This window comes from Rousettus aegyptiacus, unplaced genomic scaffold, assembly GCF_014176215.1.
Source record: "Rousettus aegyptiacus isolate mRouAeg1 unplaced genomic scaffold, mRouAeg1.p scaffold_m13_p_2, whole genome shotgun sequence".
Classification (NCBI taxonomy): domain Eukaryota; kingdom Metazoa; phylum Chordata; class Mammalia; order Chiroptera; family Pteropodidae; genus Rousettus; species Rousettus aegyptiacus.
In genome coordinates, this window is record NW_023416295.1 from 107,488,066 (window position 1) to 107,632,244 (window position 144,179).

Sequence of the window (144,179 nt, forward strand, 5' to 3'; positions counted from 1 at the left end):
TATGAGGAAATAAAATAAACAATCTAAAGAGACATATGAACCAAATGCAAATATGTGAACCCTATTTTTGTTCTGAATTGAACTGATATAAAAGACTTTTTGCGCTAATTGTGGAAATATGAATGAGGACAAGTAACAGATGTTAATATGGAAAAAGTCCTTAACTTATAAATATATACTATATAAAATAATAAACTACCTGAGATTTGCTTTAAAATTCTCTGGTGGGGGAGGTGGCAAATGTGTTCGTGTACATACTTGTGTGTACAGATGAAATAATATTGGTAAAATGTTGATAATTGTTAAAGCCTGTGATGAGTACATGGGATTTATTATACTCTGTTCTCCATTTCTAGATGTGTTGGAAAATTTCTAGAATGAAAAGCTTAAAAAATGGCTAATTTGACCAAAATATCCTTCTCATCTGTGGATAGACTCCAAAATTTAAGAAAGCAGTTACTTATTCTTATTATTAGGAGAATTTTTCTGTTTAGGAGAGTCTCTGGCTGAGCATCAAAGATGCTTTTCCCAGCTGTCCATCTATTCTGAGTGTATCAGAAACCTCCCGTTATCTGCCGGTGAAAGGCACCTGTACTGCACGGGCACAGGGATGGCCGCCTTTCATCTATTCTTGCTTTACTTGGTGGTTTTTTACAAAGCACAAGGTAATTTTGTTAAGTGCCAACCCATTTCTTATTTTAGCATAAACAACCTCAGGAATCCTTAAAATGAATTTCTCACTTATAAGATGCATATTCCTTTAAGGGCACAGAATATCTCCTTATGTAACTTAGATTAAAACGCAGTGTAAAATATGCTTTATATTAGGCACTTATGTCGGTCTGGTTCCTGGGTATTTCTTTCCTTTAAATATGGATTCTTAACCTTCTGATAATATGGAAAATCCTTCCAAAATGTATAGGAAAATGCAATGATCTTCAGTACTAATTTTACTATACATACACCTATACCTTTCATCTGTTTTAAAGTCAATAAAATAAAAATGTGAAATGTAGCAAATATTAAAGGCCTCAAATACTGAATGGGAAAACAAGGCTCAGAATACAATGTCCTACTGAGGCACTAAATCAGGAATGCAGGTCAATCTTTTTTATAATATTTTCATGAGTTCTTATTTTATTAATATATGCTTTGACAGTGAAAGAAAACCACATTCTGTTGTTAGATATTATTTGTATTCTTTATTTAAAATATAAAGCAACATTTAAAAAATATTACATGACATAAGTGTTGCAAAAAAAAAAAAAATTAGCAATAGTTTCCACAGACACATCTAATGCCTTGCTTCAACTGAAATCATTGCTGCTTCTTCAGAGCAATAACAGCATAACATCTGGGAGATTTCACAGGATCAAACAACTTCACAAGAGCAGACCATGCAATATCTTCCTGTAAATTGATAAGTGATTTAGAAATAAAACCATTTGTTGATGATAAAAACTATGTAAAAAACAAACTATATAAAACTATTCTTTGTTGAATAAAATTAATATTTACAATTTCACCTTTAGGAATTTATGCTGAGAAAATAATTAAAAATGTACATAGAGAGTGAACAACAAGGTTCCTCTTTGCTGTCATTGTGAAAAACCAATTTGCCAATAACAACTGGGTATTATTTAAATTATTATGTAATGAAACATTATTTAGCCTCTGAGGTTTAATGATAAAAAAAAAATCCATATAAAATAAATGAAAAAAATTAGATACTAACTGCATTTACAATTTGATTCCAATTTAAATAAAGTATAAAATATGTGCACATACATATATATGCAATACATATACATGTATATATACATGAGAGACATACTAGAAAACATACTAAAACTTTAATAGTGCTGAAAGATGAGATTATTGTTACTTTTAATTTTTTTTATATTCTTTGTTTAAAATTTTCTAAACTAAATATGTATTAGTTTTATAGTAAGATATTTAAAATATTAACAAACCAACATTTATATGATTTCTATTACCTCATTACCACTCTATTAATCTTTGCGCACACTGTTTTGACTACTTATTTTACTTAGGACAATAAAAATTGTTTTGAAAAGGGAAATGATAAGTACCTAGTAAAATATAACTGATTCTGTCACCTACCAACTTTGGAACTAAAGCTTTGCAGTGCTTTTTGAGTTAGCAGCTTAGGAAAATACGTCATTTTCTAAATATTTAAGAATTGACTTTCTCCATAAAAATACAAATTAGAACAAAAGCAAACATTTATTAAAATCCATTTGTTCCAAGTAGCCTGTTTAAAAGGAGAATGTGAAGACTTCCTATATGATACAACAAAATTGTTAAAATATAGTGGAAACATAAGCCTGAATCTATAAATGAGTTTAATTTAAACAATTCACAAAACTTTATTTTGATCACAGCAAAGTAAAATCTACAAAAAAAAAAATACCATTTTCCCTGAAGATAACCAAAAGGACAATATTTTTTAGTCATTCAACACAGATAGAACAGAAGCAGTCTTCATAGATCAGAAAGAAGTCTCTAACCTCAGACTGCATATGTCAAAAATTTAAAAGTGAAATAAGGCAAATTCCTACAAAATGTAACATATATATGATATCTTTTAAGTTTTGCCTTTAATTTTAGCTATATAATACATCATTTATGATGGTTTGTGTTCACTCCTACTATATAGTAATTACCATACAATTGAAGAAATATAAGCTTTATTATGGCAGCATTGCTTAATACATGTTATACACATGTTTATGTTTGAATAAAGATGAAACAAATATTTAAATTTTAAAAATATGAGAAAAATTATGTCTTAATCTTAAGTTATCTTAAGTTTTACATGAAAGAAACTTATCCTAGATATAAGTAGATCCATACTACTGGATTTAATAAAGCTATTTGTTATGCATTTAAAAATAACATAATTTACCTGCTCTTTCAGGTAGCAAAGTCGATCCAGAAGTATCAATGTCTCTATACAAGGAGCCAGAACAACTTTCAACTAAAAGGAAGAATAAGTTAGGAATGGTGGTGCTTAAAAGAAAAAAATAAAAGACTAGCTTAAGGACTATGTTTAAGAAAATATATCTATAGAAGTTCGTGTAAGGCCAAATCTTCAATACCCATTGTACATCTTCAGAAAATGAATACTGCAGAGATCAAAAGTTTTTCTTTAGTAATAATAGGAAAAGAATGTCCTTTAAGTGACTTTGAGGTAGAATCCAAAAGCCATTATATGTATGTGATAGAAACCTTTTAAAGGGGTACTAAGAATGAAATTCATTAAAAGGAATGCTTGTGAAATAACAGAATTGAGACCAATATGTGTTCAAAGAACTCTGTAACTTCTTTCTGTGCATTTATAATACACTTTAAGAGAAATCTACCATGTGTTCTCTTTATTACATTACTGACACCTAATATAGTTCTGAAATAGGAAATGATCCCAAACGGTTTTCCTCTAGTAAGAGAAAAACAACATAGATCGGTTGGCCCCATAATAAAATTTAATAGGATCCTATTCAAGTCTAAGCAATATACCCAATTTAATATGTTTGATTCTAAGATTTACCATATTAAAAGCTTCCAGCTCATTCATTCTAGGCTTATACTTCTCGTAGTAGTCCATTATAATTTTTTCTGGTAGCTTCAAGATAAAACAACAAATAACAATAAGTTTAACAATAGTTAAAATTTTTTATAAAAAATTCCCTAAAGTAAAATAAACATAACAAAAATTTAAAACAAGCTAGGCATCTGAAGTGCTCTAAGGATGTTCATGAAGCAAGTCAATATACCTCTAAATTCTTTTAACTTCAATCTTCTGCACCAATATAGGTTATTCAGCATATCACAAATAAAACCAGCAATAACATCCTGTTAATCCTGTTAATTTCAACAAGTCATGATAAAATATTTACTTTTACTTGTTTCTATGCTAGGAGTACATAGTAGGAGCTCAATAAACATTTTGAATAAAATTAAGATTTAAAACAATAGATCCCAAATGATATATCTTAGAATAATTCAAAGACAACAGGAAAACAATTATGACATGTATTCATATTTAAGGTAATTTAACATTAATAAATCCATCAACAAACATTAATGCTTTTTCTCTGAAACATACTGTATCCATAGTACAGTGAACCCTGTGGTTAGCCACTTTTTAGACTACCTACGTGTTTCTGTTCCCACCAGTGGAGGTTTATGCTTACTGAATCAATTGTATTTGTTTCTCAACTTTTTATAGTATGCCAGTTATTGTAATGATATAAATATTATATAATCAATGAAATATGAATGCAAAAAGAAGTTATTTCTGTAAGTTGGATGCCTTTGTGAAAGGCTTGATAAAGGAAAGTCAACAGAAGAAACTGATGTCAAATTGCATGTGGTGAAAACAAACGAAAGACTGGATAAAAAGAGTAAAAAAATCTGAAAGGATTTTTATCTAGATTTCTTTGCAAATCTCTAAATAAATTTATTATTTTTTCCAAAGCCCTTATTCTTTCTATTACTGCATTTTTTTTTTAATTTAAAAATTAGTACAAAAGTGCAAGTAAAAAAGTAAGGCTATGACTAATTCAATTTCTAATGTAGCCATCAGAGAAGACTTATCCTTGGTACAAAACCCAGATTGTGCCCCTTCTCCATCCTCTTTAAACCTTTGCCCATCTTTGGATCAAGTGAGTACCCACCCCCTGGATCAAATTTCCGCAGTAGAGTATATTGGACTGGATCCAGGCCTACACTTCGAGCCAGCAAAATGTCTCATCTCACAAAATTGTGTGTGTTTAAATTACAGCCTTTAGTCTTTACTTCTCTTCTGCCATCTGAGATCAGTAGTTATGGGAAAACTCAGGACAATCTTTTTTTCAATCCTGCCTCACCAACATACTGATTCCTACAAACATGGTTTTTCAATATGATACTTTGGGTTTTCCAATATTCTCTGTTTCCCATTTATGCCAAACTGGGAGGCACCATATGAACTAGGAACTGATGATTTTGCCCCCCAGGATATGCCACTTCAAAGAACTGTATTCTGTTGGTTTTGTTGGTAATCTATAACCCTAGGCGTGTTTCTTGGCATCTTTCTGCTTTCTTGTTTACCTTCGTTGTACTTCACAATACACATGGTTTGAGATTTAAGATGCTTTCTGATTTTGTCAAAGGAGTTTGTGTTTCTGTTTCTCATTCTATTTGTTGCTTTTGTGTGATTCTGAAAAGAAAAGGTGAGAACATCACCTTAACTCTCCTATTAAAAAAAAAAAAAAGGGAAGTCTGTTGCTTCACTTTAAGTGAAACAAAGCTGGATGTTGTAGACTCTGCATTATAGATATGTTTGATGCAAAAAAATGAAGGTAGAACTTCAAGTAGTTAAACTATATGCAAACCTGTGTTCAAAAAGCAAATCAGCCTTGTTCTTACACCAAAGGCTTGGTGAATGAAAGAATATTAATGTTTTTAAGTAAAAAAAAAAAATCTGTGTTTAAGATATGATTTCATGCTTTAATCAACTATTTCAATGAAATGCTCAACTGTCTGATTAGATTACAGAGATTATATGAAAACTTTAAAATAAAGACATTATCTCATTTAATCCTAACATCAGGAGCGCTGGTCAGGCATTTTGCAAAACGTTCCTTCACTGTGACTTATTGGACGTTTTCCTCATAATTAGACTGGGGCTATGGGTTTTTGAGAGGAAGTCCGTAGAAGTGCCATGTTCCTAACATCAAAGGTACATATTATCAATACGACTTATCACTGTTGATGTTGACCTTGATTACCTCATTGAGATAATGTTTGTCAGGTTTCTTCACTGAAAAGTTCCTCTTTTTTCCCCTTTCCATACTGTATGCTTTAGAAGAAAGGCACTTTGTGCAGCCTATACTTAAAGAGTAGGGAGTTATGCTCCATCTCCTTGAGGGTAAAGTATCTAAATAAATTATTTGGAATTATTTTCCATGTAACATTTGTCTTTTCTCCTCCATGTAGTTATTAAAATTGTCTTTTTATAGATCCATATAACGGGGTCCAGATAAGCAAAGGTGACCAAACTTCAACTTAACAGGGAATGGGTTAGATGACTAGATGAGAGATACACAGTTGTTCAGATATCCTCCCCAGCCTACATGATCAGAAGATGAGTCAGTAATTAACCTAATTCTCACCACTACATGGGGGGACTGAAGATGCTGATATACCCTTGGGTAGGTTATGATTGGCTTGAGAACTAAGGTAGGAGTTAAGTTCCATTAGCTGGCCTTGCCTAGGGAGCTAGGAAAGGCAAAGCCAGTGACAATGAGGCTGAAATGGGCCTGATAGTCTTAGGTTGACAAAGGAAGTTATCCACGTGATTACTCAAAAGAAAGTCACTGAGAATCTTCTGGAGCACACAATGCAAAGGTAACTCAGTATGTTTCATAGTTTTATAAAGGATATGTATGTAACTAATCATCCTAAGCTTGAAATTTATGGGAAATAAGAGGTTTTCTTAAAAAGAAAGGAAATGTAATACATAAAGTTCTTCCCATGTTTTCTAATGTATACCTGTTCAATTACTAGCTAATGGAAATAAAACTTACTACTATTTGAACAGTATAATCTACAAATATAAATTTCAGCTCATACTCATTCTAAAATTGATTACTGATAATCAATGAACAAATAATTACATATTTGTTCATTTGAATTAAATAAGTCATTTGAAGATTCTATACAATAATTCTAATAATCTAAAATAATGTGACTTTAAAATTTTTTCCTATATTAACAGTATTAATAAAATAATTAAGCAGCTCTTACTTTTCTTCCTTAAATAAAAAATAAGTAAAAAGTGTAATGGGTTTTCCTATCCTTTCAATGGTTATATCTTCTATTATTCCCTAGAGCTACTGGTTGCCAGGGAGACATTTCTATACTTAATGCTTTTCTTTGGTTAGCTGGGAGAATAAATATAATTTTTATAGGCAATGTGGCTATTCTTATATAGAATTAAACTTGTATTACATAAGAATGTTCTATTGTTTAATAAAAATATCCTTTTATCTTCTGTGAATTTGGCATTAAAATGTTATTAGGCTTGGTCTTTGCATATAACTTTGACATATTGTTTTTGATCATGATTTCAAAGAAGTCTGTTAATTCTTGTTTTTTCCCCAAACTTAATTGCTCCAGATCTATACAGTCATAAGTTAAAGGGAACTTTATTTTTAATAATATGCTTATTTTCAAGAAGAATTTGAGGTGGTTTATAACATGAAGCATAAAATATCAATAGTAGGGCTATTAAAGAAAAGATAAATTCTCAAGGGTATATAACTCAAGGGAGAAGAACATGATACCCAAATAACCTAGCTAAGTACAGTTGCTGAAATCAAGCATAAATTGAGCTTTAAGCCTCTTGACAGCTAAGGTAAAAAAGAAATAAGCTGAATGTTCTCTAGAATCATCCTATCATGAAAAATTAAACAGAAATTTGTTGACTATGATAACGGAACCCAGATAACATAAAAAAGCTTCTTAATATTGTCTTTACTGAATATTCAGAAATATCCTCATACTGACTAAATTAGGACTCAGAATGTCTCAAACCCTCAGCTCCATTTTAATTTGTTTCTGCCCAATCACTGCTTGGGGAAAGGGTCTGCATCAGGCTGCAACTTATGCACAAGTCTTCCTGCAGGTACATGCTTTCTCTCTTCTACCTTTCTCACCTTACTGGATTTAGAGTATTTGTGACTTATGGCAGGGTTTGCTGGTACAAGCTGATATGGTGTCTTTGTGAGAATTATAAAAAAGACTCCCCCACCTTCGAGTGGATGCAGCCCTAGGTCAAAGCAACTATCGCAAATGGAACGTGGGATGGAATTTTAGCTCTATTTGTGCCCTCAGCTAGATGCCTTTGTGCAGAGCAAAAGTGAATAACACTATGTGGTGGCCCTGCTGATGAAATGGTGTGGAACAAAGTCAATCCAAACAGTTATGAAAGAGATCAAATTACTCAACTAGATCTTTTTCTGTGGGTGAGGGTAAGGGGACTATTAGTGATATACAAAGTTTGTTGAAGGTGAAAAGCATAGTTCTGAATAAACAACTATCAATAAGTGAAAGTCTAGAGAGAAAAATGATCCAGGACAAAGACTGAAATAGTTGGTAGTTTAGGAGCTGAATCACCATAATGGTGAAGGTTTAGGCAATATGTATTATTGCTCAGAAAGTAACAATAACTCAATCACTATATCTGTTTTTGATCCTGTTCCCATTAACAAACTACATCCTAATTAGACCAGGCTGTATACACCTTTCTGAATTCTTGTGAAAGTGAAAGATTCCAGCCTTTCTTATAAGTATATCTATTCCTGGAATAACCTCCCCTCAATTATTGAAAAAAAAAAAATCTGAGTAAATGCTCATTCCTTGCAATCAAATAAGTCACATTTCTTCCTTCTTAAAATCTTGATAAAGGCACACTATTTATCATAATTCTTATAATGCAACCCTACATGGATGAACTACTGTAGATACAGGAGTGTAAACAGGGGAATATACTTCTTCAATTATGTGATTTGATATAGAGATGGGGCTTGAACAACTAGATGCACTGGGAAAGGCACAAATATCCCTTATGTAATGTTCTTCCCCAAAGCACATAACTTTAATCTACCCATGAGGAAACTATTAGACAACCGGCCTTTTCAAAATATGTCAATGTCATGAAAGATGAAAGAGTTGAGGAACACTGTTCTACATTAAATGTGACTAGAAACATGATGACTGAATACAATGCCACATCCTGGATTGAATTCTTTTAAAAATATGCTGTGCAAGACAGAGGCATATATTTTTATGGATAAATGTTTTCAAATTTTTGGAGTAGATAGATCCCAATAGATGGACTGCTGGGTCACGTGGTGCTTCTTGATTTTTGAAGACCCTCCATACTGTTTTCCATAGTGGCTGTACGAATTTGCATTCCCATCAGTAGTGTATGAGGGTTCCTTTTCCCCCACAATCTTTCCAATACTTGTTATTACTTGTCTTGTTGATAATAGACTTATCTGTAAAGATATATGCACTGTGATGTTCATTGCAGTGGTGGCCAAGATATGTAAAACAACTGAAATAACCTTAGATAGATGGCTGGATAATGAAGATATGGTATATATGTACAATGGAATATTACTCAGCCATAAAAAAGATGAAATATTGCCACTTGCAACAATATGAATAGACCTTTAGATTATCATGCCAAGCAAAATAAGTCAGACAGAAAAAGCTGAGAACCATATGATTTCGCTCATATGTGGGATATAAAACTGAAAGCAACAAATGAACAAGACAAATGAACAAAAACTCATAGAAACAGACAATAGTTTAGTGGTTACTAGAGGGAAAGGGAGGAGGAAGGGAGGTAGATAAAGATAAAGGGGGTCAAATATTTGGCAATAAAAGGAAATTTAACTTCGGGTGGTGAACACACAGTGCAATATACATATGATGTATTATTGAACTATACACTTGAAACCTACATAATTTTATTAATCAATGTCATCCCAATAAATTAATTTAAAAAATAAGACAAAAGCAGATGTCATTTTGTTCCATTAATGGTGATGCTAACTTTGATCACTTGGTATAGGGTGTCTACCAGGCTTATCTACTTTTGAAATTAATAATGTGTGGGAGGTAGTTTGTGTAAACATCCTGTCCTCCAAAAATCTCTTACCTAAAGGTTTTTAACATCCATTAGTAATTCTCCTATGAATCAATTACTTGGTGGTTGCAAAAAGCAGTAGGAACTTATTTATAGGAATAAGGCATTGTTTTTCTCATATCATCAAAGATGAGAGGTTTTCTATATATTTAATTTGTATTAGGAATTCGCTGTTTCTTTAGAGTCAGAGGAACTCATTCAGTCTAGATCATTTATGGATATATTGCCACACAGAAAAGTTTATGAGCTCCTTACATTTGTCATTGGCCATATTGTGGAATGATTCGTGCCTTCCCACCTAGATTTAACCCACCTGGTGATTATGATTAGTCCCAATCAAACTCTGATTTAACGTCCAAAGATCATTGACTTGGTCCTCCATGTGTCCTCTCCTTTACCCTCATCTCTCACCACTGCCTCCTCTACTTCCACTTGCTTTATGCTCCAGCAATGCTGAGTCCAGAAACACGTTTCTTACATCTTTGTGGTTTTCCACAAGCTACTTCCTCTCCACACACCTGAAATGTATTCCTTGCTCCCTACCTTCCCACCTGTTTGCTTAACAAACCCCTGGGCATCCTTCAAGGCCGTGCTAAGGCACCAATGTTATTTGTGAAATCTTCACAGGCAGATTCAGTCACTCCTTCTCCCTATGTTTCCACCATACTTTTTATATAAACTGTTTGTTATTTTAAATTCACACTATAATTACTCGTTTTCTTTTTCCATGGGTTATATATATTAATCATCTTTGAAGCTCCAGAGTTTCCACTGTTCTTAGCAGATGAGGGTCTTCAAAGTAAATGCTTGTTGATGAATAGCTAAATAATTAAAGTTTTGCTTTTGCTGGCCGGTTTTGAAAAAATAACTAAAGTTATTTTTATGAATTATTCTCTATCTACTTCCATTAGGGTTCTAGTTTAGTGGTTTTCAATTTTGTCCATTCGACAGTATAAAACCCTGCCCCCAATCAATTCACCAGTTTTACTGTCTTTATTTCACTTCTCAATATCTGAAATTTCTTCTTCATTTGAGCATTCATCATATGCGTTTAACATATACACACAAGCTCTAAATCATAAGCTCCTATTATTTCTCTCTTCTTATGGACAAATACTCCAGCTCATTCTTTGTCTAGCAAACAATACTAGTTCTGACACTTTCAAAATCCTGTGTGTGTGCGCGTGTGTGTGTGCGCGCAAGCGCGTGCATGCGCTCATGCATTTGTGTGTGTGCAGAATATGTATGGGGAAAGAGACAGAAAGACAGAAAGGTAATACTAAAGGAGATACAATGCTGTGGACCATGAAGAAAATATAAAATTTTAAAGATGATTTTAGATGTTTTATGAAATTTGGTGAGATATCAAAATTTTGGGACAGGAGACAAAGTTTGAGAAAACCTAATTTTTTAGGTATAGGTAAAGCTAATCAGTAGGATTTTGTTGTTTTAGACATCTTTAAAGCTCTATTAAAATGTTTTACAAAGAAGTAATTAAACTTTACAAGAATTTTACTGTAACATTTCATTCTAAGAAATCCCTCTAATATGAACTGTATAGTTGCTGATATAAGGTAGTTATCTTCCACCATAATAATTTTTTTTCAGTGGTATAGAGTTGAACTTAACTTTGCTGTAAAATCTAAACACTCTTCTTAAATAGACCTATATTTTATACAGGACTAACACAATATAATCCTTAAGTGGTTAGAGCTATACAAAATTAAAGATCAAGGAGGGGATCATTTTGAATAAAAAGTCTTCAAAAATGTGAAAACAGAATCACTGTTTCTTCCCCTCTCCATGCTTTTTGGTGTAACACAGCAAAAAAAAAATTTAAATATGGAGTTTATAATGGAAATGTCAGATGACTGTATATGGAATTACCCAGATGACAAGTACTCAAACAGCAGATCTCAACTGGGGTGATTCTATCACTCAGGGCATTTTCAGCAATGTCTGGAGTTTTTTTTTTCTTTAAAATTTTTGGATTGTAATCGCTAGGGTGCTACTGCTGACATCTAGTGGGTAGAGGCCAGGAATGTTGCTAAACATCCTACAATGAATGCACAGGACAGTTCCCCCAACAACAAAGAATTATCCAAATGTAAGCACCTCTCAGTTTCAGAAATCCTGCTCTAAGAGAAAATATCCAATGCTGTCTTTCACAACTGACTACAGGACTTATGGATTCGCCTTTTAAATTGTGCATGTGCTACTTATATACCTAGCACATGCAGCTCTGGTCTCCCTTGGAGTGATAATTTGTCTGTGAATGTTCTGTTTACTTCCATATGTTTAATATGATTTCTTGTGACTAAAAATGTATACAAAAAATGTTAGTAGATTTTCTAGGCACTCTGTTTACTTACATAGTTTTATATATAAAGAGATTTACCTTAAAATATCAGAAACACATCAACAAATCGCCACACTTTCAATTATATATAGTTTGCTAATAACTTAGAGATCTTCTAAATACTTTTGTATATTTAATATTTTAAATATAAATGGTTTTGATACTTTTTAGTAGCCAGAATCTCGGGTGAAAATTAGTTTTATCTTAAAAATAAAACTATACACAAATCCCTTTTTACTGCCTTCAGGGTTAAAACTTTCATTTTAGCCCTGATACTTCATGATGTGGGAGAAAAATAATAGGATTTTGTATCGAATTGGAAATATGTTTGGTTTTTAATAACATCCTATTTCCAACCCCTGACCTGAAGAACACAACTCTTAATTCCTTTGGGTTAACGATAAAACAAACAAGCATGACAATCCCTAAAACAAAGAAATGAAAAACAACTCCCAAATTACATAGAGTCATCTATTTGCTTCCTCTCACCAGTATATCTTTTTAAATGCCTTACACTGTTCTGTACCTTCCTTCCCCAGTGTCTTCCGGCTTAAGTGTCTTGTTCTTTTTCTAACTAATTTTATTCGACACATTTGTTTTTCACGAGCTTAAATAGTATTATGAAAAAATCAGTAGGGCACTATTATTACTTTTATTAATTAATAAAGATAATCGTTTAAGACAATTTACATAATGATACTTATCTACATTAGTCTTCTTAATTTTTTTTCTTTTGTTTCTAATTTCACTTCTCAGGATAGTGGTGGTGAACAGTTGAGGTGTTTTTTTTATTATTATTATTTTGAATTAAATTTATTGGGCAACATTGGTTAATAAAATTATATAGGTTTCAAGTGTACAATTCAATAATACATCATTTGTATACTGCATTGTGTGTTGATGTTAGCTGAATATATGTCCAAGTTCCAAGATCTACCACTTGCTAGCTCTTTACTTTGGGAAAATGACTTGCCTTTTCCCAAGTCTCTCTTTCTAGATCATTACATCAGGCAATATAATAATATCTACTTAAGTGTTTTGTAAAGGATAAATGAGATAATGTCATGATGTCCTTAGCAAAACTATTCACATAGTAAGTGCTTAGGGAACATTAGTTATTATAAATATTCTTAGTGGTAATAAAATAAGCATATTAAGGAATATTTACTATGATTATTATTAAAGACAAACCTGGGACGAGAAAGGTATCAGAAAGGATAAGTTAAATTCCTTCTGGATTTCTATTGTTTGTTTTTTGGCAAAGGATAATATATTTCTAGTTTAAGTAAAAACTTAGATCGTTATTAGTAAAAATAATGCAAAATTTTGTGTTCTTGATATTAAATTCAAGACATAAAATTGAGACATGAAATAAAAATAGGCACTAATTAAGACTAACTAGAAGGAAGACTATTTTTGATTAAAAAAATATTTTAAAAAACCTAGAAATAAAATAACTATGATAACAGTGTCTATTCTTGTTAATTTATTCAAAATTAGAAGGATCTTTATTTTGGTAACTAAATAAAAAATATTTATAAGAGTCATATCAATGGTGCTATTACAAGTAGTACATATACAAAAAGGTCAGAATAATACAAACTAGTACTCTTTAGTTAGTATTTAGTTAGTATTTACTATGTACAAACATTGTGTTCAGCCTTTTATGTATGTTACCTTAATTTTTCTTAAATCCTATCAGTTAGAAATGCTTTTTTTAATAGTGATTTTACAGGGGGAGGGAAATGATTAGTACCAGTTTATTTGCTTTAACTAATAAAGCAACTGGGGAGTAAATGGATAATTGGTACAATAAATATTGCCTTTTAGCTTTGAAATAAATTACCATATCTGTGTAACTTTTCTCTTTCAAGAAATACATTTCATTTCTTTAACCATATTTTATTCTTTATTTCAATTTATAATCAATCAATATACTATAGTGATCCAAGCTCAAATTAATATTTTACTTAATAACTCATTTTAGTCAAGTTAAGATTTATTTTTCTCAGTGTTACAAATTTCTATGATTCTCTCATTCAAAGGCTCTTTGAATTTAAAGTTTTAAATTTTAATTAGTTATATAATCTTTATCCAAAAGCAGCTCAAAATTAAAACTCTTTCTCTTGCTTTACTTTGAATTGGCATAGGTTTATTCAGGTTTTACCCTGAATTAGTTAAAGAGGGAATCTCTCTGGAGGTGTACAACAGCAACCTATCCACACTGACAGGAAAGGTCAACTGAAATAAAAATAATGGAGGTTTGATTTCAATATAATTTAGAGTGTTTTTCACAAACAAAAGTAGAAAGCAAATAATTTTGTATTATTTCAATTCATTACCCCACAGAAATTCTCCTGGTTTTATGAAAACAATGGGTAATCACATACTGACCTTGGACTCATCTAATCCAAGCTTCTTTAAAGATTTTCTGACATAATCCAGAAAGGAAGAGGATTTAGAATAAATTTTACCAACATGCCGATCACTGCAAAACAAAATTGAATCACAAAATATTTTTAAATTCCTTCTGTGTATATGGCACAAGATCTGGATGTGATAAAAATGTAGTAATATTTTTGTGAACACTTCAAATTTATACATTATAAAGTATTTGAGATTTGCTGTTGAGAAATCCTTCAACACACAGCAGTAGAAGACTATTATGAATACAATACTATGAGAAAGAAGTTTTAAATTTATAGTATTAAAAATCCTCATTTTAAAAGTGTACCATGCGTCTTTCGAGTTTCCATTGCGCTACAAAATGCATTTTAATTTTACTGGCTCATCATTACGGTGCACATTTTATTGCAACACCTGCTAATAATGGTGAGAATTCAACACCTATGCAAAGAAAACTTAATGCTGAGTTGGGTTTGACTTGATCTCATTTATGCCCTGCAGATTTGCATTATAGTTTAAACAAAATATTACGAGACAGTTTTACATTTAAATAATGCACAGCTAGACTATCACATCTCACAATTCTGGTTGCAATTTAGGTATAATGTAAAAATCAAGAGAATTAAAAACTCACCACCTTCAAATATCAAAAACAATGAATAAAAGCTCATTTACTCTTGGTAGCATAAATATTAACCCCTGTGATGAATTAAATATAAAGTTCTATCACTTTTTCCATTGAAGTATACCTTGAATACATAACTTCAGCTCCATTTCTAGATAACCATCTCAATTCCACTTATTATTATCTCATGTCCTAATTATTACAGCTACTTCCTAATTAAGACTGAGGTCTTTCCCCTTCATTCTTGTCTATATTATCATGCTATTTTCTTAGAAGATCATTTTTATTTATCAATTCCCTGCTTAAAAACTGCTTTGAAATAATATTCAATTGAATAGGTATAGGTTTCAAGAAGCAGAAATTATATTTTTTATGTTTTTGTGTAATCTCAGATCCTGCACATACTTATGTACCTTATGTATAATAGATATCGTATAACAGACATCTCTTATAAGTCACAGATTAACTGTGTGGCCAGAAAAAGATGTCATTTGATACTAACTTCCTACTCATCTTACAAATGTTTTTAAGGTGTTTTGCAGAAACAAAAACATCTAGTTAGACTGTAGGAGAAAAATGCATTAACACCAGGAGTAGATCGACTTATTAATCGAGCAGACAAAAGTACAGGCAAACTTAAGTATACAAATAAACAAATATAATTTAAAATATAGAGGGAATCACTGAGAGAGAACAGCTAATATTTTTTTCATGTTTACTATGTGCCAGAGACTCAAGTCTTTGCTGCATTTACTCATTTAATCCTTACAACAACCTCATGTGATAGGTCAATTATCTCCATTTTAAAGACAGTGAAACCAAAGCACAGAAGAGGTTAAATAAACTGTCCCAAGTTTGAATCCAGGAAGTCTGGCTTCAGAATCTGGGCTATTAGCTACTAGTGAATATTATCTCCAGCATAGTACTTCAATAGAATTCATACTTTATATTGTTAAACTACAGATGAAGAATGCCCATCTCTGTTACAGGCAAACAGAAGTAGGCAGATTTCGGAACATCCTATAAGAGTGTGTGTATATAATTCTTACAGAAAAACTATGCAGGCCCTCCACTGTACTCAAGGACAAGGAGTTCAGTGCTTTAGTGCAACTATGTGATACTAAATTCTAATAATTAAAAAAATTATATGAGGTGTAGACATGTGATAGGATGATATTTTTTTCTTTTCAAATCATTTATTGCTAGACTTACTACTTAAACTTATCAGTTAGGACCAGTCAGAAGTATTTGGCTTCTTTCCAAATGGCTCTCAATAAATGATGGTTGTTTTCCGTCATTGTGCTAGGGAGAGAATCATCCACAGTTTATAAGAAATTTTTCACAGTTTATAAAGGAGGATGGATGAACAAATGTTATAAGACTTGTGGCGAGTACATGATGGTGAGCAGAGAATAGCACAGAAGAGGGAGTGCTTCATAGAGGAGAAACTGCATTTCAAAACGTCCGTTTCCAACAATACTGTGGAGAGCAATATTACTAAATACTAAAATACTAAAATTAGGCTAACACATAACATTTAGAAATAGGTTACAACAATTTGTTTTTATTTTTATTTAACAACTTGTTTTTAAACTCTGCTCCTTAAGGACTCCAAAAAGGTACTTCAAAAGTTTACAATTTTCCATAAAATATGAAAGCATAATTGTGTAAAAAATAAGTCCTTTCCAAAAATTTGTTGAATTTATTTGACTCTTTTGTACAATCGTACTTGAAAACAGAGTGCTACAGCTAAGAGTCTGAAAAAAAAATAGAAACAGTTTTATTACCTTCTTAGGTATGAGAGAAGAGGGAAGTTACCAATGATTTCATTTTGGTTTTAAAAAATATATATTTTATTAAAAAAAGAATGCCAGTTTAAGTATTACCAAAGCAACACATGATTAAGTATAATAAATCAGACTTTTAGAACTTTTGGAGGTCAAAGGTTACTTTTGCAGGACATGGCACCAATCTCTAAAGTCTGGGTGTCTTCAAATCATCTTTCTTAATAATATCTGCAAATAGAGGTTATGATGCAGAATGTAATCTGCTCTTGTGCAGATGCAAGAAAAGGAGAATATTTCATTCATCGGCCTTTAGAAGGACCTACAGTTTTAAGAATAAATACTAAAATTCTGTTAATGAAGAAACCAAAGAAAAAAGAGGCAGGCCCAAGGAGAATCTTAAAACTTACTATATGGAAAGTGAAAGGGCAGAATATGGGGCAATTCCATTTTTAATTTTTAATAAGTGCCAATTCCATTTCTCTCATTATATAACACCACAGATTTAGAGTCTGCCTTTGATAATTATGTATCACGACATTACAGATTCACTGTAATCTTAATTTACGATGAAGTATATGAAGATAAATAGCCTTCTGTCTGTTAATTAGTTAATATAATCAACATAATTAATATAATTGTTTTCTGACAGAAAATACCTAAGGTCAGGGTCTGGATGCCATCTCCTTCTGCCTCCTCTTATGTATTTTCAACTTTTCTTTATTCGATGAGTCTTTACTCTTATATAAAAATGCTCAAATTTGTCTGAAAAAAGCAAGTAAATACTCCAAAACTAAACCTCCCTCAAATCTCATACCCTAAAACTAACTAGTATATTGTGGATGTCACATGCTCAAAGGATAGAGAATTGAATCTTACATGAATTCAATAATATGCATTTGGTATATCATTAAAAATATTGTAAAATCTTTTATATATGCATTTATATTGTATACAGGCAACATTTTACACGTTTCAATTACTGCAATGGCTTATAATATCGAAAACCATGCACACAGTAGTTTGTAGGAAAGGTAAGCAATTTTAAAGGGTAAATTTTACTCATTAGATGATGAGTCCCTTAGTTATATGGCAAAGAAAGCACAAACATTGTGATAAACAATGCGTGACCATTGCTGTGATAAGACTAATGCACTACTTCCAAACACTGTTTATTTTTCTCCTGAGAAAGAGTAACAGTACTGTTTCTATAGTACCATTAGGAGTCAAAAGATCTAAATTCCACCTTCTGCGAACAAATCACCTCTCGGAGCCCCAGTTTCATCAATGAGAAAATGGAGGTGAAATGGAGAGATGTAAATGTTATAATTCATGTGGAAGATAATAGTAAAATTAAAATGCTACAGAAATGTTAAGTAAGGTAGTATTTTGGTAATATCACTGTGTTGGTATTTTTTTAATTTAAGTATCTTGAGTTGTTAAAAGTTGCAGTGACCACTCACCATGGAACGTAATAGGCTAACTGTAATGATTTAAAAGTCTGATCTTCATATGGCTATGAAAGATCTGCAAAGACTTTCAAAAGAGTAAACAGTTGAAATTATTTTAAAGAAATCAGTTTCCAGATTCTCTACTTTCTTATATATCCTTTCCTAAAGCTTATCTGTCCATGTAGATGCCTGTAGTTTAGATAGTTTTACACAGCCTGTTTTCTGCTTTAGCTTGACAAAGGAAAGGCACACCTCTCACCCATATTACTATCCTGCGTTGCTATGTGTTAGGGCTCAGAAGATCCTCTGAAGCATCAGAGACAAAAAATCCTTTACTAAAGGCACTTATAAAGGGTACCCCATCCACCTCTTAGGAAATGCATTCCATTACGGTTTTATACTTTATGCTTAATAACGTAAAATAAAACCTTGTAATTTATGTTGTCTACATGTATAAGTTCTGTGTAACAATAAATCTGAAATAATTAAAAAATATAATTAGAGTCTTACTGGTATAGGAAATTTTGTTGTCAAGTGGATGTGATATAAAAAAGTAAAAGGAGAGCAAAGACCAGTCACCAAAGGGAAAGGATGCTGCACTGTGTTCCCAGTATGGAATAAAGCATGACTGAACTTACTGTATCTGACAGAAAATATTAAATTTTAGAAAATATTCATATTTCAGAAAAATCTTCCATAGTATTTTATAGTTGACTGTCAATATATGTGATGTTAAAGAAAATATCCACAAGAACTTTATTTTGTTGTCATTGCATTTGGAGTTGATAGAAAATTAATCATATAAATCACAAATGAGGTCTTAGGAGAAGTTAGAATAATTATTTTCAAGATTTTTCTGTGTTTTTTTAAGAGTGTGCCCCATAAAAGACTGAATGTTACAAATATTAACTAAATGTGTATATAGCTTTGAGAGAAGGTTGTATGAACAAATGAACACTGGTTTCAGTAAAGTTAAATAGATTTCTTTTAATAATAATAGCAATTACTCACTATATTCCAGGGATTGTTTTAAGCGCTTTATAGATATTAAATTATTTTTCAAAACATCTCTTTTTAGTATTTATTCACTTCAATTTACAAAAGGGAAAACCAAGGCCAAAAGATGTTAAGTAATGTGTGCAAGATGACAGTGTTACTACTACGCAGCAAGAACTGTAATTTAAAAACAGTCAGTACAGCTCTTGTGCTCTTAATTGTTACAGTCAGCTGTCTAGCACCAAACTATTAGTTGTCTTTAAAATATAAATGGGCAGTAGGAATCTTAAAGAGGGTGATTTTACATAAAGAATTTACTTAAGAAATTCTTCTCTCTCAAAGTATTCTTACAGAATCACTATTCCTCAGGACAACAATCTGGAGAACACTGTTATAGAATAATCAAAATCTGATTTATCCTCTTTCAAAACCACTTCTAAGATACTGTGGAGCCAGGTTATTGGTTCTATCAGTTTCAGTGAATAAAACAAGACAAACAAAACATCATTTTAGCTAGGGGATGAATAATTAAACAAATAATTAAAATATGTTGTATATTAGTAAAAAGAGTTGATGAAAAGCTAACGATAGAGGAGAGAAAGCAGATAAATGTTAGAGAAGAGTGATGGTGGTTGATGAATATCACAGACATAATAATTCTGAGTAAAGAACTAAAGAGAATGAGCTAGCCATGTGGATATCTGGTGGGGTGCATTCCAGGCAGAGGATATGTCACATGCAAAGGCCCTGAGGTAGAAGTGTTTCTGGCATTTTTAAGGAATAGGAAAAAATCACTATAGACATAAATGGAAAAATAGTAGAAATGAAATCAGAGCGATAACAAGGAGCCACATTATGTAAGCTTTTGTGGGTCATAGTAAAAGTAATTAGCTTGATTTCAAAGTGAATGAGAAACCATGGGAAGATTGTAAGCAAAATCTTACTCAAGAATATTAAAAGGATGATCATGGCTATGGTGTAGAGAATAGAATATAAGGGCAAAGTAGAGGAAGACTAATTAGGAGGCTATTACAATAATCTCCATGAGAGATGATGGTGACTTGAATGAGGTTGGTGGCCTTAAGGTTGGTAGAAAGTGTAGAATTTTAGATATTTGATGGTAGAGACTATGAAATTGCTGAAAAACTGGATCTAGGCAATCTGAGAAAGAGAGGGGTCAAGGATACCTCCAGGACTTCTAGCCTGAGCAACTGGAAGAACAGTACTGTAATTTACTGAACTATAGATTTAGAATTCATCAACCTATAGGTGGTATTTAAAGCCATGAGACACCATGAGATTACTTAGGTAGTAGGTATAGATAGAAAAGAGCATTCCGACAATTTACAAGTTTGAAAGAGGAAGAGGAATGAGCAAAATAAACTGAAAAAAGAGAAAGAGAAGTAGGTGATTATCTTGTGAGGGGCTTTCCCTAGAATGAGAGTGAAAAGGGTTTTAGTGAAGAATGGTCAAGTTCTGTGAAATAGTGACGGCAGGCCGAGTAAGATAAGGATTGAGAACTGACCATGGGATTCAACAACATGGGGTCATTAGTGCCACTGAAGAGGGTGATTTGATGGAATGATGGAAGTAAAATCTGATTGGAATTCAAGAGAAAATGGGAGAGAAATTGGCAGCACTTTCAAGGAGTTTTCTGGTAAAGGAAAGAACAGATATAGATTAGAAGTTAGAGGAAAACTGGGGTCAAAAGAGTATTTTTAGAATCTTTGCTCTTAACCACTATATCATTTTATTTAATAAGAATGAATCCTGGCCATTGGAGCTCACTAAGTGGTAAAAGAATAGAACCAAACGACTAATTGTACTATTAAGTTAAACAAGAATAGTGAATCACAGATTAAATACTACGGGAGAAGAGGGTGAGAAAGGGAAAAGAATGCTTAGGATTTCAACTGCCAGAGGTCATGGGAGGAAAGGGTAGCAGAAATGAAGAGAATATTCCAGGTAGATAAAGGTGCTCCAAGGAAGCATATAAGGTACAAAATGAATTTTATGGGAAATGATGATTAATCCAGTGTACCAGGACAGTGTGCACGGAGAATCACTTGGGGTGCAGAAGAGGAAGCATGGGATGATGAATTAGCCTAGAAAGGACATTAGTGACAGATTAGAGATCACCTTGAATGGCATAATAAGAATATTTTAGTTTTTGAGTAAGAAGACGAGAAATTGTCAAACATTTTGATGTTAGAAAAGTGACAGACTGTTACTGAAAGATAAATGATGGGATCTGAAGAACAGATGAAAAGGGGCCCTCTGTCAGAATCGAGCATGGCCAGCATGCTAAAAAGGAATTACTATTCTTTCTTTTAATAAAAGTGAATACACTAGATCTGATTAAAATTCTACTCAAGTGAATCCTACACCACCCACATTCTTTTCTAAAAATACAATTGCAAGAACAGTTTACTTGTAGAACTTTCCAAAGACGCAACATTAGTACGGAAATTTTAGAAAAAGGTGAAATAGATGTAAACTAAATCAATGAATATGAGTACATGCAGGATAGAAAGAACCAAAATTCAGTTTCTCTGTCATTACAAAATATTTATAAAACTATTTATTTCATGTCTTTTATATGCTAGTAGATACTGAAAGACTTAAAAAACCTAAACATAAAATTTTGCTAAAAATAGTGATCACTTAAGGGAGCTCCAAACATTTTCAAACTACTGTATTTAAAAGATACAGACTTGCTCATTTGAATTTGACTACACAATATAGATTAAATAATTAGCTTTAATCTTGTGAGATAGTTTTCATGATCTGGTTTTTCACTTTCCTATTTGATTATAGCAGAATGAAAATAAAAATTAAACTAAGTAGCCATCAGAAAATTATATATTAATATTTTTGTATGTGTTAGGCACAATAATGCTCTATCAAAAATGTCCACATTCTAAGTTTTAGAACCTATGAATATATTATGTTACATGGAAATGAGGAATTAAGGTTTCAGATGAAGTTAAATTTTCTAGTCTGATCTTGAAATAAAGAGAGCATCTGGATTATATAGATCAACCCATCATAACCTCAAGCACCCTTTAAAGTGAAAAGGGAGGCAGAAGAAGTCAGAGTCAGAGAAAGATTTGAAGAAACTACACTGTTGCCTATGAAGATAGAGGAAGGAGCCAAGAGCCAAAATATGTAGGCTACTTCTAGATGATGTCAAAGGCAAGAAAATTGATTACCCATTTTCCTCCAGAAAATATGCAGCCCCACTGACACCTGATTTTAGCCCAGAGAAATCTAGTTTGGACTCATGATCTCCAGAATGCTGGATAATAAATTTGCATTTTAAGCCACTAAGTTTGTAGGAATGTTATAACAGCAAAGGAAACTAACACATTGTATAATTATATAAATAGCTACTGTCCTAGCACTATTGAATGACTGCAGCTGCTCTGCAGGCAGCTAGAGGAAGCAGTAACTAAAATACTTTAATCACAGCTTGAGATGATTCCAAGTGGGGCTTTAGTCCATTGTAGGACTGTTTTATTTCTAGTTCACCCTCACTCATGCAGCATAAATCTCCAGGGACCTATCTTAAAGTATGAGTGGTTTACCTGGTCTACAGAATCCTCATCCTAGGCAGACCATGAACTCTTTTGTCTCACTGTACTGTTATTCTGCTGAAAGCTGTGCATACCCTCTCTGCACACTCTGTCAACTGGAAGTTAGCTGCTAATTCAAGATGCCTCTGGGGGAAAAATACAGTCCTAAAAGTTGGGCTTATTTCTTTTGGCTTCCATCTTCTTCTAGATATTGCCCTATAATTTTTAACTTCCTTGATAGGTCTCTGATGTTCTCAAACCAATTAAAAACAAATTTAATGCACACCCACACGTACATGCACACATCTCTAGTGTTTTTAGCTTTTCTCAGAAGGAGGGTTGGTCCTAATTATCTAGTCTGCTGCTATTTAATGTGGGTTTCTACCATTCTCTTTGGTTTTTGCACATGTCATTCTAACTAGAATATGAAATAGTCCTATGTGGACACTATATCCTTATGCATCCAGAAACTAATAGTTTGCGTGTCACACAAAAAAACAACTGCTAGGTAAAAAAAAAAATAACATGTGCAAGTCTTGGAAACTAATGAGAATGTGTGGTTTGACAATGGGAAAAGAAAAGACTCAAATATGATTTTAAGATTTCTAAAGCTTGACAATGGTCATACCATTCCCAGAAATGATAAAAGTCAAGAGGGGGGAAAAAAAGAGGAACGGATTTGGTTGGAAGTTGACTTTGATTTTTGTATGTGGCCGAATCTGATCTATTTGTGAGGTAGTTAAGTGAAACTGTTCAGATGAAAATGAGAAATGTGGATGTGAACTTCTAAGAAGAGGCGGGAGCCGGATACATGATTCCAGTTATTTGCTAAGTGAAAGAAGAAATATAAAGAAACATGAGCTAACTATAAAACATTAGAGAATGCCTAGACATACTTAAAGGATGAATAAGAAGAAAAACCCTTAAAGAAAATAGGTAAGTGTTCAGAGTAGAAAAAAGAAACTTAGAGGAATGCAGCTTAATGGAAGATAATGAGGAAGAGAATTTGGAGAAAAAACAAAGGTGGGTGAAAGGTCATTGAAGCTCTAGAATGAAAGAAGTCTTATAACAAATATCATCTATCTTCTGAGTAGTAAAGAAAGTCAGGAATGTGGAGGACGGTAGAGATCTGAATTTTTAACTAAGAAAAAAAGGTTTAGGAAAGAATGTAAATGATTTTAAGTAGTCATTAAGAGAACAATAAACAAATTTATGAACAGATTTGAGGTCTTAAAAGAAGGCAGGTAGTCAATAGTTGAGTGAACATGATTTGCATAATTCTGTAACTTTTTTTCAACAAGGTTAGTAACTTGAGGTAGGCTCAAGATAAAGAGCTAGTTTTTAGGAAAATGAGAATTTCACTCACAGACAATTTGAAGATTGGTAAATATATGGAAAAGAGAATGAATACTGGGATACAGATTTAGGAGTCATCTACATTGAAATGGCCATTGAAACCAATATATTGTATGTTATAAATCAGATATTTGCATGTTATAAATCCTTTCAGTAAAAAATTGACCTTCTCTTACAAAGAAATAACAGATAATATAAAATAGCTTCTATCTCTGTTAATATGTGTGCATTATTTTTTGAAAACCTGAAAATTATCCCATTTTAACTTGAAGAATAATCCTATTATAACCAGATGGCTACCAAATCCTAAAATTGTAATTAGAAAGAAGACATTCACAAAACTTGCCAGGATTGCAAATGTATGCGAATACAGGAGTTACTGAACCAACATTATGGAAAAATCTCCTAACCCTTGCCTCTCTGTATAAGCAAGGCATTATCTGGGGAAAACAGAAACAAAACAAAACATATGCAGAGCTACTAATAAGCTAGTAGAGACCCAAATGGCCAAAATGATTGTTGATGATCAATATCTGTTCTAGTTGGTTAAGTGGTCAGGTTGTACTCGTTGTGAAACATTTTAAATATGACTCCTGCTCATATGATAATACTATATTCATCCAATTACTTATATATATAACATTTCAATACTTTTAAAATTCTAAAGTACATTTTACATGTATTACTTTATCAGTACGACCTTTCAGGACAAAAAGGAATCATTAGAGCCCCCATTTTAATAATGATTAAGCTAAGACACAATTGCTGCATACTTCTTTGTTACTTACTAACATACTCAAATTCAAAGCTGCTCCTTCTACCAATGAAGTAACCCTGAATAAATTTACCTGAAGACTAAAAACCATTTTACTTACAAAACAGCATAGTTCTTATTAAAATAAAATCCTCATACCATTTGGTGATGCCATAACAATCTTTAATAATATCCTGAAGGACGGCACGATAGAAGAGTGATTCAGTTGGCAGCTGAAAAAAATGTAGACATATATAAGCACAAGAAACAAATAAATTAACAGAAATCAAATCAGTACCAGAGAGTTGGGATCATAAATGAATGTTAGAAACCTGACTTTGTCGTGAAACATAAAAGACAAGTTTATAATTTTTTCATTCTCAGTTAAAATGTTACCCAGAAGCTAATTCCCACTGAGAAAGTAATTCTGCAAGAAAATAGAAGAAACTAGAAAAGAAATAGTGAATGCAGAAGAAAAGGCATGATCAAAGAAAAATGAGCTAACATCCCAAATGGAGTACTTATCAGTTAAAAAGGTAGACTTCTGTGACCAGCCAACTCAGCTCTGTATAAGAGAGCAGTAAGGTAGGATATGTGCAAAAGAGAAGAGAAGGTGGTTTTTTCCTAATGGTGGTGGAAAAGAGATAATATTATCTATGATTCACATCCAGAAAGAGAAGGTACTACCTTAAGTAAGGCCACACTAAAGCTATGTCTGAGGCTTAAAAGAACATAGCATTGGCTACTCTACAGTTGAAAAGAAGAGCCTTGAGATGGACATGGGATTAGAGACTGAAGTCTTGACAAGGCTTCATGTCTATGAAGGTGTATAGGTTTCCCAAAGGAAAGAAGGAATGAATGACTGAAGACAAGGGCTCCAATGAAGCATCATAGTTTCACAGAAGCAGAAGGTAAAAAATTACTGCACAGTTGACCTTTGAGCAACACTAGGGTTCAGGACACTGACATCACACAATTGAAAACCTGTGTATAATTTTTGAGTCCCCCAAAACTCAAGTTATCCCTTGGTAATCCAAGAAGGATTGGTTCCAGAATACCCCATGGATACCAAAATCTGAGGATGCTCAATTCTCCTATATAAAGTGGTATAGATTAATGTATATAGTCGACCCTCCATATCCACAGATAGAATAGTACAAGTATTAATGAAAAAAATCCGTGTATTAGTGGACCTATGCAGTTCAAATCTGTGTTATTCAAGAGTCAACTGTATATAAGAGCACTTTACGGTAATAATAGAAGAGGTACCCTTAAATCAAGGAACTACAAAAGTCACCAAACTCCATACACATCCTCAAATGCCTAATATTGGGAGTACAGAAAAATTAAACACAAAATAACATTAACAACAACCAGCCTCCACAGAAAGTTATTACTGGGGAAAAAAAAAAAAGAAAGAAAGAAAAAAAGAAAAATGAGCAAGAATGGAGGGAGAGCAATAATATTGAATGCTTTAGAGAATCAAAAGGTAAAAACTAAAAACTGTCCAATAATTGGTGAAGTTTTAAAGATAGAGTCCAGTGAGATGTATGTATCTACTGAGATCCGTTTGTAACTTTTATTCTCCTTCAGAGCCTCAAATTGTTATTTTCAGCTAGAATATGTTTAGATTCAGATAGAGTTTAGGGCAAAATAAATTTTGCTTATGTGCTCAGGTCCAAAATCTATTCTATTGTCTCTCTTCCCTAGCTAACGGCAAGTTTTTACACAGTGGGCCCCAGATGCTGAAACTACAAAGCACCACAAGTTGAGATTTGAGGGTCGATCTTTATCTTTTGGGTCTTTGCCTGATGGCAATACCTTCTTAAGTCAGTGAAGAATGTCTGTCTTGTAGAATCTTGATAGAGCACTTCGAAAGAATGTAAGTTATATCTTTTCTGGATGGTGGAAATAGTGAGGAGGGTGATTCTAACAGGAAATGGTGTTAGGAATACCATAGTCCCCAACTTGACTCCTAAAATAACTCACTGGAAGCAGACATATGCACCCACACTAAAATTCATAACCTTCAAAAGACACACTTTTTATATAAAGTCTCTTTCCAAATGTAACTCCTTGTTGAGACAAAAATCTCTGATTTCTAAACTTTCTTGAAACATTCTATATTCCACACAGTCATACTCCGAAGTATTTCATTCACAACTCCCCATTTCTGAATATATTTTCCATTTGACATTTTTTTCATATTAGGTAATTCATTTCTGTAGCACCAAAAATCTCTACTTTGCCATCTGTCCCTCACTTCCCCCGAAATCCCTTCAGTTCTCTCATAAAAATGTTGAAATTCCTTTTTATATATTAACACCTACTGTTATATTGTTCTGTTGAAGTTCAAGGCATTTTGGGAAATATACTACTGAATGAAGTGAAAAATTAGCATTATTATTATAAATGGTATACAAAGTTCTTAACTTTTTATTTGATAAGCTATAATAGATGGGAACTTTAATTTTATGTGACTTTTACATAAAACTCCTAAAATAGTTAAAGTTCTTTCCCGTGATTAAAAAAAAAAAAATTATACAGGATTGTGTCAAGAGAATGTAGAAACAAATGTATATTTATATTGTTATTAAAAACTGATTGTAGACAAACCACAAAAAAGACCAAGAAATGCATTTTAACAAGGGAACATAAAGGAATGCATAAATACAAACATGATAGACTAAATCATCGTTCCCAAGTTACCCTGCGAAAATAAGAGCTTTACAGCTATTTCCTACGAGAAAGAGTAGAGAGTAATGAAGTGCCTTCATATATGCATTCCTGGAATAACTAGGACTATCCATCCTGGTAAATATAAATGGGGGTTAGTGGGAAGAGAGTCAATGTCTCCAGTGGCCTGACTGTTCCAGGAATAAACTGGATGTGGCTCAGAGCTTACTTCCCTTCACAACTGATAAATCAACTTAACACTTTAATGCCTGTTAAATGAGAGGGAGCGGAAAGAACCCACCCTTAAAGTATATATAGTGAGCATGCACTTTACCGGTCTTGTGGAAGGGGCAGTAAACTGGAAGTCAGAACTCTGCAATTAATTAAGAGAAATGGAACGCACTATAAATTTTTGCTGTGAATCACGTTCTCATTAAGTTTGGTATAATACCCACTTAATAAGGTGGGCTGTAAACACGAGAAAGTACTTTGGAAATTGAAAAACACCATACGAAAGCACTGGGGCATTATGATGATAAAGGCTTCTTTTTTTCTCAGGCTTCTAGGAAACCACAAGGTTGATATGCAGTATAGAAGTTAAGGGTTTGGGCTCCAGAGTCAGAGATTCGAATCTCAGTGTATCCAAGTATCATTACTTAACTGTTTCCTCATGTATATCACAGGATAATAACAGTGCCTATCTCATTGTACAATGTATGTAGTATGTTTTAATTGATAAAGAAAACTTTGAACAGTACTTTGGTACCCTTTGTGTTAGATTTGGTTATTATTTTCATGATCATAATTATTAATTACCTATAATAGTAACAATAGTTGGCATCATGATGAGTACTTACCATGTATTAGACACTGTTTTAGGGATTTTACATTTTTTATTCATTTAATTCTCATAACTCTATGAGAATATATTTTAGATATTATTATTTTATTCCTATTATTATTATTATTATTCCCATTATACAGATAAAACAATTAAGCTGCAGAGAAATTATGACATGTGTCCAAGCTCACTAAACCAGTAACTGATGAAGACAATAAACAAACCAGTAGTTTGAGAGTAAAGCCCATGTACTTAAACAATATGCTCTAATGACTTTAAAAAATCAATTATTATCAATTTTTAGACAGCGACATTTAAAAACAAAGCTCTTAGAGACAGACAGAGACTCATGGTCATGGACAGTAAACTAGTGGTTACCATAGAGAAGGAGGTAGGGGGAAGAGTAAGTAAAAGGGGTCACATATGTGGTGACAGAAAGAAATCTAACTATGGGTGATGAACACACAATGCTATATATATATATATAAATTATATATAAATATGTGTATGTGTGTGTGTGTGTGTGTATGTATATGCCTTACTGTTGAACTGTACACCTGAAACTTACTGGATTTCGTTAACCAATGTCACCATAATAAAAAAGAAATAGAGCAAGAAAGCAAGAAAGAAAGCAAATAAAAAAGAAAAACAAAACAAAGCTCTTAGTACTGTATCTGGCCCAGAGTAAACACTCAGTAAATGATACTTGTTGCTATTATTATTTTAAAATTATGATTTTAAAAATTTATATAGACTCGAAGAGAAGCAAAAGAGGATTCTAAAATCTAAGTCCAACAAGAAAAATCTTGTGAAAAGTTTAAAAAGAATTCTTAAAAAATTTCTAAAAATTCCTAAGATGTTTCATACATCTTAAGGTAGAGGATAAAGTAATTATATGGATATTTGGGGGATACATTTAACTTCTGTTTCTATGTACAAACCTATTTGGCTCTTGTAACTAATGACCAATCAAGTCAATAAAGAAAAAAGTCAAAAACAACGAACTGAAATATGTTTTAGATTATTGTTAAACAATAAATTGAATACTGTATCTTGGTTATCTGGGCTTAAACTAGGCCCATAAAAAGCCTGAGAATTGGCAACAGCATTCTTTAGAAATATTTATAGACTGTTCAGTATAATACAAAGAAATAAGACATTAGTTCAAGAGTATAATGTGGAAGTTTTCTTGAAAGTTCAATTTACTTTTTCGGAAAGTTCACTTCTGTTTTAAAGTAAACTTATAGAAAAGTATAAATCTGAATATGAAGAGGTGACAAGAAGAGGTGATATTTATTAAAATCCATCAGGTTTTAAGTTCATCAACAGGTCAGGTATGAAGAGTACTTATAAGAAAACATCATGTCACTATCTGAGTGAGAGTAAACACTTTTACTTACCCCTTGGCCAACTGTAACCCGCTCCAATGCCTTTAAAAAAAAAAAAAAGACAAAGACTGCTGATATATTTAGTCTTATCATCTAAGACTTATAAACACACCATATAAGGGCTTGTAAATGTGACATTTAAAAAGATTGATTAAGTGATAACATCTGAGTTTATACACGAAGAAGTGTTAATATCATTAAGGAATGTTAACTGGTATACTTGTATAATTTAGGGCTGATTTATAATGTATGTGTGTCACATACACAAACACACACCCTAACTGTATACACTCATTGAATTTTAGAAAGTATTAGAAAACAGGAAAGAAATAAAATGACACATTCTTGGCTCACTCTTAGTGTAGCTAAAACAATCAAATAAATCCAAAGCTATAGTTATGCATATACTACTTTTAAGCTTTTTTCTTCCACTTTTTATAAGTATATAATATCATCTTTTATTACACAAAAATGAACAAATTACAGATGAAAGCTTAGTTTAGAAAAGTATGTATATTTTTGGTCTGCATGGTCTGTAAATTCAAATCAAATCACATATGATCAAGTGCCAGGTAGAAGAGAAAATAATACACATTTTTGCAATTTTATATGTAGCTGATTTTACATTTACATTTACTTAAGAGCCAAAACATTTTTACAAAAATATTTCCTAATATTTCTAATGAATACTCTTAATCTAATATATAAAAGATATATATGACAGATTTGTCATAATTTAAATATGGAATATAGCCTTCTGAAACTATTTTTTTAGACACCATTTCAAGGCTCACTCAGTTTTATATCTAAATTAGATTAGACATAATCTAATACTTTAACTGACATTTTATTTTAAAATTTTTAAATTAAAAAATATTCAAACGTAAAGTAGTGAAACCTAATGGATCTGCATATACTTCCTACTCAAATTTAAAATACCCATATTTGCTTCAGACTTCTGTTTTCATAAATGCAACTTTTTAGACATAGCTGAATCATGTACTTTTAAAATTGAAGGATAACTTAGAAAAAATCTTGTGTAAATGCAGTTTTTGCAGATGCACAAGGTCACTGACAAGGTGAAGTAACTTGCCTCAAGTTACATACATAGCTAGCCAGCAGTTAGGCAGGAATGTAAACCTGTTCTTTCAACTCTGATTTACTTCTCATGCTTCACATCATGTAAATTCAATGGAAGAAGAGTTCACTGTATGAAAATTTGTTTCATATAAATTATTTTAGAAAATACATAATTTTCCCATTGACTTGAAGGATACCTTCACTGAACATCCAGAGCTGGAGTGTTACGAATACAGGAGACAGTTATTATATAATTTTTATATTAAAGATCAATAGGCCCAGAATGAGTTTATTACTGAAAAAAACAATGAGTTTTCATTAATAGTCTTGTACTAATTTCAGATTAGATTTTTGTTATGGTTTTTGCTAAGAGGTTGAACTACATAAAGAATCAAACGAGTTCTTAATAATAAATTATTATTTATTAGTTTTAAAAAATAAATTATTTAGTGTCAATAAAAATATATAACACACAGGGCTACTTTTGGTATGTGTTGCTGATGCGTTTATTTTAGAAATACAAATGATAACTTTAATTACATAATAAAATATAGATAGGTGATAAGAATTTTCTTAAAATATTAATATTCCTCTTGGCCAGTAAATAAGGATAATGAAGAAAATATACCAAGTGTTCATTTCATTGTAACCTAAAATATTTTGCAGTTTTGTCTGGCTTAAAGTATGCTGACTTACCAGAGGGTAGAAGGTTGGGGAGGAGGTAGTGGGTAAAGGGGATCAAATATATTGTAGCTGAAGGAAACTGGACTTTGGGTGGTAAACACACAATAGAATATACAGATGTCAAATTATAATGTACACCTGAAAATTATATAATTGTATTAACCCATGTTACCCCAATAAATTAATCAAAAAATAAATAAATAAATAAAAATAAACTAAAAAAAAAGTATGGTGAAAAGATTGCATTAATCTAACTAAAATTTTATTTCTGGATAGTAATATCTGAAAACATCATCCGAAAGGTACCTTTAAAAACAAAACAAAATAGAAAACCCCATAAGCTTTTAATATTTGTGGAATAGATTGATTATGAAGCAAAAGGCAATAAAACAAGCTGGATGTAAAAAATGTTCTTTATACTTTCCAAGATTATTCTAGCAAAAAATTTTAAAAAATTAAAAAATTAAAAAATAAAGGAAGTCAAGGTGGACAGGAACTAGGACGATGGGATGGAACTAAGCAGAAGGGCATTCCATGGAAAGCGGACATTGGTCAGAGAAAGTTCTTAAGTGTAGCATGGTCTACAAATTCTATAGTTTGGAATTCATTTTTCAAAAACTCTTTCAGGTTATTTAGTATTTATTTTTATAGCACACATTCTTGTTCAATGGATATAGTATATTTTTTAATCTCTCTTTGGGATATTTAGTTATTTTATTTTATTATTTTATTTTATATTTATTTTTTATCTTATTTTAATTTTGATAGTCTCCATTTCCTCCAATTTGATTTTTTTCTATCTGTTTATCTGGTCTGTATTCTTTCATGTTAGACTCTCTTACACATCTAGTGATTCTTGACTGTCTGTTGATAATTAAAATTGGGATATCACAAACTTAATTAGAAACATTGTGGTCATAAGTGCAGACTATTAATTGTGGGCCTCTCAATAAAGGTGAAGATCTGTCCTATTTCACTGTTAAATCTCTGATGCAAGTATTTTTAGGTCTTTCTTCTTAGGCTAATCAGACTCCCTATAAAGGACTATTTCAATTTCTTGCCTCTAGTTAGTATATGGCTGGCTTGCTAGCATTCCAGGAACCGAGTTATTCCAAGAATGAGCTGTCATTCTAACATGACCTTGGACAAGTATCATTTACAGATATAATGAAAGAACAAGATAAATTAGCAGAAAAGTATTTTAGAAGCATTTATTAAAGAAATTACTATTTGAACACAAACAGATTTCTAAGACAATTCTAGGATATATGACCTAGAACACTAATACACTGTTTTTTATATTGTTATATTACTGGCATAGAAATAATGGCCCTATAACATTAATTTATCTTGGGGTTGGCCATTAAACATGTAATTTAATCAATTATATTTTAAATTTCTAATGACAAAAAAATACACTATTTAACTTGCATCTGTTCTTGTGTAAACCGGTACAGCACCAAGAACAGAGATGACCATGTTCTAGGTCTAAGAACACTAGAAAAATCAGGCACAATAAAGATTTTATTTAACTAGATAATTATTTCATATTCCAGGTAGCTTAATAATGTATTTCCCATTTTATAAGAAATTAGGAGATCAAATGACCTGCTATAAACAAACACAAACACACCACTGAGATAAACTAATTCTGTGTTTAAGACTTGGTAGCTGAAACATTTTATATGATAGCAGAAGTAATTATATGTAAAAAATTAAGTATTATAATGCAGAATTATAGTATAACTATAAATCATAGTATAACTATAAATTGTTACCACATTACATGTGGAGTGGATAATACTGGAAGGGCAAAGTCATTTTTTTCTCATAATTTGCAGTGCGCAAAAACATTAATGATGATGCTCTACAAAATTTGGCATTTAATGCATAGTACTGGCCAAAAATAACAAATTCTAAGACATCTGGATGAAGCTTTTCGTTGAGAAAAATATAATCATACCAAACATGCTGACATTCTGGCATTACGACCACAACACCATCTCTCTTCCTTTAAATAGTGGCACATTGGAAATCCCCACTTTTTTTGAATACATTCTGCAGACGGGAGAAAATATGGATTATTTAAATAAAAATTTTCCTCTTTCAGTTAAAGTAAATAATCTATAAGAAAGCATATCAGTCATTGAGAGAGTCAGACAGTAGTTCAACGTGGAAGTGGTAATGTTTTACAGTTCATTCCAGCCTGTTAATTGAAAGCACATTAATGTTATGAAAATAGTATTTTCTCTACAACAGCTGTTTTATGTTTAAGCTTCAACAATTTGAAACCAACCAATTTCCAAAAATTATTTCTCTAAGATTTAGCAAAAGCAATTTAAAATCGAAATGGTTTTCATGTTCAATGTAACTACAGCAGTTAAGTAAAGATACTGAACATTTATTGCTGACTTGACTTTCTAAAAAAATTATTTATCAAATATGACATATAGCAGTTTATTATAGAACAATATTAATTCATTCCTAACAATGTTGAAGCATTTTTTGTTCTAGCCATTATATTCACTTTTCAAAAAAAGAACAGTTATATAGGCTCTTCTTTTTTTATTGTATTAAGAGGCTATAATATACTCAACTGTGGTTCCATTTGGCTCAATTGCATTTTTGATTCAAGAAAACAATAAAACCAATTGCTTAATCAAACATATGTGCTGCCCAGTTAACACAGAGTTACATATGCAACTTGCTGATGTTTAAATCCGTATGTAAAAAGATAAATTACAGAGTTTTTAAAAAGGAAAAAAAAAACAATTTCTATTTTAAACGAAAGCCAGGAAAATAAGAGCTTAAATTTTATCAAATGGTAACAATTAAAAGAGAGCTGCAATAAATAAAAAATTTCTATTAGGTTAAAAAGTGAAATAAAACTAAAAGCTTGAAAACAAGAAATCTCAATACTGAGCTAAATTTCACAAAATAAACTTTTGTGCTATGAAGAATCAGATGAATTTTGATTAAAATAGAGAAAGTTTAAATCTCATGCAGACCATAAGCCTATGGAAATGGTTTCTTTCAGGTATTAAGACTTATAATAGACCCTACTGATGATAATCAGATGGAAGATATGAACTTTCTCCCAAGAATAAATAATAATACTATCACTATTTATACTGCATTTAATATTGTTAGCACTATTATAAGTGCTTTAACTGGTCCTCATAGCAATTCTATGAAGTGGGTGCACCATTATTCTCACGTTTCAGATAGGGAAACTGAGCACAGGGAGGTTAGTTAAGTAGATTGCCTAAGCTGCAAAGCTAGCAAATGGCACAGCCGGAATTTAAACCCAGAGGCTGTGCTCTTAACCACCAAGTTATATAAACAATTTCACTTACAGTTGCATAGGACTCATGGTGCCCTTGAAGCCTACCCAGGTCCTAGGGACCCTGGACTACCTCCTCTGTCTATTTCCAAGATGACTTGAAACAGCTTGAGTTTTATTGAAGGATTCACAATTTAAATAAGAAATAATTAAAGCTAAATGAATGGGTTACTGTAAGTAGTTTATTTTTCTTATAACTAAAAAGAGAAATACCTAGATCTTACTGTAAAAGGTAAAGGGCTACAGAGATGAGTTGTGCTACTTTATTCATAGTATTTAAGAAAACTGCTAACCAATATCCTCCTCTCCATTCATTCTGTCCTTGTTCCATTTAGTAACATAGCATTCAATTATTAGCTGGTTATTCACCTGTTCATATTACAGGCTACAATTCTCCAACTCCCACGCAGCCACTAGGATAGCTACGAGACTAAGTTTTGGCAAAAAGGATATGTACAGAACTGACATGTGCAAATTATAAGTCATATGCTCAAAGGAAGGGTGTATTCTCTTTCCCCTACAATTTCCATGCTCCTTCACCTCTCCTCTGTCTGGAATGTGGCCATGCAAGCCACCTAAGACCATGTAAACAACAGCAGCAGAGGGTGGAGCAACAATAGAAGGATTCTGCATTAGCTACCTCTGGATTGAAAGAGAAATCTCCTTCTGTCACTCTTACTTTGAGTCTGAATCTATTTTGCATCTAAATCTTTAACTTAATTTAATGTTTCTCGAACTTTTTAAATTAAACATTCTCAAAATATGGCAAAACTTGCCCATCAAACTAGAATATACAAATGATGATTCTGTTGAGGCAAAACCCAGGGGATGCAGGAAGCAGTATCTCAGGAACACCCATAAAGCATCCAAGGTACACTAATTGAACAGTTCTGTCCTAATTAACAAAAAAGTCTTTGAGGATGTGATATTTGAGCAGAGATTTAAATTAGATAATGAAGCAAGCCATGAGAATATTAGGGGAAAATTTAATAATAATAATAATAATAATAATAATAATAATAATAACCCAAGAAACAGAGCTTCCAACAGGATATAATCTCCAAAAAACATAATATCAAAATATCTTACAATTTAAAATAATGAGCTAGTAATTTCCCAGCCAAATACCTATGAAACAAACTTATAACACTGGAAAAGAAAAGATGAAAGTCATTTTATTGCGGAAATATAAAAAGAATTCCACATAACGAACAAATAATGAATTTGTAAAGAAGGGTATAATTAGTGCACCATCACTGCTCTGTAATTTACCTTACGCTGCCAAGAAAAAAAGCATCTCTATTTGCCTGAGAAAAAGGTATGGAGATCCTCCCCCAGCAAAATCTAAACAAAACTTTGACTGAAAAAAAAACTTACTACTTAACATCAGATTGAAAGTGCAACAGTAATTCTGGAAAATGCATTATGTTGAAAGAGGCATATCATTCCCAGGGGAAAAGAAATCTAATATAAGAAACCTATATCCAAGTTACTCCCAAATTTGTGACCCACAGAAACCGAGAAAAAAAAAATTTGTGGCTATAAGCCATTTAGTTTTGGGGTGAATGCTCAAATAGCAATGTGGAGGCTAATTACCCCATACAAGGAATATGAGACAGAAAAATCCACTGTTTGAGGTGTATGGGAAGTGTGCTTTCCAAGGAAAGAACTACACTTTGATTAGACAAGAAAATAAAGGAACTTTCAGAGAAGTGGCTGCAGATATAAGTAATTTTGATAAAGACTGAATTCCAGAGGATTTTGGAACTGAAGACAGTTGGAAAACCAGTCAGAACCAAGGACACATAGAAATACATTTGATTAGTCCAAAAATCAGGAATGAGCTGTAAGGTCTGGGGTTCTGGTGTGGGCTGACATGAAGGGGATCAAAGGCATGATGAAATTAGTCCTATCAGTCCTTAGAGAGATGATAGTGAAACTGTGAGTGCTGTGGTATGGGGAAGAGAGGAGTGGAAGATTTCCAGGGGAACAAAGAATTCTGGGCTTCCCAAAATTGATTTCTAGCAATAAAGGGAAGATGCAGGTAGAGATACATAAGACTTTTGGGATTCCTCTTGATTTCAGATGATATAGGAAAGAAGCCAGCCAAGGAACAGTCACAAAGTGACCACATAGGGCTGTCATTGGAGATGTGGAGGCCAGTCAAAGATAGTCTTCCTTCAACTATGTTCCCTAACTTGTACTGATGCAAGTGATGAGGTGGGAGAAGGTTCTGGTCTTCCTGAGAGCTCATAAAGCTACTCCTTACCAGCAGAAGGCTGATAGGAGGGTACTCTTAATCTGTGTATAAGAGAAGTCCTTCTTCAAACCTACATAACAGTGTGAAAGACAGCAGAAGGGTGGTCTTGGATGCCAACGGCTCTAAATTCTTAGCAAAAACACCTAGGAACTTAAAGATCCTAAGGCAGTTTTAGGAACTGCCAGACTTGATTCAGAGCTACATGAAACCACATTCAAGACTCACTCCCCTAAACATCCTAAGGCTGTACAATTTCACCTTGAAGTTTTCTGAATCTGCACCATAGTTTCCTCTGTGGTTGAGGTTATGGTGGCCTCACAGCTCTGCTCATTTTCTATAGAATAAGTGCAAACAACTGATAAAGAGGTAAGATATCCTCTAAGTCAAATGAAGCCTTTCAAGTACATGGTCAATATTTTCTTTGGAATCTGTTTCTTCTGCTTCATCCTGACTTCAGAGAAGAATGAGGCTCCCTTCTACGTCCTTAATCAAAGTCAGAGCTCACTGTTTCTATTGTTATGTACCAGTCTCCTATTAAACTGTATGCCTACACTCGTATTTAAACCTAATCAAACTGGGCATTAACTGCCCTTATCAGTGAATCAAGTTGCTTTCTCCTAGGATCACTTTTATGCTATCTTTAAATGATAATTTTAGAAGAGATCAATCTCTTGTTTTTATCTTTCTATCTCATTTTTTAGTCTTCTTTGCTGGCTTTAGAAACACATTAATCCCCTAAGAACAGGAATTCCACTAGTTCTTCCTTCTTGTGTTAATAATACTATTACCCATTTAGCTAAACAAGTTTGAACTTCAGAACCCTCTTCTATTATTCTCTCCGTTAATCCCCAAGTTCTTATATACAAATCCTCTTAATTATACCTCTTATTTAATTTTCAATCTTCATTAGCTCTTGATTAAGTAAATGCAATGTCTACTAATTCTTTTTCCCTTTCTTTCGGTCTTCTTGTCCATCTTTGTATTAAGAGTAACATTATCATTCTAAAATACAAATATCTAAAAACATCACTCCAACAGATCTGGTTTCCCTCACCACTAGCATCTACCAGACCAAATCCAACAGGTATTTTTCTGACTCATTGACGATTTTCAGGAGCTTCTGACACTTCCTCCTGAAAACATTATTTTTGTCTGGTTTCCATAATACCATTTTCTCTTAATTGTGAGCTAATGCTCTTCATATCCCTTTGATGGTTTGCTATTTTCAATCTGTCTAATAAATGTTCCTAAAGCTAAATCCTCCCACTCCCCAATTTTCCTTTTATACCTTTTTTGAACAAAGGCTCATAAAACTCAAATGTCTTTTGTTGGTAAACAAATGTATGAAGTGACTAGGTAGAATATGATAAGTATTAAACAATTTTGTGGTAAACAAATATCACATTTGCATGGTCTTAATGCTTTTTAAAGTATAATTTGGGCATAATAAGACTGGCTAAATTGTCCAGTATTAGTCCATGAAAACTCACTGTAAGTGAGAGCCAATTTGCAACCCTTGTTCTAACCGTATTCTTTCCCTAGGCAGTCTTATCTATACTTCAACATATACTGATAATTCTTGTATTAGTTTCCTACGGCTGCTGTAACAAATTACCATACTGTGTGGCTTAAAACAACAAAAATGTATCCTCTCACCAGTTCTGGAGGCTAGAAGTTTGAAATCAAGTTAGCGGCTGGGCCACACTCCCTCTGGAGGCTCTAGGGAAGAACCCTTCCTTTCCTCTCTAGCTTTTGGCGGTTTGCTGGCAATCCTTGGATTGTAGTTGCATCACTCATTTCTGCCTCTGGCTTCACATTGCTGTCTTCCCTCTGTGTCTCTTTCTGTCCTTTCTTTATAAAGACACTAGTCATTAGATTTAGCATCCACCCAAATCCAATGTGACCTTATCTTAACTAGTTATATCTTCGAATAACTTATTTCCATATAAGGTCCCATTCTGAGGTCTGAGTGGACCTGACTTTTTGGGAGTATTCAACCTACTACAATTCCTAAGTTATATCTACAACCTTTTCTTTAAGATCTAGTTCTGTATCAATAACAGCTTAACTACCATCTTCAAATGAATATTTCATGGACACCTTCAAATAAATGTCCAAAGTCTAAAGAACTGAATGACAAAAAATTAGAGATCTCAAACTCCTATTTCAACGCTGGTACCAACATTTATTTATTTTACCCAAGTCAAAAAATTCAAATCTTGGACACTTCCTCATCCATAGCTTGTTTTAGAAATTCCTGTTTATCTCTTAAACATTCCTCAAATCCATACATATTTTCTACTTTCACCATCCCAAACTACCTGGATACTGTGAAGGCCTCTCAAGGATGCAGAGTGATCTCTTAAACCTCATCGGTTCATTTTACTGCTTCTCAGATCTTTCCCCTTTTAAGACTAAGGCCCTGTTCCTTAACATGATTGACAAACTCCTACGTGATCTGCTTGTGCCTGCCTCTCCAGCTTCATTACACATTTCTCTGTTTGAGATTTTTGTGCCACTTTCTGTTCTTTAAACTGGCAAAATACTTTTCTATTTTAGAGCTGTGGGATTTTGTGCCCCTGACTATCACCCCTCCAATTAGTTTAATTAACTTCTACTCATCAGTCACTTGACTAATCTCTTTCCTTACATCCTACATCCAATCTTCTAAGAAATTCTTAAAAATATCTACAATGCAATCACTTACTTCCTTCACTGCTATCATTCTAGTTAGAGACACCTTCATTTAGATTCCTGCAACAGCCTCCTAAATGGTCTGCCTTCTGCTCTTGCTCCTCTGGATGCTGATTTATACGGGCTATATCAATTGGTTCCTATACCATGCGGCTGCTGACTGGAGACAAAGAAAAGACTGTTGTTAGAATATCTATATTCCTGGCTACCCACCTGAGAGGTAGCCTCCTAATGAGCAAAGGTCACCACTCAAGCCAGCCGACCCTTTAGTCATTCTCCTTTAAGGTTCCAATTACTTCTTCCTTCCCTTATCCCTTTGAACAAAGGAGTGGTAAGCCTGCAATTTCTACACTATCCTCCACGATTCCCCTTCATCCAAATCTTTGTAAATAGTCCCTTTGTAAAAACAAAACAAAACAAAAACAAAAAACCTCACTTCAAATTATCCTAATTAATGTGTATCACCTGATTACTGTTAACTCCTTGACTGATTCCCATTTCACATAGAGTAAACGACTTATAATGTCCTACACAGCTCTACATGATTGGTACCCTCCACCCAAAGCTATTACCTCTCTGATCTCCTCTCCTGCTATTTTCCCTCGCCTTCATTCTGGCTTCTTGCTATTCCTCAAATATACCAGATGGTTCCTCTTGTGTAGAATGACTTTCCCCAGCTGTCCATGTGGTAACTCAATTACCTTTTTCAAGTTTTTGCTGAAATTTCACCTTTTAATGAGGCTTCCCCTGACTCCCTGTTTAATTTACTTAAGTCATTTATTGTTTATTGTCTGTCCACTTCTCCACACACACACTTACCCTGATCTCCACTAGAACAGAATGTAAGCTCCTGTACATAAGGATTTCTGTTTCTTTTTTTCACTGATGTATCTCAAGCTCAATATATATTTGTTGAATGAATGAATGAATTTCTACTATTACAGAAAAAAATGATAGGAAATGATGATATAGATGAAATAGATGATAACGGGTATAGATGTTTATAAAACAAGTAGCTTAATATCATGAACTACCTGCAAAGTGAACTAGCCAAACTTATATCCAGTACAATCAAGGTAATTTCATATTTAATTTTTAACTTTCTCCCCCCCTCCCTGCCCCTTTTTCTTCACTAGCATTGCTACGTTGTTAGCCCATTCATTAGCATTGCTTTGTGGAAGCATTGATTAATGTGTGTTTTTATTATTTTAACTGGCTACCTTAATTAACAGCTTTGTGTCATCTTGGGAAAGTTACTTTGTCTGTACCTCAGTTTCCTTATCTGCAGAAGAAAACCACAGCAACTGTTTTGAATATTAAAATAGTGTAGTACATAATAAGCTCTTGAAAAATGGTATAATGTCTATGATTCTAAAAACTTAATTAACATTGACTTCTACTTTTGCACTACCCAGTTATTTCTCTATGTGTTTTACATTACCTAGCACTCAGGAGGATACAAGCAAATATTTATTCAGTGCATAAAGTATGACTGAACTAATTCAATTTGATTCTGGCCTCTCTTTAAAAAAATTTGAAGACAACGAAAAGAATCAATCTTGGTCATGATTTTATTTGACCAGATCATAAACTTCACACTATTAAAATTTTCTGTTAGGACTTCCTTCTCTTTTGGTTTGGTAATAGGTTCTTCAAAGTCCTTTTTCACCAACCACTCTTCAAATGTTAGTATACTCATTGTTACATTATGGCAAGTTTTCTGCTTCAACTCAAGTTCTTTTTTGGGCAATTACATCTACTTCTTCAAATTTAATTTCCACACATCTCGTTTCAACTTCTTTCTTGATTTCTAGGTAAGAATTATAAACTGTTTGCTGAACATTTCTAAAATTAAAAATATGCAAAACCAAACTCACTTCCTAAAAAGTCCACAAATCTGATCTCACCCCAATAATGATATGTCATTAATAATCAACCAAGCTAAAACCTTGCCACTATTTTTAGCCCTATTTGCCAACCCCTATCCATTTCTTCACCACTGGTCACCATGTGAGTTGGTTTTATCCCTGAAAAGTTTCAGTAAATTATTTCTTCCTACAGTTCATATCAAATGTATCCCTGCTTTGGACTTTGATAGGTACTTCCTAACTAGTCTCCCTGTCTCTGATCTAGCTCCATGCTAAATTTATCTTCTATAATGTCAAAACAATACAACTTTTCAGAGATGTAGATGAAAGTATGCAACTCTTTTGCATTAAACACACAAAATATTTTTATGGAATGAAGCACATTTTGCCTCCCACTGAATAATATTCTGAAACTTCAGCACACCTCATTCATGATTCTCACAATCTGGTGCTCACTGTTTTGTTTCTGGTTTTGGTTTTTTCTCCCAGCTATATTTTATTTTTAAAACAAATTCACTTATTTTTTTTTATTCTTATTATTTTTCATGTTTTCATATCATCCTCACTCCCACCTTGCTCTCTGCCATATATCCATGTGGACTTGCCTGACTCAGAACATACCACACAGTTCCTGCCTCTATGCCTCTTTTCCAGAAAATTCTTAAATGTCATTCCCGATTTCATTCATCTTTCTAAATGAAGGCCAAAGGTAACTTTTTAAAGAAAACTTTCTTTCATCCCTTAGTTATGAAAAATTACTCCCTCTTCTAGTATTAATAGCATTTTATTTATACATCCATCATTCATTACTTCTTTCATTCTTTTTTTACAATAATGCATTTTCATAGTTGATTAAGATCTATGGGCTATGAATATATCACTCCCAGATATGCATGAAAGTTCTATGTAATTCCTTCTTAGTTCCTCACTATATCACAAGCTCCATTAGGGAATAGAGTGTCTCTCTTATACCTTCAGGTGCCTAATACAGAACTTTCTTACACTGAATCAACAGAATTATAAAGATAAACCAAGATTATCTACATGTCCTCATTCTACTCTGGAAAACATATGCTTTTTGAATTTCTTTAGACCTAAATGAAATCTGACATAATTTTGTTTAGGAGAAATGAGCATTTTGCCTTCAGAGACATGAGACATAAAGTTTTGTCACCTAAATCAATAATCTCAACTTACATTATATCTTCATATATAGAGGATTTTATAATATCTTATTTAAAACCACAAAAACCATTATTGAAAGATAGGAAAAAAAAGAAGGAAAATATATAAAGTAAGTGATTTTGGAGATTTTGCTTTGATTCCCACATACCTTATCCTCGTCTCCTGTTCAGTTTTTCTCCTGTTTATAACCTAAAATTATGTATCTATTTATTTTTCTATTGCTCGATTCCTTATTGTAATATAACCTTGATGAGGACAGGGGTTTTGTTTTGTTCATTCTTGTATCCCTAGTACTTAGGATAGTGAGTAATAAGTGGCAGGTACCAAATAAATATTTCCTATATGAATGGGAAAAAAAAATCCTTGGGAAAAAAAAATCCTTAGGAATAAACCAAACCCAAACTGGTAAGACTAACGTAAATATCTGAAACCACCACCAAATAAATTTATGTTACAAAGAGGAAAAGTTTTTATCATAAAGGCATCATTTATCTCCATAATGATCTATAAGTTCAATGCATGTCAATTAAAATCCTAACAGTTTTTTTCCCAATGGATCTTAACAATCTGATTCTAAAACCTATTGAACACATAAATCACCTAAAACAACTTTTACTTTGAATCTTCAGCAATGTTTATTATGATCCAAACATTATAAAGAAAATAAGATAATTTAAAAATCATTCCTTTTAAGCACATTTTACAACTTTTCATATGAACTTGCATTATAAACTACTGGTAAGCCAGACAATGCTGCCTTTAGCAAGCCCTTCCTGGCTAAATTCTCTTTTGTGAAACTCATTCAGTAACCCTGCAGCTAGACTCTGAAAAAAATTATATTTTTATGTCTTACAGTTGGTAGACCAATGAAGTAAAATTGTCTCTCTTTAAATATAAATAATTACCTAAAACTCATTTAAAGAAAAAAATGCATGAGACTAGCTAAGAAAATTTTGAAAAATAAGAATGTTGGGGTACCTGCTCTACCAGATTTCAAAGTTTCCAATAAACTATAGTAATTAAAACAGTATAGTATTATTATAGGATTCAACAGATTAAGAGAACAGAAGAGAACCCATAAATACGCTATGTGATACATGTGTCATATCATAAAAGTGCGAAAGAGCATGGATTAATTAATAAATAGCATTTAGGAAATTATATAATTAGAGTCATTTCTCAAATCATAAAGAAATATAAATCCAGATAGATTATGAACTGGATAAAACAAAAATTATAAAAAAGGAGAAAATTATAAATGTTAATCAATATAGGAGAAGCTAAATAGAATATTTTAATATAAGTTTAAGTGTATATGGTATTCAAAATATTACCTAAAGATAAAAGACTTATTAAAATTATATTGAACTGTCCAGATTTCTGAAGCATTTATACCTTACTGGTTTCTTGAATTATTACAACTAAAAGAATAATTAAACAACTACATAAAGTAGACCTATAATCTTCAGCATTAATAAATATAATAAACTTAAACACAGTATAATCAGAAGATAAATGACTATATAATTTAAAAGTAGATAAATTTGAAAAAGTTGCTCTGCTCTTTAAAATTATTAAATATCGGTATGAAATTTTGGTAACTTAAAAAATAAAATATATGTGTAGCTATCAACAATAATTCAAGTTGTAAAGGAAGCACCAGAGAAAGATCCTAGAATTCAAAATATTTTTAAAAATCACAGCATGATCATACACTAATGTTAATTAATTCCATAAATATGGATTGAGCTCCTTACTGGTCCACTCCTGCCTTCACCAGAATATAGCTTCGATTTAATTAGTACAATATGAATACATATATATTTATATTTTTTGATTCATAGAATATTCTAAAGGAGCATAGCTGTCAAGTTAATGGTAAAAGAATAATTTATTATTTTTCATTTGTTTCTCTCTAGACCATGGCAGGTACGGCCCTATCTACAACATTCTTTTTCTTCTTCTCATGTTCACTTCTAGTTCCACTATATAATTAATGTGTTAGTATTTCACCTATCCTTTGGTTAAAAGTTCAGCTGGATGTGCAATCTCAAGGGAATATATAAAGTATACTATATATAAAAAGGAAACTAAATACTCAGTTAAAAATGTATATATCAGTTTAATAGAGTCATGTCTACACTAAAACATTGTTTCTTAATGTGATCAGTCTAGATACTACTGTCTTGGTATTTTTATGCATAGCTATGAGATTGGCAAAGTCAGGGTGCTATGAGAAAACACTATGTGGGTCTGACTAACACTGTGTCAGTAGCTTTCCAAAGGCACTTCTCACTTTGTGTGACAAGTTTACTTTGCTTGCTCTTATAGACTCTTTATTATCTTTTATTAAGACTACTCTAGGACACACATGGAACATCTAAAACATTAAGTCAATAAAATAGTCTTTAATATTACAAATTATGTTATTTCCTATAAAAATTTTGCTCAGTGTACCAGATTGATGATGAAAAAAAATTTAGACAACTTACTTATAATTTATTTACCATGGGGGGGGGATGTAAGAACATTATATTTATAGCAAAAATATTTTTCAAGATCATTTGCTCCAAAGACTACAAATACAAATTTGTATATAAAACTAGTAGGATGTAAATTAGTTTTTTAAGCCTGTTTTCAAAAAATGGGCAAAGGACATGAAGGGGCTTTTCTCCAAAGAAGACATACAGATGGCCAACAGACGTATAAAAAGATGCTCAACATCATTAAGCACCAGGGAATGTAAATAAATACCACAATGAGATACCTCACACCAGTCAATGGCTATTATCGAAAAGTCAATAAATAACATGTGTTACTGAGAATGTGGAGAAAAGGGAACCATCTTGTACTTTTGGTGGGACTGCAAACTGGGGCAGCCACTATAAAAAACAGAATGGAGATATCTCAAAAACTAAAAATAGATCTACTATATAACCTGGCAATTGCACTTCTGGGTATTTACCCTAAGAAAACTAAAACAATAATTCGAAAAGATTTATGCACCCTTATGTTCACTGTGGCATTATTTACAATAGCCAAGATATGGAAACAACCTAGGTATCCATTGATAGGTGAATGAATAAAGGAGATGCGGTACATATATACAGTGGAATGTTCCTTAGCAATAAAAGAGAATGAAATGTTGCAGCTCTGACAACATGGAAGAACCTAGAGGGTATTATACTGAGTCTAATAAGTCAGACAGAGGAAAGACAAACACTGTATGGCTTCACTTATATGTGGAATCTAAACAAAAACAAAAAACAAAACAAATGAACAAACAAAACCAAACCAGTCTTTCAGAAACAGATATCAAACTGATGATTGCCAGAAGGAAGGGTGTAGGGGGATGGGTGAAAAAGGTAAAGAGGAGTATAGTCAATAATATAGTGATAAGTTTGCAAGGTGACAGATGATTACTAGACTTAGTGTGGTGATCATAATGTAAGGTATATAAATGTCAAGTCACTATATTGTACACATGAAACTAATATAATATTGCATACCAACTAAAATTAAAATTCAAATAAATAAATAAATATTTTTAAAAAGTCTGTTTTATATTAGTTTGATAGTCAATTTTCTGGTAAGAATTTCTATTAGCTTTGATCTTATATTACTTTATATTTGAAGCATAAACTATTTCTCTTTACTATTTCTTTTAAGTGACTATATTAATTTTCTATTTTAGATTTAATTACATTCTTGACTTCTTCTATTTACCATAAGCACGGGGAGAACTTTTTAAATCCCGAATAAATGCAATCTGTATGAGCTTCAAAAACCACTTTATATTAGTCATGAAAAATAATGAGCTGCAAATAAAGAAATGAAGGAGAAAATGTATTAATACGTTATTTCTATATACTTCTGGGCAGCAAGAAGATGCCCTCTGGTATGAGTAAATCGGTGCCAATACTCTGGAAGACACAACTGACTGAAGACCAGATATAGCTGTTTCTGTGAGGTAATTGAGAAAAGACTGCCAAGTACATTTAGAAATCTCTGTATTCTCATCCTATATTAATTGGAAATTTTTTTTTTCTGAGACATAAGCCCAATTGCACAGTGAGAAGTAACATGATATTGTAACAAAAGCTTATAAATAGCTGAATCTACAAGGCTGACAGTAACGTCTTCTTATCTGCTCGAAGATTACAGGACCAATACCTTGGTTAAGCTAAGATGAGCTCCTGATAGTTTCTGATTGAACTACCGAACAAGCTAATAACTGTTAATTTTGATAGTTAAATAAATTAAAACTTAAATACGCATTTACTGTAAATTATTATTTTACTTCTTAAAAGCCAAACATATAAAACTTTAGGAAAAACAACATTTATGGCTATTATTGCACTGGCAAAGATTTATAAGTATAATTTTCAAAAACCCCATATCATTCAAGTATAAAAACATCATAGGAAGGCAGAGTATTTGTTTGTGCAAACCCAATGTAATTAAGAAAAACAGATACTACTAACATGAAACCTAAATGTTGTGATAAATATAGGCGAGGTTAAGTTGAAATAAAAGGCAATTTTCAAAAAGCTACATTTAAGTCACAGAATCATATTATGAGGCCTCATAATACTAGGTCTATCACAAGAGATCTGCAAGATCATCTAATTTAGCCTATTTCTTTTCACTAATTTATAGGTGATCCACAAAGGCTAATTCACTTAACCAAGGCTACAGCACTGCAGAAAACTAACAGAACTCTAGTCAGTCAAAGCCTCTCATCTATGTGGTATTTTTGGCCTCCCTTGGGCAATTAGATATCACTATCTCTAGCTTCCAATGTAACATGCATAACTCTAATATAATATCTATCACACTGTATATCTATTACGACTGTCTTTTGTTATGTGTCTTTCCATTGGGTTGTAAATTTCTTTAAATTGTTTTATCTAGAAATCACTGGTATCAAGCAAAATGGACAGCTGAGGACAGGGCGGGTGACAGTTTCTTGAGTGTCTCCCAAATTTCAGCACCGTGTATTTTAAATAAACGTTTGTTTCTCAATGCCCAACGTTGTTACTAAATCAGCTCTTATGTTCTCACAATTTCAGAGTCTTCATTTTAATTTCAGGTTGATTTTAAATTTGCAGGAGCTGCTAAAAAGTTTCCAGGCCTCAATATCCAGATTCTGGATCGAATATGAACGATTTATAGAAAGGCTGAAAGAAAGTTCACTGAAAACAATGAACTTCAAATATAATCAGTCATTTATAATTTAAAGTTTTTTCTTCAAAGAATTATTTGAGATATAATTACTTATTTGTTAATTTTATTTCATGCTAAAATTCTTGAAAAATTCAAATAATGAATACATAGGTATCATGATATATAAATGAAATAAAATATTTCCTTTTCCAGTCTAAAGTTTATGAATCTGAAAAATCCCTGTGATGTTCAGTTGAGAAATTAAAGCTCTTATGGGCAAAACTAGATGACCAAAAAGGAAATAAACTTAAGGAGACATATTCTTTTATATTTGTCCAAATAAAGCAACTTATTCTTTTAACAAATATATATTCAGCATCCGCTACATACCAGACAGTGTTTGCGACACTTAACAGATAAGGTAATTTGCAACTTAAATGAGCACATTCACTTACTTACAACAAATATAAACTTACTTTAAACTGCGGGTTACAGCCAGTGGTGTGATGAAACTGGCTTGTATTGGCTCCAGATAAGGCTGACTGTGTCATGTCTTCCCAGCTCAGCATTCAGTGACATCCAGTTGGTACCTTGAAATTGGTCACACTGGGTGTATTTATACCATGAGAATCAGGAAATGCTAATTTTAGGGAGCTAATTCAGGGACAGAGCCAACCATTAAACATTTACTATCACACCACTGACTACGACTCATTAACGGGCCATGAAATCAACTCAGTAAATTGTGACCAATATTTTGGTAGAAATTTAATAGAAAGAAATAGAATAAAAATATCTGCAAGCATTGTATATTGTAAGAAAGCGCCAGTACCTTTCCAAGAAAAAATATCAACCAAAGAGAAAAAAAGAGTAACTGCTTTTTTGTACAATTTCAGTTCTAGTTTTATCTATCTGTATATACACATACCAGACAGTGACATAAAATATATTTCTTAACGTGGATCTGAGTAAAAGAACATGAAGCCACTACTATAATGAAGAGAACAAATATAATTTTCTTTCACAAACATGTCTTACAACCTTTGTGGTCATTATATGCTTTGTGGTTAAAGATTACATGCTTTGAAGAGAAATAAAAACTTCATAATTGATAGGTGAATATTTGGAAACTTTTGTTTTTTCTTAAGTAATACTGAAGAGAGGAATTATAACTTATAATCACAAAGGAATCTGAGTTTGTGTAGATTTAAAATTAAAGAAGACCTGTGTCTCACGAATTGTGTGCTTTCATCATTTTGCTCCAGTGAGTGGTCTGTGGAATGTAAACCTTCTCTAACCTTCTGTTTCTTATCTTCGCTAAGAAAGACAAAGCCAGCTCAGCACCTTGCAAATTCCCAAACTACTTATGTCAACATAATTATTTCTTCTCAAGATGTCTCAATGAATACCTTTGTTTCTTCTCAGTTTTAACCAATGCTGAATCAGTTTTGTTCTTAATTTACAATTTTATTGTGTTATTCCTTTATTGAGCACTTGCTATATATCATGCATTATGGTGAATATTAGCATTCAGAGAAACATTTTAAAGATAAGCTTTTTGTCTTAAGTTCCTAAGAGTCTACTGTGCAGGATAAATACTAAACTAGCCACAATCAAATAATGTAGTGGGTGCCAAAGCAAGAGAATATCCAAAGAAATCACTGCCCCTCTCCTTTCTGATAGCATTCTCATGCTACTACCAGAATCAGGACATAAATGAAAGGAAACAGAAAAAAGAAGGAATAAGGGAGGAGGAGAGGCAGGGGAGAAGAAAAAGAATATTTTACAGATGCTGTTAGTAAGCTATTCAACTGCCATTCTTAATGCCTGTCTACTTTGCCTACCTCGCCACAAAGACTGAAAAGTCAAATATTCACTTTCCCAGACTGCTTTGCATCTAGAATGTACATCATGAATCATGTCTAGACAATGAGACATGAAGCAATTCTGCTAAGAAAGTCCTGGACAGATTTTTCTTTTCCCTCCTTGACAAAAGAAGATAACAGTTAAGGAAGAAGTCTCTAACTCATGTCCACTTCTCAGGAAAACACAGTGCTTACAACTGTAACAGTCACCTTGCAGCCCTGAGAGGGAATCTAGATGTAAACCCAGTGTCGATGTCACCAAGTCAGTGAAATGACCCTAATACTGCTACCTCTTGACTTTTGGTTATGTGAGGAAATTAATGGCTTTATCGCTTATGCCACTGATAGGTGAACTCGTTTTTATATATAGCCAAAACTATTTAAAACTCAGGTTCTGGTTTAGATTTTAGGTATGGTTAACCACTACTTTCTTTCTTTTCAAGATGTGGCTCTTCAGAAGTTATATGCCTCCTACATTACAGGCAGGATTTATCCTGAAACTTTCTCTATTTCTTCGCTCGAGGCCCATGTAACTCACACAAATACAAAATGAACAGAAAAAAAAAAAAAGAAGTTAATTATATGGTACAGGTTGTAAAAGCAAAAGCGGAGAGTAAAGCAGGATATAGCTATTAAAATCATGCTGGTTTAATAAAATCTTAATCCTAGTAAACAAAAGAGATGGCATCTACATAAAGACAGTTTATAGAATGTGAGAGATGCCATGTTTATCTTTGAGTATCTATATTTATTGACCTTTAACACAAAATTAAGAATAGTGATACTCCTAAAGACAAAAGATGAGTACTTCTATATGCACCGAGACACTCAGCGACACCTCACTCTTACCATATTCCAGAGAAGGAAAATAACACTCGGCCATTTTATGTGATTATGAACAAGTCATACAGGGTACAAAACTGAAGAGAAGGAGGCAGAGATCAGGAAACTGTCATAACCCAATGTTAGTGCAGGATGATTTACCAATTCCAAAACCATTTCAGTCTCTGCCAAAGCCAACGTTCCTACTCAGCTCTGAAATTCAAACTAACCAAGCTTTTTTAAAAGGAGCACACTATTCTTTAAAATGGGTAAGGACTAAAGTTAAGTCTTCAGTTCCCTGCTTGGCCTCTACTCTTTATTTAGGAAGAACTAGCATTTGTGTATCTCCTGAGGCGTAGCTTCCCCTACTCACTCCACTGATTTCACAGAGTTTGCCTATGCTTTTGTTTTAGGTTCTGGTTTATATTCTGGTCTTCTGTTAAGGCTGGAACCCATTCCAGAATAATAACACATTGGGCTGTAGCACTGATATTTTAATATTTAACAAAATCTTTTTTTAAGATTAAATTTACTGGGGTGACACTGCTTAATAAAATTACATAGGTTTCAAGTGTACCATGTTATAATACATCATCTTTATATTGCATTGTGTGGTACTACCTGAAGTCAAATTTCCTTCTGTCATCATGTATTTGACCCCATTTACCTTCATCCACCTCCCTCTCTCCCTGCTTTCTCTCTGGTAGCCACCATACTGTTGTCTGTGTCTACGAGTTTTTCCATAGGAGGCTGAATCCTAACCCTCTATCCCAGTTTCTGTCTGATGTTTAAGAGTGTGACTCTAGAGCCAGACTAACTGGGGAAAAATACTAACTCCTTCACTTATTAACTGTGATCTTATGCAGGTTACTTAACCTCTCTGTGATTCAGTTTCCTTATCTGAGAATGGAAATGATAATAATAGTACTACTTCATAGGAGATTTGTGAGGATTATAGGAGTTAATAAAAGTAAAACATTTGGAATAGCATTTCACTCATAGTAAATGCTCATTAAAAAATTAGTATTTAGTAACTGACCCGGGCAGTTTTGCACCTGATCAGAAACTCTTTCTGCATGTGCTCGAATTTTCCAATAATAGATGCCAATTCATGTCTGACTGGAGTTTTCCTTTTGAATACCAAAGTAAGCAGCTGGCTACCTTCTTTGGAGTAAATACTTCTGTTGGATCAGTTCTCCTAGCCTTGATCTCTGGTGTATTTTCCTTTTCCCATTGTTCCACTGTTAGGGTCCCAGTGAATCTCATGGTTGAGAATCTTGAGAAGTTGTCCTGACAATTTGTTTTTTTGGTCATGTTATTGTTCTGCTCATATTTCTCATTTCCGTGGACTTTTCATATAAGGACTTTTTGGACTGACTCCCTTCCTTTCCACCTTATATTGCTTTCTTTACTTAATATGAATCAGTTACTACCTAAATAGACTATTGATCCATGTTCAATGAGTGACCTGCCACTCCTTAACTAAATTCATCTTGTTCCTTATACTTGGAACGCTCCTCTCTACATTTTTGCCTATCTAAATCCTACCCTAAAAAAGCTCAATTTGAAAGGTACTACATTCATAAAACTTTTCTTGATCTCCTAACAGGAAATAACCTTTACCATCCAGCTTGAATGGCTCTTTTAACACTTACCATGTTCTCTTTCGTCCTTATCTCTAAGAAATCATTTATAAATCATATATCTTTGTATGTAACTTATAAACCATATATAAAATTATTGTTTGTTGTTGTTATTGTTGTCATCTTGTTGTAAAGTTATAGTCTCAAGGTAAAAGTTTCACACAAAGGAGAAGCATTTAGAACAAGGCCTTGGATTCACCTGTACTAGATAGGAAATCGCAAAGAATCTCAGAACACAGGTCCACAAATTAGACAGAAGTCTATTTCTCTCTTGTCCAGAGGAAGGCGGGCAATATAGTGTGTTATCCAGACCCTATGGCTGCTCTGCCAACCTTAAGAATTGTCTCATTAACTTTAGTATCGAGGTTATTGCTATTCCTTGGTCAGAAGGAAAGGTGAAAAAAATTGGGGACAAGCAGCTTCCTTTTAAGTAAGTTGAATACATTATTTTGAATAGGTATTCTAACTGTGTGGCTAAGTGGTATTTGTGCTACTAAAACTAAGAAAGATTTTATTATTATAAGGAAGAAGAGGACAATGGATACGATTACATTCCGTTACATACACATGCCGTTACATTCCTCGCTCTCTTCCTTCCAGTGCCTTATTCATGCATTAATATCACACACACACACACACGGTGGCAGAAAATGCTAATTGCCTACCAATATCCAGTTTCTCCTTCTTTGTCACTCACAGAATCTTGATTTCATTTGGAGATGCAATGTGTTCTTTAAAGCATACTGTCTCAGATGGGAGAAGCTCTTCCATCTTCATATTTCTTTCCATTTGGACTGTTATGGCTGGAGCAGCTATTATGTAATCATAAGTGAAAGGCCAAAAAAACTGCAGAGACCTTGGCTCTCACACCCTTGAACCATATAAACCAATGTCAGCTACTACCTTATAGATTTTCTGGAAAATAAGAAAAAATAAATCCTATGTGAGTATGCTACATCAGTTCCATTTCCATGTCTGCATTTATAAAAGTTTCCCAAAATATGAGTGCTCATACAAAAGGCATTCTAAAAATATTAAACATGCTCAAAACTTTGCCCTAAAACTTGGTCTTTCCATAATGTTTCCTATCATGTAAGTTGCACCACCACCTACCCGGTGGCTCAAAACAGAAAACGAACAATAATCCTTGACGATTCCTTCCCTTTTATCTCCCAGTCTTCTAAATGATCATAAATCTTTTTAAAATTCTTTTAATTTACTCTATTTCTACTACCTCACCTTTGTGGTCTCAACTTATGAGAATATGTTCTATGAGACACCTTCTGGATGTTCCTAAATACAGGTTTTTTCATTTGTACCCTACCCCTTGTGGGCCTATGAAAACAAAGTTCAAGTTTGCCATGGTAGATGAACACCCTTGGTAACTTCACTATTCCATCATCTTTGTGGGCTCCTGCATTCTCCTACATATTATCCTGATAAATACTATGTGTCTTTCAGTATTTTAATGATTTTAAGAAAGAAAATTTAACTGTATCTAGTATTTTTAGTTGAATGGGGGAGAGCAAGTAAGATACCTAGCCAGACCTTTCTTTTTTTCTCCCTTTAGTTCTGAGCTTATATTTAGTAGATTTTAATTGGTAGAAATTCCAAGGGCCTCAATTTGAGCATATTCCCCAATGAGGATTTGAATTTGCCTCTTCATGGAGCTGACTGAAGACTGCTTTGTCTCACTCAAGGTCATGGCTTAGTATAAACTTTACAGGTTCAGCTCTGCCACCATGCAGGAGGCCCAATATTAGTCTCTAGATTCTAGTGCGACAATCATTTGCCCCAGTACGCTGTCTGCTTCCTAATGACTCACAGTCCCCTGCTCTGTTTTCAGCTCTTCAGTCTTCCCCTTCTCTCCTTTTAACTTTTTGATTTTGATTTTTCTTGAACCACAGAGAATTCCTTTATTTTTTTTGTGGACTCAGCAATGCTTAAAAAAATATATGCTCTAATTTAGCCAGGATTCAGCTGAACTGTAGTAGGAGAGTTTCTCAGAAATATCACACCTCCCACAGTGCTGGAAATGAAGTCAAATACAAGCTGTTTTGAAAAGAAATCATGCCTTATTCCTCCACATCCTCCAAACTCCCAGAATTAAAACCTCATATCAGACAAAAGATTTGTTTAATAAAGTATGTATTATATGACATAGAAAATACTGTCAAGTCTTTATTGAAAACATAGCAATTGTACTCATTATTGCAATGATGGGATTAATACACTCCTATTAACTTGACTAAGAAATTAGTCATACCTTTCTGTATGATACAATATCTGATTTAATGATATTAACTGGCCAATATTATCTTAGGAGCTTTTAATGCCAAATACTAGCTATGTGGAAGATCTCAAAAGCTTATTTTTAAAAACAAGAGAAGCTTATTTTTAAAAGTGTTACTTTTTCAAATAATGTGCTCAGCATATTTTTCTTCAACCTCCAGATACCTTTTCAGGTGAAGTGACTCTAAATTTAAAGCAATGACATCAATTGTTAATCCTTGAAGGCAGTGAAGATGACTATATAAGTATCTAGACTCCTCACTTAAAGTTCCCACTGGTGACATAAATTGAGATACAATCTATTAGATATCATATGGCCTTGACAAATTTGTTTGATACATAAATGGCAAGACCAGATTGAAAGATGCCACTAAGATGATCTGCAGTCCTTCCCTGGCTAAAAATGGCTAAAAGTAAATGGAAGGATCTATGGGAGAATTACCTTAATGTCCTGTAACACATCAAAGCTGGGGATAAACATAAAGGTAGGCTAAATGATTTCAAGGGTTATACCGTTCATAGTGACTCTGAAGATCTTTCAGTACTTGGAGGGCACTAATAATATGAAAAGGCTCCCTGGCATTGGTCTAGTAAGAGGTAAGACCAAGCACAAATCTATGCCCCTTAATAGAGGCTCCTATTAAGGCCAAGGGAAACTCTATGAAATCACCTCATGTGACTCACTAGAGTCCTAGCTCTTCCTCTCCTCCACCTACATTCCTAAGCCTCTGAAATGATCAGGTAAATTTATAGGAAAAGTAAAATTATCTTTCATCCCTCAGACTGGGCCTGCAGGACTCAGAGTACTAACACCAATTTCTGACAGAATACACAAGGCAGATATAGAGATACCGCTATTAGGCTGAATAAACACATACAGATGACCAAGTCTAGAGGCAGAAAAAGTGATGTTCCTATCTTCTGTTCAGGTTTAAGAACAAAACAAAACAAAACAAAACAAAACAAAAATTCTAGGAACCTCCCCCCCAGGAGACATGCTCTTCATGTCTCATTGTTAAGAACTATATCTCATATCATTAAATAAATGGAATTACCACAACTAATTTAGATTGAAATTCACCTATTTGAGGCCACAGAAGGGCTAAATCCACCCAATAACTGATGTCTGAACAAAATCACAGTTCAGTTAGCAAGGAAGAAGAGATGTATAGATCCGGATAGATAACCAGGAATGTTTCCTACAGCATGCTTGTACTTTTACAGGAAAAAACAACCAAAAGATGTTCTCTCTCTAACTTCTAGGGGAAGAAATAATATAAGTACTGAAAATTAATTATGATGATAATAATCAATGTTAAGACAAAACATTGAAACAAGTCAAATTTGGGAAAATATATATATATATATTCTATAAAGCACTACAATAAAACTGTCTCTGTTATTTCTTGTTCTCCTAGGAACTACCGGCTCATAATGTATAAATATTTAAAAGCAGTTTTTGAAGTATAAGGTATAACTTTGGAATTCATAACGGCTCAGAGAGATTTGAGGTACTTTTGAAAATTGACATTCATGGCAGACCACCTCTACGGTCTACTACAGAGTAGGTAAACATATTCATGTAAAACACATATTGTTTACATTGTACATATCATCACAAAAAGTTGCAGTGTATATACCAGACTTTTCTAGAATACTATGTTAGACTATTAATAACTCAAACTTACATCCCAAAGGGCCACACTGCCCCAATTCAAACTCAAAAACAACTGTGTAAACAAAGCAAGGGTGAGGGGTGGGTGTGTAAGATATGAAGGGAGAGACACATGACACACTTGACCATTCAGAGATATAACTCCATGGAACCTAGTGCTAGATATATGACAGGAAATATGCTAACCTTGTGCATGCAAACCTCTGACCCTGTAAACTCATTAAATGTAATGATTAAATTGTATAGTGGTCAATTTCTATTTTAGTAAGAAATACTAAGATTATATTCTCTACGATGTATATACAAAATAAAACTACACCCATGTTCTGTCTACCCAAAGAGTCACTGCTCAATAGTTAACAACAAACTCTGCCACTGTCTGCCTTCACACACACACACACGCACACACTTGCTCATCAATAAAGTTAATCTACCAAAATTCTGGCAGTACTCATAATAATAACCTTGGACATTTCTTGCGTGTTCAAGATTTTCCCCCTTGATTTTATTTCTGCAAATCATCTTTTAGAATTCTGTATGTCTTCTTATGGAACCTTAATAAATACTTTGTTTTCAACTATACTGTTCATCAGAATTACCTACAGAGCTTCTTAAAAATACTCAAATTCAAGTCTCATTCCTAGAAATTATAATTTAAAAGGTAGGAAGCAGATCCTATGTACTAAGAGTGTCATATTTGATTCAGATAGGCAACCAGAGTTTAGAAACACTATTATAAAAATTGTAGAATATGGTTCATATCTTTGTTCTTTTGCTATAGCTAGGATAAGGCAAGAAAATGGAGATAAGAGTGTGGGAAACTGAGGTTGTTTTTGTTATTCTTATGGCTTATTTTTCTACATTTTTCTATCTTTTGGCTCTCCAACTTTTTTTGACCTCCAAAACACTGAAGGTACTCATGTTGTGTATTACATTTATATCACTATTTCATCATATCAGTCCTGTTTCTTCTTGCTTATTCTTTGCTTTCCTGACAACCAAAATTTCCAACTCTGTTCATTTCAGGTATGTATGAGGAAAGCAAGTAACACTAAGATATTATTATAAACTTTTGACACGTAAGTCTAGAATTGTTTCCTGATAATCTAAATGATTTTCACTAGTTAAGATACATTTGACAAGAAGGCTTTTCCATGAATCGACTGGGAAAAATGAGAGTTTGTAGTGGCCAGTCACTGTTGTAACGAACCTTTCCAACACTTTTCTAATCCAAATCTTGGGGCCAAAAATGTCCTACCAATTCAGTGAATAACAGTAACTTCTACTTTAGAGAAGAGACGGTGAAAGTGCCTTTATCCAGGCAGGATCCAATACTGATACTTGAGAATCAGTTAACTTGAAAGGTGTCCATTTCCAGGGTATGCAAATCCAGAGTTATTTTGTTCAACTATTTTTCCCAGAAGAATCAAAGAGAAATAGTGACTATGGAAGATGAACAGAAGGAAACTTGATTTTGAACACTTATCACCCCATGCCTTTTATTGTCTGCAATACCCGTCCCACTTCTACTGACTTTTTAAGACACAGTATAATGGGTATGTATGTGTATATACAAGAAACCAAAAATATGGGTTTAGGAACTTACTTTTTAATTTCATTTGAAAAATCTTTCCATATTATTTGGATTTTCTGTTCTAAATTTTTTTACAAATATAAAATACTAAGTTACTAACAGGGATTATCTGGTTTCTGGGATTAAGAGCTATTTTTACGTCTCTGGAGGGTGATAATGAGATAGCACACATTTTTTATATCACTCTGATTAATGAGCACAGTGGCATTCAATACATGTTTGAACTGAACTCTAGTTTTCATCAATTTGAGTTTCTTCTTTCCCAAGGTACTGACTTTTTATAAGTCCCTCCATCCCCCTTTATTATAGATAAAGTGTCAAGTACAGTGCCTTGAAAATAGCAGTTGGAAAATAAATGTTAGTTCAATTAAATCATATTATCTTCTACCAGCATGAAATGCAGCTGCCAATGAAGCAACAGTTTTATACATATGTATATTATGTATATGCGTGATGTGTGTTTGTGTATGTGTGTGTGTGTGTATAGTGTACATATATATATATATACACACAAAATTCAAAATATGTATATATGTAGGTATATATATTCCTCATATATATGACGATATGTGTGTGTGTGTGTGTGTGTGTGTGTACACTTGTTCAAAAGAGAGGACCCCATCTGTGGTGGGAAGTATCAGAATTAGGTCTGAGACCTGATGATACACAGCAGTGGCGGCAAGGGTCCAGCAGGACCAGGGATGGGGATCTTAAGAAGGTACTGCCTAAAGAGGAAAGGAAAGCCTTTTGGAATAGGAAGGCATCATTGGGAGCATGACAACATAGTGAAAGAAGGAAGCAAGCAGTTGAAATTAAAGATCTTACACTGTCATACAGTACCTCTGGATTGAAATACCCATTAAGAATCTAAACCTACCTGCAATGAAGTCAATTATTAAAGAAACTCCACTTCATTGTGCCTACAGAATAGGAAGCTCCTGAACTAAGAACCAAACCTCCCCTACATATAATCTTATGCTATTGTTGGTCTAGGAAAACTCTACACACACAATATTTTAAAAGCTGCAAAACTGTGATTGCGCTAGGGTTTTTTTTTTTTTCCTTTGTCATTTATTTTAGAAAAGATACACAAGAAGATTATAATATAATGTAAATATTTGGGTAGATAATTTAGTTTAACTATTTTTTCTATTTTTAGATTCACTATTTCTCCCAAATTTTTATCTTAAAAATTTTTGTACTCAGAGAAAAGCTGGAAATAATAGCAAAAAAAGCCCTATATTCTCCATCTAAATTAAACTATCATTAACTTTTTGCCAGTTTGCTTTCTTTCTCTCACTCTATAGTCGCTATATATTCACAGTTTTACTTATGTGCATCTTTCCTAAAAGATACTTTTAGGAAAAAAGATGCTGACATAAAATAAATCAAACCTTTTTCATAAAACCTTTAAATAAACCTTTCATAAAACCAATTAAATCTTTTTCATAAAACCTTTACCAGTTCTAAGGATGACTTCCATTTTGCCCAGTCGAATTTAAGTAAAATTACACAATCGTGATTTTGACTCTTATACATGACTAAATAATAACCACAATTTCAAAATTTAATATATTTCAAAACTGAGAAAAAAAATATCATCCATATACACACAACATCTTGACCTCAAAATTGTTAGCAAGGGATATTAAATGTTGACAAAGACTTTATTAAACTAACAGAAAAGAGAACTGCTGATATCAAGAGACCAAATAACCACCAAATCTGAGCCAATGATTTTTGAAATCATATATTATAGAGCAATATAACATATAAAATTGATCAAACAGAGAAATTCCAGGAGCTACTCTAGGTGAAGAGTTATAGGGCGCTTCAAGTCCTGCCAACGTACCTTATACTTTGCTTCTCAGGCACCTTCTCAGTCTAGGGGGTACAGTTTAAATACCATTATTTTCATGCAACTGCACAGCTTTGCAGCTTTTAAAAATCATAGTATGCTGACTCTTCAAAATACAATAAGGAACTTTTTTTTTTGAGAAATATCAGTATTCCTTACAAAATGGAGTCTTTGAAATAAATGCAAACCTTGGAACTCTATATTCATGACAAAATAACTTAGCTTTACTATGTTAGTAAATGTGTATCTCACAGGTATTTTTAAACAGAAGTTCTCTAAAACATATGCCACATAAAATTTTCAAATATTTGCAGTTTTCACTATTCATTAAGACCAAGGAAAGTATAACAAAATATATAAGGAAAGTGTAACAAAATATGTAAGAAGATAGCACATCAAATTTTATTTGCTATAACATTAAAATTACAAGAATATCAAAAACTTCAAATGTTAACTCAAAATGACAATAATGTGAACAACAAAAAGAGAGAGCCATAATGCTGAAATAAATAAAATTATGAGATATAGAGAAGTTCGTACCTTTATGCGGGTTTTCAAACTCTTCAGATAAGAGGTGGTAGCAACAACCTACACTGCAAACTCCCTTGATTTCAGACTTGGAAGTAAATATTCGTAGAGTATTTGAAGCAAGATCACCGCAAGTATGTAGACCTACCATCAAACAATCCTTTCAAAATGAGAAAAATAAATTTTGGTGATTAAAAAGAGGGCTAAAAAGAAATTTCAGGTGATGATTTTAAATGTTCATTAGGATATGTGGAGCTTTTAAAAATGATCAAGTTCCACCAAGAAAGTATTGTATTTTTTTTTTTTATTTTCATGACAAGTAATTATTTTCTTCATAGGCAAAATGACTGTGATCATTTGTCACAACTGACATTCTTTTGAGTTTACTGTCTACCTTTTTTAGTTTCTTATCCATTTGAATTTTCTCTTTTCTCTTTCACCAGTAATATTTGCTTAACTACTAGCCAAAGTAAAGGTTAGACCAATTAAATGAAGCATGCATTACTAGGACAAACTTGTGATTTGAGACACATTTACAACTTACTAGTTATTTCTTTTTATTCACTTCTTCACAGATTGCCAATCAAAACTTACAAAACACCGTCTTATAAAACAAATACATGGTGCTAAGTTAATATTTCTACTCTGACACCAAAAAAAGTTTATTTAGTTCATTCTCTGCATCAAATATTGCAATATAAATTCAATATAAAATTTTTTGTTCTAAATTTTAAAACAAATTAAAAAAAAACAACAACCTCCTACGAAATGTTTCTTCTAGTTCCCAAAGCCTGATTTTAAAGTACACACATACAGAATGGGTACAGCTGCATATAGTCACGGAGTCTTGATCAATATACCAAGTTTGTTCTAACTCTTCAGTGCATTAATTTCCTACTCTGTAAAATGAGAATAATAATAGTACCTCACCTAAGTTATTGAAAGACTTAAAGAAGTTAATACTGGTAAATGACAATATAATCTCTGGCACACATAAAATTCAGTAAAATTTTTCTATTCTTATCACCATCACATTATTATAAATACAAAATAGAGGTTTTAAGTTGTGAATCATGCATGTTTTTATAACTATTCTCAGAAAAATACAATTATTACATTTCATTTATTTTACTAAAAAATGTTATTTTAGTCCATATGATCTAGACATAAAGCAGAGCTAAAGTCTAACCTTTCTAAAGAAAAAATTGTACCTGTAAGTAGCTTTGACCTGATAGAACATTCATTTGCTTCAACCACCATTCTCTGCAAAGCAGTTTTTAGAGTGTTGTGCAACACTTTTGCTTGTCTTAATAGATAGTTTAGGTAGGTTTTATTTAGATGCTATATGTGGTAAATAAAAAGGAATTTAAAGAGGAAGGGCTTATTTCTAATTAAGGGTAAAACAAAAGAGCTATGAATCTCTCTTTAAGTTTAGCTTAGTTCTCTCTAAAGATAACACAAGAATACTTAATCTCATTCTTTACTGTATTCATCATACAAGATTAGTTAATATTAGTAGATTACAGACAAAAATGTGCAATCACTGTATTATCCCAATAGTAACATATTTAAATTGTGTGTATGTGTGCTGTGGGGTGGGGAAGAGATGGGAGATATTAGTTAATTCTGGTTATTAAATTGTTAATTCACTACAGAACCCATGGAACATTCTTCTAGCATACCGTATATTAGACAGATTCATGTGAGTTTGCATATACTTTTGAACATATTCTTTCAACAAGATTTTGAAAAACATAAATATATAATAAGAATTAAAAATTTATAGTTTTTGAAGTTAGCTTAAAGTAATTGGGGTTGTTTAATCTTAATAGAAAGTTAAAGTATAACCTAATTACTGATTTCATATGGAGGAAAAACAATTTGTGAGGATTAATAAGTTTTCCTTAATCAGTGATATCTGGGAAAAAAAATTTCCCAATTATAAAATGACGAGATGACAAAACAGTGGTCGGTGATGACACAAGAATTTAAATTTATAACAAACACCTCTGGCATGTTTTATTTCTTTACAGAAGAATTTCTGAAAAATTTAACAACTTCAAAGACAACCTTTTTAAGACACTAAGTTAGGTCAAATGGTTTCTAGAAGGTCCTCTACAATATTGTTTTAACCTACAATGTTGCCTTTAAGATATACTGTCTTTCAATTATATAATTTGACATACCTGTAGTTTAGAAAAAGTTAAAATTCTTCAAGAATACTCAGAAGATACTCTTGTTTGAAAAAATTGCACATTTGGTTACCAAGGCTAACATTAAATATAATATCGCTCTAGGTACTTCTTTACTTCAAATGTAAATTAAAATGTAAGAGTTTTCTTGGATTGGAATTTTAATAAACCCTAAATTGCATCATGAGAAGTTTGCTTACTAGTTTTTGTGCTAATACCTGTTTGATTTAGGAGGCTTGAAATGAGTAGAGGGCAAACTGTAATTGTCAGATTTTGTACTCTTGTTAGATTTCGATAACTGTGAGAATCATGAAAGCCAGTATAATATTAAATTTTCTTGGTCTTTTAAATTAATGTAATCAAATAAGATCTATGGATTAAGTAAACTACTATTAAAATGTAATTCTATGCCTTAGAGTATTTTTATAAACCAAATTAAAGGATTCAAAAGTGAAATACCTCTAGATCTTTAATAATATCATGTAGTTCTGAATCAGCAGTGATAAAAGATGTTAAAGGTGAATATATATTTGATTCACTTGATGTTGATGTAGTTTTTCTTCTCTCTTTATTTGCTTCAGATATTTTTCTCTTGGGTATTTGGGAAGAAGTAGATTCTATGGCATTAATAGGCAAAAGGTCTATAAGAGAAAAGGCATTTTCAAAACACAAATTTTCTTCTCGATGTGAACAGACATGTAGGTTTTCCATTTGTTTTCTGATGTTGGAAATTACAGAGCCTGAAAAATCTGACAAAAAATCTGATGTAGACATCATTTCTTGATTTGTAGGACTGTTGTTACATACTCTTTCAGTATCTGCTTTATATTTAATTTCATCTTTCATTTTCTTTTCTTTTGTCACTTTTAATGTCAGTCCATTGACATCTAATTTTGACTGAGTATGATAAACTTTCCAATGTTTCTTCAATTTCCTGTTTCTCTCCTGAGCTCCATGAGTATTGGTATTTGAAGAATCAATTCCATAAACTTTTAAGCCATACTTCAAGGACAAAAAGGAACTAAGGTAGCCTTTTCCAGAACCTAGGTCAATTACCTAAAGTAAGAAGAAAAGAATGAAGTAAAGGATTTTAGTTAGCTGGTAATAAAAAGAATTCTTGATATATTTTTTTTTAAAAAAAGCAAGTAAACAAATGGTTGTGTAATTTATACAACTTGTTAATTTTTAATTTTTTATTTCTTTTAAAAACCAACCACTTTCATCATTTTTATTCATCATTTTAAAAGAGGTTCTCAACAGTGGAATAAGTCTAGAAAAAGATGTGAAAGACATAAATATTGGAAATAAAACTCTGTTTCCTCATAAATGACATGACTGTGTCCACAGAAAATTCTGAGCAATATACAAGAAAAGCTAAGAACTGGTAAGTAAATTTAGCAATGTGTCAAGATACAGGGTCATTAGAAATTCATAATGAACCATCAGAACACATACAATAATAGTGTTGCAAAGAACAATTAGAAAATAAAATTTAAAACCAAGTGAGTTAAAATAGCATAAGAATAGAATATCTAGGAATAAATGTAACAAAGGTTGCTATTTAAAATACACAGTTAAAAAGGCAAGTACTGTATTTGTAAATCATTTATCTGACAAATGGTTTGTATCCAGAACATATAAAGAACTGTTACAACTCAATAATAAGACAAGCAATTAATTAAAAAGTGGGCAAGATATTTGAAGACACACTTTACAAATAAGATACAAGTGGCCAATGAGAAAAGATTCCCAATATCACTGGTCATTAGGGAAGTGCAAACTAAAATCATAATGATATATACACAAAAGTAAAACAGTACAGACACTTTGGAACACACTGGCAATTTACCATAAAGTTAAAACATACACTTATTATATAACCTACAAATTCCACTTCAGGCTATTTATCCAAGAAAAATGAAAACATGTCCACATGAAGTCTTGTATGTGAGCATTCATAGCAGCCAATAAAAAAAAAAAAAAAAAAAGGGTAACAACTAAAATGTCCATCAGCTGGTATGTGAAAAAAAACCAAATTGTGGTATAACCATATTATGCCATACTAACCAACAGGAAAGAGGAACAAAGAGTAAATATGACAATTTTGCTGATCCTCAGAAGCTACGTGCTAAAGGAAAGAAGACAACCAAAAAAAGTCTATATACTATTTGATTCTATTTTTAGGATATTCTAGGATAGTTAAAACTATAAGCAAATCAATTCCCTTAGAACGGAGGAAAAACTATCTTACAAAACTGGATGAGGAGACTCTTCATGGTGACAGACATATTTTTTTATTGTGGTGGTGGTTACACATATGCATACAATTACTAAATTAATCAAACGGTACACTTAGAATTGCTGAATGTGTAAATTATACTTTAATAAAACTAAAAGATACCAGAAAATTATCAAGATTATTACTGTATTGCCATGTTTTTTTGTAAGAAATAGACAATTATAAAAATATTTCGTGAGAAATCATTATCTAATCTTATTATATCTATCGTTAATTTCTAAAAAAATCATTTAAAACCTGAAATAAGTATGAACCGCTTAAGGAAACATTCTAATATTTCAAGTAATGCATATCATTAATAAAATCCTCAAAAATTTCAGGGTCTTGTAATTTGAGTAGTTCATAAGTAAGACTCTAATAAATAACATCCCCCAAATAAGTAATTAGCTTGTAAATAATTCCCTACACCCTTTTTTTTTACATTAATCTCTGGGCTAGATATGTGACAAACACAGAAGCATTAGATATCTTGATTTTAAGGAACTACAATCTAACTAAACATACCATACATATTCATGAATACAAGGGCTATACAGTAGAAAATTTATTAATCAATTCCCTCATATCTGAAACTCCAGAGAAAGCTAAGCTTTTCTCTCCTACAAAACATATTCGCTGATGCCGATGACAAACTTTAACACTAGCAACCACTGGGTTGCTTGTAAACACCAACATAGTTTTTCCTACCAATTCAGATGTTTTCTTACCAAGAGGTAACTGAGTTTGTTCCCAGATCTGTTTATGAAAATTCCACTTGTGAATCAGGAAAATTCTGGCTGCAAGTAACAGAACATCAAGTTTTGAACGATGAAGAAAATTCACCTCACTTAAGAAATTAGTCAGTAGAGTGGCTGAACCATTCACAGTCTTGACAGCATACAACCTTTGGGCCATCTTATTTCTAACGCCTTCTGTTACAAGATGGCTGTAGTAACTCTAAGAATCATGTCTTCACAATATAGTATGTAAAAATCTTTTTAGTAATGAGCAACTTTTCCTAGGAAATTTGTCAGCTGACTTACATTACATATTATTGACCCAAGCTGACTTTTATCCACCTGAAAATTGACCTTTTTAGTAATATATGTAGTGTTAGCAATAGAATAAAAAAAAACTGTGCAATTAAAAGTTACATAAGCCATACAACTTTTTGCCTTCTAACTATCTGCTCTGAATTGCAATATTTCCACCATCCTGATCTCCTACCCTTTATTCACAATAGTTTTTTCATTCTGGGTCATTTTATAGGTTTGAAGATGTAGGAACCTTTAGTCCAATGCCTGTGGGAGGTATCTTCCTAGTTTTCTGCTTTTCACAGAAAGATTGTTACACATAGTGGTTACATTTCTTAATAGTGTTAGTATGATACCATACTTCAGACAGAAGAGTTACATTTTGTTGACTGATCTAGAGATCTAATTCCCGTTCTAGGCTGAGTTTCAAATTTATAACCCCGCTAGGGAATTCTTCCATGAACTTCATACTCATATATCCACAGTCTACCTAACGTTTCCACTTGAATATTTAATAAGCATCTCAAATTTAACATATTCAAAATGAAGTTTTTGATATTCTTTGTAAAATCTGTCCCTTCCATAATCTTCTCCATTACAGTTAATATCTCCATACTTCCAGGTGAAGAACAGGACTCCTTTCTTTCTCACATACTCCGTCTGAATTGTGTGTAAATCCATAATCTTACAAAGGGTACATCATACCAACTGCATCCTAAGCCTTACTTACTGCAGCAGTCTCCTCAGTGGTCTCCTTGCTCCCATCTTTCCCTCCTTGAGCCTATTCTCAAAAGAGCAAAACAAAGTCTGATCATAACACTCCTCTCAGCAAAATCTCTCATCACCTCTCTAAAAGGGTTTTTGGCCAGATATTCTAATGGATAACTCTCTTCCCAATCGAAAAATTTAATCTCCTGTCTCTGAATTAGGAATCTCCCATTCTTTTCCTCTCCATTTATTTATTTTTTGTCTTTAAAGAGTATCAATATATATAATAAAACATAATCATTTTATTATCTATTTCTCTTCATTAGAATATAAATGTCATAAGGGCAAAGATATTTTTTGTTTTATTCATTACTCTATCTTTAGTATCTGTAACAGTGCCTGACACATGGTAGAGGCTAAAGAAATACTTGTTAAATGAATGCATGCATGCATGCAAGTATGAATGAGTGAAAATATTTTAGATGGTGATATGAATGAGAGGCAAAGGTTTTTGGTACGTAGGGAGCAATATGGTTGAGGCAAAAACGAATTGTTTTTTTCTTCTCTAGCTTCCTATGGTTTCAGAATCTGGGTTTCCCTCACATGAAATCTGTATTTGTTAAATTCATTTTAAAGTAGTACATACATAATACATTTTAAACTTTACTATTGTGAGAATCAAATATTGATATTAAGAGATTTAAGAGAAAGACCATTTAAGTCTTTATTTTAGGTTATTTCATTCCCTGGGAACAATTTCTATTGCTTTAAAAAAGCTCTCTTAAAGCAAGTCTTACATGATACTTAAGCTATTTCAATTTTTGTCCTTCACTTTAGAAGTAAAATAAATCTGCTTTATTAATTTAAGGTTATTTATTATTATATAATATTTCATATAAATAAAATAATAAATATAGTCAAAATGTATAGTTATGAAGCACAATAACAAAGTCCCCTTATCTTAGTTTGGGTTGTTACCACAGAGTGGCTTCTACAACAAAGTACAATGAGTGGAGAAGAAAAAAAGACAAAGACAAAGGAAGGCAGCCCAATAAAAAGTGCATTATTAATCAAGATACCATTTTAGGGCGACTTGCATTTAACTGCACCAGGAAACTCTGAGAGCTAGTGTAGAACATGCACCTCAGAATCACCGACCTGACACGTCAGGGGGTTGATATATTTGTATATCGACTTGTATCATCATTGATTCAAGGCTGCTCACAGAGAGGAATTCATTCCCAGAACCTGTATGCAGACAGCGACTTGTTTCAGCAACCAAAGAAAATCCACAGGGAAAGAAATGAAGATATAGCCAGGTGGAAAGCCCGCTGGCACACCATGAAACGGTACAGCCCAAGAGTTTTTGGGTTAGGCATCCAACAGCATCTGCTATACCTGTCAACCCACTGGCCATCCCAGGATCTGCAATATTAGCATTTCCACTGCATATAATTATGTTTTCCTTCCATAATCCATCTCTCTGCTTTCCCTACCAGAGGTAATAACTATTCTCAAATTATTGTTTATGATTCCCTTGTTTCTTCAATAGTTTTTTTTTCACATATTTTTTGCATTAAGAATATATCATATTTTGCTTAAGGGCTTTTTAAAAATGGTATCATAAAGTATGTAGTCTTCTACAAATTGCTTATTTTCTCCATTCAAGTTTATGTTTCTAATAGTCATCCATGTGGTGAGTATGGCAATAGTTTGTTAATTTTTACTGTATATTTGCCCCTTCTGATACAACTGAGCAGCAGCGACATGGTGAGCCTGTTGCTGATCCTGAGAGGTACTGCTTAGGTATGACACACTGGAGAAAAGGCTGAAAACCATTGCCTTAACTCTTGCCTCTCAAGTCCCTACCCTAGAGACCTATGTCGTCACAAGTGGCTCTACTCTCCTAGCCCAAGCTGTGATAGTTTTCTAATCATCCTCAAATTCTCCACGAGTCTGGAAGGATATATGGAAAAGATCCTAACAGCTAATAAAAACTGAAGGCGGGACAATCCTCTATTACCCCCATAGATGTTCTCGCAGGGATAAGAAAAATAACTTACTATTTTTATAAGCCAGGGAAAAGAAAAATAACTTATTATTTTTATAGGTCCAGGCAATCTTTGATTTTATTTTAACATCTGTTTTCAGACATCACTAACTTACACAAAAGCTATTTTTCACAACAGGAATGCATTTGTAATTCTGACAGTATGAAAGAATCCAACCTCTAAAGCAGTTTCTTTATTTTACTACAACGAGGCAGGTGCCCCAGACCACAGCTTGCTGACCCACATCCTGAAAACACCTGGTGCCAAATAATTCTGCAGGATGTTATCACCTTAATGAAGCCTCACTTGGAGTTAGAATATGTAAAAGAGAATTACACTCAACTTCTAGCCACTCTGAAAGAGTGAAATTTGTGATAAAACATTAACAGTTGTATCTTATTTTTAGTATAAACTTGTTATAATTACAGCATATTGGGAAATGAGAGCACATTTTTAAAGGGGCTATCTCTCATCAGCTATTATTTAATAACATTTTAAAGGCTACATGGCAATAGAAGAAAAGGAAATCTGAATATAAAAAATGGGACTAATCTTAACAGCTGAAAATATAGGAGAATACTCTTACCTGCTTTATTCCATAGAAATCAGCAATACTGCTGATCAGCTCCGACATTGCCTGAACTTCATGAGATTTTTTCAAATTCATAAACTCATCTGGCTTCACATTTTTACCTGAACAAAAATTTTAAAAATTAAAATATCACTATTAAAAAAAAAAAGTTATTAAGCACTATCAGTCGACATTCATGTTTTCTGTAACTAAATATAAAAATAACACAGAGATTCTATTGTAGTGGCTCCATAACAGATCTCAGTTTAGCTGCTATGAATCAAATTAGAATTAATAAAATAAGTAAGAAGACCCACAGAATATTATTATAATGTTCCCTAACACATAAAACAATGAACTATAAAGGAAAAATTTATAACTAAACTATAATGTAGAAAAAAAAAAGTGGAGATCTATAATAATAAAGTTGTTCTGTTTAATATATGCATGAGAAAACGCATTTGGCACAAGCCAATCTATCTAGGCTCATTATATAAGATCTAATACTAGATTAAGAACATGTTGGAAGCATACACATACACAAACAATACATTGCTTCTAAGTTTCTAAAAACATATACACACACACATGAACACACCTACCAGTTTTCTGTTTTTGATTTCCTTGAAGGGATATGAGCAACTGTTCGAATGGCGTACATATTCCCAAGTTTTGTATAGAATAATATTTCGCAGCCAGAGCAAAGGCTTCCACACTCACCAGCTTCCGGGAAGTTTCACAAAATATTTGAGGAAAATCTGTAATACCTTAAAAAAAATCAGGAAATGTTAGCAATAATTAAACAATAGCTAATCGTGTGAGATTTAAATGAAAAACATTGGCTCTTTACAAGTTATAATATTTTCATTTTGGTGTTTATTTTGGCAAAATCTCTACTGCTTCCATTGTGTTTGTTATTTAAACTATTAGCTATCTGGAACACTTAGTTTTCTCTTAATTCAGTACACAGTTATATATTAAAACTCCAAATTAAAATTTGGCCTTTTATTGTTGTTGTTGTTCCAGGAAACAAAAAAGAAAAGAAAAAAATTTTAAATCCTGTTAAACCGTCATGTGGTCATTAAGTTTATGAACAGTCCTGGCTGACCTATGAATGTAAATTTAAAGGAGGTCAGCCTCCACAACACCATTATTCCTTGTCCACATGCATGTGGAACAATGCCAATATCCCCAGGGTTATAAGTGTTACCGTAAAGCAGTTCCTGAATCATCTGAAACATGTTGATTTGTGTGTTGGGTGTGTGTATGTGTTCAATGCACTGAACTCAGTATGAGTTCTAAAACTAATAAGGTTACGATCAGGTGAAAAGTCATTTCTTCCCATGGTTAGTTTTAAGCCAGACATTTGATAAAGTTAGTATAGAATCAATAGTTTCCAAATGCTCACTCATTAGAAAATTCTGGTAAACTGTCACACTGTTTGCAACATCCCGTGCCCCACTCTGTGTAAGAATCATACACCTTGCTAAACTTAGGTGTGGCAACATCTCACGAAGGTGGACCATCTCATTTTCAGACAAGTTTTAAGAGTATCAGAAGGCTCACTACGCTTCCTTTTTCCAAAACTAATTACTACTTGAAGCATATATCAAGATGGAAACTGCTTTCCTTAGCCTGAGTCTCTGAGTGACTACAACAGAGATATCACTACTGTCAAACCACAAAGGACATGCAGCATATATGAAAATAAACTTCATTGTTTCTAGACGCTGAGTTTTTAGGTTTATTACTAAAGCATAATCTTGCCTCTTCTAGTGTCTACACAGAGGCACACTGATAGATCTGCTTTTAATTTACTTAATATCATTTTTCTTTGGCCATTTTTAATGTATATTAATTTATTAACAAAGATTTTTAAAAGGCATTCCTATTTGTCTACGGTGGTACAAGAAATTAGCTGAATGGAGTAGCCCAATGAAGTCTATTCACTGAAAATTATTTTTAATAATTCAAAAAAGCCATATATCCAGTGGTTAAATAAAGTATTTAAAATGTTCACTTTACAAAAGCATGTGCCATCCAGGGAACAATTTTGGTTTCACCAAAAAAACACCATACTTTATGTTATAAAGTCTATTCTATGACAGCTAATCCTCCATAGTTACTTATAAAATTATAAAACTCCACTTAAACACAAAGAATAATAATGCTCCTTAGCAAAAATGAAAAGCAAGGAAATTGATGAAGGCTTATAGAATTCTAAATAAAAAACAGCATCTTTAACATAGTATCTTTTTAAAGCTAATAAATATCTACTATGTTGCTGGTGGCAACGTTTACTAAATTAATTAATAAGAAAAAAATTGGCAGAGGTGTGCAACTTCCATTTCTGAATCTACTAAATGGAAATTTAAATTACAAAATTACAATAGTGATTTATTTAAGACATATTCTGTATATAATATACAGTTCTTTGGACATTTTACAAACTGAATTTACTGACACAGCCAAAAGTAATAAAATCCACATCAAAATATTTAGGCATGATACAGAGGGGAAAACTCAGTCAACTATTAAGTGAGACGCTCGGGTTTAAGGGCAGTCTCAACATCCCCAAGTTCCAGGGCAGCAATTTCTAAGAGTGTGATAGAATAAGAGTATTAAATCTTGAAGTGCAGAGGGACCATTATAGTAGTCAGTTATTGGACAATGTTGCCAACAGAAAGAAATGTGATGTTTCTGTTGGAAAAGTAAAGGTTCAAATCAACTTAACTATCCTACTGAAAATACTTGAAAAAATTCCAATTTAAACTGAATTAAGTGTTGTTAATTTGCTTTTAATTATAGGCCTCCCAGTAATTTCAGAAATTTGGAGATCTAAATTACAGGTGTTATCTTTTTAATAATGTTTACCTTTAGAAAAGGACAGTGTTCTTATTCAGTCCATTAGTTTATGTCATTTAGAGCTACAACACTTTATTCAGGTAGTCTAGAATTCCGTGAAAAAAATCTATTTTAATTATGGACATATAGCTTCCGTACTATCTTTGTTTTCAAGTAATCCAGCTTGTAACTTCTATTACTAGAGAGAGACAGGAAGGGGGAGACGAAGAGAGAGAGAGGGAGGGAGGGCGGGCGGGAGTGTCAATGATCCTGTGTTTGTGTGTGTGTGTGTGTGTGTGTGTGTGTGAGAGAGAGAGAGAGAGAGAGAGAGAGAGAGAGAGAGAGAGAGAGAGAGAGAGAGAGAGAGAGAGAGAGAGAGAGAGAATGATCTTGTCTTACTTCCATCTCTGAAACAGTACTGCGAAAAGCTATGTGGTGATAGTAACAGTGTATATAGTCCTCCCAGCGCTTCTCTAGGTACTTTCATGAGTCTCTAGGTACTTTCATGAGTTTGAATTTGGCAACCAGCAAAACAGAAACCAGAGTGCTACTCGTTATAATTAGTTTATATTTAATTAGTTAGATTTATTTTTATTTATTTATTTTTTAACACAGAGAAAACTTTGTTTTTAAGTTTGGTGCCCACTGCACCTGCATATTACGTGACTTGATTATTTTGCCAATATCCCCCTCTACTGGAAGTACCTGTTCTGCTCTATTACATGCTTTTGAATTTATTCTTAGTTTTTGTACACCCTACATCACTATTCCACAGAGGTTTCTTATAAGATAGGTTAATTGGATATGAGGAAGCGAGGGGAGCAAAGAGACAGGAAAAGTTATTTTCTATAAATATATGATCAGGAAAAATCTCTTTTTAAACAACAAAGATCAATGTATAGGGAAATAAAGAAAAGCTATGTTGGATTAGGAAAATTTCAAGGTAGAGAAATATTTCAAAACTAAAAAAATAAATAATGAATGTATATTTACATTTAATAAAAAACATTTTCAAAACTAAACATATTATTTAACTTGAATGTTATCTAGCACTCCAAGGAAGTCAGTACTGTTATGATTAACAATAACTCGTCGCTACTATTGTTAACATTTATTGCACATTTATTGCACATTATTGCCGGGCACTGTGTTAAACAGTTTGCATTTAATGGAATAGTCTTATAAGCTATTACATAGTGCTCTTATTCCCATTTATAGAGAAAGAAACTGAGATTTACAGAGGCTGCAACTGAGCCAGATTTGAACCAAGGGAGTGTTCAACCTTGCTCTTAATTCCTACATTCGATTAGCATGCCATAGCAATAAGTTCAGTGGACAAAAAATGAAATCAGGCAAGACAGCAGTTAAGAAAGGCGTGAAGCAGATCTGCCCTTCAGAATCACTTCTAGTAAGAATTGCCTCTGGCAGAGATCAATACGTGTAGTATCTTAAACCTCATACTCAATTTATCTTCTTAATTCTTTTAATTTTCTTCCCTCAACACCTCCCTCACTACCAGAAGTGTTCTTAAGGCTTCAAGAAATTAAGAACGTATTTTCTACATTTAAAACAACTGGCAAGTCTCTGAAAAGGAAGTTAAGTTTTCATCATAAGATTTTGTTGTGGTATCTATAGCTAGAAACAAACAACTGCTTCATTTCATGCCCATTGTAAAGCAATACCTTGCATACAGCAGGCACTTGGTTAGTAGGGAATGAATGGATGAATGAATAAATTAATGGATAAAAGAAATTCCTCAATATGCTTGCTACTGTAGCATCATCACGAGCTATACTGGGAGAAACAAATTATAAGATTCTGTGGTGGCAGTTACCACTGACGCCACAAGGACTATACTAGCACTGCTGAACCTACTGGAGCAGCATAAAACCTCTCATCTCAGCCATGATGTTTATAATCACAAGGTAAGAAAAGAGTGATTTAGAACATTTAGAATGCAATGTAAGACAAAATGCTATTATATGCTAAATTCTGAGGTTTAATTTTGTTACAGGGGTTAGGGCAAAGGTCACTATTGCTATTATCACATAGCCTTGGACGGCCCCACACCCAGAATTTCAAGAAGAAATCAACACTGCCCTCTTAATAACAATCTTCGCAAGGACGGAGATGGTCTGTATTCATTTCTACACATGTCCTACAGATGTCTCCAATTCAAAAGGTTCAAAATTGAACTGAACACTCTCATGCTCACCGAACCTTTCCTTTTTCCTATTTGTTTACAAGTGTCATCCCTCACCCAGTGCTGAAATTAAAAGTCTGTACAGTATCTTAAATGCTCCTTGTGCCCTCCAACCACATCCCCAGCCACCCATCAATCCTAATGTAAAAATGTCTTTCATGTGGGATAACCACTAATCACTGTTGTGGTTCAACCTCTATCAATTCTCACCAGTGCCATGCAATAGCTTCATAGGTGATTACTTATCAATAAAACTCCTATAGCACAATGTTCAGGAGGTGTTGGATGAGTGGAACTGAACATGTTTTCTAAAATGGAAATTTACTTTTATATCCAGTGCAAATTAATCACACATGTGAAGGCTTTGGCTTCCGTAACAGCTGACTTGAGGCTTCAATCCTTTTATACCTGCTTAGTAGACTTTAGCGCAAAGTTATGTCTTGGTAAAGTATGCAAATTATAGTTCAGATGTGTTATATTTTATGAACGATTGAATATATCTATAATTCTATCATCTATGTAAGGAAGAAAATAGAATATATACTGTGCTTTTAAAAATAAATCAATTTATATCACCCAATTATATGCTAAGAAACAATTAGAAAAAATTAGGATAATTTATGGTTACATATGAAATGAAAAAATGTTATTTCAACATGTAATCATGCTCTTAGAAATAATAAGATATAATTAACAAAGAATTGACATGCATGTCCTTATTGTGTCAATAGTAACATCAAGCTGAATGTATAAAGCACATGTAACAATTTCAAAAGCATTTTCACATTTAACTAAGCTATTTATAAAATAAAAAGAAATATAAAAACAAGGAAATCTAACTATAGTATTTTAACTATTACAAATCCTTTTCATAGTTTATTGGAAGGAAAATGAAAACATTATACAAAGAAACAGCAATTTAGAAACTGATTTGGTAAATTAAACATAAACTTGATTAAAAAGAAACAATTCTGAGATGCCTACTACATGCAAGGTTGGTTATAACTGATGCCGATAAAGCTAATTTGTCACAATTTGTGATTCATCTATGAGACATGATATCTTGTCATTCACAAAGCATGTGGACAGCAAATGTTCAGTGGGGCTCAGCAATTCCCAGTTAGAATTCTACTGAGATGCCACATGGGATATGCTTACTCAGACCTTTGCTCTTGTTTTTACAGACCATCTTCTAGCAAATATTTTCATGGTTCACTCTCTTACTTCTTTCGGGTTTTGGCTCAAAGGCCACCATTTCAGAGAAAACTTCTCTGAAATATTATCTAAAACTGCAACCTCACTCAACACTCATCCCTCTCTGACCCTTTATTAATATTTTATAACATTTATCACCATTTGACATAGAGAACACATTTTTATTTGCTGTATCCCCAGAACCTAGAATGTCTGATACATAGTAAGTACTCGATGAATGAATGAGTAAATAACTGAGCAAGAATTAGGTTTGAATTCTGGTTCTCAGACTGTCTATTGCTGTGTGGCCATGATCAATTTATTGATCTGTTCTGAGATTTATCAATAAAATGGAGAAAAATACATAATTTATAATGTTGTTTTAAAGAATACATGCATATACATACATATATATATTCATATACATATACACATGTATTTACATACAAGGATGTGAGTATATGTGTATACACACACATGAGTGCACACACATACACTATCCTAACACAGAGCTTAGAATATAGTGGGTAACCCGCAAACCAAATTAAGTAACTGAGTATCCTAACACTTAGGGCTCTGTTGGATTTGTGAGGTGGAAAATACTCAAATATTTAGGCCCAGAACACCATACAGGCTACTAAGAGAAGACCTTGAAACAAGGATCGATATAGATACTCAGTTACTAATTGTGGGGTAGATACTCAGTTTCTAACTGTGGGGCGGGCCGGGGGAAAAAGGAGGTTTGGAACACCTCTGTTATTAGAATGAAGGCATGACAGGGATAGGTGAGCTGCAACTTGAAGTACAATGGAGAAGTTCAATAGTCAAAACTGAGTACTACATTTTGGGTAGGATAAAAGCAAGAATTACTCAGTGTTTGGGTATTTTCATCCTAGAATCAGCTGTAAAGTACAGAAGAGAATTTTAGTACTAATGTTAAATTTGATGTGAAATTTGGTAGATAGGTTATAACTTTCACTACGCCTTAAAGACCTGATGAAGAGTTTCAAGTCTGCTTAACTAGAATGTTTTCATTTCCTATTATCAAGTCTCTATTTTCGGAAAATAACCAAAACCAAAAGATAGTAGATTGCTAGAAATTCAACAACTTCAAGCTCAATTTAAAATTAAGAGTATTTAAGAATAAATTAAGTAAATATTTGTAAATGTTTTCTGAAAAATAAATTTAAATAATAAATCAATGTGATTGTTAGCAAAATATAAATTCCGGATTGTAAAACTTTAAAAATTGATGTTATAATTATAAAAGATACTTTAAAAATAAACCTATTTCAGTGCAGTAAGTGCTCTGAAATCAATCTCTTGTTCTCTTGTTCTCACCACGGACATCTCACTTCCTAATTTAACTGTCATTTCTGAACACCACCATAGGCTTCACTGCCCCACAGTGCCTCAACAATGCCAGCAGCTTAGTAACTAACTCTGCCATTGATCTCTTACTGAAAAGACCAATATTTCTTTTCTACCCATTGACTTGGGCCTAGACTTCCAAGTTTTTAAGAATAAAAAAGGCTTTTTGCTTTCTTTATTATTAAGGCAGGACACATAAAGGACTTTTTGTTCCAGTTATCCTGTAATTGTAAATATAATTAAATTACTAATAAGGGCCACTGAGAGAGTAAAATTAAGTCACACCTCTCCTTTAAAATTGTACTTTTTTCCCATTGTGCATTTCAGTAAGTTGAGTTTAATTTTTTGTTATTCTTATTCTAAACTGTTAGTTATATTTCAACATTAACATAAAATAGATATGTGTCTAGTCTATCTCATAACTAAATTTGGTTATAATCATTTGCTAAGTAAAAGGAATGTGCAAAAGGCATTTGCATTAAACTTACACTTTTCTCTATCTAGTTCCTATTGTATATCCAGTAAATCTTATTCTTTAATTGCTTAATTTTTGTAATAATGTACATAATCATAAAAATCAGATCAATTTTATTATTTAAGGGACATTATTCAAGATGGTTGCTATACAGAGAATAAACATATAAAAGGCCAACTTAAACTTTAAGTTTAAATTTGCCATTTCGATTTAAATGATCAAGTAAGAGGGCTAAACCAGGATAAAGTCAAAGAATTTTGTAATACTAATTATGCTTTCAACCTCTTATCCTGACGTTTAAGAGACAGAGAAGTCTATGAATCACCTAAAGCTGTATGTAAAGTTGTGTGTCTATTTGTGCACAAGCTTATATGCTCTACTTTGGTGACCTCAAACACAGTATATCTAAAACAGAATGCATTATTCCCCAAACAGCTCCCTCTGTTGATTTTCTTAATTTGGGAATGGTATTATTCATTATTATTCTTCAAGACACTCCCACAGTCAAAATCTTGGAATTATCTTCGATTCCTCCATTTCTTTGAACCCTATATAAATATCAGTCACCAAGAACTGACAAATTCTCCCTCACAATATCTTTTAAAGCTATCATTTCCTTTCCATTGCCATTACCACTATGCTCTGGGCACATCCTTCACCTCCAGACTACCACAGAGTTTCTACCCAGGGTCCACATGGAAGGATGATCCCAAACACTTTAACAGACTAGTCTCCAGAAACTGGATACAATATTTTTTTTCTAATCTTGTTTTAAGCTATTTACAAATTTATGAATATTTTGCTCTGTGTTCCTCGCTGTCCCAAATATCTTCACTCTATTGTTTACACTGTTCTATCTACCTGAAATGTCTATATACTCTCTACTTAAGTCATTAAATGTAACCAACATTTAATGAGAGCCTACTATGTGGCACTCACTATATACCAGATATCAGCATTCAGACTAGGAGAGTAAAAGGCAACAAATCATTCTAATACAACATGCTAACTGTCCTAATAAAGGTAGGCATAAAATAAATAATATACAGATGATCAGTTTTGTTATCAATTTAATATAATTTGAAAGATGAGAAAAAAGTGGCTGTTTATTAAATCAGTGGGATGGGAGAGTTCCAAGCAAAGAGGATTGCATGCATAAAATTAGAGAGGGGAAAAATGCATGGCATATCAGGGAACAAGGTAGCTGAAGTATAAAGTATATGTGTAAAGAGAATGTCAAGAGAAGCACTGATAATGCTATATACCACTCTCTCATATTCCTTCCTTTCAACTTTGGTTGAAGATATATCTTAAAAACTGAAAACTAACATCATGTTATTTCAGCCATCCTCATGATTAAAGCTGATGTGGAGACAGATCACGTAGGAAGTTCGATCATTTATTAACTTGACTGATCTAATAATGACTGCTCACAGCCTTTTTCATCCCAAGATTCAGGTTGTTCCATGCCCTCAACATGCTTGTGGCTTTAATAGCAGAGGATATTAAGGTATAGAGATAAAACCATTAAATTATTATTTTTCCATAGAATTTGAGCACTGGAAACAACCTAGATGTCTTGTAGCCAAATGATCCATAACTATTTTTGGTTTTCATTCTCTGTTGAGAACGTGAAATAAACTCCTGAATTCATTTTCGAGGGGCACAAGGAAACTCACTAAAGCCCACAAACCAACACACACAATCTCTAGTACTTCTGGGGGTCAGGCAGATTATTTCATTTTGTGAAGCTAGGTAGGAGAAGAGGATAGACCCCCATCAGAGCAGCTATTTGAGTTGCCACACAGGAGATAAACAACAAAATGACCATATTTTCTAATTTTTTTTTTCAAAAGAAGCTGCAATTCTAGACTTGTTTGTATATCAAGTTTGAAATGTTTGCTAAAAAATGTAAACATTATTAATCATGTAAGACATGTTTATAAGCCACTGAAGACTAGGTAGGGATGGCTATTTTTCCACCTTGGTTGTTGATCGATACCCTAGGTAGTTACTTATTACTGAGGCTTACAGCTAAGTTCTGTGCAAAATACGCAGCTAATCAGAGTTAGAGTTGGAAGAAAGCAGACATTCTGACTCTGGGCTTTCTCCACCTCTACCTGAAGGGAGCAGAATATAGAGAAGATGACTAATATCTATCATGCCTATAGATCACTTATATGAGTAGTTTCTAAAATCTACCTCACTTACTTGTTACACAATACTTTCAAGCCAGAATTATGACTCCCATTTTTCAAATGAAAAAAACAGAGGTTCAAAAGCCTAACTAACTTACACGAGATTACATAGCACTAAACCATCAGAGCTAGGATTCAAAACTATACGGATGACCACAAAACTCATATTCTTTTCTATGTTGCCTTTTATTTGCTTACATTAATAGTGAAGGTTCCAGCTGGAGAGGAAATAGTAGATGAGGTTAGAAGGTGAAGAAATAGAGACCTAAGATGGCTTGTGAGCAGAAGAATAAGACCAGAACTATGATTCTGGAAGATAACTGGACATCAGTTTACATAAAGAAGCAATTGAAATACAGAGTCTGAAAGCAAGAGTAACAGTTCAAAGTTACTGCTAAATAAGAAAGGGGCCAAACTATTTGCTATGGGAATGGGAAAAGAGCAGATTCAAGAGAAATTGAGGAAGAAGAGTTGGCAGATTGTAAAACCTTAGTAAAAAGAAAAGTTAATGTCACTTATAGAGGAGCTCAGTGGTTACACTGAGGTGATGAGATGAAAATAAATAAAAGAAATGTAAACTCCTATAGGCATGAAGCCATGTAAGCAAGTTGTTTTTTTTTTCTCTTTTTTTTTTCTTTTGTAAATCAGAGAAAGAATCAAAATCACGATAAACCATGAAGATAGGTTACTATAACTGCTAGCTTCCAGGAAAGGTTAATGATTTCACATATTTAAATAAACAAGAACATTAAATGGACATCTAAATAAATAGAAGGCACTTACATTTATTCTGAAAGGCTAAAGTATAATTAAAGTAGAATGAGGAAAAAAATGCTATAAATGAGAGAAATTTCCATGAACTTTGTTTACTCAACTTCTTAATAATTGAAAAGTATGGGTGGAGGGATTAGAGAATAGAAACGCAAGATATAGCATTAAACACTACAATTTAAATTCAAATTCTGAATGGTCTCATTTTAAAAAATCTGAAAACGCCTTCCATATATCAAATAAACAAACTATGATGGCAAATTATCCTGCAGATTAATTTGCCTTTTTGTTCATTCTTACTTATAATTATAGTAGCGACCCAAGAATATGTCTAACACTTGCTATTATCTTACTGTGGTATGATATTATTTCCACAATTGAAATCTCCTAAAATAGACCCCCCAAAAAAACTGAAAAAGGAAAAATGGAGTTAAGGATAAAGCACATAACGAAAGCGAATGAATAAAATTTAAATACAATAGAGCAAAACAGATGACACTAATTATTTCTCTGTTCTTATTTTCTAATTTTCTATTTCCAACATGCTTTCTGGCTCCATGTGTTTCAAATTAAATGTGGGCACAATTTCAGTGCACCACAGTCACCACCATCACCATCACCAAAAAAAAAAAAAAAAAAAAAAAAAAAACAAAAAAAAAAAAAACCCTACTTAGGATAGCCAAGAAGAAATTTCATCTATTTAAATGCAATAAAAATAATTTAAGAGAAAGCCCAACAAAATAATAGTCTATCACAGGCCTACACTTTTTGTGTCGTTCAGTTAAAATGACAGTACATTAATTATACAGATGCTCACCAAAAAGAGCCAATTCTAAACATTTATTCAACATCTAATCCTAGTAAGGATCATTTGAGTGACAACAAGAAGAAACAAGAGAAGCAGCAGCATATGGCATTAAGAAGTTGAAAGAGAGTCAAGGGTGGCCCTGGAGGTTCAGGCAGAGTCACCAAGGATGGCTTTGCAGGCACAGAAAGTGGATTTCCTGAGAGCTGAATGGGTTGTCCACAATTGATTCTAAACAAAGTTACCAAAAGAAAAAAAAAAAAAAGACTTTGAACTAAGGATTTATTAACTTACATTGAGAAATATATTTATAACAATAACCTATATCATTCATTTCCTAGGACATAGACTCTTAATTTTAGAATTACAATTAGAGTAAATAAAGCCAGCTATTCCTAAAAAAAAAAAATTAATCAAGCTGTGTAGGTGGTTTAGTTGCCTCTGTAGTCTACATCTACTTCTGCTTCATAAAATATTTTAGGTATTTTAACTTGGAAGATCATTTCCTTCTGGCTTTTCGAAAGAATTTTCTAGACTTTATGAAAACCAATTAATTTCAGAAGAGCATGAGATGATTCATTTGAGAATGTTAATAGATTCATATATGTAGTCATTACTTTCTAAGGACACAGACTGGTTACTTTGAAGGGGGTACAAAGAACAAAATCTAATTTCCAAGATGAGATACAGAAGACATGACTGTTCTATCAGCTAAGCATTCAGAAGTTATCTCCAGTGGCTTTTTTTCTGCAGATAGTTAATTTCACTATTTACATATTGATTTTTAAAAATTTTAACCTGAAGTGATGCTTGTCTGGATTTTATCTTTTAATTCTCATGGTATCTTTTTATAATCTGCGATATACTGAAGTACTACATTTTCATAAAGAAAAAAATGTTACTTATTTCTATCTTCTCAAATTAAGTTATAAAACCTATTAGTTGGATCAAATCATATGTAAACAAAGATAATAAACACAACACAGACAGAGACCACACCAGAAATTAACAACTGTCTTGTTACATTTCAAGGGGTACCTTTAATACACTTTTTATAGATATATGCTTCACTTCATTCATTCTTTAAGAATCATTTACATTACTCATCTATATGCCAGGTTCAAGGTACTGAGAATACAACAATGAAAAAGAAAAGCACTATACTTTTGTTTTTAGAGAGCTTACAATCCAGTTGCAGATACGAGAAAACCAACAGACAGTGGCGACAGTATAAAATTTGTTAATATGGCAGAGTACACATATTACAGGTTGTTACAGGGGCATGTACATTTCCAGAAGTTTCTGACAATTTATTTCTTCCGAGGAAAGATATAATTAAATCACCACCACAATCATGATCACCACAACTATCATCATAATTTATTAACCACAATTTATTGAACCCATGCTATATTCCCAATTCTATGGTAGGTGTTATATTACATCATCTTTAATCTTTACTACCACTCTGTAAAATAGGTAAGATTATACTTTAAAACAACAACAATCAGTTGAGAATGGCAGATGTCAGCTTACAGCTAGTCTGGCACTAACACACAGGTCACAGTTTTCCCTACTGAATATGTAAAACTTCACAATGTCAGACAAGGTCTGTGACCATGACGACTTCATAATTATGTCTGAGGACAGACAAAAACAAGAATATTGTGCCAAGAAAAGCTTCCACACAAGCAGCCCCATAGAGAAGTTCACACAGTAAGAAACTGAGGCCTCATGCTAAGAAGCACCAACTAGCCAACCACCTATGTGAGTGAGACATTGTGAAGCTAAATCCTCCAGCCTCGATCAAGCCTTCAGCAACTGCAGCCCCAGATTGTGACTTCATGAGACACCCAAGATCCACTCAGTCTGCTCCTGAATTCCTGACCCAAAGAAACTGTGAAATAGTTTTAATTCACTTGTTATGCAGCAATAGATAATATATAACATTAAATATAATTGTGTTGACCAGTGTGTAGTTTTCTAGTTAAAAGAATTATAAGGTAGGCTGTGTAATTAAATATTCATTAAATGTATTCTCTGTTAATTCTTAGACCGTATGTTCTTCGAGTTCTTTGAATATATTTAAAATATCCACTTACATCCAACATCTGAGCCCATTCAGGATTAGCTCCTATCAACTCATTTATTCCCCTGGGTCACAGCTTCTTTCAAGTCTTTGAACACAGCTACTTAAATCTAGCAACAGGACTCACCTGGAATCAGTTTCCTGAGTGAGCTGCACTTTTCTGTTTCCTTGCAATCTAGAATTTTTGGTTAAAAAGCAGAATTGCGCATAACCTGTTGCAGAAAATCTTTTTCTAAGGATTTTGCTGCCGTTTTACATAAGAACCTAACTTGTCTGAACTCAGGTGATGAAATTTACCTCCCCTTCAGCATGCAGCAGCTAGGTCTCTGCTCAATTGCTGATTTACCTGCCTGCTTGCCGAGGGTATCCCTGAACCTGTGCAGGCTGGCAGATCTGGGTAGATTTTATCACCAGGTTGTGGAGCTCATCTTTATTTGCAAGGTTCTCCAACTTAAATTTCCAGTTGTTCTGCTAGCCCTGAATTCTGCTCTTTCATACATAAATTCAATAAGACTTCTGATTTTTATTACTCAAGCTGTGCACACTTTGGGGAAGGCACTTTGTAAAAGGTGCAGCAAATCTGTCGATCTCACCTAAAACCCCGACTTTCAAAGGTTCACCATCTCCCCAGTTGTGCCAGTGTTTTTTGTTGATCTCTCTAGGTCTCCTTTGCATGTTAGTTTAGAGGTTACCTGGTGATTTAGGCAGGGTATATACTCAGTTCTTAGATCTTGGCCTTCTGTGGCTCTCCCGTTTCTAGAATATACCATTTAAATTTCCATCATCTCTGATCTCTGAACTTTGTCATCACTCCCTGAAGCTGGTAAGAACAGTTTTCCAGTGTCAAATCTAAGGAGGTGTGAAGCACACCCAGCAAGAAAGCCATTAACTTCCAGTTCCTACCTAAGCCATAGCAATCTTTCAATAGTAAACCTAATATTTCTGTCTATCATTGGTCTTCTTTCAGAAGCTTCCAGTTTTTAGTAATATGGCCACTGTTTACCATTGTTACCTGCTAGAGAAATTGCCTGACATCTTCGAGCTGTCATTACCTGAAGTCTCTCTGCACCATTTTAATAGCCTCCTTTCTTGTCTTCCTGCTTCCTCCCTTACCTTCTGATAGCTTCTTCTCTGCAAGGAAGCCAGAGTCATCCCTTTGAAACATAAATCAATCACATATCTCACTGCCACACAAAATCCTTAAAGAGCTTTCCATTTCACTCAGAGCAAAAGCCAAGACCACAGTATGGCCTACAAGTCCTATATGAAGTTGTCCCAGGCCAAACCTCATCTCTTACCAGTCTACATACCATGTATCTGGCTTTGGCTCTCCATTTGGACTGAAACACTCTTTCCTCAGAGAGTTGCATGACTGGCTCTCTCTTTCTTCAAGACTTTGTTCAAATTTTGATTTTTTTTAGAGAAGACTTCCCAATCACCCTATCTAAAATAGCATTTCTCTTTACTGCACCATCATTTTTCACTTCCCCTTCCCTGCCTTGCTTTTCTTCATTATATTTACTGTCACCTGATAGTATGTACATAAGTACCCTCACTAAAACATAAGCCACATGTGGGCAAAGACTGTTTTGGGTTCAACACCATAACTGTAGGGCCTGGAACAGGGCTTCATAGGTAGAAGGTGCTCAATAAACATAAGTCAAATGAATGAATGGATTAAGTGCTGGTATTTGTTATGCATTATTCTTAACCCTTTGTATGTATAAAGTCATTTAACTTTCATACCACTCCATCAAGTATACACGAGGAACTGGTACAAAGAATTAAAGCCTAAGTTAACAAAGCTAATAACTGGTGGAACCAGAACTTGAATCCAGGTAGTCTGTCTGCAAAGCCCATTGGATTAGTCTGCTCAGGCTGCCATAACAAATATTACAGACTGGATGCCTAAACAACAAATATATACATTTCTCACAGTTCTGGAAACTGGAAGTCTAAGATCAAGGTGCTAGCAGAGTTGATTTCTGGTGAAGCTTCTCTCCTTGGCTTATAGATGGCTACCTTCTTGCTGTATTCTCACATAGCTTTTCTCAGTGTATACCCTCCTGGTGTCTTTTCCTCTTCCTAATGGATTAGCACTTAACTCTTATGATCATATTAAATTAAATATTAATTGCCTCCTTAAAGGCCTCATCTCCAAATACAGTTACATTGGGGATTAGCATCTCAATATAAGAATTTTGGAGAGATACAGTTCAATCCATAATCTCCATAATTTATGCCCTTGAAATATATTTATTTTCAACATCTTTCAACATTTTTATTTTGGAGAACTAAGATATGTGCCTCTAGGTCTTTTTAGCTCAACAGAAGAGAAAAATCTTGCAGGACTCTGACCAGGCCAGAAGATCACCTGGCAAGAAAAATCCACTAAAATGGCTACACTGAGGATTTTCAGAAACAACCAGGTCTCATAAAACACCAAATGACTATGCCAAACATCTGTTAGTGTGCTTCCATACACTGTGCATTAACTCAGTGCAGCTCTGGGAATTGTGTTTATCTGTAACTCTTCATACAGACGAGCAGAAAACCACACTCCTTGTCAGTCCCTGATGGATACCTGTTCCAGTCTCCCTGCTGTTCCTTATACACACCATGCAAGCTCCAACCTCAGGGACTTTGTGCTCTCTGTTCTTACTATCTGCAATGTTCTCCCTCCACATAGCTTCATGATTAATTTTTCTTCTTAAGATTTTTTTCCAGAGTCATCTCCATGAGGTCTTGCTGGAACAATCTATTTAAAATTGCAAATATGCTCTTCTCCTGCACTTCCCCTTATCTACTCCCTCCTTTTCCACTTAATTTTTCTCTGTGGCACTTTTTTTGTTTTTGTCTAACTCTTCCCTCTAGAATGCAAGCAAGATGAAGGTAGGGATTTGTTTGTTTTCTTTACTATTGCCCTTGCTCCTAGAAAAGTACTGGCACACAGTAGACACTCAGTAATTGCTGAACGAATGAACATTCCCAAGGTCACACAGCTAGCTGATAGGATACAGAACTAGAATTTGAACCCTCTCTGACTCAAGTCTAAAATTTAAGCATTAAATTATACTGAATATAGTAGCTAACAATTCTTCAATAAGATACAAATCTGGTTAAAGAATTCTAATGCTCTTCTTTGACACAAACAATAGAGTGTATACAGTTATGGAGAAAATGCCTACCTTTAAATAATCTTTGCATAAACAAAATTGCTATCCCTTACAAGCACAAATTATAAAAATTGATTCTTTTTAACACTACAGGCAGCTGACCATTTGTAAAATGGAATATTTTCTATATAAAAAAAAAAAGTTTGCAGGGCCAAAGACATTTCAAAGGTGAATAATTGGATAGATACAAAATTGGTTGGAAGGTTTTCCGAGAAGATGTATTTATTCCTAGCTTAAATAAGTGGTTATTTATTCATTCATTTACTTACTTGCCATATATTTATTAACCACCTACTCTGACTAGGCATTGTTCTAGGCACTAGGGATACAGTGGTGAACAAATTAACTCTTACATTCTTGAAGGGGAAACAATAAAAACAAAAAAATAAGAAATGTATTAGTGTCATAAAAATATTGGTTTTGATAATGATGGCCTTTGGAATTCATTTCTAAATAATTCAGATTAGACTTTTATCCTGGTGGTGAGGACCTCAGCCTATGGATTCAGATGATCCAGGTTTGAAACTCTATTAAAAACCGTGCCCCTGGCAAATATCTCTTCAAGTTGCAATTTCATAACTTGGGAAAAGCAGAGCCATAGTGCAAGGCTAGTGCAAAGATTAAAAGAGAAAATATGCAAGAAAACACTTAGCACACTGCAGAGTAAATATCAATAAATCCTATTATTATTATTAAGATATAGAAGCCATTCTAATTTTTCCATTGCATGAAGACAAAGCTAAACCCATCTGAAAGTCTTGTGCTTTATATCTTTTTTGGAATGCTACCATGAGTTATTAATTAATTCATTCATTTAACAAATATTCATTGAGCTTAATGTATTTTACTAGATGCTGGAAATACATCTGTTCAGAGGGCAGAGATGGTCTCTTCTCTTTTTGAGTTTAAGTTGCTATCCTTTCATAAGTACAGGGTATTAAGAGAGCAACTAAAAATGTGCTTTAAAATTTTTTTTTAATTTTTTAAATACAGGAGATTTTTAATCCTATTTTATATTAGTTTTGGGTGTACGACATAGTAGTTAGACATTTACATAATTTATAAAGTGATCCCCTAATTAGTTTAGTACCCATCCGGGACTATACATACCCGGATGTATTTCCTTCAGTATTGATTTACTTTCTGCCTATGCTTCCACATGGAATCTCTAAGCACTATGAGATATTTTTACCCTTATTTCCTCCCTGTCAAAAATTATTGCTAAATTTCTAAATGAATGAACGCCTTGCTTTGCTTCTTGTGTTTAAATTGCGTAAATACACAAGCACCCAGGGACAAACGAAGGATCCGGGAAGAGCGCCCACACACCACTCCTAACCTAACCTGATCTCCGCCTCTGCTTCCCGCGATGGCTAACCTCCAGGGCCCAGCCAGGCCCGCCCTGCCGCTCACCTGATTCCGCTCGGTTTCCCCTAGAGGGCACGTTTAGGCCCGCCTCCCTGTCCGTGCCTCCCTGTCCCCGCCATTCACCTGATCCTCTCTCGGCTTCCACCAGGGGGCGCGCCTCCAAGGGCTGAGCCTCCGCCTCCTCCGTCGACCTCCTTAGCACCGCCAGCACCGTCTCCGGAGGCAAGTCGATCAGTTGCTCCCACACAGACTCCGTGTAGAAGTCCACTGTATGTGCATTGGAGATGGACAGGGCCTCCCTCAGGAATCGCAGCAGCCCCTGCAACTTGGCACGTAACGTGGACAGATCCTGGGTCACGGGAAGCGTGCAAGAAGCCGCCATAGCACTACCCTCCCGAGCTGTAGGTGGCGCAAACGTGGCGGTGAGGCGAGGGTTCCGCTGAAAGTTGCACAGGCAGGATAAGTAGAGCTCTGATCCGCACTCTAGTTGGGCGATTGACTCCTTCGGCCTGATGACGTATTTTGACAGCGTCCGTTGTGGTTTTTCGGGCGACGTGGTTAGTGTGCTATGGCGCCAGTTAGACCGGCAGCGAGGTGGCGGCCAGGGAGTTTGGGGATGCCTGGCGAAGGAATTTCTCCGGCGGGATTCAAGAAGAAGAATGTGAAACATAGGACGTGGCGACCTAACCATCTGCAGGCCTTCCAGGGGAGCGTCCGCGAGGGTACGTAAGAAGGTCGCCGTTTATAAGTCACCAGGGCTCTGTAGTCTTGTAATACGCGACGCACCGAAGCAGGGAAGCAGGATTTCGGAACCAGTTCGGCCCTAATTGGGGCAGAGGAAGCCATTCCCAAGCCCACTGAAGCCGTGGGTGTCTCAGAGCTCTGGATGAGAAGTGTTGCTGACTCGGTATCTTTAAACATCTTTCCCGCTTTATCCCCATTCTTGATTAGAACGCTTCCTCTTCATTTCTCCGTGAAACCATAAGCAGAGGGGATCTCCGGATCCATTTGCGTATATATTACGGAAAAGGAGAGGAATATAGGGCCGGAAATCTATTGCCCCGTACTCTTTGTTGATTACGAATAGCCCAGAGCCCTCCATTCTATTCTTACTGATCTTTCCTTCGCTTTAGTTTCTGTTTGTTGTTTCGTCTTACTGTCAGCAAGTTCCCTCTAATCTCATTTGGAATGTATAAATCTTAAGTTTAGTTTTCTGATAATGTTAGCTGTTCAGAAAGTCATACATCATCTTCCTTTGTGCTGAATTAATTTGAAAAATCAGCCATATAGTAGTAGTAAGTTTCTCGAAGGTGAAATAATGGTGGTGAGGTGTTTTTATTTTTCCTTAAGTGTTATTGAAGACCTAAATTAAGTGTTTCAAATGAATTAAGGAAGTTGTCGATTTGTGAGTACAATAAACTGGAGTTGTGACACCCTAGTCTGTTTTCCTAATTTGAGATTTTTACTTGAAGTGTCTGAAGAACTAATGTTCGCCTGGTCATTTTTGCAGAGAAGCAACATACCATTCATTCCATTCATTTAAACTTGTTTTCTTGAAATAATCTTTTATTTCAAACAAAACAAAGTAATTCTAGCATTTGAATGTGATGATAGAAAAAAAGGTTTTCATTTTAAATTAACAGCTATATTTTTCTGCAGCTTATTTTCTGAGAAAGTAATGATTGATATTCTTCAATGTAGGACAAGGCTTTGCTTTTCGGAGGAAATTGAAGATTCAACAAAATTACAAGAAATTGCTGTGGAGGGAAAAGAAGGATCAAACATCACAGGAATCCCAATTCAGAGATCGCTACCCTGATCATCTGAAACATCTCTATTTAGCCGAAGAGGAAAGACTCAGGAAACAACTTAGAAAACTTGACCAGCCTTTGTCAGAAGAACAAGTTAATCAGGCATTGCCAGAAAAAGAATGTAACATTGATCAGGCTTTGTCTGAAGAAAATTGTAGCATTGACCAGCCTCAGCCAGAAGAACAGTATAAAGAAGAAAGGATAAAGTATGTATTGTCTTCTTTTGAAATCTTTTGCTTTAAATTTGAATAGTGTTTTATGAAAGAGATTATAGGACAATTTATGTAGAAATTGGAATTTTTCTTATTTAAGGCATTTTAGAAATCACAGTGAATTTGGTGAAAATATTTTCTTAGAAGCTTTTTTTTTTTTTATCTTAAATGACTGAATTAGACTAGTTTAGCTTAATTGAAGAAGTAGTGGAATGAAAATTAAAAGGTCGGTTTTCAGATTTCAGCCTCTCAAGTGCATTTAATTTACTTAGACCATAGTTAATACCTGTTACTAATACATGTTTTTTTTTAAAAAAAAAAAAAGCACTGATTTTTAAGAGATATATTACAGTGGTTAACAAGCTTGGAACTGGGCTTAACATATTGGTCCTCAGTGCTCTCTTCTCTAAAATAGAAATGATAAATAATAATATGTAATTCAGAGTTGCCATGTTGTACATCTCCAGAATGGATTATTCATAGACTCTATGGTGTCTCTGACCTAACATGACATCATGAAGACTAAATGAGTTAATTTATTACAAGGTACTTTAAAAAATATATGGTATGTGGGAGTTGCTACATGAGTGTTAGGTACTACTACTGCTGCTATATTATTATTGTTAATCTAGATTTTTTTTTTCCAGAGGTTATAGACTTATTCTCAATTAAAAAACAAATGGTATAGCTTCCTAACACTGGTTTTATAAGTGCTAACTTAGAAAGCTTTCTCTTCACATATTCCAAGTTTAAAAAAAACATGCTAAAGTCAGAACTTGCAGAGAATCCAGGTGTTATTTTAATTAATTAAAATTCTGTCCTTTAAAATTTTGAGTTATTTGTGCTAAACATAATAGGAAATAAGACCCCAGAAAAAAACGTAATTGGGAGAAAGACAGACACTAAAAATTCAGTTTTCCAGTAGGTTTGTTCGTCGTATTATTGAATAATGGGTATAAAGCCCAGGCAGAAGGTTAGCACTAGAAATGCAGGTTCGAATAATTTTCAATGATAATCGAAGTGAGGAGGGTTTAATCACTACAAGGTTCTTACCTTCTCAGGTAAAAGGAAAAAAAAAAATTGTATTTTTAAAGATTTCCTATTTTGAGGTGAAAGCAAGAAAATGTTAAATAGAACTGTTAAATAGAACTGAAGAAAGGGGACTACAGTGGCAGCTATGTCAGTAGAGGAAGATTGTGCAAACTAGAGATTGATCAACTCTCAAATACTATAAAGTCTAAGAAAAACAGGTCTGAGAACAGGTCTTTGGATTTGTGAGCTAGGCTGTCACTAGGGACCTTAGTAGATTTTCAGTAGAGAACCCCAATTAAGTTTTCAGCTTTACATCTAGCATCCAAAGGCATGGTCATGGATGTGACTGCCCAAGAAGAATGTGGAGACCAAAGAGAGAAACACTTGGCAAAAAAAACCTGGAATTAAAAAAAAAGAAAGAGGCTTTATTTAGCATGGCACACTGAGAAAGAGCAGTTAGAAAGGATCAGCAGAGAGGAATGTCACCAAAACTGAGGGAGTGGAATTTTCAAAAGTAGTGAATGGTCAGTTAAATAAGACTGAAAAGTTCTTCTTGATGCAATCATCATATTTGGCTAGAAGGTCATTACTGTCTTGGCATGGGTAGTTTGACTAGAGTGATGAGAGCAAAAAATCAGATTGCAGAGTTAAAGAGTAAATGTGAACTATGTTAGTTAATTCACTATTCTTTCTAAATATTTGACTATGAAAGGATGAGAAATGAGAGATTGGCAGTTAGAAGAGGATATAGAGTTAGATGATGAGTAATTTATGCATTTGTTTACTTTAAGAAAATAGCTACTGAAATATGTTACATTGTGGTTTTGGACTTGGTATAGTGAAAAATTGAGAGACAGGAAAAAGGAAGGTTATCAATGAATCATATTCTGAGGAAATAGATGGAATCTGGGTTTAAGTGGTTGAATTAGCTGCGGCAGGCTAAGATATCTTCAGAGAAATGAGAAGTACTTCAAGATAGAACAATTCTAAATGGAGATGTGGTCATTTATGACAAAGTAGACAAAGTGGTATAGAGAAAAAGTGATCAAAGAACTTTGAGATTAAAGTTCATGTACACCCCAAGTTCCATAATATCCTTTAATTTGATACCTTTTGCAGCCTGTCATTTTTGCCATTCATATACAGGTTTTCTGTTTGTTTTTGTTTAAAAAATTTTTTTTTAGCATTCCAAAATCTTTCATATCTTTCTGTATTTTCCCTGGTTGAAATATTTCTCTGAGTCTCCATTTACCATCTTTTAATATATGTCTTAAAAGCTGTAACTATATTTTTAAATTATTTGCATATTTTATTAATAAATTAATATCCTCTATCTTCCTCCCTTTCCCCCCTCTATTAATTTGCATTAGTGAGATTTTACTATACAAGTACTATATTTGACATAATTGTCATAATTTTGGTTATACTGTTTGTAATCCTTGTAACTTGTTTTCATTTATCTTAATAAAGCTCCATTACTATTCCAAAGAAAAATAAAAAGAAAACATCAAATCAAAAAGCACAAGAAGAATATGAACAGGTACAAGCTAAGCGTGCTGCTAAGAAACAAGTAAGATCTTTAAAAATATTTAGATTCATTTTTCCTATATGTATATCTAAGCTGTGCATCTTAGTGAGGGGCATATAGTATGCCCTCTGTAAATATTTGTTGAATAAATGAATGGTATGGGTAGAGTTGGAGAATTTCAACATATTCCAATTCCTCGATTATTATTATTATCCTTGAAAAGGCAATACTAGTAGGTCAAGAATGGGATTTTAAAGATACTGCTCATTGGTTAATATGAGCTTCTGGGATAATATTTAATATGGTCCAGGAACTTGTACTTTTAACAAGTACCTCAAGAGATTATGTAATAGAAATTGAGAATCACTGACTTAAGAAAAATAGAGATGACTTGTAATTATATGTTGAAACAAGTAAAAGCTGAGGGGCAGGGGATGAATTAAATATTTTTTTAGTATAAAAGTTGATTTTATACTAATTAAAATGACTCCTAGATTAATTTAGCAAAAAGTTACCACTCTGTTATCATTCAACAACATAAATAGACTTTTTCAAATAATCAAAACAATTATCCACAGCTTCAACAAAATTGTCATTTTGTTTAATCCGTGAGTAACTTTTAGCTTTTGTATTGAACCTGTATTAATCTATCACTTTAAAAAGGCTAGTGCATCATTCAAACATACCTCAGATAGTGCTGATATAATTTTTTTATGCTTTTGTTTTAGAATTTGTGTAATTAAGAAATGAGGATATTTCTGGAAGTTTCATATCCAGACTTTTATAATAACTATTCTTAAACTAGTGGCAGACTAGGATAAAGCAGAAACATTTCTCCATGAAATATGAACCTTTGTTTCATAGCTTGTTACTTTCTGCTTTTTTCTAACCAGCCATCTGATATCTGCCATCTTTGGAAATAGTATACCAGGTGGAGAATGGTATGGACCGTTATACTGTAAAATGTTTAATGTCCTAAAATTTCCTTTATATAAATAAATGCTAGGACTTCATAATCATGAAAATCACACAGTTTCCTAGATTTCAAATGTTAATAGCCAGCATCATTACTCATGAGAAATCAAAATTAAGAACATTAATTAAATAAGGACCCATAATTGGTGATAAGACTATACATTTTTTTTTACTTTGTTTAGTGAAACTTCATAGGGATAAATTAGATTCCATATACCTCAATTCATAAATAAGTTGTAGATCTTTATGTGCTCATTAAAATAAATGATGTACTATACCTCATCAGAACATGAGTCTAAGAGACATGGCATAGCATAATAGAGAATTGTGCAGACTTTGAATTCACAAGACTTGGATGCGCGACTTGGTTATGCCAGTTATTTGGGATCTTGGGCAAGTCACTTTCAATACCACTGAGCATCAGCTCCTCATCTGTAAGATTAATATAAAAACACAGCATAAAAGTTTTAATGAATGAAATGTACCATGATGTATGTGAAAGTACTTGGTTAATTGTAAGTCACCATACAAATTTAAGGCGGTGTCATTTGGGGGCTATATATGTAGGAAAAATTGAAAAACAGTGCACTTATTACATTATTTAGAATGAACTTTTGTTTAACTTTTATATTTAGTAAGAATATTATGCATTTTAAGTACTCGGATCTGTACACTATATGGCTTTAAATTATTTTTTCTTAGACTCAGATGAACTTGAGTCTTTCTCTTAGCAAATCAGATAAGATAATTCTTAAATGGTTAAAAATCATAATGTCAACCACAATTTTTTACACATGTATGTAGTCAAATATTCTTCTCGAATTAAATTTGTCAGGTGGTAAATTAAAAAGAATACCAGATATTCTGAAAATAAAGATTTTAGTGATAAATGGACTAGATAAACGCTAAAATCCCTTCTAACTCTCCAGTGGATCTAGTTAAATGGTAAAATCATTTCAAAAATGTGCCTTCTCTCTTCTGGCTCTTATTTTATTTGCACATAAATAACAAATTGTTTAACAACTATAGCCTGTATTATAGTGCAAAGGCAAAGAGTATACACTACTTTAGTAATGGGTAACACTTAACATTTTTAATTCATAAAAGATACACCCGAAGTGTTTGCATCGTTATACCTATTTCAACACAATTTTATCAACGTCTACTGATTATTACTAATCAAAGTCACAAATATTAATAATTTCAGGAATTTGAGAGAAGAAAACGAGAGAGAGAAGAAGCTCAAAGACTCTACAAAAAGAAGAAAATGGAAGTGTTTAAAATATTGAGCAAAAAGACTAAGAAAGGCCAGCCAAACTTGAATTTACAAATGGAGTATCTTCTTAAAAAAATACAAGAAAAAAGTTAAATCAGACATTTTGTCCTTAATCAAGGGTTAGAACATCTGCTGTCTGTTGAATTCTTCTATATATGTAATGTGCTTCTAACCTTAATTAAATTTGTCAACATAAAATGTATTGTTAAGCTATGCTAAATATAAAATGCCCAAATATTTTTATTCTTATAAAAGAAAATGTTCTATGTATGTTCTGCATAATATGATTTGGTTCTTGTTTCTTTGCCTTTGAAGGAAGGATAGCCTGAAGAACTGAAAGAACTTTCTATTTGGGTAACAGGTTCAAACATTTAATACTTTGGTACTATATAAAATTCAGATAAAATATTTTGAAAATAAGGGAGCACAGCTTTAATGAAGCATTCCAATGAAAATTTTCAATTTAGTTTCAATGGTTTTAAAATTCATTTTAATGATGAAGGAGGCAAAACTCCCCTTGGACTGTTTATTTTAAATTAAGTACGTTATAGTGTGGGTTTTCTAGAAGCCTGAGAGCAGGATACCTGGGTGCTAAAACTATCTTCTGACCATCATATAATTGTGGTCTTCATAAAGCAGAGTTTGGTGTAAATACTCAGAAAGCCTGATATTTATAAACATTTTCAAAAGGGGAAGTTCACAGCTTGTTAGTATAAGATCTTATAAGTAATGATGGGAACCAAGCAGTGTCATATAGCAAAAGTTAAGCTTTCCAGATTCTGTTATTGTGTAAGAACATTGTCACTGGAACATTACTGGTGGTGTCTTTGTTGCTACCCTTGTGAGCCGAGAGAATACTGGAATACTCTTATCTCCTTGTAGTCTCTGCAAAATGAGAAAGTCTTGACTATCGTCAGTACAAACAAAAGGACTATACAATGATATTTGCACAACATTGCATAATAAAGTTTTAAAAAGAGATAACAGGTTGAAATTGCACTGCGATTTTAGGGAGCCCTTGCATTCCACTGGTGACTCCGCATTTAAAAGTGCAATAGGAGATGCTAAGGAAGCAACTTAATTAAAAGAAGACAAACACAATATTTAGAAATTTGCAATACATCGTATTGCATTTAAAATAAGCAACTCAGAAGACCTACATTTGGCTTCATTGCTGAAGACAGTACATAGTGAAGCAGAGTAAAATATTTCCATTGCTTTATAATGATTTTACCTGTATTTTACTTCTAGATACTTTATCAGGGTAGGCCAAAACATGGCAAGAGATCTAGTCCTTTTGAGAGTAAAATTAAGTTCATTTTAACTTCATTGAGCAGTTGCTATATATGCGAAGGTCCAGGTTAAGGAGTTATTCTTATAAAACAAACAAACAAAAGATTCCTTTCTCTAAGGAAATTTGAGGGCAGTAAGTGCCTAATAATGTCATAGGACCAAAAGTAATCAGTGATGAACAGGTACAAAATAAAAGGTTCAAACTTTAGTGCACCACAGTATCACCTAGAGAGTTTATAATGTACATTTGAGTGCCCTATCCCAAGATTTGGGTAGTATTGATGGGCTCAGTAATAGATGTTTAAACAACTATTAAAATATTCCGTGGTGGTTGGTTCTCAGACCACACTTTGCAAAGCATTGGACCAGGGCCAGAGAAGAAAGGTTTCATCAGTTGACATTAGGGGAAGTTTCATGGATGAGATGACGTGAGAAAAACTTTCAAGGATGAGAAGAAAATTAGAGATGAAGACCGCATGGAGAAAATTACAAAGGGAAGAAAGCTTGGGTTGTATTTAAAAGTTTATATAAAAGTCTAAAAATTAAGTTACATGTACATTATCACTGATGGTGTTCATACTTCCTTTCCATTCTGAATGTTCCTTCCATATGGAGGGAGCCCCCTTAGCCCAACAGTCTTGTTCTGCCCAGGGAGGTAGTGACTTGTCTAAATGCTAATTTCAGGAGGAGAACCTGGCCTGCTTGCACAGTGCATGTACTCTTCTTTACTTATTACACTGAAAATTGTTAAGAACAGGCCGTACTGATGATGAGTAGGAAGGGGTGGGGATGGAGACAGAGTAGGGCAGAGGCCTTACATTTTGAGGAATGTAACATTTAAACCTACCAATTTGTGTTGTATGCATCAGTATACTGAGAAATAAAATAGGAATGAAACTTGAGGGAAGACAATATACAAATAGAGAAGATGGGTGGCCAGGGCTTGTTTCAGACTTCAGACTTTAATGTGTACAGAGGGAATTTTGATCTTTCACATTTATAGAGGCTTATACTGGGCTGTTAATTTGATTTTTATAACTGCAGCAAGTTTTTAATTGCTGTGATTTTGGCAAGAGTCTTTAAGCCTTAAGGCATGTGTAATTTTGACGTGAAGTTTAAGGTAGCTTTGTCCACAGAAAATTGGTTATTTCCAGAAACGGTGCAATATTGGGCCTTACGCAGAAGTGTGCAGGCCTCAACGAAGAAGTCGGGGTAGGGTGTGGGAGTGGTAGAAACACATAGGCTTTAGCAAAGTTACAGAGTATGACAGTGGGGCTCACCCAGATGCTAACCTCCTCTATGGCTGCAGCCAGTGCCAGCCAAGATGAGGCTTAGTGAGCTACCCTGGCTGTGTTGACATTTACAAAGTCATTGACATGTGCAGGCGGCCTCGGTGCAGGCTTGACCTTAACTTGCATTTAAATTCATGCATCAGGGGCTTCATTTGAGGCTGCAGAGACACTGGAAAGCAATTTTATTTGAGGAAAGTAATGTTAGAAAAGATTATACTGTGGATATGCTAAACATTCATATCATATCAGTATTTGCTGCTTTTAAACTTCAAGGCAGAAGACTTTAGGCAATATGAACTTCTAAAGAAGTTTAATTTTAAATCGTGCATGCCAGTCATTAAAATGCAATATAAAATCAAATTTTGACTATAAAGAGCTTTGAATATACTAGATGGGAAAGATCAGAACTTCAAATAAGTTCTGGTGTTTGGAACAGCATCACTGCAAATCTTTACTTTGCAAGAATAGCATTAGTGTCAAATAGTGTCAAATGCCACGCAGAAAGATAGTGTGCCATGCTAAATGCATGGTGATAAATTTAACTTTTTGCTAAGATTTTTTTTTTTCCAATTTAATTTTAAGTGTGAAGGTCATGGACCCTGGATAATTTGCATAAAGTAATTGGCATTCTAATGAAGAGAAAGCCATCTCCAAGTATCCTTACGGATTCATGAGTATCTACTATAGAGTTTCTGCTATGTATCAATTTTAGCAATAATGACTACTGGGTTCTGGGAACATAATTTTATCCAGGATAAATGCTTTTTAATTTTAATGGAGGCGGGGCAAGTATGATGATCTTGGGTGTTTTATTAATAATTTGAACATTTTCAAAACTGAGACACAGCATAGACTGGACGTTGAATTAACTTTGAGGAGTTGAATAAGTCACATCCATTCCCAAGAAAGAGGCTGCAGCTGCTGTAAGAATTCATCTCGGCATTAAAAATATTTCTGGCTGTGAACGAACAAAACAAACTGCAAAGGACTTATTTCATTGGACCTTAATGAAAGCAAGAGAATTTCATTCCGGGTTTTGATTTTTTTGGCTTTTGAACATTAACTCGAAAGGTAATTTAATATATAGAATTTATTTTTTCCCTAAGAGTTTAATAAGGTGATATATTTATACTAAAATGTGGGATATCGACATTTTGCTGGTATGTTAACATTGGGCTTTTTGTATTTGAATAATCCCCATTGAGAAAACCAATGGAGCACATAGAGCCCTGTACCAGAGATGCACATCTCATGGGCCAATTTTACAAGTAGATTTATTGAGGTATAATAGATTGAATATATTTAAAAAGTATAATTTGGTGAGTTCTGCACAAGTATACACTGATGAAAGCATTACCACCATCATAAATCCACCATCACCTCAAAAAATTTCTTCATGGCCCTTTGTAATCAATACTCCCAGTGCTCTCCACCCTGGAACTATAACTGGTTCCAGGAAGCCACTAATCTGCTTTCTGTACTATAGATAGTTTACATTTTCAAAAGTTTTATAAAATTGGAATAATACACTATGCACTCTATCTGGTCTCATTCAGTCAGCATAATTATTTTGCATTTATCAATAGTTCATTCCTTTTTATTGCTGAGTATTCTGTTATATAGCTATATCATCACTTTTTTAACCATTCGCCTGTTGTTTTCAGTTTGGGGATTCTACAAAAAAAGCTACTATGAACATTCTTGTATACATCTTCGTAAAGGCATATGCTTTTGATTCTCTTCGGTAAATACCTAGGAATGGAATGGTTCAGTCATACGGTAAGTATATATTTAACTTTTCAAGAACTGTGACATCTGTAAAGAGATTGGGTACTGAAAAAGTGACTACCTGCTAAAACAGAAAGAAGCCTATGCAGTCAAATTATACCTATTTGTAGTCAGGCCTTCCATTTTTAGTGGGTGCAGATGCTCCAATCTCACCACTTTATCTCAACCTGTTCTATAGAATACTAATAAAATAACTGGGAAGATTGTCTCCAAAAGACATTGATAACCTCTGATCTCACTAGTCTTGCAAGTTTTACCAATTTTAGTTGTGTGCTTCTGCTCCAGCTAACTTGAGACTGACTCTGTAACCTCATTATGAAATTAAATGTTTGCCAGAAGGCACCCTTGCATGTACTGCCCTCTTCTGATGAAATGTGAGATCAGATTCCTTCCGCTCTTTGGGTTAAAGATTCTACCTACATGAGCAGAATATTTAGAACTGACCTACTAAGATTCAAGTGAATCCTTATAAATCTCCCACTGAGGTCATCCCAATATCCACTCAAACCCAAAATAATCTCAGGAATAAAAAACACTATTCGGTCTTCATCAGAATAAAGAGGACCACATCTCATTCCTTGCAATACTTCCACAAAGTCAGTTAAGAAGCTTAGCAGGAACAAGCTAATTTGTTCAAGATCTCACAGTGAGCAATAGAATTGTGTTCCCTAAATTCCTGGTAGTTCAGAGCACAAATGTACCCTGTCCTCCATGCCCTACAAAAATAAGTATTTCACAGTGGTCCATTTATATGCAGTTTTTTTTTTGTTAGTAGATACATAGATAAGGAAAATTGATATTTGCTATTTTTGTGAAAAAATTAACAGCAAATCTGGAGTCATACCTATTTCTATTTCAATCTAAATAAGTTAATCTAAAAAAAGGACAATTTTCCCGTGAGAGTTCATCTTCCTGCAATATGTGGATGAGTTATTTCTATGCCCCCTTACTACTGCTATATCATATACATAGGTCACAGAAGACTTCATATACAGTTTTCTCCTTATCTACAGTTTTCCTTTTATTGGTTTTAGTTACATAGGGTCAACCACAGTCTAAAAACTATTAAATGGAAAATTAGAGAAATAATTCTTAAGTTTTAAAGTGTGCATTGTTCTGACTAGTGTGATGAGGTCTGTGAGTCCCTCCCTGTCCCACCCAGGACGTGAATCATCCCTTTGTCCAGCATCTCCATACTGTGTACACACCCTCTCTATTAGTCACTTAGTAGCTGTCTTGGTTATCAGAGTGACTGTCATAGTATCACAGAGCTTGCGTTCAAGTAACCTTTATTTTACTTAATAACGGCCCCAAAGCTCAAGGGTAGCGATGCTGGCAATTTGGACGTGCCTTAGAGAAGCCATAAAGTACTTCCTTTAAATGAAAAAGTAAAAGTTCTCAATAAGGAAAGGAAAAAAGTTGTATACTGAGGTCGCTAAGATGTACAGTGAGAATGAATCTTCTATTTGTTAAATTGAGAAGAGGGGGGAAAGAAATTCGTGCTAGTTTTGCTGTTGCACCTCAAACTGCAAAAATTATGTCCACAGTGCATAAATGCTCAGTTAAGTTGGAAAAGGCATTAAATTTGTGGGTTGAAGACATAAACAGAAACATTTTAATTGACAACAGTTTCCACTGGTAAGCATTGCATCCACACAAAGAATTAAGCAAGGGACCTCCTAACACAATTAACACTAACCCATTTACTGCAAGTGGGGGTGGTTATACAGATTCAGCTATAGGTTTGGCATTTTATTATCTCACATCATCCTAAGAAGAAAGATGAGTACTGTACAATAAGATATTTTGAGAGGCCACATTCATATAATTTTATAATATATTTTATAATTATATTTTATTGTTAATTATTATTAATCTCTTACAGTGCCTAAATTATAAATTAGATTTTATCATAGGTATCTATATATAGGAACAAACAGTATATATAGAATTTGGTACTATCCACATTTTTAGGCACCCACTGGAGGTCTTGGAATATATCCCCCACAGATAAAGTGGGATTACTGTATTTTTTTTTAAGATTAGCTGAAAGATTTACAAGCCATCTAGAGAAAAGTTGTTATTCTGTTAAGAAACCGTACAAATAATTTGGGTCATGACCTGTCAGCACATGAACGTTTTCTGTTCTCTACCAGACAGAGACGATTCCATTTTACCAAGTCCCTAAACTAAATGTCTGAAAATATTTGTAGAGTTCACTGATCATTGTAAGCAATAAATACCTAACTTAACAATAAAAGCTCAGTGCTATCATGAGTTTATTAAGGCAACAATTCATGAGCCTCTCCCATGGGATGCAAAAGCAAAAGAAGCCTTTCTCTCTTTGAATGCTTCTCAACAATCTCCCACTTTGAGTATCTCTATGTCATGCCCTTCTCTCTTTTATTCTATTAGCATATCTGCTAGTTTGGTAACTGAGGCATACTTTTTATGCTTGCAGCTGCCAAACTGGTTGAAGCTTCTGCCAATACAGTGTTTGCTTCTCACTAACTCTATGGTTTGCACCTGCTGTGCAATCCTTGTATATTTAGGCAACACTGAAGATTTCTCTATCAGCAACTTTTCTGTTTATGAAATCTTTTTATTATCTCTTTTACATATCATTCTTTAACATAGCTCAAACCTCATTCTTGCAACTTGATGCACTCTTCAAGATGAAAGGGAAGCATGTGGCTATAGCAATAATTCAAGAAAGCTTGTCCAGGTCTGATATTACAGACATCCTTTTAGTCAATCTTGGTTTAATATGATTTATAGATGGATTTTATTTTAAAAATTACAAAAGTTTTCTCTTTTGTTGTGTCTACTGAAAGTTCAGCTACTAAAACAGCTCCATTATACAATATTCAATCTTCCCAGGTAGCAGAATTAATAGTTCTGACTCAAGACTATACTGTGACAAAAAGACAAAAAGTAAAAAGATGATAAATACACTTTCAGAATTGTTCATAATTTAAAAATGTTATGAAACCTAAAGATTTGTGACTTCTTCAGATATTTTGAATAATAGTGAGAAAGACACCAATGACTTAGTGAAAGCTATTTAAAACTCACAAGGGAACCATAGTTAATAAGGTAGGAGCACATAGACCAAAAACAACAGCAAGGCCAACACCAGTGCCCTTGCATGCTACATGTTAAATGAGAAGCTGTTACCATTCTGGTTATATGAGATGCTCCTAAGTTGGCTTCTCTTCCCACCAAACCTTCAGATAGGTAACTGTCTCAATTTAAGCTATCTGTGGTTGACTCCCACAAATCAGATCAACCAGAAGGATAGATTTTGGACAGAAGCCTGAAATAAAGGTATTATAAGGGCTTGCTTCCTGTGAAGGCACTAGGGAAAGACCTGTTCTAAGTCTCTCTCCTCTATATCTAGTAGTTCTTAGTTTGTGGCAGCATAACTCTGATATCCGCATGGTGTTCTCCCTGTGTGAGTGTCTCTGTGTCCAAATTCCCCTCTTTATAAGTATATCAGTTATATTGTTTTAGGATTCGCCCTAATTACCTCATTTTAACTTGATTACTTCTATAACGACCCTATCTCCAAATAAGTTTGCATTCTGAGGCACCGAGGGTTACCGCACGCACGTGCAAGCGTGCACACGCACACACATGCGCACACACACACACACACATTTTAGTGGACACAAATCAACCCATAACACATTATCGATGTGGAAAAACTTTACATTACTGGGACACCATTTCTTTTCCTTCCATGGGTTCATGTGTCACAGCGCAAACAAACTACCAACCCAAATCTGTGGATTTCCTCTCACACGAGATCCTAAACTGAGGCTAAGTCAAAAATGTCTCCAGAAGCAGACAGTTTCAAGAAGCTAAATCAAGGAGATGACAGTAGATACATAGCTCATGCCTAAGATTGACAAAGTAAGGCATAACAGAATTAATTTATTTTAAAAAATCTTTTTCTTTTGTAATTATTGTTCTGATATTCTTTGGTGATTTAACACAGATATCATGATATTATTGTTTCCTGTTGGCATAGTTTTGTTTACCATATTCAGTTCTTGGTTTATTCAAAATATACCATTACAGCTCACTTGTGCATTTGTGATAGCGTTAAATGCAAAAATGGTTGGAAATTTGGGGATTTCTTTTCTACGCAGAATATCTCCAGGCTGCCAATCCTTTGTAATTCCAGTTATTACATATGGGCATCTGTGATTAGTCTGGTGCTGAGTGACCATAATCCACATGAGGTTTGTGCAACTCTTCCTGTGATCCTCTGGGGAGTCCTGGTTTAACCAATCAACAACCACACAGGTAATGGGAGCTGAGTAGGGTCAGCCTTTGTTATAACTCAATTTCAGGGGCTAAAAACAATAATAAAGAATGTTTGTCAAAAACACATGTCACTTTCAATAGTGTTCTAGAGATGAAAATAATATAAAAATAACAATGGGAAATAACGCAGTGTTATTAAGCACAAGTTTCTTAAGGGTTGAATTTTTAATAACTCTTTGCCCCCTCTACTGGGTCTGTGGAACTAATGCTTGTTACCTGCTAACTGATTAGGCTTGGTAGTTTAGCCTACCTTTTGACAACCTTGCAGATTATACAGAATCTATTACAGAGGACAAAGCAATATTCCATTCATCAAAAAAAGTTCATCACTGACTAAAAGGATTGGTTGCTTGAATTTCTACTTGTGGTTGTGTTTATGGTAACACAGTACAGTTGTATAGTTTTCAGAAAGTTATCTCAGTGAGCTAGCTCTATCACTGAACCTCTGATATATGACATTCAAATGATGATTCTATGCTGGAGCAGACCAAATTCCTTATGGTCAACCTTCTCCTCTGGGATAGAGGGATGACCACAAGAGGGGACTGATTGGCATCCCGGGGATACCACCTGCAAAGTAGAGGCAGCCAGATGCTATAATCCCAAACTGGAGAAATCATATACAAAGCAAATTGCCAAAATGGTATAATCCTAAAATGAGCACCATACAAAAACTCCAACTAGCCCAGTGCTGACATTTGTCTAATGAGCATCACTGAGATACCTTGTTTTCCTGTTATGAAAGAGAGATGGTTCATGATCTTGTGGTTATAGAAGACCTACTCCATTTCTCCTCCTCCAAACTTCTTGTATGAGAATCTCCTACTTTTGTTCTGTTATGATACATACATATAATTTTATTATTATATATTATTTTATAATATATAGTACATATTACATATATAGTAATAAATAAAAATAGAGAAGCTAATAGAAAAAACTAGTTTGAGTTGAAAAACGTTGAGTTTGTTAGATTTACACCTGAGTAGCCCTCAACTTATCTGTTCATAACAGTGAAGAAAGTAAAGTGAATCTTTAATATCATCTACTCCCTGCTGCTACCCTTAGGAAAAAGTCTTTTGGAAACTCTGCTTGAGTTAATTACCAATGCAGTAGGTTTTGTGCTTTTAAATGTAGATTAAAATGTAGATTTAAATGAATTTATTTAAAACAATAGTATATGTATATGACTTGCATTTTATGCTTGCATATTGAGAAGAGTAGTTTGGATTTCTTTTGTTCTAACATATATGATTTGACGTAGTATTAATGTATCATCTTGAATTGTAAATATTCACATAACTGTTTCCTTTAGTAAAAAGTGACAAAATACTGCTAAATTTGTCTCTTATATTCTTGCCTCCATTTCTAAGTAACTTTCTTTTTGGCATATTTATTTAACAAGTTAATAGAAAAATCAGAGAAGAGGGCTTATGATTTACAGCAACCCATAACTAGCCCTTTAAAATTTTTTTGAGATGTATTCTACAATATGAATTACCATTTATAATTTGTAATTCCTTATAGTATATATTCTTTACAAGGTATATACTCTTATCATCAACTGTAAAGCCTTTATTTACGTTCTTTGATTTGATAGAAATGTTTTCTCATTAGAGGCCTAATAAAGAAGCCATTGGCTTCAGTCATGATGACAGCTTTTTGGAATTCATAGCAATTATGAAATATGTACTGTTTTAGAAAGCAGAAACCACTAATCTAGTGTGAAAGAAAAGAATTGTCCTTTGCTTTTAGTTGGACTAGTTTAAATGTTTGCAGTCTTCTGCTGTCCCTATAATTACTAAAATTGAGAAACATTAATAATTTATGTAGAGCATAATAGGAACAAGTATGCTTGAATTATTAACTTACACATTTACAATTTGATTAAGGATGGAATCTATGTTTAGAGTAGTGATTACAAAATTATTATTATTCTGTCATTTTAAAAGAAGCTATTAAAGAATTTGAAAACTAGCTTAAAATTTCTACCTTGCAACACCCTGCTGATGACAAATTCAAGTTTGACTTCTGATACTGTGAAAACGAGAAAAACTGCCTCAGGACTAGACATTGAAATAGTAATAAACACTACTTTTAGGCCTTCCTAAAAATGGTTCAGTTAACTATACTCATGTACATTTATTTTGTACAGATTTAATGGAAACAGAATTCTAAATATAATTTAGAAATGGGAACATACGAAGTAAAATACTGCTTAATTATTTATTCAAGGTCACAGAACAATTTGGTTTCTGAGCTAGAAACAGAAACTCAATTTCCTAACATTCACACCAAGCTGTTATATGGATAACTCTAGAAATTCCATCTGTGGAAATTTCAATCAAGACAGATGTATTTAAGCCCTTTGAAAACTTTGCTTGCTCTGTAATTCCACATTTCAGACTGATTATTATATAGTAATTTACATTTTTTTTGACAGTACATGCTGGCACAGCATTTGGCAACCTTTTGAAGTAACCATGACACACACACATTCAAATAAATTAATGTCTCAGTCTCAACTGACTCATCTGGGTTGACCAGTATGATTGACCAATTTAGGTATAGAATACAAAATGGTTTTTTAGCTAGCAACATTGAGAAGAGTAAGCTTTTCTAGTTTATTTTTTTTTAATGACACGTATCTATAGGTATAGATTAAAGATTTTTGAGTCAGTAGAAAAGGAAAGAGGAATGGAAAACATTTAAAACTCTATTAAATGTTTACATGTAAATTAACATTTCTATCATTTACAAGCTGTGTGACTTTGCAACATGACTTACTGTCTCTGTGCCCCAGTTTGCCTGTTTGTAAAATGAGCATGATAATATAGGTTTACAAGTTATTTTCCAAAACCTTTGGCTTCAAGGGTATTTCAAATTCAGAATGATTTGAATTTTAAATAGGTAATTTAGTGCAAACATTATATATTTACATAACAGTCACAGCAGGCTCTCAAGAAGCACATTAAAATATTAAAATTACTGCAGCAAAATGAATAAATATTCGAACTAAAGGATAATTCAAGAATACGAATAATCTCATATCAATTCGGGTCAGATTTCTTCCTGTGTGAGAAAAAACAAAACGTTTCCAGAGACTTTTGCTTTCAAATTGCAGGTAAAAAATCGTAGACCTGAAATGATACATATCATAGTGTCACTTAAATAAATAAGTTATTTCATGAGAAGCACTTAGAATGATAACTGGCACGTAATAAGTACTCATATGTGTTATCTATTATTAATTTATGTATCTCATTTTTCCTTTGAGTTCTCATGCATTTATTTAATTATCTTGCTTGCAACCAAATATGGTCAGTTAGCCAAAGTTTTATACTGAATTAATTTTGAACAGATTTGGGTGATTTGTTGACGAAATTTGTTGTAAGAAAAAAATTAAAGGTCAAAAATAATAAAGGCATAAGAAAAAAGCATACATGTTGTCAATAGGAAGCACTTGCAATTACCTGTAATTGCAATTATTTTCTTGGAATAGTTTAAATATTAATTACATTATGTTCTGTATCAGTAATATTTAATAACAATTTTTACATTGAAAAATTGAAAATCATACAGGGTTTATTGGTCACAGGCTATAAACTCAATTAATAATGACAATTATAAATGTTAACAGACCATAAAAAATTCCCAAATGACAAGAGTGCTAGATGCCTTACAGATAAAATCTTCCAATATTTGAATTTACCACTCTTATTTTTATCCCTGAAACTTTTAACCCTCTTGTTGCTAAAAAATAATATTTCAAGGGTATTTCAAATTCAAACTTTATTGTCCTCCAAATTTAATTGCAAATACTTCTTTAAATAAGCTAATGCTAACATCACTTAAATAGTAAAAATGTAATTTCACTTAAGTGAATTTTCAAATGAGATTTCTAAACATATTTTTACATCTATGTAAGCTAAGTGCTCAGACATTTTGGACTTTTGGAAAAACTTTGCCAAATATCAAGCACATTATTTTTCCTTTCATAACAAAATTACCAGGTATTTCCATCTGAAGAATAGGTTAGTATTTTGAGATCAATTAATAGCAAACTAGTAATTTAAGGTCATAAAAGAGAGAAATGTTAGAGAATCCAGTAGATATTGAGATACTACTAATCAGATCCTATATATGTCAAAAATTATTATTGTTATTATTATAATAATGTGGCACTATGCTAAAAGATTTATGAATGTTATCACATTTAATCCTCAATGAACTCTATGATCCCACCCAACCCAATGATTGGTTCATAGTAATACAAAGATGATAATAAAAATAGTAATATTAACTTTGCCCAGCACTGTACTAAGACCTTTATATACATTACCTCATTTAACAACCATTTGATAAATACTATTATTGCTGTCGGTTTCACTTGAAATTGTATCATTCGTCATGATACAATCTCTTAATCATATTTGGTAATTTATTTGATATGGAAACCAGGCTGTATATATTTCATACATAGAATAGTTTTCACCCAAATTAAGTTTCTGAAAATTTGTGTTTTGTGTAAAAAGTTTTCAAATTTAATACCTCAGTTGATTCAAGCACCTTGTTTCCCAAATATGAATGATTTTTATTACTCATTTGATAAAAATTTCTTTTAAGTCAGTGACTCATTTTACAATTATGAAAATGAGAATAAAAAGATATTCAAAAGTTTTTGAACTATCATATAATTAAAAAAAATTCTTGCTGAAGAATAGCTATACTTATTTTTTTCTTATTTTCCAGTATCAAATGTACACACAATAGGGTTCTCTCAGCTATAAGGTGACTAATAAATTTTTGTACTATATTAGTTCTGCCTAAAGAATATGCTGAGTAGCATATACATGTATATGAATATTATATTTTTCTTAAATATTAATGTCAGATGAAAATGTAGAATTTTAAGGAAGGAAAATTATGTAGAATTATGAACTATTAATGCATTGGTTACATCTTCCCAGTATAGTGTTTTATATTCCACTTACTATATTCCAAACATATTTTACATCATTAAATAATGTGATAAATCAGTTTTTTAATAATATATAGTTGAATAATATTATGGTGTTCAACAATAATGTTTTAATTAATTGTAAATTGTTGACTTTTAAATTATGATTATCCTAAAAGAAAAAAACAAAATGAAATTTGTGTATATGTCTTTAAACATTTTTAAAATAAAATTTTCTTTACAGATTTCAGTTTTATACAGAATATCTATATATAAATTTCTATCACATTTTATGTTAAAGTAATTTTGAAAGTTTTAGTATATTGACTATCATCATAAATATATATCAGGTGGATATTGCATAGTACTCTTTTTTGAGCTTTTAAAAAAACTTTCTTGGATCACACAAATAATTAGTTTTAGTATAAAGAAACTGTAGAAAAATAGTGTTATTATATTTAATTCTAAAAGAGAGTGAAAGAAAATATGATTATTTTTCTAATCCCTTCTCACATAGGTTTATTGAAAGATGAAAATTTTTAATTTTCCTACCATTTTAAAAGAAACTATGTTTTATTTTATTAATTTGAAATGGTTCATACAAATGAGAGACAGAAAAAAAATCACTTCATGAAATTGGTTTTAGGGTCCAAAAACCATGTAGCGAAATAATTATGTTCCTTTTCAATAATATCCTGATATGTTGTAGTATGCTTCTAGAAATTTTCAGTTCTCTAGATTGTTTCATTTTATCTGGATATTCCAGAAAGGAAATATGCTTTCAAAAATTAATTTATTTTTTGTTTAAAACAATTAACATGTAGGTCTTAAAGTGACATCTTTGGATTTGAAGTACCTTAAGCCTTAAAACACAAAAAGAATGGAAACCCAAAATGGAGAACCCAAAAAATGTTTGTTTGACAGAGATTACAGGGAGAATGTACTATGTATTTCTTGTCTATTTTTTTTCCTCCTGTGCACATAAAGAATTATTAACAATGCAAGGATTAATTTCAGAATAACAGAAAATTCCAGCTATTGTCCTGACATTTAATGAATTCTTTTTTGGGAACATATGCCGTTTGTTCTTTCTAATAGATATGTCCTCTTCAAACCAAAGCTAGACAACTGTTGAAGGCTGTCTCGTCTTATAGAGTTTAGAAAAGAAAGGGGAAGTGATCTTTTCACCTAGCCTAGTTTTGTTTCATGAATGTTCTATTCTGTAATACTTTATAAAGGCTCAAGATTCCAAGATCTGTTTTTTTTTTTTTTTTTTTCATAGCAATTGAAAGATATTTAACATGGAGAGGTATGTCGAGTATCGTTAAATAATTGTGTGTGTTCTACCATGGGTACAGATTCTTTTTCAAACAGTATGTCTCCAAATTTTGAATTAAAATAAATGAGCCAGAGAGATGCTACTGAATGAAGAAAACTTGGATAAATAAATTCAGGGATGGGGAATCATGTGCATATTTTATTTGGATATTACTTTGCTCTCTCACAGAGGTCTCATAAGAAGAACTTCTTTATTTTATATCTTATTTTAAAAAGTATTATAAAATGATACCTTCAGATGATGAACAAAAGACTCATTTATCTTAGTCCATGAATTTAGCTTACATTTAATTTGCAATTAAAACTAATGCATACTTTATATTAACAAATGTTACTACAACACAGAACACCAATAGCTATGTTTTACCCTCATACTTTATAGTTTATCTAAAGTTTTGGACTATATTGTATTATATTATAGCATTATATTAGTTAATATAAAATATATAAGCAATGCATCATAGGTGGGGGAACTATATTTATTTATTTATTTATTTATTTATTTATTTATTTATTTATTTATTTTTTAATTACCTCCTCCCACCCCACTTCCATCCTTGATCTGCGGATGTTGCCATCTCCCATTAAGAACTGGATCATTGAAGACGAGGCATCTCCTCTGATGCACCCCGGGGCTGGGACCCAGGACAGGAACTTATGTGTGTAAAGCAGACATTCTAACCACTATAGGTATATTTTCATCCTGATGTTTTATAGTTAACAAATGGTACTATAGTTAAGATAGGGAGGATATATTAGACCTATTCATCTCAAGTAATGTAGTTTGACAATTTTTTTCAGTAATACCACTAAAAAGAAAAAAACAAATATATATGTTCTGTTTAATTGTGTTAAATTTTATAATTTCCAGGTCATAATATAGCTTTGTCTTTAGTATAATGTATTTTAATTTTTAAGATAAAATGAGAACATATATTTTGCTTTTCCTGAAGTCACAGCATGAGACTGCTTAAACTCTGCAGCTGCTTTTATAGCTGCTTTTATGCTAATTCTCTTTGTAGTACTGTGATTGGATTGCTGCATATTAAAATTCACATTTTTTGTGTGTGCTAATGTTGTATTAATGCATTTTCTCAAGCTTAGCGTTGAATTGCAATAACACAAATATTATAGAAATATAAAAGGCTCTACTATCCCAATTTTCTTCTTTTGCTATAAATTAGAGAATGAATTTCTCATTATACCATGGAAGGCACTCCATGACCTAGTATCCCTTATATCTCTGACTTCCTCTTTTGCTGCTCCTGTATATGCAATCTATGCTACAGTAAAATTCTTATGATTTAATAAGAATTAAACTATGATGGCACACTAGGTGAGGATAATGTTGTAGAAAAGAGATTTTAGACATGTATCTAGGAAGACTTGGAGTTTAATTATTGAAAGTGAGATGTAATGGAAAACTTATATTTTGTGTGACGTAGTGAAATTAAGTCCTAGGGGAGAGGTGCTAAGAACTTCGAATTGTTATCATATCCAGGATTCTGGATGATCCTTTGCGATTTCCCTACACCTTCCCTCTACCTGTGTAAATAGTTTCTTTATGAACCTCTTCTCCAGTTTATGTCATCTGTTTCTTGCCAAGACCTTAACTGGTACAATAAGTGGTACCCAAAGCGGTCCCAGGAAGCAGAATTTTAAATTTGGGAAATGAATGGATTACTCATATATTTTAGGAGTCCTAGGGAGTAATTGGACATAGGTAATCCATGATGTGCAGTGGCACTATGATTACTCAAATGATCACTGAAGTTAGCATGGGATGAATTATACAGGCAGGATATGGCACTGGGATATCAAGTCATTGTAAAATTCAGTTGTTAAGAGAAAAACAGTGATTACAAAATCCATGGTGTCACCTAGCTCCTTCTAATGGCCCTGGAGAGGTTAGATGTGTTAAACGAGCAATTGACAACTAAAAATATATGGCATGAATGATCAAAAAACTTAAAGGGAAGTCATAAGAAGTCCCTCATTTCCTGTGGCCTGAGGGAAGACATGGGTGATGACCAAGTAGAAAGACCAGTTGTGAGAGTTTCAGAGTTCTAACTCAAAGACTCAAGCCCTCTAGCTATCTTACACTTATAGAAAAGTGTTGGTGGGGAAAGGGTAGAGTTTTAAAACACAAGAAAGGAATATTTGAGCAACACAGATGAAACTGAGAATTTTGAAGTTCTCCTCATTCCCATCACCAATTCCCTCAAATATAAGACATGTAGGGGAAAAAACAAGAGCAACAACAGCAGCAACAATAACAACAAAACTTTTCTGTCTGAAAGCATTTAAAAGACTGTACTTACCTCACAAATTGATTTTCCTCATTACCCGCTCATCATTACTTTCAGATTTAGCATGGATGAAAAGTATAAGGTTTGCTCTAAGAAGAAATGGCCACACCTGAAGGGTTTCAGGAACTCTTCATTCTCTAACTGGCAAGAAACTAGAGAATGTGTGTGGGAATGGATTTTAAGGGATTAAACAAAGGAGAATAAAATACAAGATGCAATTGGTCTAAATTCATTTTCCTGGATGAATTCATCCAGAATATGAAACTTAATATATTGCTTTAAGTATGTGGAAATGGTATTAATAACCTGATAAGTTGCCTGATTGAAGACCACATTCTTCAACAACCGGTAACTTTATAAAAAGTGGAAATGCCTAAATTTTACTGGCATACTGTATAGGAAGAAGTTCAAAGGCTCAAAAAGATCGAAATGTTGGAATAAATCTGGTTAGCCCCCTTCTTACCACACTCCAAAGGATACTCAAGAATATTTCCTTTATCAAAACATTCAGAAATGTGTTATTGAGGAGGCTGGCAGACTGGTAGGTGTGGAATTTTTTAAACTGGTTACTAAACACAGCCATCATTAAAAATTTAATGAATTATCCAAAAAAGCTATTAATCTAATCCTTCTTCCCCTGTGTGAAGCAGGAATTTCTTCATATACTTCAACCAAAACAATATATCACAACAAATCAAATGAAGACAAATATATTGTGTTATTCCAACTGTTATGCATTAAGCCAGATATTAAAGAGATTTGCAAAAATATGATACAATGCTAATTTTCTCACTGTAATTTTTAATTTTAGAAAATACAGTTTGTTTTACAAGTTACATTACTTATGTTAGCATGTAAGCCTCTCTGCTACATGATTTATTTACTAATTTAAAATAAATATTTTCAAATTGTGTGGTTTTAACTTATAATACAGTAAATTGTGATATATATGTGTGTATATATATATATATGTATGTATGTATGTATATCTCAACAGTTCTTTCCTTGAGTTCTAATCATTTATCTGCCAAATAGCACACTCTCTCAACTTCTCTTAGGTTTATATTAAAGATAACTTACCATGATAATCATAAGTAAAATTGCAATTATTCTCCTCTAAATATATATATTCTATTGCCCTTTTAAAATTTATTTTTAAAAAACCTTATCATTAACTAACGTGTATCTTATTTATTTTATTACTACATGTCTCTTTAGGTGAATATAAGTTCCCTTAAGTCAGGGTAATGGTCTGTTTTAGTTACACTGCATCTACAATGTCTAGAAGATAGCCTCACACATGATAGCTGTTTTTATAAATATTTTTGACTGATTTGTTGAATGAATAAATGAATAAATTTCAGTTATCAGTTCCATAGATAGACTTCTCTGACTTCCCTAATTAGCTCGAGTGGAGATTCTTAACAGTTTTGTGCCATAGATATGTCAGAGTATATTTTCCTAAAGGTTAATAATATGATTATCATAAAATATTGAATGAACACTTGTCAAACTTCATTCAACTCATTAATAAGGTAACTAGCAGAAAAACAAAGCTGGTTTGCAGGAACAGGAGCTGTATCATCACTGAGAAACAGTACTGAATAAACTTGCTGTTTAGATACAAAACTGGATAATATCATGTAGAACAATAAAACCATAATTTGAAGGGGTCATATTTTATATTGAAAGAAAATATCACACAAAAATATACAAGTTAACATGTAAAATCACATTGTCTGAGTCTTTAATCAACAGTATATAATGACTTAATGAACATGGAATTATTGATTTCTCTAAATAGGGAAATAGTTCTTGGGTTGATCTGTTAAACAATAATCTAATGTAATATTGAAAAGATATGCTGTTCTCCCTTTGCTTTATTTCCAAGTTTTGGGTAACTTTTCTTAAGAGTACTTCTGTTATGATCATAAGTAATCTTCAAAGACTATTTCTAGTCACAAAAATGGCTGGTCTCAATGTGTTTTGATCTGATTTTTTAAGTAGTGTACTGAGAGCATTAATACAACCCTCATAGAGCATACAGAGTTGAAAAAATTATGATTAGAATATTAACTTTTGTCTGTAAATTTCATAAGGCATATAGGATTAGAATTTTAAAATCCTTTTTTATTTCAAATCTAGAAAACAAAACACAAAAATTTCTTTTTTCTATTATTATTATTTATACCTCCAGCATCTGGTCTTCCTAGGTGGTCTCCCATCCACGTACTAACCAGGCTTGCCCCTACTTAGCTTTTGAGATCAGACATCAGATTTGTTCAGGATGGCATGGCCATAGACCATGGACTATGGCCCCACTAGGTTGTGAACTCAGGACCTTCTGTATGTAAAGCAGACATGCTAACCGCTACACTATGGAACCACATCCCCAAAATTTCTTTATACGAGATTTCTTGCAACGCCTATGCATTTGCAGTACCTATACATATTAAGTATATTACTCCATTATGACCTTGGTTTCACGAGAATTTTGTCAGATATATTCTGGTAAAAGGAATGATAAATACTTATTTAACTCGTGAAATAAATGTATTGACATAAATAGTAAGAAGACTCAATAAAAACATCTATTTTTGAATTCTGAGAGGTCAGTGAGACTTGTATATCATTTTTAACATATTTCATTGCAATTTACAAAAATGTAGTCTGCTAGATAGAAGGTTAGAGACAGATTGATAAGAAAGAAAAAAGCTTCCTCATAAATCCATCAGAAAGTAGATTTCTAGAAATAGCACTAACAGTATGCCAAAAGAAATAATCACAATTAAATATGCTTTGTTAGTGTAATTGATTATATGTAATTAATTTCTGTTATTTTGGATCTGTTTTCTTGAAATTTTCTGTTTCTGGATAAAATGATTCCTGGAAATTATAATTCAGTCCTCTGAGCTGTCTGAAAATGGTGTGAGCAATGTCTGCTTAAATTCCAAAGCCTGGAACCATGAGCCTATTTCTAAAAAGATTACTTGGTATAGATCTTTCAATGAGTCTCTGAGACTGACTAATTTTTTTTTTTTGCATGTAGTATGTAATAGAGCCATCTAGAAAACATAAAAGAAAAGAAGAAATTATCAGTTGATAAGACCGATGAATGGAAGTAGTTAATTTATTAGAGCAACCAAAAATATTAGAATGAGGAAAGGTCACCAAATGGTCAGGCTATGAAACTAGATTCTCATTCACTGATGCTACAAACAGCATAAGAATAGACACAAAGATAAATGGAGTTCAGAAATAAACCCAAATGATCAATTTTTTTTTGCCTATGCAGAAATAATTTTTTGCCTATGACAAGATAATTCGATAGTGAAAACATTATATTTTTAATAAATGGGGTTGGACCAATAGAATAACCATATGCAAAAAAAAAAAAAAAAGAACCTTGACCTATATAAAACTTGAAATGGTTCATGGACCTAAATGTAAAAGCTAAAATTATAAAACTTCTAGAGGAAAATAGAGGGAAATCTTTGTCACCTTGGCTTAGGCAAAGGTTATATAGATATGCCAACAAAAACATGATCCAAAAAAAGAAAATGTTGATAAATTCAGCTTTATCAAAATTAAAAATTTTGTTCTTTGGAAAGCATCATTAAGAAAATGAAAACATAAGCCACAGACTGGGAGAAAGTATTTGCTGATTATATATCTGACAAAGGATTTGTGTCCAATATATATAAAGAACTCTTACAACTCAATAATAACAAAAAAACCAATTAAAAATGGGGCAAGAATCTGAATAGACACATCACCAAAGAAGATATATAGATGACAATAGACACATAAAAAGATGCCCAGTATAATTTGTCATTAAGGAAATTCATATTAAAATCACACCTACTAGAATGGCTAAAATTAAAATAGATAATACAAAGGGTTGATGAGTATTTAGAGAAACTGAAATTCTCTGTCAATAACTGTGAGAAGTCTGAGGTTTTATCCTATTTGCAAGCTAACACACTAGCCTTCTATATTTTGTGGAATCTGGCATAAGGCACAAGACTCCTGACTCTGAGGCAAAGAACAGTTTATTACTTATAATTATAGCAGTAGCCAGAGTATAATATTCTTGTACCAGTTCCCTGAACGCTAATTCCCACAAGGTGATGCAGTGAGGGCCAGGTGGATGCTGTGCATGCTGTGGGTTTTTCATCACAGCTAAGGAGCTGTAAGTTTAGGGAATCTGAATCTTCTGTAATGGGCTGCAAGCAAATTTGCTGACCTTTGCCCCAGTGGGAGACATTATCTTTATTATACTAGACAGTAAATGAACATGCTCTTGGCTTTTTCAAGGCTGTTCACTATGCAAACATACTTTGAAAAAGATAGTCTGAAACAAAAGAGCAGTTAACTCCTCTGCTTGCAATATGTATGGAAACAGAAAAGGCACATGAGAATTGCCTCTTAGCGCACTTAAATATTATTTGTGAGAATATAAAGTAGTACAGACACTTTGGAAAAATTTGACAGTTTTTTAAAAAGTTAAATATACACTTAAAAACATAGTTTGGTGAGTCTATTCCAAGGTACTTAAGTAAAAAAAAAAAAAGAAAAGAAAGAAAGGAAGAAAGAAGGAAGGATAGGAAGGAAGGAAAAGGAAGGAAGGAAGGAAGGAAGGAAGGAGGGAAAGGAGGAGGAGGAAGGAGAAGAGAGAGAGAAAGAAAGAAAGAAAGAAAGAAAGAAAGAAAGAAAGAAAGAAAGAAAGAAAGAAAGAAAGAAAGAAAGAAAGAAAGAAAGAAAGAAAGAAAGAAGAAAGAAAGAGAAAGAAATCCATACAAAGATGGGTATGTGAGTATTTATAGAAGCATTATTTATAATAGCTCCAAATTTTACCTAAATAAAAACTTTTTTTTTTTAAGCATGGAAAGAAAAAAATATACAGCAGCGTATCTATAAAGTTTCAGGTTTTTAATTTTCTTCTGCATAGCAATAAGCTGTCTTCTTTCCTTCAGGCTGCTTAGTAAGGGCATGCTGCTGATGTCAGTCAGCACCTCAGCCTTGGGTTTAAGGCACTTAGCCTTGTAATAGTCCTCAGCCCTCATTATGCTTCAGAATTACCTGGAAAACTTTTAAATACTGCTAGCACAGATGCAAGACCCGGTTCCAAGATTTTGATTCAATCAGCTCAAGTACAATATTCTTTTGTTTGCTAGTTCCCCAGTTAATTCTCATGAGCAGCCGAAGTTGAGAAAAAAAATACTGCACTACGGTACTTTTCTAGACTAACTCTGAAGCTGTTTTAGGAGTCGTATTGCTGGCACCTGTGGTCACAGCCAGCCTCCAGTGAAATTATTGGAAAGCAGCTGAGGGGGTTTTCTCTACCTAAACACTAACGCTGTAGTTCTCAGCACAGGGTAGCGCTTAAGGAGTGGTTTACAACAGCCCTTGGGGAGTTTTCCCAGATATGTGTGCTTGCACTGTCACTGTCCCCCTATTCCATGCTGGAAATTCCCGCACTATTTCTCATCTCTCTCCGCCCAGATTTCATAGACACACAGTGCCGGGTGGTTACCTTTGGGGGAAAAAAGCTCCAAAACAAAGAGGAATTAACATAGCGTCTTTGACTAGAATATGTACAAAATGTACTTTGTGTCCTGAAAAATGGACATGGATACTTTACGTTAACTTTTATTTCAAATTTTATTTTCATTATTAAAATATGAAATTATAGACACATTGATATTTGTTTTAATGAAATGAAATTTCAAAGATGTATAAATAAAAAGTTAAGATTTGCCCCGTACTCTCCATTCCTTCGCCTTCATAGGACCTAGGTTCTTTCCTATAGCATAAACATTAAAAATCATATATAAATAGTTTGTTGCTGTTATTGTTCTCCTTAAATTCATCTAAATACTTTATGATCAATGCATATTTTTTCCTGATATATATAAATATATCTCTCTATATGCATATCTTTTCTTTAAATAATTCCATAATAAAATGATTGTACCAAATTGTATCCAAGTATTTTATCTTTGATTGAAATTTGAATGTTATCTGGTTTTTGCCATTACAAATATATTACATTAAATGTTACTAGATAATTGGCCTTAGATACTGGTACTTCGATACTTTTATTTTTATTGGATAGACTTCCCCAAATAGGATTATTTCATCACAAGCTATGTGTATGTATTTAATTTATATATATTGCCAAATATTTTTTGAAGGATTGCAGCAGTTTGCATTGGATGTTATTGTGTCTTTAATTTTTTTGCCAACTAGCACGAGGCTTAAGATAATTATTTTATTAATGGTTTGTAAATTTGTGCATTTTCATTTTCATTTTCCTTGGCTGCTAGAGAGGATAATTAATTAAAAATTAAAGATTTTTAATTTTTCTATTACAGTTCACAAACAATATCACATTAGTTTCAGGTGTATAACATAGTGATTAGACATTTATATAACTTACAAAGTGATTACTCCCAATAAATCTAGTACCCGCCTGACACCATACATAGTTGTTACAATTTTATTGACTATATCCCTTATGCTATACTTTATATCTCCACAACTATTTTGTAACCACCAATTTGTACTTCTTAATCCCTTCCGCTTTTTCACTCACTCCCCAACCCCCCTCCCATCCATCAATCATCAAAATATTCTTTGTCTTTGAACCTTTCTGTTTTGTTTGTTCCTTTATTTTGTTCTTTAGATTCCGTATATAAGTGACATTGTATATGGCATTTTTCTTTCTCTGTCTGACTTACTCGACTCAGCACAATGCCTACTAGAATCATCCATGTTGTTGCAGATGGCAAGATTTCATTCTTTTTTTATGGCTGAATAATATTCCTGTGTGTGTGTGTGTGTGTGTGTGTGTGTGTGTGTGTGCGCGCGCACGCGCACCACCTCATCTTTTATCCATTGATCCATTGATAGACACCCAGGTAGCCTCTGCACATTGGCTATTGTAAATAATGTTGCAATGAAGATGTGGGTGCACATGTCCCTTCCTAGTAATGTTTTGGGTTTCCTTGGATAAATACGCAGAAATGAGAATACTGAGTTCTTTTTTGTCTCTTGCTATAGTCTTTGTTTTAAAGTGTATTTTGTCTGATATTAGTATTGCTACCCAGCTTTTTTTGTTTGTTTCCATTTATGAAACATCTTTTCCCATCTCTTTACTTTTTAGTCTGTGTATGTCTTTCGATCTGAGGTGAGTCTCTTATAGACAGCATATGTAAGGGTCTTTTTTCTTATGCATTTAGCTGTTCTATGTTTTTTGATTGGAGTATTTAATCCATTTCTATTTAAAGTAATTGTTCATAGAAATGTGGTTATTGACATTTTATTATTCATATATTTAATCTTTTTTTTTCTTCTTAAATAAGTTCCTTTAACATTTCTTGCAATGGTGATTTGGTTGTGATAAACACCTTTAGCTTTTTCTTGTATGGGGAGCTCTTTATCTGTCCTTCAATTCTAAAATGATAGCTTTTCTGAGTAGAGTAATCTTGGTTGTATGTCCTTGCTTTTCATCATTTTGAATATTTCATGTCAGTCTCTTTTGGCCCGCAAAGTTTCTGTTGAAAAATCAGCTGACAGTCTTATGGGAGCTCACTTGTGGGTAACTAACTGCTTTGCTCTTGCTGCTTTTAAGATTCTTTCTTTGTCTTAACCTTTGGTATTTTAATTATGAGAGTCTTGGTGTGGGCCTTTTTGGGTTGATCTTCTTTGGGATTTTCTGCACTTCTTGGGCTTGTATGTTTATTTCCCTCACCAGGTTAGAAAAGTTTTTTGTTATTATTTCTTCAAATAGGTTTTCGATTCCTTGCTCTCTCTCTTTTCCATCTGGTATTTCTAGGATGTGAATGTTGGTATGTTTGACATTGCCCAGAGACCCTTTAAACGATCTTCATTTCTGGGGAAGAGGGGATTCTTTTTTCTTTTTGCTGTTCTGATTAGGTGTTTTCTGCTACCTTATCTTTCAAATTGCTGATTCAGTCCTCTGTTTCATGTAATACATTGTTCACTCCCTGTAATGTCTTCTTCATTTCAGTTATTGTAGTTTGCATTTCTGACCAGTTCTTTTTTATGTTTTTTATCTCAATTTTTATATTTCTGACCTCTTTCTTAAACTCACTGTGATCTTTGAACATATTTATAACCATGAACTCTATATCCGGTAGGTTGCTTGTCTTTATTTTGTTTAGTTCTTTTTCTGGATCTTTATTCTGTTCTTTAATTTGAGACATATTTCTTTGTCTCCCCATTTTGGCCGACCCCCTATTTGTTTCTACTTATTAAGTAGAGTTGTTATGTCCCTCAGTCTTACTAGAATGATTTTATATAGTAGGTGTCTTATGGGGCTCAGTGGCACAGTTTCCTTGGTCACCTGAGCTGGGTGCTCCAGATGTGTCCCTTTTGTGAGTTGTAGTTGAGCCTTGGTTGCTGTGTGCATGTCAGTGGGAGGGATTGACCCTCGGGCTGATTGGTTGGGATGACTGCGTGTGACTACAGTGGAGGAGCTATTGTGCAGGGTCTGACTCTACAGAGCAGGATTAGCTTTAGCAGGGCTCTGGTCTTGCCCAGTTTACCCTTTGGGTGTGTCATTGGTGGTGGTACTCTGGTGTTGTCTGAAGCTGATTCTGAACCCTCTTGGAAGGGGTTCTTTTGCAAGCCAATGCCATCTGCTGCCTTTGCCCTGCTTGGGACCTCTTGTTATGAGCTACAAAGTGATCTACAGATGGTTGACACTTGTGCTGGGCTTTGAGGTGCCACGAAGAGGCTAAGCTGTGAACTGAGGCTGGCTGCCACTTGTTCTGGCTTGCGACTGCTTACCAAGATGTACGTGGCATGCCTATGTCAGATGCTAGTTGTCTTGGGTTTGTGAAACTTTGAGATATTTTAGAAACATCTGCATCATGAGCCAAGACAAGCCATTTGTATGCAAAATGTACTGGAAGAATCTCAGGCAATCCCTCAAGTTGGGTAGGGAAGGATCTCAGGGAATCTCCAGGGCAGGGTGACCAGTGTTAGCCAGATTGATGAAGACCCAGAAATGGTGCCCACCTGTGTCTTCACTCTGGATGAGGGAAGGGCTCAGCAAAGAAACAATGGATTCTTCCAGCACTTCTGTCTAGGTGAAAGCTGCCCCTTCAGCCCTCGCCCTGAAGCCAGACAATTCAGTTCCTCTCCATATGTTCCTGGCAACTTTCGAGCTGCTGCCCCAGCATCGGAGCTCAGAGTAGGTGAGTTCTTCTGTGAGTAAGTTTGTTCATGGGCCCTTTAAGAGTAACCCCTGGAGCTCCAGCATACCTCTGACTCACTCAGCCACAATCTTGGCTGGTTTTCACAGGCAGTTTTCTGGACTTCTCTCCCTGGAACTCTGGTCTGGGGAGCCTGGTGTCAGGCTGAGATCCTTTACCCCCCAAGGGAAACCTCCACAGCTAAGATATCTCCTGATTTTTAATTACCACATGCGGTAACTTATGTGGTAATGTTCTGTGACTCAGCCCCTTCTACCAGCTCAAAGTGGCTTCTTTTGTATATCTTTAGTTGTAGGACTTTTGTTCAGCTAGACTTCAGGTGATTCTATTATTGTAGTTGTAATTGTTCTGTAGTTGTAATTTTAAGGTGGTCATGAGAGTAGGCAAGCAGAGAGTTTACCTACTACCCGGGAAGTATGAGGATGAACAAATTTTTTATGTTTATTGACTATTTGGATTTCTTCTATGAATTTCTTTACCATAAAACTTTTCTTATTTTTCTATTAGGTTCCTTTTCTTTTTCTTACTACTTTATAAAAACTTTGGTATATTAGGAAATTTATGCCTTAACCTATAGTATCTGTTGCCATATTTGGCCGCAATCACTTCCTTTGACTGTTTATGATTTTTTCCTTTTAAGATAATGTATGTACAATTAAATACGACTACCTTTTCCCTTATGACTTTAACTCTCCTGTCTCATCATGGAAAATCTTTGCCATCAAGAGATATGAAATTCTTCAAAATATTCTAGTAGTTATATGAATTCAGAAATCATATTTAAAGTTTTAAAATTGCACTTTAATTTACTTTTGTAGAGAGTATGAGGTAGAGGTCTATCTTTGTTTTCTTCCAGAAACGTGACTAATTATGTTTGTGTGCAGTGTTATCAAACGCCTTATTCCCCACTTGAATAAAATGTCATGTTCGTCATTTGATAAATTCCTAATACACTCTTTTGGATGTTCTACTCTCTACCTTGATCTTTTTATCTTGTCTTGTTCTTACCTCAAACCGTCTCAGTTACTGTGATTTAATATTAATATTTTTTCAATATTCACTTCTTATGACACTGAATTGCAATTTTAATTCTGAAAGAAGATGAATATTCTTATTTTAATTGAATTATTATTATAGTTGAAGTCATTATGTAACATTTAATGTGTTTCTATGTGCTTTTGTTTTTCTATACTAGATCATTATTCAAATATGTGAATGTCCTTTTAAAGTTAAATGACTCTTTAAAGCCAGCAGAGGGAGTACGAGGCACTGTTTTACTAGTGAGAAATGAAAAATCATTTCAAAATATGTTCTTTTGCTGATTTATGGAACAAACTTAAGAGTTCAAAATATTTATTAAATCAAATATTGTTGTTGATATAAGTTTATAACTACATCCAAAACTTGCCAAAAGATTTATAGGCCTCCCATAAGCCCCAGAATTTAGAGAAGAACCTAAATTTCCTCTGGAATGAGGAGAATTTGGGGCACAAATTCATTTATAGAATGCAGATAACATAAAATTAAAATAATGTATGGAGTATAGTAAATGTGATTCTGACTTATTTGTGAAAATTAAATTCAGGAAAAATTTAGAGAAAATGACTACTGAATAGTTAATAAATGTTTATTATTTTGTATCTTATTTTTGAACACATCAATACAGTTTTCTAATGTTAGAATGTACATTATGAACACATGAAAGTCTCAAATAAATAGCACTTCAAAACATTTTCGAAGCACTTATTTTTTTAAAGTATAAAAAATTAGAAAACAACAGAAACATGAGAAGCTAAAATGTGGTTAACATTTTAGTAGAAATTATAAATGGGCTAATTTATATGGGATATTTTGAAAAAGGTATGTTATTCCAAAGGAAGTTTTTGTCTACAGCCTGCTGCTGTTTGTTATTTATAAATATCAGAATGATGGAGACTGCTATGAGGCAAAAAAAATCTTTCACTGAACCTCTCAGTAGCAGTAATTCAATCAAGCAAAGGTTACAAAAGCCCTGTGGGCCACTTGTTATGTGATAGCAGAGGCTGACCTGATTTTGTTGTATCAAATATTTTTTAAGCCAGGAAGCTTAGTGTTAAATTTAATGCTCGATCAGGGTAATTCTATTACTCTGAGTTTGATATATCCATTTCATTTTTGTTCCACATATTGTGTTCTGTTTGCTGTCAGTATATATTATCTGTTGGTAAAAAAATATATGTATATGTATTTATAACTGCACATGTGTATACATTTGTGTACAACATATACACATATTATATGTATATTTTACACAAGACAATAAATTTAAATACAATTAAATATTTAAAAATAATTATTTAAAGAATAATTTAAAATTTTATTTTAAAACTAGTGTTCTTCAAATACATACACTTTAAAGTACAGCTAGAATTAAATCTTAAAATAAATTTTCAGAGTGACATATTTTGACTATCATTGTTGAATTTTCCATGCTTTCGTTTTCAAAATGTTTTACCTAAGGTGATTATTTGAGCTTTGAATTTTGCAAGAGACACAAATTTAACTACTTTTAAGTTTCTAGTCACCTCACCTTTCATGAAAAGTTATAAGTATTCTTGTAAAATATATTCGATTTAAAATAGATTTATAAAACAATTAGAAAAAATATACTTGATGATCTATCTTTTCCTGGAGAGAAAAAATAATTGAACACTACTTCAAAGTGAATTATAAAGGAAAGGAGGGATATATTTTACTACATAAATGTAAAAATTTTTCTGCATGTCAAAATAAACACAATCAAACTTAAAAGCATATTCCAAATGGCAAAAACACATTTATAGCATATATTAAATATTATAGACTACATAATAAACTTTCTCAATTCAATATTTTTAAAAGAATAATTTTATCAACAAATGTCACCCCAATAAATGTAATAAAAAAGTAAAATAAAATAAAAAAGAAGGACCCAGCAATTTCACTTCTGATTATCTATCCTGAGAAACCCAAAACACTAATTCAAAGGGACATGTGAATCCATACATTCATTGCAGCATTATTTATAATAGCCAAGATATGGAGGCACCCCTGGTGTCCACCAATAGGTGAATGGATAAAGAAGAGGTGGTATACACATACACACACACACACACACACACACACACACACACACACAGTAGAATGTTAGCCATTAAAAAGAATGAAATCTTGCTATCTGCAACAACAGGGATGGACCTATGTGGCGTTGAGCTGAGTAGAGTAAGTAAGACAGAGAAAGACAAATGACATATGATTTCACTTATATGTGGACTCTAAAGAACAGAATAAAAGAACAAAAAAAACCAAACTTATGGATACAGAGAACATTTCAATGGTTGCCAGATGGGAGGGAGTTGGAGGAGTGGGTGAAAAAGGAGAAGGGTTTAAGAAGTACAGATTGGTGGTTACAAAATAGTTATGGGGATGTAAAGTATAGCATAAGGAATGTAGTCAATAATATTGTAATAACTATGTATGGTGTCGGTAGGTACTAGATTTATTGGGGTGATCGCTTTGTAAGTTATATAAATGTCTACTCACCATGTCATACACCGGAAACTGATATAATATTGTATGCCAACTGTAATTGAAAAATAAAAATATAATGAAAAAAAGCATACATTTCAAAGTATAGACATTTTTTAAAAGGAAAAATTATATAAATGATTACTAGATATAAGAAAAAATACTTTTTCACCAGAAAAGCAAATTTGAACAATGAAGGATTTTTTTTATAGTTATTTATTTATTTATTTATACATTTTATTTTTTTAGTTTTTTCCCCCTCCCCTCCTCCTTCCCCCTGGTGGTAACTAAAAACAATAATATATAATGTTGAATTTTAGGAAGTCATTATTCATATGCATTCCCAGTGGTGTCTTATTTGATGCAAGCTTCTAGACAGATATTCATCAAGTGGTTCAAATGTTCATGCACTTTGACTTGGTAATTTCATTTCTAGAAATTTATCCTAAAGGTGTATTCAGAAATTGACACTCTACATTGACTTTTCCCTTTGTCTGGAATCTCTTTCTTGGCTAATTATGTAGCTAGCTCTCTTATTGCCTCCTCAACAATTGTCAATCAAGCATCAGCTATTCAATAAGGTCTTTCCTAACCTATTTGAAATTCCACCCTTTAATCATTCTCCCTTTTTTCTTTGTTCAATAGCACATAACATCTTCCAATTTACTTTATAATTTATGTATTTATATGTATATTGTTCATTGGAAGCTCAACAAGGACTGAAATCTTGGTCTTGTTCTCTGATGTTTTGTTCCTCCAAACACTTACTATTCATCATATAGTAGGTGTTTAATGAATATTTGTTGAATGAGTGAGTTCATGGCGAAGATGTTCATTCTAGTATTATTTGCGAAAGCAAAAGAAAAATATGGGAAAAACTCTTCTATTTGGGAGTGGTTAAATAAATCATGGTCTTTCCATCTTTCCACATGTGTATTCATTTCATAGGGTTGTTATAACAAATTACCACGAAGTGAGTGGTTTAAAACAACAGAAATTTATTCTCTCACAGTTCTAGAAGCCAGGGGTCTGAATTTTAGGAGTTGGCAGAATTGGTTCCTTCTGCTGACTCTGAGGGAGAATCCATTCCATGCTTCCTAAATTGTGGCAGTTACTGACAATCCTTGGTGCATCGCTATGGCTCAGTCTTCACATTACCTTTCCGTGTCTTCTCTCCTTCTATTCTCTCATAAGGGCACTTGTCATGGGGCTTAGGCCTTGTCATGGGGCTTAGGCCTTACCCTGATCCAGAATGATATCATCTTAAAATCCTTCATTGCATCTTCAAAGAATCTTTGCCTAAGGTCACATTCACAGGTTCAAGGACATGTCTTTGGGGGGAGGGGTTGCCATTCGACCCACTATAATAGGTTATATTGTAAGAGTGCTATTAAAAATCTTAGTTTGGTTACAGTTAAAATCTTGAGATGACATAATTAATGACATAATTAATTAAGAAAGGATGATGCAACACACACACAAAGTAAGTAATCCTAATTTTACTTATATATTTACTAATAATTTCACTTTTATTTGTAAATTAAAAGTGTCCAGAGGGAAATGTGCCAAATATTTTTTAAAATTTAATTCTGGGGTACTGGTTGATAGGAATACAGATACTTTATCTTTTTCTTCATAATTGCCAGAGTTTTCCAAAATTTCTACAAAAAAAGTAGATTTTAATTTTTATATTTACAATTTTGTTATTATGAGAAAAAATGAATAAAAACTAAGTGGGAAAAGTTCTTTTAAATGATTTATTTCAAAGTAAGAAAAATTAAGTTTCAAAATGACACAATGATTAATCACCTTTTTTATGCCTAACACCATTAGGGTTATCCTCATGAAATTTTTGTGTCAGTCTGCTCAGGAACATGTAGAGTCATTTGTCCCTAGAGAGAACCATTCTACTGGAAAGTTTAGAAATCCACCTTTTTGAGAACACGGCAGAAGTAAAGTACCCTTAGAACCCCTTGTATTCATGATTTTGTCAATTCGAGCGTACTGCACACTTCATGATTTGTCAAAGTCATATTAGGTAGTCAAATAGGTAGTTAAATAAGTAGTTCTCATCATCTCTTGACTCTTCCTGTTTTGCTTGCTTTTAAAATTTTGACATTTTTATGCTTACTTTTGGGGATTCTCCTAATTAATTAATTGGTCGATTAATTCATTAAACAGGTATTCATCGAGTGCTTCTTATATGCCAAGCACTGTAACCAGTGAGCTTGAATTTGGGAGAATATCAGTCCTAAGTTTGGGAGCAAATGCTTTTACAGAGGGCTTGTGTTTGTGCTGTCTGAAGAACCAACATTCCCTATATGCAGAGTAAGAGCTTCATAGCATGTACATGGCCACTTCCTCTGAGCATGGCTCCACACCAGAGTCCAGACTATGCCAGGTTTGGATGGGAGCCTTTGAGGGAATTGTTGCAAAATTGTCATTGAGATTCCTGTGATCTTGTCTTTATTTACTTGCACCTTGATTGACTAGTGGTGGTCCACCATGTCAGGAATTTCCCAGGTGAAATGTGAAACTGGTTACCATTTATAGAGGGCAAGGAGAGACCAAAGAAAGAGATGAGTCACTTCATTTTAGTAGATGGTGGCAGGTTTAATATGTAGAGCAGCTTATGTACGAGGCTTGTCTTGGGTGGCCACAGATGATCAGATCTCCACACCTGCCTGCCAGAAGATTAAAAGGATATGTAGAGGCCTTAACTAGGTTCAGTCACATATGCTATTCAAAAGGTCTCAACAACACATTGCTGTCTCAAGGCTGTGATCTTGAATATGGCTCTTACTGTGGGAACAGTAGGAAGAATGTATACTCTGAAGACAGGAGAGGGGATAAGGAGCTTCTGACTGTCTATCTCCAGCTCAAGTCAATTGGTGATCATGTCTTCTTGATGACTTCCTCCAACAATCAGGAACCTAAGTAGAAAAAAACTGTGTAGAAGCATATTCTCTAAGACAATTGGCCATATCCATCAGATAATTCTTGGATGAAAGTAAATATACAGAATTAAAATGAATAATTAATAAATTACTCTCTTTTAATATTTTAATTCTAATGGTTAAATGCTATTTTATGTAATTCATAATGTTTTGTCTAGCGATATATATATATATATGAGATTTCTATGAGGTATAAAATATAATAAAGTCAAATATATTTTTAAAAAGCTATTTTCTAATTTTTCAATAAATATGAATTCATTAAAGCAAAGAACTTGATTTGCAAACCTTATTTATAATATTGATGGCATAAATAAAAGCATTTTCCTAAATTTGCTAATTGTTCTGTCCTGCTGTGGACATTAGCTAGTATTAGGCCTTTTAGCAGCAACATGAACACTTCCATTTAAATCTCATTCAAAAGATGATACCTCTAGGAATTTAGCAACTCTTTTCATCACTTTGAAAATCTATCTAGTGTAGCTCTAGGGAAATCTATTAAACTGCTCCTCAATAAGTCCATTTCTCCAAAAGCCATTTAACACATCAATGACTCTAAGAAGCTACTTGTATCAAATCACATTTGTACTGATAAAAAGAGCCACTTCCCCTGTCCCATCCCTATTGATGACCACTGGGGCTGTGGGAACCCATGCCTCAGCCTTCAAATGTGAGTCAGCCAGTCATGCACGTGGAAAACAAGGATGTCTCTGCTAATGTTTTCTCTTGAGCTTACTCTTTAGTTTTTCTGGTCACCTTAGATAATGTTTGTAAATAAAAAAGGAAAACTTAAATTTTAAGATAGAGAACGTGCTTTTTTTTTTTGCATGCAATCTCTGACGCCTTCTGGAATTGAGACATTCATTTTTACCAGGAGGAAGAATGACTGAGACTAACCTTCTGACTTATTTCCAAGCTCTTGTGTGTTCTAAGGTTAGATTTTTTTTTCTAGGTTAATTTTAGAAGAAGCATGATTGCTTCTACCCGGGTATTAAGAACTGAATCATATTCTGGTTGAAAAGTCAAGACAATACCATATTTGTTTTTATAATATTCATCCTGTGCATGACACATCGAAGAATTTCAATAAAATTTTCTTCAATGCACCTAGGTTCAAGTCTCACTTGTGTTACATAGGCCTGGGCCAACCCTTTAAGGTCCCTGAGGTTCATTTTCTCCAGTTCGTAAACTAGATATAAAAAAGTTACCATTGCTCCATTTTGACAAAAAAACAGGCTAATGTTAATAAATGCATTTTTAAGCTATGGATTTTTTAATGGAAAAACAATTATTACTGTGAACATGTGCTAAATATGGATATTGATAACTGAGTATTGTAATGTTAAGATTGTGAGGTGAGGTTAAAAGTGGTTGTTAGTATACTCAATTCGAGTCCTGACAAGGAATATCAGTGCATTATATTTCTGTCATTTTACCCAAGCTAACTGTCTTTATAGCACTTATATCACATATTTTTTTGTTATAAAATATTTTTCTACCCAATTAATAACATTTACTAAAATAGATATCTTGCTTGTCATGTTCCTGGCTGAACCCAAAGAACTTAAAACAATGTCTGGCACCCAGTAGACACTCAACTATTTTAAAAAATAAATCAATATCACCACAGTGCAGAGAACCACTTACCACGCAGTCTCTGTCTGTCAGTGTTTATGGCTGGTTGGTGTTTTTGAAATTACTTAAGACTAGAGATTACGAATTATAAGAAAATCACAATTTTTATATACTACATAAATAGAAAAAAATATTTAAAATACTGTGCATGAGCGAGTATGTTTTACTATTGAAAAAGTAGAGGACTTTTCAGAAAGATACAATCATTAAATTACAATCTTATTGTAGGCAATACAGATTTTACTTCAGATGATTAAACTTAATCTTTATATGATTAATACTATACTCTTATTCATGTTACATTTTCCCATAAAACAGATTTCAGTATTTTTTTGTGTGTTTAAATGTTATTGGCTCTCCTACTAAAAGAAAATATTTTTGAATGAAACCTTATAAATATATAACAATATCTTATCATTAATCAGTATATCCAAATATTTTTTCATGCTTATTCAAGCATTCACTAAAGTAGTCGGCATGTTTTTGGCAGATCTTGGCAAATTACTTCATCTTTTCAAAAATGTTTAAACCAAACTGACAGTTTGGATTATTTGACAGCCTCTATCCATGATTGTCTAATTTTTTCCACAATGTGAGTCAAATGATTTTCTTGCATAAAGTTAACAAGAAAGGGTTGTCTCCCACAATTGTTACTTCACAACTTGAGAACATACAGAAACATTATGGTTCTGTTCAAGGACGTGGTACAGTTGATGTGAAATGTTCCTGAAAAAATCATGTTAAACACTTTATATTCTTTTATATTCTACCTTCTCTGAAAGAAGTATTTTATATTTCATTCTGAATGTGAACATTTTTCTTTTTGTTTGATTTGAACACTTCTTAATGCTTTCTGCCTTACATTTCTCTGTTAATATCATTATACATTTTAATAATTTGTTCTCTGGATGATATGAATTTTATTTTAGTATTTTAAATTTTATATGGAGTTGCTTGATCGTTTGGTACTTCCTTAGTTCTTAAAAAATTCTGTTATAGTTTTTGTTTATTTCTGTAATGGTGAAACACTAAAAACTGACCATTTATTTTCATTAGTGTCCACTTCCATTAATAGGATTCAATTTTTTTTAACATGAAATAAGTATACAAATTCTTTAATGCCACTATCTTCCTTTCTCTAATATTGTGATAGGAATTCTAAATTTAAAATAATTTTCTGCATTTGTATGTTTTATGCAGGGAAAATAAAGTAAGGCTCATTAATGTGAGAAATTAATGTTACAATTATTGTTAGATTCTATATTATATTCTACTGGATGAAGAAATAATGAGGAATTAATTAGTATCATTACCTTGAAACTCTGTTTATTGTAAACAACAGAAACCAACTGAAGTGAATTTAGGAAAACTAGGAAATTTAATGATGGACAATGAGTTATTCAGTGGAACACAAGGGCAATCAAGGTGCTTAAATAACTAGAGTCGAGATGTAGAGAGCCATCAAGACTTGTAACTATAATTTGTCACTTTTCTCTGTTTTACTTTTGAGCATCTGTCTCACTTTTTCTTTCTTCGTAGACTGGCCTTTCCATGACCATGACAGAAAAATTGTTATTCACAGATATTAAGTTTATAATCAACATTGCTTCATCTATCTTAATTGGCTGTTTATGACCTCCAATTCCAAGTTCTTGATAAAAACTTTCTTTATTAAGTTGGCTGCTTTGACATTGTGGGAATCATTAATTCCATCCGCCAAATATTTCTTTTTCTTTCTTTCTTTCTTTCTTTCTTTCTTTCTTTCTTTCTTTCTTTCTTTCTTTCTTTCTTTCTTTCTTTTTCATCAAGCATTCAACAGGATTGAACTTTCTAGATCCATTGTGGTTGGGTGAGCCCATGTGATTTATTCTGGTCAATGAGATATGAGAAGTTGTGATGTGTGTTATTTAAATACCAGTGAGAAATTCTCTAGAGTGTGCTTTTCCTCTGCCTTGATGATGAGCAATGTTACAATTAATGACTACTTCATCAGCTTGAGTTCCTAAATGAAGATACGCCAAATTAGAGTTCCCTCAATGAAGCAAGAAATAAACTTTCATTGCTTTAAATCACTGAGATGTGGAGTTGTTTGTTATCTCAGCACATAGTAAAGCCTTTCTTGACTAATATACAAACACCTGGAATTGTATTAGATTTGAAATATTTTCATTTGAATTTTATCTGTTATTTAAAACTCTTCCCTAAGCTACTGCTTTGTTCCCGTTTGTTCTGCAGTCACACTATCTCTCTGTTCCTGACTCAGTACCCATTTTCTTCTGTCACGCTGTACTGCTATTGTAAGAATTCTCGGAGGACATATAGACAGGACATTAAAGTATGTTGGAATAAATATTAGCCTAAGAGTTGTAAGACATGCATTCTTTTACTTATTATTTGGCTAAGAACATGTAGCATTTTATAATTTTGAAACTCAGTTTCTTTATATGAAAACGAATATATTATACTCTACCTACCTCAATATACTATATAAAGAGTAAAGCACTATATTATACATAAATAAGTTATTACTATCTATCTATTGATCTATCATCTATCTATTTACCTTTCTATCCACCCATTCATCCATCCATCCATCCATCCATCCATCCATCCATCCATCCATCCATCCATCATGTATTTGTCATCCTTATATAAATTGCTTAGGTGTGTTTTCTCAAGGTATAGCTGAGAATCGTTTTACTCACTCAATTTAACTAATAAATATGCAAATATATAAATTTATAAACAATGATAATAACATGGAACAAATTATAGTAATCCCTTTTAAATATTTTAATTGCTTCTAAACCTTTGTTTTCTCAGTATTACATGATGCATCAATATAGTGATTAAAGAAAATGATAATTCTAGTTCTATACTTCAGAACACTATAGATCATGTCCAGGTAGTGATTTAACAATATTGCCCATTGGATGCCAGTAGTAACACTAAGTTATACCAATGTAACTATGTTTCTAGTTGGACAGTGGGATTTATCAGTCATGTGCACTAGTGTGAGATTTGAAAGGTGGAAGTAATTTTTGTTTCTTTTGACTGTTTTCCTACAAGAAACAAAGTCCTGGAGATGTGAGATGTTTCTGCTGCTGCTTCTCAGGCTCCATTATCCTGCTTCTGGTATTGAGAGACACGTGTGTAGAGACAATAATAGTGGCTTCTTAATTTCAGCATCTTGATACCTGCAGTTTTAGCACATGTTCTTGAAATCGGTTGTTACAGTAGTAGATTCTGAGGTAGTAATTCCCTAGTGGGTCAGTTCTATCCTATTCTTTTTTTCTGAAGATATATTTCAGAGCTTGCTCATGCAGCCTTTTCAATGATTCTGTAAGCACCTAATCTGCATTTAATTTATTCTTACATAAAATATCTGGAACAGTGGTTCCCAAACTTTAGTGTGTATTAGAATGATCTGGTAAACTTGTTAAAGCACAGGCAACCTGGCTCCACTCCCAGAATTTCTGATTTGGTAGGCATGAAGGTAGGATCTAAGAATATCATTATATAAAAAGGTCTCAGATTGCTGAACTGAAGATCATACCATGAGAACCATTCATCTAGAATATTTTCTGTTTCTCAATCTGAGTATGTAATGAAGTAGGCCTTGTTCCCAAATATATCAAATAATTCAAGCCAGCCACAATTTTTTTTTATCAAAAGATCAAAAATTGGACTCATTATGTGGTACACCCTAAATGGAGAATATTATTTGGAATTACAACAAAATGTAAAATAAGAAGAATTAATCCAAGTTTAATCATTAGCAAAACATGCTAGAATGGCTTATGTTATGTGAGTTTATATTTAATTTTTATTCTTTGGAATAAAGACTATGTGGGTGATATCATATAGTAACATTATTATACAGTTACATATACCTTTTTTCTTCCCATCTGAATATCAGTTCAGAGTAGACAGGTAATACTTTGTCACTATGAAGCTTTTCTGTAAATTCTGTTTTGAAAATAGAAGCTTAAACAGAACTATCATTTAAATTTAATCATTATCTTTTCATACTGCATGTATTAGAGAATCTTATTTTTCATTTTAGCTTAATCATGTATTTAACTTAGTTTAACCCAATACTTGTTGCATAAAAAATTTTGAAACCCAAAGATATAAGCACTTAGAGAAAGAGTTGAATCTAGCATCTAAATCTTTTGTTACCTTGTCCATTTTTCTTTTCATTACTGTTATTAACTCTTTCTATGGAGTGTGGGCTTCATCATTATGTATCTTATATGTGTGTGCATTCAAATTCAGCAATAGAGAATTTTTGCCATATTTGAAACAAAAGTTTAAAAATACATCAATATGGATTACATTGCTAAACACATGCTGATATTTATTTAAGCATCAACCAGAGATCACTAGTTGTTACCAATTTCTAAGTTGTTTTAATGCTGTTTAAAATATCATTTTGAGCTATTTTAAGTTGTTCTTTAATTCTCAGAAATAAGAAATATATTTGGATAACATCCAATATCTCCCTATGAATTAAACTCCCTCACTCTATAATCATGTTATTTAATCAAAAATTAGCTTCCTGCCGGAGTGGCTTGTTAAGAATTTGCTAATTCTGACTTTCTTCTCTGAATCTTAATTGAACTCAGCAGTCAATAGCTTCTCTCCTGAGGTCCCAGATAACAAAATACATTTTGTTTTTTTATTATTGTTTTCTCCAGATTTATCATTTTTCAAACTTGTAGCTTTTTTCTTTAAAATTACTTTTTTTAGACAATGACTGATGCAATTGAAAAGATAAATAATTCACCATTAATTGATTCTTCTTGAGGCTCTAATATTTTAAAATCAATTTAGAATGATTTTTAATCGTTTTCCAATTTCCTTTTACAGCTAATTAAAAATATATAACAATATGGAATTTTCTACTCAGTCTAGCCTCTTGGGCACCTTAAAGGTGTGTGGTTCGTTTTTGTCTCTGTATTAGCTCTCCATGAAAAGTATCATTCAAAAGTGATGAAGGCTATCTCATGATGCATCAGGAACACAGTAAAAAGTATCTCATGGAGTTGTGATAGGCTTAAGTTGCAAGTTAGAAATCTAATCTTATAATTTTGTGAAGTTTGAAGAGATGAAATACACCTCTGCAAAATTGTTTCTGACTTATAATTGATTAGATAATTGATAATTGTCAAAGCTAGGTGATGATAAAGAAGGTTTACTATAACAGTCTATATTACCATATGATTGAAATTTTCTAAAGTAAAAAGCTTTTAAATGATACTTATAAGGATTGTATGGCAAGGTGATGTGCATGGTGTGTAGATGTTCAATGTATAATATGTAATGAAACATTAGGATGTAAGTGAAAAACAAATTAAGTATCTATACTGGGATTCGCTGTGTGCAATGAGAACATGACTCAGAGAAAGTGGGTTAAAAAAGAAGTCGATATGTTAGAGCAGGGATAAATTTCTTTGGTGCTTTCTATTTGTTCTATTGCTACTTTACAAATACAAATTTTTAAGTGCACTTAAAATTTTTTGTTCTGTAAATCTTTTTCATTAAGCTTAATGAAATAAAATTAAATTCAAGAAATGAAACTTAGTTTTTATTCTTACTGCTGAACACAATTAGTAATGAAGTTCACATTCTTGCATATAAAATTGATGACTGTTTTATAAGACAAATGAGAGTAAACACTCAAAGTCTGAAAAGATGATACTATAATTCATGATAAAGAAGCTTTTGGGGGGAGTTAAGATCGTGAACCACTACCCCAGAAAGTGGACATGTGTAAAGCCTATCAAATAATAAGCATTATAAAAGCAATATTATTATTTCTATTTATTTTCATCCGTGCTTATTTCTCACATATTATTGTTAACAATGAGTGAGGCGCAGCTTTCCTTATGTGCAGACATATTTCACTCATGCTGGGAATAGACGTGTGTGGCTCCTGAAAAGTTATTTTATACTTCCAGAAGAGGAAAAATGAGGTTTCTCCCACCTTGGTTATAGGTAGAAAAACAATTTTTTGAATTAGGTAGCCAGGGAAAGTATTCCCTTATTTTTCACACATTATCGTACATTTTTTTTCTTCTTGCCTTATCAGAAGTGCTCGCAGTTTTCATAGCTGGGGTTAAATTTTTGCATGTCTCTTATAATAAAAGACTCAGAAAGATTTTGTCCAAATGTTGTGTGCCTGCAACATTTAGCTTGCACTCCTCTATAAATGAATCTTCTATTCTTTTGTATCAGATTGTATGTGTGTGTGTGTGTGTGTGTGTGTGTGTGTGTGTGTATGTGCGCGCGCGTGATCTACAGGTGTTCTGTTTTTAAAGAAATAGTCTTACTCCTCTGCAGACATCATCTCACCTGAGCTGGAAGTTACCATGGTGATATGGTCATACAGGATAACTTCATGACTACATCTTGCTGAGTTGATTTCAGAGAGAATTGAGGACTGTTTTCTTTTGCTGTTAGGCTCTACTTACACTTAACCCTCCTGCCATTTCTTCTAAGAATAATTAAAGAACTTTGCACTTGGTGGATATCTAGGCTGGCTGTTTTCAAAAGTGTAAAGTATATAGCATTTATCTTTGCACTTTCCTTTTCTGTGACTTTTTCCCAAGTAACAGCATCTTCTTTCTCTAGGCATTTGACCTTATATTACCTCAGATCTTCCTAACAAGGTATAATCTCATCTGATGAATTTATCCACACAATGTTTTAAAAAAAAATGTTATCATTATATTTTAATTGCATTATTTAATTGCACCTCACAAGTTATGACTGTGGAGAGAGTTACTTTAGAGGAAAAAAAAATAATTTTTTCAGTTCATGTGGTAGAAATCTCTGCAGAAATACATGATGCACTCTTTATTTTAAACTTTCAACTGTAAAACATATAATCAGCTTTCAAATAAATCCCTAAATGTGTGTAATATGCAGAACAATAAAATATGTCAGTTTCTGCCCAAAACAACACAGATTTTCTTCTTTTTTTTTCTTCTGTCTCAAATGGAGGAAAAGTTCTCTTGAAAATAACAATTTAATTATATATTTTTAGTGAGCATCATTCACATTTTGTTTTTAATTTTTTAATTGCCTAAAATAGTTCTTTAGAATTTCTCCAAATTTTGTTACCAAATTATATATTTGGTTGGGTGTCAGAATCTTCAAAAATGTAATTATACTTCAACGATGAAGAAAAGAAAAATAACTGTTCCTGGTAATAATCCTGTGAAGTAAATCCATTTGATTCTTACACTATTTCTCTTTATTCATAGTTGTATCATTCTTCTACTGTTTAATATTTGCTGCCCGGTGTCTCCCCATCTAGGTTGAAACTTCATAATGTTAAGAATCATGCTTCGTGTTTTGTTGCTTGTTTCCAGACAGCACTTAATCAGCATTTTAATAAACATTAATTGATTGAAAAATTTATTAAGAAGTGATTAAAGAAGGTATGCAAAATTTCAAAGAAAGTGATAACTCATCATCACTCCCCACCCAGAAATATTTTACACTAGTTCTTCTTCAAGTTTTAGTTTTTCTGTCATAAAATTTTGTTTATGCATTCAAAAAATTCTTATTGAATACTAGACTCTGTTCTTTGAGATCTGAACCAAGGTTAGAAGAACCTTACCTCTATGGAGCTTACATTAGTGGGAGGAAATGAACAAGCAATTAAATGAACAAGTATAATTCCAATGAATAAAAGAGGTTCATTGTACTGAAGCTCTGTGGCTACTTTAGAATCACTCTCTACAGGCAGATGACAGTCTTGGAAAATTTAGGAATATGTTAGATTTAAAGATACAAAGAAGGCCAATGTCTCTTGAAGTGTAGATGGCCAGAGAATATAATTAAATAATGTCAAAGAGAGAGAAAAAGGTCAGATCATGGAGTGTACTTAGTAAACTAGGGTAATGAATTTGAATTTTTAGAAAGTGCAATAGGAATACATTGGAAGGTATTAAGGAAGATTAAACAAGGTCTGATTTACATTTTAAAAAGTCGTAGTTCTAAGTCATTTAGTGGAGAGCAGTTGGACTGGATATAGTTGTGGTGTAATTAGGAAGCTAGACCAGAAGTTCTAATTTTTCTTTGATAAGTCTGAAATATTTGTTTGACATGCATGTAGAGATATGATGTAGAAGAAAAGTTGCTGTCTATAACTCCAAAGAGAAAGGGCTGAACATAGAGATTTTGGGAATCATTGGTATTTAAAGCCACGAATTGCATGAGATTAGCTAGAAGTATTATTTTGTTAGAATATTGAGGTGATAAAACAGATCCATGACGCCTCCTTAGGACTTGGAGGTTCAATGGAGAATAAAGGATTATAAAGGAGACTGAGTACTGGTAAGTGTAATGAGAAGAAATAAACAAAGAATAAGGTAAGAGGTAAGAAGACTGAAGAGTAAGTAAATGTGACAAGAGGGCAGTAGTATAGGGAAGACAAGTCCAGAAAGGGGTACATGGGATTTGGTTTCACGGAAGTCACTTGTGACTTTGACATAAATAATATCAATGGAATGTTGGCGACAAAGCCTGACCAGGGTAAGTTTACCTATGAAAACAATGAAAAGAACTATTAAAAGATCATATGTTTCATTATATATAGTAGATGATAACAATAGTAATAGAATGAAAACACCTATCATTTAATGGGTGTTGGCTTTATATGGCATTTTGCCAAACACTTTTCATGTATTAATTCACTAAATGCTTGTAACACTTTGAAGTTAGCATTATTACCTTAATTCAGACTTAAGGAAATTGAGACCTAGAGAGTCTAAGTGACTTTCTAAGGTCACGTTGCTTTATCACAAGCAAAAGATTTGCAGTATTGGTCTTAACCTAAACAATTAAAGAGCAAAATAATTTTTGTGTATATTTGTTTTCTATACATTTTTGATTTTTAATTAAGGTAGCAGTTCACATATGTTAAGTTCTGTTTTTAAAGTTTATTAGCATAAATGGATCACAAGAAAGTGATAATCACATCAGTACTATGAAGAATTGATGGCTGCAGAATGTGAAATTTCTGATTTTTCAGTCCTAAAATCCAAACCTGGAGGACTTAAAAGTACCAGATAAAGTGAATGCATTTCAGACTGAGGGAAAAAATTTCAAATTCATTTCTTATTTAAATTCATCTGTTTCCAGAAGTGTCAGCGTCAAGCTGATCAAGAAAGGAGGGTTATGGTGATAAGATGCCCAGTTGAAAGAATACGTGAAGGGCTGACATGAGAATGAAGTGGCAGGCACCAACTTTCTTGCAGGGAGCATGCTTCTGCACTAAGGGACCGTATGGGCTCCACGCATGTCAGAGATCAATAGTGGCATTCTGCCACACATACGTAATACAGTAAGCTGAATCATGTTTACATGAGCTGGGCTCAGGCACCCTACTACATTAATGTAACATTCTAAGTCCAGGGTACTATTTCTAACCACAAGCCTGGATCACAGTCAGACCTGGGACCAGCCAGTCCTGGGGTACACACTAAGTGTCACAGTAAAATAGCTAGAATGAGTACATCATTTAAGGTTCTTAAAATCAACATGTGTACTTTTAGATGACCAGACTATTCAAACATTTATAATTTAACATATGTATCTAAAATGGAAGTGTGCTGTGATAAGTTAATAATTTGTGTTGTGCAAATTAATGGAAAATAATTAGCTACTTACCTCACACTACACTAAAATAATTTCAGAAAGATTAAAGATTAAAATGGAAAAATTTAAACACATTAGGAAATATAAAATCTTTTTAAAAATAACATTGGATTCGGAGTGGCCTTTCTAACATGGCAGAGAATATGGAAAGAAAGTACTGATAGGTTCAACTACACAAAATAAAAAAAAGAACACCATAAAAAAGCTAAAAAAGAGGTGAAAAACTGAGGAAAATACATATAGCATATGCAAAAGAAAAAAGGATAGTATCTGCATCAATAGTTTTATATAAACAAATGAAAGAAAGATGAACAGCTCAGTAAAATACAGGCAAAAAATATAAAAAGGTAATTCACAGAAGACATAATTTCTAATGAAAAAATGAACATAGGTTCAATATTAGTAATAATTCAAGAAATGCAATTGAAACAATATTGAAGTGGTTTTCTTCACTTAGTTTAACAAAAGGAAACAAAAAAATGCTAATAACTAACATTGCTAGGATATGGAGAATACTTTCATACTTTCAAACACTGTAGATAGAAGTGATAAACATTTGTTATGGGGAAATTTTTAGGAAAATCCTCAATAATGTCAGTTGTATACATTTTTTCTTGTAATGGGACTGGAGAAAATTAATTCTATAGATATTTATAAATGAAGCCTTCCAATTGTCACCAAACCCTTTTCTTTAAGGTAGAGGTCCTTACCCAGGCTGCACATAAGAAACACCTGGGTAACTTTAAAAATCTTCCCAGTGGGGTTTAATATGTACTATGTTGAGGATGTTCATTGTAAGTATCTTCATCTTTCCTATTAGGAGAGTGAATGACAAACCTAAAGCCCATTCTTGAGTCGTTTTTGTGCAGGAACAATCCTGACCTATCTTACTTAAGGGATAGAAAAGATTTATCTATGGGCTGAACTTTTCTATAGAGATTTTGCTTGAATAGAGGCTGAAAGCCTGGGGATGCTGGCTAGATTTCATCAGCAGCATCAATCTCTGTCCAGGGAAAATAATAATGGATCAGAACACTTCTTCTCCATTTTCCTCATTTACCTTCTAATATCTCCGGAGCTCAGGCAACTTCGGAGATGTAAGCTCCTACCTTTAGTCGGAACTCTGAAATCAGGGTGGGTCATATTCAAATATTTTATGTTATGCTTAGTTAGGAGTAAAAGACAGGTGAAGATATTTGATTTAGTTTTGTTCTTCTGTCACTTGAAATTTTCTTTTCATTGAATTATAAGAATCACGGTATGATTCATCCAGGAGAGGGAGACTGGCCAAATTATGGCAGATAACAAAACAATATTATTACAACCTGTTTGTAAACAATTTGGTAATATCTATTTAATTTTTTTTTATCCTTTTTATGCTGGCATTTCCACATAGTGTGGAATATAGTACATGATTTCACAATATGGCTGTCAATAATTCCTCTCTTCACTGTACATAAGTAGGTGCTAATAAATGGGGTCTATTTTCTCTCTTCTTGAATGGGTGCTGGATTGTGACTGACTTTAGACCAATAGAATTGGATAGAAATGACATTCTGAGATTTTCACACTAAACCTTGACAGAAACTATAGCTTCCAATCCTCTTTCTTGGATTGAAGTACACATGTTGTAAAGAAGTCTAGGCTAGACAATTGAATGTTTAGAGGCTGTATGGAGAGACATCCTGAAGGATGAGAAACCACTGTAGACGGGCTTCCAGCTGACTGCAGCTGCGTGTGAGTGAAAATAGCCAATATCGTCTAGAACAGAAAAGACACTAAACAGCATTGCCTGAATTCCTGATCCACAGAGTCATGAGAAATAACAAATCTTTGCTTTTTTAAGCTACTAAATTCTTAGTTGGTTTGTTACACAGTCATAGAAGCACTCTCATTCATTCATTCATTCATTTATTCATTTGTTTATTCATTCATTATTGAGTACCTATTGTACACCAGGCATCATTTTTACACTGGACAAAAGGTACTGAAAAAGAAGGATAAATTCCTTTCCATTTAGAGCTTACCTCCTCATAGAGATAAAAAAATAAATTCCAGATTATGATAAATGCTAAAGAGGGATTCAATGTGTTGATGAGCTAGAGACACTGTATGGAAGATACTATCTTAGATCAATGCTGAAGGAAGCCTTCACTAAGAAGATGGCTTTTGAGTTGAGATCTAAAGGATGAGAAGCTCTAGTCCTGTAAAAAATTGGAAAATTCCAAACAGAAAAAGCTGCAAATGTTCTAAGAACAGCAGAAAAGATTATGTGGCTGTTGTGCCATGATGGATGAGGAGAGGAAGTCAAGAAGTAGTCTATTTAGCATTTTGTTAGCCGTACCAATATTTTAAAACCTTATTCTAAAGTTGAAAATGTTAGGCACGCTATGGACTCATTTAAAATATATTTAAGCATTTGAATACTATTAGTTGGAATATGAAACAAATCCTTTACAGTAGTTATCTTTAAGAGCAGTCTTAAGTAGAATTTTTACTTTTAAAAGCACATTTTTATAGTGTTTTAACTTTTATAAATGTTTAACTGATCCAAACTTTCTTCCAAAATTAATATGATTATAGTAAGAAACATGTCTAGAAGTATGTATTCCTAACTGCTTTTGGTTAAGCATAGTTATTTGGATAAATAAGTGAATGAAAATATATGTATCATTCTTGTCTAAGGCTTTTACAATAGTGGGTTGGTCTCTTCCATGCTGTCTCTCCTCTTGTTCTGGCTGCTTGCAGAGACTGATGAGAATGATAAAACCATAAGATGTAAATTAGCCTTGAATGATTACATGGAGGAGACCTACACTGATTTATGGGTTAAATTCATGAAATTTTGGAATTTATTACCACAGCTTGGTGTAATCTAACTAAATACAATAAAGTACATGATTTGTTCTCATGATGGGATTACATTCGGTATAATACCTTTGATTGTAATTCAAGTTAAGCCTAAGGTCCTTCTGAAACTTTGTTGTGAAAAGATCAAGGCATTAATTGAAGCATTATAGCAAGTGAATATTTAAGATTTTTCGTGAAACAATATTTAACAATTCCAGTGATTTATCTTATAGTCTATGGCAGATACTCAAGGATTTTCAATTCTCTTACTCCATTGCCTTGCACGTCAAGAAGCTACTTGTATATATCAAGAACTAGGAAGTATCATTAGATTATACCTGATCAAATCACAATTTACTCACTTTTTACCAAAATATGGTAATATATAAATTTTACATCTTTAATTTTCTGAGACCATTATCGAATCATTAAACTGAAAGTCTCTTGCTATTAAAATTAAATAAGCTGTACTTTAATGGCTAGGCATGTCAAATTGCCTTGGTATGAACCTTGCACCATCAGTTTACAATGTCTTGTTAGCATCTGTAGCATGTACGCACAGAGTTTAATAACATAACTTTAAGTCTGCATGTCTGTTTAGAAAATAATGCTAGAGGTCATACAAAGACAATTCAAAGACAATTCTAGAAGTCGTGCAAGACTCTTTAGTTCATTCTTTCTTTATATTCTTTCTGCCACACCTTTCCAAAATGAGAAAATCATTTTTAATATCCATCTCGTTATTTTTGACAAAGTGCAACAGCCTGAGTTCACAGAATTAAAAAATATATATATTTCTTATTCCCAACCTAATTTAGCTCTGTTCCCTATTACAAAAATTCGAACATGCAAAAAAAATTTTCTGAGCTGTTATTCTAATACTAAAATTTTTGATTCAAAAAACCTCAACGATTTAGTAACTTGCTGTATATCTATCTGATAAAACCTAAACACCATTAGAAATGTATAATTTGAACAGTCTATAGTAACCTAGAAAAATTTTGTAAGTTAAAATTTATCAACAGAACAAAAAATTGTACTTGCGATGCTGTGACTAAAACTATATAACTAAATAATTTTATAAGGGTGTAGGTAAAGCAAAAAAAATTTTAAAAAACTTTATTTATTGGGATGGCAAAATTGTGGATTGATATCTTCACCCTTTTTTATTTATGTATTATTAATGATGCTATAATGTTTATGCATTAAGTAATTCACTTATTCAAAGTCGTTCTTTATTTAGTTGTAAATAATTGTTGGGAACCTACTCTATCCTAGATTCTTTTTGGGCATTGAAAATACAGAAGTCGAAAAGACAAAGTCGCTCCCTTAGTAGAACTTACATTTCTGGCAACAGAGGAGAGGTCTGAGAGGAGCATTTCTTTGTTCACATTTTTACTCTATATAGAGTAAAAAGTGAAAGTGATATAGGAAGTTTATTTAAAATAGGATAGTGAAGAAGGCCATTGATAAGATAATAATTAAGTAGAGACTTGGAAGCTAGCCTTAATTCATTTGATGATCTGAGGCAAGGATATTCCAGGATAGAGAAGAGCAAGTGAGATGGTTCTAATGTAGGAACAAACCAGTGTGGCTGAAGTGAAGAAAGTTATCAGAAAGAAGCAGGAGATGATATTGTGAAGAGAGGCTAGAAACCTAAGTAGAAACATAAAAGCCATGGTTAGAATATAATGGATATAATATAAGGTTTTGAACAGGAGAGTGTCATGACCTGATTTACACTTTTGTAAGTCACATTGGAGAATTGTAGTTAGCACTAGGGTGCCAGTGGTGGTAGATGTTAGAAGAGGTAGGATTCAGCTAGGTATTCAAAACTTGGCTTTCTGGTGGATTGAATGTGAGGGATGAAGAAAAGAGAAAGTCAAGTATGACTTCTGGGCTTGTAGCTTGAGGAAATGTGTGAATGGAAGGGAAGAATGAAGGGGGAACAGGTTGTGGTCCTAGTGGGGAGATGAAGAGTTGTTTTAAATATGTTAATTTAAGTTTAAGGTTTGTATGTATTTGATTCCTACTCGACATGTAAACAGTTTAAGAAGAGTATAACAAAGCTCAGAGGAGGGGTAGAGTGAAAATTAAATTTCGGAGTCATTAGAGTATAGATGAAATTTATAACAAAGAGATTGAATGAGATCACAATGGAAGTGAGTGTAAATAGAGAAGGGGCTTTGATTCAGCCCCAATGCAGTCCACAATTCAAAAGGAGAGATAAAGAGGCAGAGGTAGCACAGGAGACAGAGAAGGAGCAGACTCATAGGAAGAACAACAGGAGATGTGGTCTCCTGAAAAG

At 33.1% G+C, this 144,179-nt stretch overlaps 2 protein-coding genes across 3 annotated transcripts; one reads left to right on the plus strand and one right to left on the minus strand.

The window, feature by feature from the left end:
* Window positions 1-1,177: 1,177 nt before the first annotated feature.
* METTL25 (methyltransferase like 25) lies at window positions 1,178-88,247 on the minus strand. Of its 2 annotated transcripts, XM_036236382.1 has the most exons (13): window positions 87,944-88,247; window positions 69,929-70,093; window positions 69,342-69,448; window positions 63,144-63,740; window positions 60,505-60,652; window positions 33,663-33,757; window positions 29,948-29,977; window positions 28,041-28,079; window positions 25,190-25,263; window positions 14,478-14,571; window positions 3,572-3,646; window positions 2,930-3,001; window positions 1,188-1,410 (listed from the first exon to the last, which is right to left on the minus strand). In XM_036236382.1, the coding sequence occupies exons 1-13, from the start codon at window positions 88,200-88,202 to the stop codon at window positions 1,318-1,320; spliced, it is 1,848 nt and encodes a 615-aa protein (XP_036092275.1). In that variant the 5' UTR covers window positions 88,203-88,247; the 3' UTR covers window positions 1,188-1,317. The 2 variants fall into 2 exon arrangements, with proteins under 2 accessions (XP_015999051.2, XP_036092275.1); XM_016143565.2 differs by lacking the exon at window positions 28,041-28,079 and having other exon boundaries at window positions 1,178-1,410.
* On the plus strand, window positions 88,246-94,938 carry CCDC59 (coiled-coil domain containing 59). The gene is made up of 4 exons (XM_016143569.2): window positions 88,246-88,542; window positions 89,522-89,837; window positions 92,346-92,445; window positions 94,586-94,938. The coding sequence occupies exons 1-4, from the start codon at window positions 88,389-88,391 to the stop codon at window positions 94,745-94,747; spliced, it is 732 nt and encodes a 243-aa protein (XP_015999055.2). The 5' UTR covers window positions 88,246-88,388; the 3' UTR covers window positions 94,748-94,938.
* Window positions 94,939-144,179: the final 49,241 nt, after the last annotated feature.

Coding starts and splice junctions, on each gene's coding strand:
- METTL25 (XM_036236382.1), bottom strand. CDS start 88,202: ATGGCGGCTTCTTGCACGCTTCCCGTGACCCAGGATCTGTCCACGTTA. Junction 60,653..63,143: donor ATATTATTAAAGATCTAGAG/GTATTTCACTTT, acceptor TCATTTTGAAAG/GATTGTTTGATGGTAGGTCT. Junction 28,080..29,947: donor GGGTTACAGTTGGCCAAGGG/GTAAGTAAAAGT, acceptor AATTAATTGCAG/AGTTCTGACTTCCAGTTTAC.
- CCDC59 (XM_016143569.2), top strand. CDS start 88,389: ATGGCGCCAGTTAGACCGGCAGCGAGGTGGCGGCCAGGGAGTTTGGGG. Junction 88,543..89,521: donor CCAGGGGAGCGTCCGCGAGG/GTACGTAAGAAG, acceptor TCTTCAATGTAG/GACAAGGCTTTGCTTTTCGG. Junction 89,838..92,345: donor TATAAAGAAGAAAGGATAAA/GTATGTATTGTC, acceptor ATCTTAATAAAG/CTCCATTACTATTCCAAAGA.